Raw genomic sequence first — 144,179 nt, 5'->3', positions numbered from 1 at the left:
GTATAGTGATAAACAAAAGACTAATTAACAATTAAGACTTGGCCTAATTCCTAGTATCCGGTATACTATCAATTGTCACGTGATAAATATTGACTGCTCTTCATTTCTTCATGTGTTTTGCAAATAATGCTAAAATCACGAAATGAACATTATATTACTGAAAAAGTAGGAAAAAAACTTTCTAAAAGATTTCATAAATATACAGAAGATTGTTAATTGATTTTTTTCCGTTTTTTTTTAAATAACACATGATTTTAAATAATTAGAAGAAATATTAGTGTCAGTGATGTCAACATATCAACCAAACAGTATAGTAACGATTTCAGCTGTGCTTTTGTAGGTGGCCATAAAAAGTATATAATTTATAACCAGGGACATTTTAGACCATTATCCATAAGCTTTTACATATATTCACATTTCTAATTAATAAGTTAGTACTTATAAGTAATCACGTAAATCATATGCAATTTCTTTGTTAACAGCTTGTAACTTAGAACTTTTGATCAGCAAGAAACATAATAGTGTTTGGTAAAGAATCATTTGCTTGTTCTCGTTCCATAGTTTTGTATTACTCTGTTTCCTCTATTCACTTAGGCCCGTGATTTGAAATAAAATTTATTCTGTTCTGTTCTAGTATTTTTATTTTATTCTCGGACCGGATTTTCATATATTTCTGAGCAGACTTGGGGATATTTTGGACCAAATATTGACATTTCGGACCATGTCTTGGATCATTTATGGGACATTTATTGAAAATGTTGCAGACTCGTTATGATTGAGCCTTTTCAATGAACGGCGAGTTAGTATTAAGTGAAAGAGAATAAATAAATTCTGAAACATATCAAAATATGGAAAATTAAGCAACGTGTATGAATTGAAGCCTAACAATTGTGTATGTTTACAAAATGTAATCATTTGGTAATCAGCATAAGGTAAGATTTGTTAACTAAAATATAATGAAAGTGTGGCATTTCCAGCAAATCGTTAATTCTAACCAAACTTACAATTAATAACAAGCTAAATTCCTAAAATAAGCATAATTATAGTTAGCCCTTTCCTACAGTAGCATTTCCTGATTGTTTTAAAATAGTACAAGTAACCCTTCTACATAAAAATAATATTGCATTAGTTTAAAGTGACTGCCTACAGCCATGTAAGGAAATTTTATCTTTTATATCAAGCTTTTTTGTGAAGGTCATATCAATACTTTAAATTTCTTTTTTAAGGACTTTAGACCAGATTAGTTATGTCAGTCAACGCAACAACTAATAAAATAAGATCGCTGAACGTATGTTCGACAGAAACACATTGCAAATATACTTAAGAAACATAAATTTGAATTCTTACATAAATAAGCGGGAGAACTTAAAACAGCAAGACATGCAAACGATTATTATAGTAACTATAATCATAAATGAATTGAGTTTTATTCTTAGTCCGATCTGAGCGAAAACCGTTGCAACATAATGTTTTTATATACTTCATGGCCAAGTCCTGCAATCAGTGGACCACAGCAAATACCTTGGTGTAAGTGTCTCCAACAACCTCTCATGGGACAAGCACATACAGAATGTAGCTGCCAAAGGAAACAGAACACTGGGATTTGTGAGGAGAAACTTAAAGGATTGTACACCACAACTGAAAGCAGCAAGTTACTGCACTTTTGTACGCCCAGGTCTTGAATATGCAGCAACGGTTTGGGATCCTCATCTTCAGACGCACATAGATTCACTTGAGCAGATCCAGAAAAGTGCAGCCAGGTTTGTCAAAAATGACTATAAACCCAGAACACCTGGATGTATGACAGAAATGCTGAGGAGCCTGGATTGGAACACCCTACAACAGAGAAGGAAGGAAGCAAGGTTAGGCATGCTCTACCGCATTCAACATGACCTAGTAGACATCCCCAAGGACAAGTACCTACCACTGAGTAACCAATCCAATAAGAACACCAGTGACAGTAGAACACGTATACGTTTCTACCAAGAACGCACCACTGGCAGGATGTATACAAATACCTTTTTCCCAAGGACAATTGTTGACTGGAATGGCCTGGCATCAACAGTCACCGCCGCGGAAACGCTGGATGCTTTCCGCGTGCGCCTGCCGGCCTCCATCTAAATTCACTTCACAACGTCTCTGTAAATAAATTTTTATCAGTTTTTACAACTTTTATCGCTGAGAGGAAGAGTGTTCCATCTCACCATGTACATAGTTACGCAGAGCCTCATTACGTTCCTTTTGGATCCCGGCTCTTATACTGGAAGAAGAAGATGAATCAGAAATGTTGGACATAAGTTATTGATCTAGACTTTCAACAAATGGAACAATAATCTCGAACAAATATAACTAGTCCCGTCATATCAAGAAACCTCAGTGGAATCCCTTTAAAACATCTAAGCACACATAAAGAAAATATTAGAACATATTTCATATTTATAAAATCTATTTTTAAAAATGTTAGAAGTTATGGAATTAACATTTGTCGGAGAAGACCTGAACTTTAGCAAGTATTTTAGATTGAAGATTAACAAGAAAGAGAGAGAGCTACATTCATGGAACACATGTACCACAATACCGTGCAGCAACGGCATCCGAAAGGTCAGCAAACGGACAACGGAAAACAAACGGTTGGAGGAGGGGCTAATAAGACTTTGTACAGCAAAAGAAACCTTAAGTTTTATTAAGAGTAACGAAAACATTAATGGGGGAGGTGGTGGTTATATTAGGGAGGGGGTAACAATAGACGTACGGGGAGGAAATATTTCCTATAATGGTGATACATGTTACAAAAATAACGGAGGACGTCAATACATATCACAGATATAATAGTGGGCAACGCAGCATGAACATAAAAACAAATATTTTTAACATGCAACAATTTGTATTCATTTTAGATGACATTTGTGAGACGAGTTGAATATATGCTCGTGTGAACCTGTGCTGAACAATCGATGGTACATGAATGCAGGGACATTCCACGGTTTATTTACAAGTACGGAACTACATACTTTTGTGACGAGACATTGGGACTGCCTTAAGTGAATGTAGATCTACATTGTTGGTTTTTTCTGTCATATCTTATGTGAAGAAATCTTGCTCAAATAACTAAAGGACATATTGAATATTGTAAATTACATCCGGGTGACTAATCAGTCATCTAAATTACATTTAAGTCCTTCTTTCTTTTCTGAGGTAAGCGTAAACTAAATAAACGATTAATTTATGTCGTTAATCTTTTCACAATGAACTTTAATGTTTATCTAGAATAAAATTGTCTTATGAAAAGTTATGTCATTTCATGTTAAACCTAGGGTCAAATATTTTTGGTCCCATGTCAAACTCATGTAAAAAAGAAAACTTTAAGATCCTGTATGTTGTAATAAAGGATGTAACAACACTTTTATAATTATACTTCTAAAACGTTTTCCAAACATCCAAGAATATGTTAAATATGAAATGTAATCAGTATCCCGGAACAACCAACATTCAATCAGTTAAGCTGTTTTAGCCAATAATAAATGGAAGGGGAAATTATGCTTTAATTTTTTTTAGCTATTAATGCATCTATCAACATTTATTCATTTTAAGGTTGGTACATTTTCAACATGTCTTGATCTTTCTTAGAAAAACAATAAAAACAATATGACCCACTCGGGTCACTCCCAGGAATATTTTAACCTAAATTCAAACAGCAGGGTAATCACCACTGAAGAATTTGTTCAAGATATGTCAGGGCTACTAAAAATTGTAGAAAATTTCACAACAGTCTATTCAACGATTTTCAACAGTTTTTTTTTTCAAGATTTAAAAAAAAACTTTCACTAAATGTTATAACAAATGTACAGTACAGTGCATTGGTATGACTACTGTTAATGTGCATAAAAAGGGCAGTTAAAGGTGTCACTTCTTAATACGCTATTTGGGGTGCAAAATGATAAATGCAACCAATCTTTACAGCAATTTTACATTCCACACTTTATGATATTAGCAAATACGGAAACTTGTTTAGATCCGCCAGCTGGTATTGGTCACAAACAATTTATTTAACAATTAACACATGAAAAAAATGATAACAATTTAAGATTTTATTAATTTAAGGACCCCTATGTAAATTCTGATGAATACTAAGTGGTACATCATATAAATAAATGTTTTAAATACACCTAAGACTGAGGTGACTGGTAAAACTCTGTAGCCAATAGGCCTCTACTTTAAAAAAATTTAATGTGTCAAGTGACTTATTCTTTATGATAACATCTGACAACTAATCAAGTATGGCATTTCTGCAAGTGTTGAAGTTAATACAACGTGTGACTTTATGCAATTTAGTCAGACATGACATCAGCGCTCCAGAATTTAGAATGTGTTTGAAATCGAAATTAGGTTGTGATTGAAAATTGGTTGTTTCGGGATAAAATCTATGCATTCATTCTTACTCAGATTTTATCGAAAATACATTTCTAATTACTTCCCTTTATTGACAAGCAATGTAAATTCGGTAATATCTTTACAAATAATGCTCTTTTCAATATTTTACAGAAATAGTCTTGTAAGTGTGGCTGCCTTAGTTGTATACAACTTCTAACATTTTGTACTTTTTTTAAATTGTTCGTTTCTTTCTATTCCATTCGCTACTTTTAATGCATAACGAAGCAGGAGACAGTCTGTTACCCTGCTACTTGCTAAATATTTACTAAAAGTTGAAGATTTTGTTTGCAAAACGGACATATTGAAAAAGCGTTGTATTTTTGACGGATGAAAAGGTTTTACAAGTGGAAAAGATATTGCATTCATCAAGAAAGTGTCTAGAATGTTTGAAAAGTAGCTGTTTCAAGGCATACCCTGCATGAGTCAGTTGATGACGTCACTGGGCTTTCCCTGGTCACGTTTTCACGTGTAAATTGGCGTTTCCTGTCATTGAGGGATATTGCGATATTGAAAGGATATTTACAAATAAATATTGCGAAATAGACGAGTTGTTAAGGTTTTAATTTAATTCTAACTTTCTTTTCAAATCATTACTTTTTGTACAAAACATTCACTCAACAAGTACAACTGAGGGAATTTCGCACAAAGAAAACGTAGACACGAGGAAGATTTTTGATTGGACGGGCACCTGTTCGATAAATAACTGAATGGTAGACTGAAAGATGTCGGGTCAAGGTTAGTGGCAATTTGTTGCATTTTTCTCCTTAACTAGATTTCAATTGCATGCATTGTTAGCTTAATTCGATTATATGTAGACAGATGTAGCTGTTGGGTTACGCATATTTGCAAATTCAAATGTAAAGCATGCTAAATTGCAAACCAAACATTCACTTCCGTTGCATTCTGCAACTGGTTGTGGAGATATCACCGATTTTCACTATGTAATCACTCATGATTTGAATGTTCAAATTGCTTTATTTCTTCTGCTATGTGTTTTTGTGCAGAGTTGAATTATTCCCAATATTAAAAGTTAATTGTTATTTATCAGTATAGAGATTGCATGCATGAAGTATGATGGAAGTAAATCTCTTTTCAGTTTATATATAGAATACTAATTCTTGGAATTTGAAAATTTACCTGTAACTTGGGCTAGTTTTTGTTTTGCTAATGCAGGAACAATGACAGCGTCAAGTAAAATGCAAAAGTGAACATGCTTTCTTTGCCTTATCCATATTGTTTATTTAACATTACATTTCATGATTTCTTGTAATATATACACAGCCGTCCACCTGTGTTGAGACACAAAATACTTGTTAAGAACATGATGCAGTATATATAGCCAGATATGATGACATATTATGCACCCATATAACTTTAATTTTAATAGCATAATAGCAGCCAGTTTAATAAAATGACAGTCCTCCTGAGTCTTTATATATGTATATATTCGAAATTTATGCTAGAATATTGCAATTTGCTAAATGATAATCTCTAATTTAATAAGTAAGTACTGCAATGTCTTCATTTTTCAGTCATTACATTTAACACTGGCATTTTCTTTTATTAAAGTAAACCCAAAACTGAATCAGATTCAGTAAAATCAAGTGGTGCTAAAATATAGGTATTTTTTGTTGTTATTAAATTAATCTCAAAGTCTAATTAAAGTGATTTTTAATACCTATATTTTACAGCCGAAGAAAGGCTGTTTCCCCTAGCCCAAAATCCTGAAATGCCCTATGCACATTCTTCACCAGAACCATTACTTAACAGCAGCTGACTGATACATTTAATTGACTGAAAGACAGAAAGCTGTACCTACATATAGCCTAGAGCTGCAATATTTACATTGAATGAATGTTAAAATGAATTGGAAATGAACATTTTATAAAATGCAGGGGTAAATTCCATTCTCAGTTGTTGGAATTTGATTTCAGGTTTTTCCCCTTTTCTGATAAATTCATTGTGCTATATTTTTCCCCTTCAGAAAGCCACAGGTTGTTATGAAAATTGGGGGGGGGGGGGGGAATCATTTTATTAAATTCTAATGTTTTAACTTTTTCCAGCTCACAAAAGTGCAAAGTGATAACAAGTCAAATAAATCATGAAAGTATAATTTACACATTATGTTGTAACATTATCAAACAACATTTCCTGAACCACATAATAGTTTTTGAACAAATTTCCTATATTTATTCTAAGGTAATATAATCTAATAAATTATTCTATGCTTATTGAGGGTCCACCCTCCCATTTAGGCACAAAAAGCAGCTTTTGCTGTGCAATACAGACTCTGGATATGTCATGTGGTAATTAATTTTAAAGCACAAAGTAGAGTTTACCATTATGTAATTTCCATGAAGCTGGGACAGAAAGATACACATTATTAGTCCGAGCATGAAGTATAAGCCAAAGATATGAATTTTTAGCCAAAAGTATGTAACTATATGCTGCCAATGAAAACCTGAATGTACATAAACCTAAGACAATCTGAAAAGGAGGTAGCCCTGAAAGGGGCTCTCATGTCAGCAAGGGCTCTCACACTCAAGCACACTTCTTGTTGTCCTTGCCATATTTAAGGGCCAGTCTCTCCTCAGTTTTAGTCTGAACATTGACAGCTTACTTCATACATTATAAATTGTGCCACCTTAAACATTACCCTGAGCAGTAGAGAGTCATGCAAACTTGCCGTCTTACACATTGCAGTGGATCTTCAATTATCTGCTGATGCCCTGTGCCTTCTCAATGACATGCACATACAGAGGGGGAGAGATGTTTTTAGACTAATGCATTTATATATGAGCAAGTCACAGGAGCTAAAAATAGGCTTAAAAAGATAAAACCATTAACAATCTTCCTTTTAGACACCAGTGATCATTCTTCCATCTTGGGGCTGATTTTCTAGATTTTTACTCTCAAAATTACTGGAATTGCATTGAAATTTGTAAAATGCTTGAAAATTTAACAGTTTAATGACAATCTTAATCTATTTCCAAATATCAGGATTTTATTGCATCATAGATGCTCAGTATCAGCTGCAAGTGTGATCTGTAAAGTGGATGCTTCATGCTTGTCAACCAACAATTATGATTTTTACTATTAGACTAGCCAATCAGAGTGAGAGTTTTTTCCCCAATATTTTGTTGATTGCAATAATTTGCTGATTGCACCAGAAGGCAGAGGTAGCTTGTTGAGTTTTGGTTGATCAGCAAACATTTTCAATGCATCAAATGCAGCATATAAATCAGGTTTAAATCAGGTGTTGATTTTGTTTAATTATAAGTTGTAGATTCTGATTAATTGTTTGTTTTTTTTTTCAAAGAAAGGTGAACTGTTTTTGTTCAAAATGTTGACTGTTCATTTAGTATCTTTTTTATGGTCTTATTGATCATTCACAAAACATAATACTTTTTATGTAAGTTTTTCTGAATTTTACAAAAACTTGTAACACCCTCACAATATGATTACAGACTAGAGTAGAGTGCATTAATTTTTATGTTGTATGCATGTCAGAACAGCACACAATGTGGCATCCAATGTGACATCAATAAACCAAAATATATGATGTCTTCACTGCCAGAAATAGATACCAATTTTTATGTAAGTAGTTGTACAATAACACATTATTTATCTTTTATGTTTTTAAACAAGTCTCTCAGGCCAGCTGGCCTTTGTGATTATATTATTGCACATTTAAACAGGAACCATTGATTATTCAATCACACACTCAAAAATGATATCAAATTCCTAAGCAAGATGCCTGCTTAAATGTATGCACTCATGCTTATTTTTATGAAAATCAAAGGTGCTTTAAGTAGTTTAATGGACAAATAAATGTAATTTAAGCTAGTTTAAAGCTCTTCCATATAAATTACATAGAAAGTGTCAAAATTTGCAAATTATATCATTAGCAGAGCCGGCAAATTCTGATTGATATTTATAAAGTAATTTTTATAAACTTATACTTGTCGGTACAACCTAGGCAATACAGAGTGAGACAATTGATTTTGTTGCCTCTAATAATAAGCCTCTACCCCATTAGTAAGGGATAGGAATATGGTGATGTTCCACACAAAAATATATACATTCATGTCTTGATCACTTTATTGACTTTTAAATTTTCTACACTCATCTGCAGGTATACAGCTTTAGAGCATTATATAAATAAGAATGTAAATCACCTGTCTAGTTTTATTTGCTGCACTATCTTAAGAAGTTTTATAATTAGTCTATCACTGGCTTCCCTTTAAAATGTGTTTGACCTGATTTAATCAATTTTCCTGTCTGCTACATATTTAAAATATAGGGTATCTGGCTGCAAAGGGGGTTTCAAGTTTAATCTAAATAACCAATCAGGATGTTGCTGTGTGGTGAGTCATTAATTTATGAATGAAAACTACCGTAAACAACCATGTCATCAACCAATCATTTAGCACTTGTTTATTTACTACTATGTAGTGAGTATGTATAAACCGCTGATGTTAGTTTTCTAGGAAAGACATGATATCTTGGGATTTTATATAAGTTTGGAAAACTGAAAAAAAAACAACAGAAAAACCTTGACATGAGACAAACATCATAATTTACAGCATTGTTGTCTATGAAGTGTAAAATTTAAACAGTTATATGCAAACAGGTTTTATATTAATAAAGATTAGATATGATAAAAACTCTGTCTGGATTTAATCCAAGTACTGAAATGCCAACAAAGATGAAAGGTAAATCTTGCATGTGCTTCTTGAATTAAATGATTTATCTGCAAATTGGTTCTGTACTGTACATGCATTATTTAGAAGCTTTGTTAGAAATTTGTCAAATTATTTGATTTATAATACTAATAAACATGTACATATTTTAATGCATTATCTTGTCCATTAATATGTCAGGACAGAAGGAAAATTGGTATTACGGTATATACAAGTCAGATCTATCATCAGGTCATGAAGTTGCTGATGTGATACCATTATATTATAATTTAAAGGAGGTATATACATGTAAGAAAAGGATTATCTGGATCTCTCATGGATTTTACAAGTATATACTGTCACTAAACAAACTGTGCAGTGCCTCTAAGTCTTGATATCCTCATGCGATCAAATCAATGCAAGTCAATTAAGCAAGTCAATTATCAAAATTTTGGAAAGGGGAGTTTATTAATTAGACCAGAATATGCAAAATATCCCTTACTGTGTTAGTCATGCAGTAGAAATATCGTGAAAAATACTGCAGCCATTCATTAATTGCATATAACATGTAAATTGTTTCTTAAATCATGAATATTTCTTAAATTGTGAATATTGTTTTTCCTTAAAATCTTAGTAAATGATTTTCAAGGTAGAAATTATTTAAATATTTTGGCTAATCTGGAGGCATGCAACTTTAAAAGTTGAGTAAATCATGTTCTTGAGGTCAATGTGACCCAATAACCTAATTCTGTATTGATGAATCAGGACCATTTCTATAAATCTCAGGTGAGCAATATAGGCCCATCATGGCTCTCTCAAGTTAAAACTAGTCTTGTTATATTGATGAAGATAAGTCACTGTATTTTCCCAGGTTAATTGAATGGGTCTGGGGTCCTTGGAATGTGAAAATTAGCGTCAAAATGCCATTATTTGTGAATGTATTTCCGTTTCATACTGGAAAAATTAGCTACATACCTGGTATTTTAATTGGAAATATTAAAGTTGAAATTAATTGGGTTGGAAATTCCTTGATTATTGATAAATTTATTATTAGATAAAGCCTAGTATTAGTTAAATGTCTATTTCCTCTATCCATTGAGTCAATCACTACAATTTGACAATTTTCATTCAACCATTGTGGAAAAAAAGATACTTCTTGACTTTGTGAACGAGGCCCAATTTTGGCTTCAAAACTACTAAATATATTCAGTGAGTTGTATATTTGCCATATTCAGTGAGTCAGTCCTACTGAATTTTTGAAGTGTTTTTGTCCTCTCTATGTCCCCAATTTTGACCTAAGGTACATTGTTATGGTAAAATAGATGAAGTCAGTACTATTATTAACAGAGTTATAGAGATTTGTCATTTATAAGCTATTGGTACTAGTAATGACTCAGTAATGATAAATTAATTGCATTGAATATAGACCTGAATCACACCCTACAGCAGTGGTAGTTAAAAAACACTCTAAATTACCAATGATTCACTTCCCTTATTCATCTCAGTGGCTGATAACAGTTGTCAAGGAAAAACAAGGTTTTTGGTGTTCCTTTGGGAATCTGGCTCAATAACCAGACTGACTTGTAAAAGAGGAAATAAAGTTGAGACTTGTAGAAAAAACACAAAAACATTGCCTGCAGGACAAATCAATTTCCTCGATATTGTCTGCTTGTGCTTCCCTTGATCTTTATATTAGTATTCACACTTGTTTAACATATTTCTGTTATACTTGCGAGAGTATAAAAAAAAATTTGTCAGCTTATCTTACTGTTGCCATCCAAAAGCAAAAATCATTTGAGTAAGAATAGAATTGAGTTAAGTTGATATATAACTCATATAAAATGTCTCCAGGAAATGATTATCATACAAGGAACACTTACAAATACGGAGCAGGTAGTGTTAGTTACTGTTAGTTGTGCTTATTTAAACAAAATTAAAGGTTTCATTTATGTGTCAAGCTCTTATCAAAAGACTTTTACTGCAAAGAATACAGTAACCTCTATTGGGCGTTTAATGTTGTACAAATTATGCACAGGTATTTATACATTGATAGCATAGCCAGTGATCAAGAAGTACTTTGTACTTGAAATAACCCGAATAATTTAAATACTTCCTCTCAATCACAATGACTCATCAAATTGGGAAAGTTGGCTCGGTATCTTTATTGATAAGGGCTTAAATTGTTTATAAAAATCTCTCCAACTTCATAATATAAATATCAACACCCAACAGTTTTAAATAGTATTTCACATTTAGCGTAGGGAAAATTGATGAAATATACATGTTACCTTTCAAGTTGTGCAAGAGATGACTGTATTCTCAAATAGAGCATGGTGAAAGGTGTATAAACTTGCAAAAAAAATATTTGAAACTGCACATTTGTATCGTGATTAATGTAAAATAATTTACACCCAAATATGTCATCATCCTCATGCTGTTTTAGAAATGACAAAAAGATTTGATGGTCCAATAGATTTGACTAATCTTAACTTCTGTCATTTACTGATATCCTTGATAAATGAATCGATCCACTCACTTGCTCAACATTTATACGGGTAAAAAATCTAAACAACTAAAACACGTCAATTTTATTGACATAATTCACTTAGCGTAGCTGGATTTAACAAGTGATAATGCATTATGCATACTTGTGCATCTGTTATTGGGTTAATAAAATCCTCTTCAACATTGATTAGTATTGTTGTTTGTAGTGATCCAGTCCTATCATAGGAGGCGTATACCACTTGTTGCCGTTTGTAGAAATTTCCAAGACAATACTTTAAACTATCGAAACTTCACATATTTATAAAGGCTTATGAAAGGAGGAAACATAAGTTTACATTGCTGGTTTTTCAATCATCTCCCTTTATAACTTTTGAAGGACTTTGACGAAAACTTCACATAGTGATTTAGATTACTAAGAGGAGTAAAATTAAGGTGTTTTCATGAAACGAATTTAGTTATGACTCATTAGATCAACCTCAAATCAATTTTGTTACTTTAAGCTTGATAATTCAAAGAAAATCAGGACTTTCCTCACCTGGGCGTCAGTGTGCCACTTTAGTTTAGTTTTTACCTGCAACTTCTGGTATAACTTCATATCTCATCAAATATTTGTCTTTGAAATCTTTAAAAGGTCACTGTCAAAGGCCCATAACTAGCATTGAGTTTGACTTAAATGTGGTCCTTTGTAAACTTATAAATATTTCTGGAACAATATCATCTTCAAAAAAGAAATAAATGTATTACTATTAACTTAAGACCTGATACACAGATGTTAAGTATCATAACTGACATGGATTTTGACAGAACTGTGACTTAATTATTATTATTTTTACATTTGCAATAAAAGATCCTTCATTATATATTACCGGTACCTTAAATTTCATTCTGACAGAAATGTGTCCAAATATCAAAATTAATTTGGAACTATACTTGACTCTTCAGTAGAGACTGTCAATTAACATACTACTATTATTGTGCATTTTGTAAAGTAACCAAATGATATGTAAACGTTTTATGCTGTTATTGCAGTCTGTTTCATTTACCCTAGTTATGTATGACTTCCGATTAATTGGATTTTAATATCAGCATAACTATGTGATATGCATTGGTTAAATTGAATTTAACATAATGCATTAAGAAATTATTGTAAATACAGTTTCAAATTTATTTATTTTATCTCAAAATATTATCTTTTGAAAGTGGATTTTGCATGTTAAATAAGATTTTTTAAGAAAATTGTAGATTTTGCAAGCTCAAAGTTCTTAAGCACAGCATGAAATGTAACATTGTATAAGATTGCTAAAATCTGCAGAAATAGATGGCTTATTGATGGCTCAAAGGCATTTTATACCAGGTAGCACTTTATTATTCTAATAGATCTGTAATGTTATTTTTACCGAAGTGTAAAATGTCTTGAACTTGAATGGGAGCAACTAAGGATCAAGAAATCAAATAATTGTTATAATGACAGATTATTATGATACTATATAGCTATAGTGTCTGGCTAGTTGGTACCAGTGTTGCCAATACTGTCCATATTGTTTGTTGCTCAAGTAACATAACTTGTAAAGTCCCATAAGTTAATAAGCAGTGTACAATTCTGACATTCAATGCAGGACAAGTCTCCTATATATGATTTAATTCAGGCTGAAGGTTAAGGTGATCTTGTTTAATATGAAAGAAAACTGAAAAAAAAAAGAATTCTAAAGCTGAGCTGTAGGGCATTACAGAATAATCAAGATCTTGTTACAAATCGGGTCACCTAATATAGATTCTACTTGTAGCTAAAAGCAGACACTAAATTGATTTTTATGATGTCTGTTTCTAAAAATGGCAGGCAAGTTCTAAAATTAGCAAAGACATGGGGTGATTATCATCAAGCTGTTAAATGCTATAAAAATAAAGTAAAATATTGGCTTCTGTTTATTGCATTTTGCATTTAGATAGTGTTTAAACTTTCCAAAACTTGAAAAGATTCTTTTCTATAAATATTCTCCTTGTATTTGATGTCATAGAAATGAATCGAAACAAAGAAAGTACTACTTGTGTAGAAGCTTTTTTTTTTTTTATAATCTGGAAATAGATGTCCGCTTGATGAAGTTAGCAATTATTTGTTTTAGTCTGTAGAGGACCACAGCTCCTTAGACAAGCACATTGTTATGAGAGATTAGTTCAGACAATAAATGCAACATTATTTTACTTCTTATCAAATATGAAAATTTGACATTGCTATTAAAACTAATGCAACTAGAAATGTGTCCATAGGACACGGATGCCCCCACACGTCACTGTTCTGTCAATCTTATGACTCTAGGTCAAATATTTTTGGACTACATGTGCCACAAGTTGAAAACTAAAAATCAACAAAGGGCCATAATTCTGTTAAATTTGGACGCAGCAAAAATTCCTTCCTTTACTACCATCTACACATTAAGGTTGTTAATCCCTGGAAGTTTAAGCAAAATCTGCCATCCGGTTTAAGAGGAGTTGCGTTCACAAAATTTCTACATAGTATATAATGAAAAAATCAACAAAGGGCCATAATTCTGTTAAATTTGGTTGCAGCAAAAATTCCTTCCTTTACTGCCATCTACACATTAAGGTTGTTCATCCCTGGAAGTTTAAGCAAAATCTGCCATCCGGTTTAAGAGGAGTTGCGTTCACAAAAAAATTTCTACATAGTATATAGTGAAAAAATCAACAAAGGGCCATAATTCTGTTAAATTTGGTTGCAGCAAAAATTCCTTCCTTTACTACCATCTACACCTTAAGGTTGTTCATCCCTGTAAGTTTAAGCAAAATCTGCCATCCGGTTTAAGAGGAGTTGCGTTCACAAAATTTCTACATAGTATATAGTGAAAAAATCAACAAAGGGCCATAATTCTTTTAAATTTGGTCGCAGCAAAAATTCCTTCCTTTACTACCATCTACACATTAAGGTTGTTCATCCCTGTAAGTTTAAGCAAAATCTGCCATCCTGTTTAAGAGGAGTTGCGTTCACAAAATTTCTACATAGTATCTAGTGAAAAAATCAACAAAGGGCCATAATTCTGTTAAATTTGGTCGCAGCGAAAATTCCTTCCTTAACTACCATCTACACATTAAGGTTGTTCATCCCTGTAAGTTTAAGCAAAATCTGCCGTACGGTTTAAGAGGAGTTGCGTTCACAAGATTTCGGGACGTACGGACGGACTGACGGACGGACTGACGGACGGACAAGTGCAACGCTATATGCACCCACATTGTGGGGGCATAAAAATTGGGAACATTCATTAAACTTTTTAAGAAAGATAACTGCAGCTTTAGTAGAGAATATTCATGGACTGGTAATAAGTAAATTACATGTAAATGTACATTGTTAAAAATAATTATTTAAAATAACATGTTAAGTGTGCTATCTTGTTAAATTTGTAATATTTGCTCCTCAATTTGATATTATTTCTTTTTGATTATTGTGATGAGTGCTAATTTGATTAACCAGCTTTTATTTTTTTGAACCAATCAAGTTGCAAGGTTCCTATAAGAATGTTCATTTTATATAATCAGCTAGTGTTAATTGTGCATCATGGATAAGGTTGTATAATTAGAAATTAAATTTTTTTTTTGATAGAATGTTTGTTTATTTTCAGGTCGTAGGAAGCGACCCCCTGGATTAACTATTCAGAAGATACCTGAACCTCAACCAGCCACGTATGTTAATATTTATTTGTCTCTTTGTTTATATTACAGAAGTGATTTATTTATCAGGAAATGCTCCATAAAACACACCTTTTCTAATAAATAGGTTGTATGAAATTAAATTGTATAATGTTATTTCTCCAATTCAAGTATCTGTCATGCAAAAAGAAAATGTGTACACCTATATTACAAGAATTGATACAAACCCGTTTACTTTTTTGCAATTACTTTGGAATCTTATTAATGCTTTGTGTTGATTGAAAAAAAACAGAAATGTTCCTTGGCATATGTTTTTGTCTGACAGTAATTGGTTTAATTTTGGTATGTATTTAGACTTTTTATGTAAATGTGTCCATATCGTATGTTTGTAAAAACTTCAAGAGTAATTCTTTGTTTGATAGGATGATGACTTAATATTTTTTATGAAGTTAATTCTTTAGAGCGTCTTATCAGGTTAGATTTATTAGTGTAGATTTCTCTTCCAGACCTCCAAGAGATCTTGATTCAAAAGCTACAATCAGAATAGATGAAAAGGAATTTGAAATTGAGGCAAATGACTTGGAGTTTATGTGCACACTTGGCCGAGGGGCATATGGCGTGGTGGAGAAAGTTAGGCATAGGCATACAAATACAATTATGGCAGTTAAGGTATAAAACATTGTATAACCTACCCAATTAATTAACACATTGTTCTGTTTCTCAGTGCACAAAACAAAATATGTCTGTATGTTCATACAGACCCCCCTCCCCAGCAGTTAATTGAAATTAACATATTGTTGGAACTAGCAACTGATGTTTCATACATAATTCTTTGATTAGACTCAACTTTTATACAGATAAGACTCCACTTTTAAACATACATAATTCTTTGATTAGACTTGGCTTTTAAGTAGAATTAGTAATGTTCTAAAATGAAGAAGTCCACCTTGGGAAAAAAAAGTTGTAAATCTTGATGTGATGAAAAGATTCTGTTCTACACAAAGCACATTCCATGTAAAATATATACAAGATTGTATGTTGATAGATGAATAAGCTATAACAATATTTAATTTAGAGAATAACAGCCACAGTTAATACGATGGAACAGAAGAGATTGTTGATGGATTTGGACATATCAATGAGGAGTGGATCCTGCCCATATACAGTCACATTTTATGGTGCACTCTTTAGGGAGGTAAGTGCCAAAATGTCATTCAACATTTCATTTGTCATACTAAGGGAGGCAATCAGTTTAATTTTATAAAGAAGGCAGTAGATAAGTGTATTCACCAAAATGCCCCTTAACATAACTTTATTTAAATAAAAATGAGTTAGCTTGTATGTCATTGGGGCTATCCAAGTGCCTACTTGTGGTTTAAATAATTTACAGAAGAAATTTTAGGGTCTTCCTCCATCAGTATAGATTGAGTGGTGCTATATGACCTTGTCAGTATATTTTACCAACAATTGCAATGGTCATTGATAATGAAATGTATCTGGAAACTTTTACGGGTAACTCCATATTGATAACAGCTGGCCTTAAATGCCTAGTTACAGACTATTTTGTAATTGAGTCAGAAACTCTTCTTAAAGTATAAGTGTTATATATCTGCATTTTATTTTCATTGAAACACAACAGCAATAACTAAAGTCAGTGTGATTCCATCATTTCACTTGAAAATGAGAGAAAAAAGGGCAAAACCTTGAAACTTGATGGGTTTGATTTACAGAAACAAATGAACTTTTTTTCACAGCCTGTCCATATTTTTCCAATCAATAAAACAACAGTTTCAGGTTCTTCAAACTTTTTAAAGTTCATCATTGAAATTTACAATGTCATGTTCATGTGAAAGTGAGAAATTCCTATAAATTTTTGTTGACAGATATAATTGAAATTTTCCATTAGTATCTGGTAATTTGAAAAGGGGGAAATTAAAACACATACAAAGGTACTTATGATAAGGAAATTGGTAGTATTAATGTCTGCTTTCAAAAGTCTTTGTTAGGTAATGGATTTCAAATTGAATATTTCATGTTGCCAGAATTGTTTTCTATATGTTTATTTTTTTTGTTGATATTTTTCTTATGCCTAAGTATATATTGGTTGAACAAGCTGAAGTTCATTAGCATATACCCTTTGATTAATATTGAAATTAGTCTTTACTATGCTTTCATTGTTACCTTCCCAAGGTTGAAGTAACATGACCTTGAAATTTCTGAAATTTACATTTGAAAATAAGGCAAATCAATCACAAATTAAACATAGATGGAGCTTTAATGTTGCTGCACCTACATTTAAAATTAAGGCAGTTTTGTTATTGTCTATGTTTACTTTTTATGTGAATCTTTGCTTGCCTATATCATTCCTATAAAAGCTAGCAGCAGTAGAGATTATGTCTCCATGAATGGTTCAGACACACTACATTCATTGTTAAATGGCATGTTGACTATAAATGTTTATAGAGCTTGTATCGAGTATAATGTCTATGGACCTCAAAATGAGATGTACAGACTTTAAATTGTTGAGTTTAAGACTTTGAGTTTTGATATAGCACAATGTTTTACTTGTGCAATTTGGAAGTCCATTTGACCACTTGATGTAATTTATTATGTAGAGAAGTATGGGATAACTAACATAAAAACAGTTAATTACTGGTATAGGTTTATAACTTTTGTTATGTAACTACCAGAGGGTATATGACTGGAATAATGTTAAAACTGGTGCTTTGCCAAAGTGAAATAAACATTAATTCTATTAAATCATGTTGTAATGTGCAGGGAGATGTATGGATTTGCATGGAGGTGATGGATGCATCATTAGACAAATTTTACCAAACAGTTTACAATAATGGTCAAAGTATACCAGAAGATGTCTTAGGCAAAATCTCATATGCTGTAAGTACTGAGCACAAAATTGAGCCGCGTTACGACAAAACCAACACAGTGCATTTGCGACCAGCATGGATCCAGACCAGTCTGATCAGGATCCATGCTGTTCGCTTACAAACCCAATAACAAGTAGAGAAACTGATAGCGAATAGCATGGATCCTGATCAGACTGCGCGGATGCGCAGGCTGGTCTGGATCCATGCTGGTCTCAAACCCATTATGTTGGTTTTGTCATGACGCGGCTCATTAATCTAAACTTTATCCAAATGTTACGTTATCATGTATGACCTCACTGTGACACAAGGTACAAGTACAGTCCAGGACCAGTATATCATAATATAAATGTTTGGTTAGGTTAGTTAATCTATTGAAAGCTAAGGGCCATATCTGTCTGCTCCTGTGTTATACTTGTTCTTTTATTCTTGGAATTTTATGGGTTTAAGAAAACTGAAAGACCATTAAGTCTTTAACCCTTTCGCTGCCAGAGGGTTATTGTTTTATTGTTCACCTATTTGCCAGAGGATTTTCTAAGAAATTAGTATATTATTAATAAATATAATTATTATTTATTGTTATTAGTATTATAATAATTATATATGTTTCCAATTCTTTCAGTATAATAATAATTATTGTCGATGGTACAATTTTCTTTATATTTATTATTATTAGCTCGACTATTCGATAAGAATAAGAAGAGCTATTGCAGTCACCCGAGCGTCGGCGTCAGCGTCGGCGTAACCACTTATGTTAAAGTTTTTGTAATAGTTCAAATATTTTCAAAGTCCATTGACATATGGCTTTGAAACTTTGCACACTTGTTCACCATCATGACCCCAACCTGTAGACAGGAGGAGGTAACTCTATCAAGCATTTTGACAGAATTATGCCCCTTTTTCGACTTAGAATTTATGTTAAAGTTTTGTAATAGTTCAAATATTCTCAAAGTCCATTGACATATGGCTTTGAAACTTTGCACACTTGTTCACCATCATGACCCCAACCTGTAGACAGGAGGAGGTAACTCTATCAAGTATTTTGACAGAATTATGCCCCTTTTTCGACTTAGAATTTACGTTAAAGTTTTTGTAATAGTTCAAATATTTTCAAAGTCCATAGACATATGGCTTTGAAACTTTGCACACTTGTTCAACATCATGACCCCAACCTGAAGACAGCAGGGGGTAACTCTATGAAGCATTTTGACAGAATTATGCCCCTTTTTTGACTTAGAATTTACGTTAAAGTTTTTGTAATAGTTCAAATATTTTCAAAGTCCATTGACATATGGCTTTGAAACTTTGCACACTTGTTCAACATCATGACCCCAACCTGTAAACAGGAGGAGGTAACTCTATCAAGCATTTTGACAGAATTATGCCCCTTTTTCGACTTAGAATTTACGTTAAAGTTTTTGTAATAGTTCAAATATTTTCAAAGTCCATTGACATATGGCTTTGAAACTTTGCACACTTGTTCACCATCATGACCCCAACCTGTAAACAGGAGGAGGTAACTGTATCAGGCATTTTTTTTACTATCAAGCACTAAGAATAGTCGAGCATGCTGTCCTACCGACAGCTCTTGTTTTTATTATTATTATTATTAATTTATTATTATTACTATAATTATTATAGAAACGGCTAAAGCCGTCCATATGGCAAATACGCCGTTCCTATGGCAGTGAAAGGGTTAAATGGCATAAGGATAAAACATGTATGAATAAAATTCTATTTAGATTGGCATTGGTTAACTTAAAGAATTTTTTTTCCAACTCCAATTTACTTGCTAACTTGTGCTTTTCCAGTTGTCAAAGTGAGCATTTTCTTAGAGCTTTATTTCTTTATTTCACAGATTTATAGTGGTAATTTAACGCCCAGAAGATAAAAGTACACTTATAATTGTACTTCAGTGAATATGATTGATCAATGCAGGGTCTTCATAATTTGTTATAAGTTTTATATGATTTGAATATATAAACTGTCTTATGAAGAAATGAAGTGATAAACAGTTACATCAAAGAGTTCATTTAGAATGAATTATTGTGCTATTGGCGACTTTGTTCTATACTTTATGCCTTTAACTAGGAAGTCCATTGAGATATATGTATTTGTTGTTGTAGGTTGTAAAGGCCTTGGATTATCTACATACAGAATTACATGTTATACATAGAGACGTTAAACCCTCAAATATTTTAATAAATAGAAAAGGACAAGTAAAAATCTGTGATTTTGGAATTAGTGGTTACCTCGTAGATTCTGTGGCTAAGACTATAGAAGCTGGATGTAAACCCTACATGGCAGTAAGTTTTTACCTTAAATGTTTCCTTATTTATCTCTATCCAGAGATAACGGTATCAGCTCAAGTGTTTTTCTATACCTTTTATTCATTTTCAAGTAAATTTATATTTACTGAAAATCTTAAATCAAGTCTTTGATTATTTTTTTAGCTCACCTGAGTTATCATGATCGCTTGATGTCTATGTAGTGTTGTTTATTGTATAAAAAATATTCTTCTCTTTTACTACAATTTAGCATGATCCTTTTAGATGCCCTCTACAAAGTTAATTAAATGCTTCCAGTCTAATGCATACGTAAGTAGGTGAGGGAGCTTAAAGTGAAACTTGCAAAAAGAGATTAAGAGAATGAGATTAAATCTTGTGGTGGTCCTCATCATATTTTATACAAATTACATAATGCATAATTGTTGTTGAATTCTACAAAAACCTTGCTCAAGGGTCATCCATTGCAAAATACATGTAGTTAAAGTAGTTGACTTTAAACAATAGACACAAGAGTCTGCACACACAACACACCTATACAATTGGTCCTGCAAACATTTGATATAACTTTCTGTAGTCAAGTGCTTTTATGTGTGCACTACATGTATAGTAAATTTTCATGAGGTCAGATAAGTAATGTAGGGCCTTCATGGACCTCTTGTATCTTTGTATGGCTAGTAAACATATATGTTGTCCTGGTTGAAATACAAAAAGTCAGTTTTATAATGTTGTAATACATGTTATAGATGTTTTGTTTTTACATTATAGCCAGAAAGAATAGACCCTCAGACAGGGCAACAGGGTTATGATATTAAATCTGATGTCTGGAGCTTTGGAATCACCATGGTATGTGTTACAATACTTTATTGAATATATTATATAGCGAAAAATAATGACTGCGTCTATATCATCAGTTCCAGCCAAGCCGGTAGGTATATCAGTGCAGTCAGGACTAGATGCTCAAATTGTGACTTGGATACAGAAATCACATTAATTACCTGTATCATGATGGAACATAATCTTTATTGAAGAAGCACAGATTACAGGGTTACAGTTTGTAATTACATGTGCACAAAATTTTATATCAATCTAATATTAATGTATAGTTATAATCCAAGCATGATGAGTCCAATACACAAATTGTGTGTCATACAGATTTGAAAAAGACTGATTAGTTTTACTTTATTCCAAGTTTTTTTAGGAATATAAATTTATATCAGGTTGAGTGCTTTGTCATAAATTTTACACAATGGTCAAATGAGTCATTTATCTTTTAAACAATAAAAACCATGTTACATATATATATTTATGGTTTGAAAATAGCAATGTACTAACTTTATAAAATATGTTATAACAGATGTGTTGAGCCCTTTGAAACACACTTATGTAAAGTGCTAAGCATGTTTGATTACCTCCATATGTAAACTGCTTGTTCAAAAACCATAAACATTGTATGTACATAGTGGTGAACTCACTGTGGGTCACTTAGTTTACATAGACTAATATAGAAGAAAACACATTTATATGTTCTTCTGGAAAACTACTCTGCCCAGAGCTTAGGTAAATAGGAATGTGGTATTGTGTAGTACATGACTGTTGTCCTCTACAAAAGTTATTTGAATGGAAAAAAAAATAGACGATTCTAAGTAGTCACTTAGTATCATAGATAATTAATGGAAACACACATTTCAAAGTTCATGAATAGGTGGTTTAAACATATTTATTTAAGCTCAATTGCGAAACAAGTTCTTGCAACTTATATTAATCACTTTCGAGTCCGCTTCCTGGAACCAACCAGTACTGGTGTCATATGAAGAAACATGGTCGTGACCAGAGTAGGGCTCGAACCCATGATCTCTGGGTTGAGAGGCAGACACCTTAACCACTAGGCCACCGCTCCCCTTCGGATGGACTATGAAAAGGTCTCTTCATTAATAAAAAAAATTGTGTTTGATTACTCAAACAAATTTGCATTCTGGGGCATATTTTTTACCTGTGGGGTGCTTTTGTCCATGATATATTACCAATTGATTCAATTGATAAATCCATGCTCTATAAAATGTTAGAGACTTCAAACAAAGTAGCGTTTTGAAACTTCACTATGCTCGTTATTATTCTTTATTTGAAGAAAATGCATTCAGTTTGGTAAAATAGATTCACAAAAACCCTATCTGATTTAGTGCTATTTATAGTATTTTCTGTCGTGCACTTTGTCAAAAAGTGATATGGATATAGTTTATGGGTATTGTTCCTAAGTTACCTAACACCATACTTTTTAATGATTTAAAAGATAATGTGGACAAGTTAGTGTAAAGAAATTACATTGTTAAATTGTATGCTTACTGGTATAAGAACAAATAAAACTTCAGCAGATAATGAAATAAATCAGTGATTCATAAGATTTTAATCAAAGTTGTGATAAAAAAATCCCCTGAAAAGGCCCACATATTACATCATTGTAGTTGATGATATTATATTTAAAAATAACATGTAGGTACAAACTTTTACAATAAGGCATAACGTATGTTGAGTGTCATAGGACAATTTTCTCAATAAAGAATGCTTGTATGATATTTTATAGGTAAATGTACTTTTACATATCTTTTATATCTTTGTACTTTACGTTGTTCGTTGTCATAATATCCATAGTCAGTCTCATCATGAATCAGCAGGTGGTGCAATACACATACAATAGCATAGGGGTTTATTCGTACAAATCTTTTCTAAAGGTTTTAGTATCATTTATTTAGTTTTTTTAGTTTATATAGTTTATATAGAATTTATTTTAGTCTGAATGTGTAGAAAGCTGAGAGCTTATAGTCACACTTGCAGATTCATTCCTTGAACCAACCAATACTAAGCAATGAGTGTAAAATTTCTTGCTCAAGAAATCAACAGCTTGCCCCTTACAGGGTTTGAACCCATTTGTCTAACAATCCTTAGATTACAAGTCTGACGTGTTAACTGCTCTGCCATTTTATACCAGTAAAAAATCAAATATAGATAAAAAGTGATAAGTGAATTATCAAGCATTCCAAAATAACTTTATACTTTACTTTATATGTGTATGGACTTGTTATGCTTGGAATTTGATTTGGTTCATTATTGATTTAAAGTATTTTAATATTAAAGTATTGAAATACAATTTATTGACCTGGCTTCATGCTTTGGGCAAGTTATTGGTTTCCTACCGGTTTTATTGGAGGGGAACATAGGTTTACCCCGCCTGTTCTAGAAAAAGTGTAGATCTTTCCATAAACTAAAAAAAAAGTATGTTGATGATATTTAGTATGTGGATAGAGGACCATGTAGAGAATATGCACATCATTTTAATATCCCCTACCTTTTCGAAGAAGAAAGGGGGTCATACAAATGGGCTCCGTCTGTCCATCCATCACACTTTCATGTCTGGCCCATAACTAAGTCAATTATCAAAGGAATTTGAAATAACTTGGCACAAATGTTTGTTATAATAAGACAATGTGTCATGCGCAACACCCAGACCCATACTTCCAGGGTCAAGGTCACATATGATGATTAAAGGTCAACTATTTGAGGGTATATGTTGTTTCCAGTCCATCAGTCTATTAATTTCTTATTCATGAAGGGATTTCGAAAATGCTTGGCACAACAGTTCACAATAATCAGGCGAAGTGTCCTCCACAAACCCAGTGGCCTCCCTCAAAGGTCAAGGTCACACTTGGGAGGTCAAAGATTAACATGATCTGTTATAGGATATATTTTGTGTCTGTCTCATAACTTCTTCATAGATCAAGGGATTTTGAAATTACTTCTTACTATAAGATGATGTGTCTTATGCAACACCCAATAATAAGACGATGTGTCATGTGCAACACCCAGACCACTACCTCCAAGGTCAAGGTCACATTTGAAGGTCAAAGCTTAATATGGTCTGTTACAGAGTATATTTTGTTTCCCTTAAATAATTTTCTCATCCATCAAGGAATTTTGAAAGTACTTGGCACAAATGTTCACAATAACAAGACGATGTGTTTCCCCAAGATACTTGGTGATTAAGGTCAACATTGTCTGTTCAAGGGTATTTGTGGTGTCTTGTCCAATACTTTCTAATTGGTCTAGGGATTTTGAAAATATTTGGCACAAGCTCTTGTTAACATTGCTACAATTGACATACTTTTAACAAAATTATGTTTCTCATAAAATACATTCATACAAACAAAAATTTTATTTCTTTGAAATGTTAGACCTGATTTTTCACTACATATTCATTCTTTCTTTGATCATGCAAAAGAGATATTGCATAAAAACATCTTTATTACATTAATATAAAAAACACATACATATTTCAATGCAAGAATTTATTTTTAGACTATTCAATTTGTGAAGAACTATCCATGTGACTTTGCTTAGTAACAATAGAAATGTTTATATGTTCACAGATAGAATTAGCCTCAGGGAAGTTCCCATATGCTGCCTCTCCTACTCCATTTGAGCAGCTTAAACAGGTAGTCAAAGATCCACCACCAAAATTGCCTGTTGGACAATTTTCGTCAGACTTTGAAGACTTCATTGCTGTGTGGTATGATAACTCTTCATTTAATTTAGTAGATGTTTTAAAATTCTACATGTAATTTGAAAATAGTATTTCCAAAGATAGATTTAAATAACTATGAAAGAAACATTTGTCTCTGATACTAATATTTTGGAATTTATTAAAATTGACTTTTAGCAAATGTATGGCTGTGCATTATTGTTTGTGTTGTTTAAGATAATAAAGTTATTGCTAAATGTTTAGTTAAATTAGTCCAATGATTTAAATTTCAGTCAGATGATCTTGATCAATATCAAATTGTGATTTATGTTGAAATGATTTAACCAGATATTTTGAAAGAAGATTGGTGGATGTTGGTGGGCAGTGGGCAGGCATTTGGGTTTAAAACAATTTATTGTACGAACAACTCTTCAATTTTCAACACATTTAAACTGGACTTTCACAGACCTATTTTTATTAAGTGCTATTGATGCATATTGGAGGGACTTTTGAAGTTAGGGGAGATAATTGTCATTTGTTGTTATTTTCTCATATGTAAGTTATAGAGGAATACTCTTCTGTGGTCTGGGATTCTGACTTTTCTGAGGGGACTTGATGAAGCACAAAACCTGGTTTTGTGACAATATATGTCTTTAAGACCTTACATCTTACGTTGTTTAAGTTTTGATAGTGAATTGCTTTCTTTTATTTCAGTCTGAAAAAGTCTGTGGCAGAGAGGGCCAGCTACCAGATGTTATTGCAGCATACATTTTTACAGAAAGCAGAAATATCTGAAGTTGACATGTCAAGTTATGTGACTGAGGTGCTAAAGGACGTGAAAACAAATGACGGAGCATCAGGTCAATGATGCCAACATAATTATAGTGTAGTGTTTTAAATGAGATCATCTTAATTATATAAGATAGAATATATTTATTTTTGGAATCAGTATGTTATAGTACAGTTTGTTATACACACAAGAGTAGGACATCTTGTTGTAGACTTTATCCTAACAAGGATAGGAGATAATGTAGCACTTTAAAGCCTTAGAAATTCTATATAATGGTTTGCTTTACTTACCTTTTGTGATTCATTTAAAGAGAGTTGTTTGGTAAAAGCTGATTTTTTTCTGTTATAATATATACACACAGTTGGTTACACATGGTTACATTTCCTATCATGTCATAACACCATTTACTGTAAGGTTGATACATTGAAAGCAATTTTTGAAATGTATGCAAACTTCTTCTGTTGTTTTTTTATCCATATATGTGTGTAAGAATTAAAGATGTTTAACAGTTTATTTACTACATAGTGTGACTGTTATTTTATTTCTGGGTATGTGATTTTATGCTTGATATGTTAAAAATTATATATATATCAACATTTGTGTGTGAATGAATGGAGAACATATGTATTGAAAATAATAGCATTCAGGTAGCAACCATTTTCATTATACAAAAATTTTCCTTCAACTGTTTATTGATACTTGTTAAGTTTGATTCTTAAAATATATGCCATGAAACAGCCCTAAACATCTTATGTTACCAGTGTTTTTTCTGCTAATATAAGAGAATACAAATGTAAAATATGCAGTAATATAGCTCTTTAATAATGCTTTACTTCTAATAAAGCTCATTTTGAATAATTACTGAATCGATGTTTATGCCCAAACACAAAATTATAAATTTTATAATGTACATGTATAAATCTGATAAGGCCCAACCTTAGGTTTATTTGATTGTAAAATAAATGGACCTTAAGGCCCCATTCTTAGCTTATTCCGGCTAAAGTGGGAAAAAGTCAATTTTCAAATTTTAACACAAAAGTTTGAGCACAATGTGCATTGTTATGATTGTTTAATGATTATTTTTAGGTTTTTTTTTTTCAAATTAGTGTTATTAAAATGTGTATGTAAATGAGGTACACTTTACTTGTTCCTGACAGGGAACAAAATCTGATGAACACTACTGAGCAGTTTGGAAATAAGATTTAGTTAAAATTGTTAGACAGCTTCTTGAGAAATTCCAGAAGAACAGATTTTTTTTCTGTCCCATAGAATGTGCATGGGGCTTGTCCTACTATGCAATCAATTCTTTTTGAAAAAAAGTTTCTAAAAGTGAAAATTTTAGGAAAAATACAGTTGTGCAATTCTTTTATTTCATTTTTGGCTTTTTCGAGTTTGAATAATAATTTTATACTCTACATGATAGGATTTTATAAGACACCATATATCAATTTGGCATTAGAGAACGCCAGTAGAACAGAAACTTTCTTATGCTTGTACAAAATCTTTGCCTGCTCAATGTCAACAAGGTTGGGAAATAAAAAAGAGTGGTTTGGTCAAAGGTTTTGAATTCCGTGCTCGAGATATGACCATATTCCAATATTGTTTTTAATTACCTCAGATCATTTGTTGTGTGAAATATCAAGTTCTATTGTATCATCACTAGATCATCACTCTATTGTAGTAAAAGAATGCTCACAGTTAAACTGATTCATTACCGGACCTACTGGTTCATCTGATGTAGATTAAATAATATTCTAATACAATTTAATTGTTAAATTACTATACTTAGCTCTATGCTGATTCATTGTTATGTGTACATGCTGGAAATTCTGTTTTTAGGTCAAAGACATTGTTTTGACAACTATAAGTAAGAAAAACGTTTGTTTCTGATTTTGTAAGATAAAATCATTTAGTATGTTAAAATCCATAAGTTATCACACATTAGTTTTATATTTGAAATAGAATTGAACCAATTTACTAGTTTTCATTGATATTTTATTTTTTTATCTTTGTGATTTTGAAACAAGGAAGAAATTGTTTCACTGTGCATTGTTTTGGCCCTATTGTTGATATCCACCCAAAGTAATTAGGTCCGTGATTTTAAAAAAACCCTTCGAAAATTTATTGGCATTGTTTTGCCCCCTGGTATAATTTGAATCTTTTAAAAGATAATTAGGCAAAAAAACCCATTTTATGAAAGGATGATTTAAGATAATTTTTTCCCCCTTGCTTTTTAAAATTCCCCAAGTTTTAAAAAAATTTAAAGTAAATTGAACATATATTGTAGTAAAAAATTTAAATTTTTACCCAAGGGAAAGATTTTAAAAATTTGACAGTTTTAAAAGGGTTTTAATGATGTCAAAATTTAGTTATACATTATACATATGCATGTTTTATCATTCTCTATGAAAGTTATGTAATGGAATTAATAAAAAAAAAGATGCCATTAATTCTATGTTTGGTTTTGATTTAATGAATACATAAATTTTAATAGAACAATATTCTGTGAGCCCTTAAGAATGTTGTTTGAAAATCAAAGACCTTAAAAACTTGGCCATTGACTTCCCTTTTTTATGAATGCAAATCACACATTGTATGACTTGACATACTGGAATTAATGAAATGAAAAATATGTAGGCCTATTTGTCAATGTTATGAAATTTGAAAAAGTAATAAACGCTATAAATTCAACACAGGAAATTTTTCAACTCAATTGCGTATATTTTAAAGAAAGAAAAAAATCAATATAGACTAAAAAAACAAAACAATACTTGTGTAATTGGTCAGCTACACATGCTGACCAACATAGTTTCATTACTCCCGGTCAAATACTTTTTATATGCCGAAAGAATTTCGGACGTATTATGTTATACCCCCTGGTATCCGTCCATCTGTCCAAATTATTAACAATTTGGTTTCTGGAGCATAACTAAAGTTCCATTTGGCCCACAATATTCAAACTTCATATGATGATTGTCAGTATTGAGTAGAAGACCCTACTAAATTTTTGGTCACAAGGTCAAAGTTACTATTACCTTAAAACTGAAAATGGTTTTCCCACAATAACTTGAGTATTAATCAAACTACAGCTGTAAAATTTTATAGTATGAACAGCCATGTCCATTATATGACCCCTATTGATTTTAGGGTCATATGGACAATGACCTTAATACTGAAAATTGTGCTTTCTGGAGCTAAACACAAGTTCCATTTGGCTTACAGTGTTCAAATTTCATAGGGTGATTGCCTATATTGAATAAAAGATCCATATCTAAAAGATTTGCTTGTATCATGTTATACCCCTGGCGTCTATCCTTCGTAGCATTTTTATGCTTCCTGAAGGCAGAGCATATAGTTGATACTTTGTCAGTCTGTCTGTCTGTCCGCTATTCTATTCCGGGACATAATTTTGAAACAACAAGAGAAACATGAAACTTTGTAGGTAGATAGATCTCATTAAGTAGAAGTGCAGTGTAAAAGAACCATAACTCAGACTTGCAAAAATTTTGTTTATTCCCTTTTTGTTTTTTTTACCCCTAAATTTTTGTCGGGACTAACTCAAAAAACTATAAGAGATATAAACATAAACTTTAGTAATAGATTTTTTTGGTAAAGTGCAGGAAAAAAAACCAAACTTTTTCCCAAATTTTTTTATTCCCTTTTTTTTCTTTTTTTACCTTGTCAGTCACTAAAAGGGGTATATTTTCCCTGTTCCAAAAATTTGGGGGAGCTCACCCGTTCAACCCGGTTTTTGTTTTACAATAACATTTGATGTGGTGTTTTGGGAAAAAACCCAGCAATGTAAAATTTACAAAGGGTTCTTCAGCTAAAAAGGGAGTTTGTTTTTTTAAAGGGAGTTTTCAAATGGTATCTTTCATCTTTTTTTCTTTTGCCAAAATTTATTAAAAAATATATTCATATGAAATTATTCCCATGTCTTACAAATGCTTACAACAACACTTTTCGCCTAGTGGTGCTCTTGTTGAGTTATGGAAGATTAGCAAATTTATAGAAAGTCAAGGGCAATAACTCAGGTGCACAGCTTAACATGCTGGTCAACATCCAAAGATTATTGATTCTAGCTCTAGCAATTTGAGACGCACAAGGGACACAACAATTCAAACGTTTTTTAGCTCGACTTTTCTATGAAAAGGGGAGCTATCCTACTCGCCCCGGCGTCGGCGTTGGCGTCACACCTTGGTTAAGTTTTTCGTACCACCCCACTTTATTTCAGAAGTATTACAAGTATGGCTTTGAAACTTACCATACTTGTTCACCATCATAACCTCCATCTACAGACAAGAGTACATAACTCTGTCAAGGTTTTTGACAGAATTATGGCCCTTTTTTGACTTAGAAAGTGTATTGAGCTTGGTTAAGTTTTTTGTACCACCTCACTTTATTTCAAAACCATTGGAGGTATTGCTTTGAAACTGACCATACTTGTTTACCATCACGACCTTCATCAACAGACAAGAGGACATAACTCTGTCAAGGTTTTTGACAGAATTATGCCCCTTTTTGACTTAGAAAATACATTGAATATGGGTAAAATCCACTTATTGCCTTAACCCTTTGAGATATTGCTTTGAAACTTTTAATGCTATTTCACATCATTACCCCCATCTGTACGCAAGAGAAGGTAACTCTGTCAAGGATTTGTTTTAAAAATTAAGGCCTTTTATCGACTTAGAATTAAATTTATTTAAGGCTCAACTCAGTTTTTTTTTCTTTCTTACCAGCCCTCTTTTGACTTAAACATTTCAAACTTTGCTGCAGTGTTCAAGGGTATCACACAATTCAGTAAAATAATTCTTCACTAAATATCTTAATGCTCATGGCCATTGTTCACTTTAAAAATACAGAGATTCTTGTATTGCCTTTTACTGCAAAAACTTTTTTTATTGGCAAGCAATAAAAAAGTCGAGCGCGCTGTCTTACGGACAGCTCTTGTTTATGCCCCCCCCCTCCCCTTCGTAGAGGAGGGGGTATGTCAGTAGGTCGGTCTGACCGTCGGTAGATCACATGGTTTCATCTGATTATCTTAAAGGTCACAGGGGCCGTAGATGTCAAAATGGTTTCCGCTCATTATCTGGAAAATCATTTATCACAAAGTCTTCATATTTCACATACTGATTGGTCATAACTAGTAGACAACCCCTATTGATTTTGGGGTCAAAAGGTTAAAGGTCAAAGTCACAGGGGCCTTAAATGTCAGAATGGTTTCTGCTCATCATCTTGAAACTTTCAAATATTAAGACTTAGTGATAAATGGCTTTCAAGTTGAAAGCCATTTATCACAAAGTCTTAATATTTCACATACTGATTTGCCATAAATAGTATATGGCCCCTATTGATTTTGGGGTCACCAGGTCAAGGTCACAGGGGCATTAAATGTCAAAATGGTTTCCGCTCATTATCTTGCAAACTATTTATCACATAGTCTTCATATTTCACATAGTGATTGGTCATAACTAGAAGATGACTCCTATTGATTTTGGGGTTACTAGGACAAAGGTCAATGTCACAGGGGCCTTAAGGGTCAGTATGGTTTCCGCTCATTATCTTGAAAACTATTCATCACAAAGTCTTCATATTTCTCATATTGATTGGTCATAACTAGAAGATGACCCTATTGATTTTGGGGTCACTAGGTCACAGGGGCCTTAAATGTCAGAATGGTTTCCACTCATTATCTTGAAAAGTATTCATCAAAAAGTCTGCATATTTCAGATAGTGATTGATCATAACTAGTTGATGACCCCTATTGATTTTGGGGTCACTAGGTTAAATAGCTAATAAACACCGCTACCGATTAGAATCTACATATCATTTCTTAAATGTAGAATAGACGTGACTCGATTAGACCTTACATTAAGATTGGTTTAAGATCATTATTTCAGTCATTTTCTTATCTTCTTGACGTCATTTAATATTTTGAAACCTAAATACAGTTTTCATCTCAAAATCTTTACTTCCGTTCAAAACAGATGGATTTTATTTACTTAAGTTCTTTCTTTAGTGCAATTTTGATTGTATGTTCGGCTTTCCAGAATGTGCCCCAGACGTCAGGTTACCCGAGCCAACTGTTGGCTAATATGATGAATGATTTAAAGAAAGCATACGATGCTAAGTTAAGTAATATACAGACGAACTTCAACAAAAGGATGGCTCAGCAAGAACAACGCTATAACCAACTGCTAGACATTTTAAGAGGAGAACCTCGTATGTTGATTTTACTGTGAAGAGTTTTCAGCACAGATCTATATAAATTGAACAAATGTTCTGTTTTGGTTGCATAGAAATAATAATCGACACTATGCTAAGTTATGGCAATATTGTTCATTTAACGATATTTTATTGTAAGTTGAACATTTCAAGCATTTGCATTTTTTTTTTGTAAATGACTGATTTATGCCATGCTGTTATTTTTTTCGCCAATTCGAAAACAAGGAGATAGATAATTGTCTTTTTGCATTTTCGTATTCTCGATGCGGAAAGGTAAAAAATACATTTTATGCGCCTTATTTTGCCTGGTTATATCGTCCTCAAGCTTTTTAGCCTCGAGAATGCGAAAATGCAAAAACAAAGATAGGAATAATTGAATACGTCAAAATTGGACTTTCTCGTGGCATACAACATAGCGTAAAACAATCGCCATACTAAACAGCTGTCATAAACAACAAAATATTAATGTTCATGATTATAGTTAATAATCATATAACCATTATAATTAACTTTAACTTTCTTTGTTCCTCTAGGTGAAAAGCGTCTTCTTGACGGACTTGTACAATCGACGGCCTCCTCCCCCACCAAAGTCGCCTTCTATGTCCAACTGTCGCATGATTTATCAGGATTAGGTAACTACCAGGCAATTGTGTTTGACCTTGTTACAACAAATATCGGTAGCGGCTACAACAATGTTAACGGAATGTTTACAGCACCGTCGTCAGGTACTTACGTTTTCTCGTGGACATCTGCAAGCGCCGACAATCATCATATACAAACAGAACTTGTTGTCAATAGCAAAATAGTTGGTACAACTTGGTCTGATTCAGGGAATCATGCTGATTATGCTATAGCTTCAAACACTGTGGTCGTTGACTTGAAACCAGGAGATGTTGTTTGGATCCGGAGTAACACCATACACTGGCACACCATTCACGGTCAACGAATGACAACATTTTCTGGGTGGCTTCTATACTCGCAGTAAATGTATTACGTCATAATAAAAAAAATAAAGTAATGAATTTGATAAATCTGACAAAAACTGTCTACTACTACTGTCTTTCTTATATCAACACTTATGTAATCAAGTTCATATTGATTTATTTTGGTAATTTCGAGTATCTCTAAAGGACGAATTCGGAGGATAATTAAGTCGGTATTTTATAAAATGCCATATAACGGCATTAGGACTTGGACCAAAATGTCCCTATCCCATGTACTGTCCACTCTCAGTTTCATAGTTACTAGTAAACTATTTGAACCTCATTTATGACTTCAGAGAATGATTCTTAAAATTGCTTACAGGATTTTTATAGGGTGTAACATTGGAGCAACATATTCTAAAATAAAATAGAGAAGTAGTTTACACATTGCAAACAGCACTTACAATCCAAAAGATATCAAACAGAGGTCAAAACATGCAAAGTAGCCCTTTCTTCGTTAGTCATGCAGTAGAAATATGGTAATAAATACTGCAAAATCAGTCATAAATCGCACATTATATGTAAATTATTACTTGAGTCTTAAATTTTTTTAGTTTTCTTAATATCTTAGTGCATTTTTCTAAAGTTTAATCTTAAAATATTTTGCTTCGTCTGATGGCATGCAGCTTTAAATGTTTAAATCGTTGGAAAAAAATAATCAATTTTCATCCATCGACACGTAAACAAATGTTCTTCGTTGAAAACTTAACTTGAAAACAGGTTATAATTGTCACAGTGTCAACGTGGAAAACGGCTACAAATATAGTCTTTTGCCCTATATGCACGGTGAAATGGTGCTTACCTCACTTTTTTCCGCGCAACATTAAACTCTTACTTTTGTCTGCGACACTGTATCTTTCTGTTATACAAAATGAATGTCAAGCCTGCATACGAGAAGACAACCTATCATAATTTAACAAAGTAAAATCAACAAACTTTTCATTCCAGTGAATGTGTCATTTAATTTGAAGCTTATGTATGTAATACGTCACGGAGCTTATGAAAACCTCGAGGACTTCCTTCCCTACATGATTGAATCAGAAGCTTAAGGGCTTATAACGTGCCGTAAAAGCAAAGAGAGTAAGAACATTTAAAGTACAGAGAAGACGTTGCGCTGAAGGTAGACGAATCGACGTTTGATGAAATAAGTGTTAAGTTATTAATTTCTATGTCTCATACATTTGACATTCCTAAACCTGAGACAAGGAAGTCCAAAAGGAAAATAGGTCAATATATCAGACTACAGAATGCCATCACGAGACACCCTGCCAGTAAGACAGTTTCAATAGACAGATTTTTCCTAATATACGACATTTGCTTAATTATGAATAGTGGTTAGAAAAATAATTTGTAAGCACGTAAATGCCCAAGTAGTACAATAGTATTACATATAGTTAAATAAACAAATTGCTTTTATGATGTACGGGAGAATATATAGAATGGATGAGAGTAATATTGGTCAAGGCGCTTGCCTGATATTATATTTGTCAGTCAGACTATATTATCCCGTTGAACCCTTCAGCAACTTGTATAACTGATTTTTAATAAGACAAATTTGTCTTCATTTTCTCAAGATAATAGACGACTATCAAGGTGTGATATAACGCCCTTTCATTGAAGCTCGACGAAAGGCGCGCTGAAACAGATAACAAAAACAATTAAAATATGCATGTAAATTTTTATATATTTTAAAGGCACATATTCCACAGAAATAAATACATATAATTTTCTCTAAAAAGGGCAAAACTTGTTTTGAAATGTTTTAAGAATGGGACTGAAGCATGATACGCGCTTATCATTTGAACAGAGAAGTGTTAAAGTTAAATGATATGTCATAAATATAGCAAAATACTAAATCACTATAATTATACTGATTAGTTATATGCCACAGAAGCAAAAGGCGACTGCTATTTGGCCAATATATAAGCTCTATCTAGGAAACTTAAAACTTTAAAAGTGAAAGGCTTTTGAAAAATATGAGTTTTAGCTTTTTTGGGGCTCAAAGGGCCTGAATTAATGACATTTGAATCGATAAATATGCCTTAGGAAATAAAACGCTATTAGATAATTGATATGAATATTCACAAGTCTATATGAAGCAAGGAAAGAAAAATGTAATATGTGCGACTTTCTAGTCCTTACGGGAAAAACGGTAGGATACAATTTGAGATAGAGTATATTACAATGAGAAAGCATCAACCATGTTCCAAGAAATGTAAGGCTTATATAGTGTTGTTTACTCTAGGAATGAGGTCATGATTTTTCTTAGTAAAGTTCAAGTTTTCAAAATTTTCAAGAAAACATGTCCAAGAAACATTAACTTGAAAACAATGTTAAAAGTGTTCAATACTTTATAGATATTAATTTAAGCTGCCCTGAAATGTAAGTAAAATAGCAAAGTTGTTGTCTATGATAAACAAGCTCGCCCGTTTTCTTTTATGAACATGCACAAAAAAATACTGAAGTCGAATACTTTATTAAAAAAACGCAGATAATTTCTATACATAATCATAAACTAAATTTGTACGATTTTCACGGATAAATACCTGCTCATTGTTGTGAAATGAAAACATTATATGTGTTTGGGTTTCTTTCCGTAGAGAAACATTCTCGTTACTCCCGTCAAGACCCATTGAAAACAATCAGAATAGATTCGATGCAAAGAAGATGTCCTTGCTTCTAGTTTTAATTTTGCAAATGCCTTGAACAAGTCTTCCCCTTGAATGCGATTTGGATTCTACCATCGCGTTTTCACCATCATACCATCGCGCTTTCACCATCATGCCATCGCGTTCTCACCATCGTAATATTGCGTTTTCACCATCGTATCATCGCATTTTCACCATCGTATCATCGCATTTTCACCATCGTGCCATCGCGCCATCGTACCCTTGCCTTTTGGTCAGTATGACCAGTACACACATACAGAAAGATGTCAGATTCTGATATGTAAGATAGTAAAAACAAGTTTAGAATACTAACTAATTAATTTGAGTTATAAATAATACATTTCTATATATTTTTATGTCATTATACTGTTTATAGATCAAAGACTATTTATATATGCTAATATACATGTATGCTTTATATATGTTTGTATGGTGTTCCCTTTGGACATAAGTGACTTTTTATTTCGTCCTTACCCGCGATGCACGATGGTAAGATGGTGAAAACGCGATGTTATATATTTCATGCACAATCGTACCATCGCATTTTCATCATCGTGCCATCGCGCTTTCACCATTGTACCATTGCGTTTTCACCATCGCACTATTGCGCCATCGTGTTTTCACCATCGTACCATCGCGCTTTCCCAATCGTGCCCTCGCGTTTGCACCAACGTAGCACCGCGGTTTCACCATCGTGCCATCGCGCTTTTACCATCGTACCATCGCGTTTTCACTCTCGTGCCATCACACCATCGCGCCAGCGTGTTTTCACCCTAGTATCATCGCACCATTGTGCCATCGTGTTTTCATCATCGTTCCATTGCGTTTTCACCATCGTGCCATCGCGTTTTCACCATCGTACCATCGCGTTTTCATCATCGTACCATCGACTTTCGGTCAGTATGACCAGTACACATACAGAAAGATGTCAGATGCTAATTAGGCAGATAGTTAAACAAGTTTAGAATACTTATTAAGTAATTTGAGTTTTAACAGAGGCGGATGCAGAACATGGATTCCTGGGGTGGGGGGGGGGTGGGGGGCTGACATATGGTTGAAAGATTTTGATAAAAATAACGATACAGGTGAAAATTGTGCATGTTTGAAGATTGGGCCAGCATCTTGTTAATGTGACAAAAATTGTAATTGATGCGTTTTATAGCTTATCTTATGAGTGGCAATGTACTTTGCTTATACATGTATATGTGTTTACTATATGCCTTTTTGTAAATATTTAGATGATATGGAATTAAGACAAATATATGTAATTGGGGTGGGCCTGCCTCCCCTCCCGTAGACTGAGACAATTTTGAAATATGAGGTTGAAAATGGTGTTATTTCCTTGACTTTCTAGTGCTGTTTATGGTACCCTTTGGATGGTTTTACATCACACTGTATTTTGTAGAGGTTTGTGTTTGCAGGATCTTTCAAATAGAATTCCCCTGGTGTTAAGTAGTGAGCATTTACGAAATAACAGCCCACTTACCAATGTATGCGCGACCGCTGATAAAAATAATTTCAAACACTTGATCAATTTACTCATCTGAATAATAGATGATTTTCCAAAGAAAAGTGGCATTTATAAAATAACAGCACACTATCCATGTATGCGCGACCGCTGCTAAAAATAATTTCAAAAGTAAAGTGGTATTAAAATACTCCTTTCTATTGTACAAAAACATAATTTCAAACACTTAATTATATTAAATAAGAATTTTTTTCCATCAATGAATCCAGAGGTCAGAACAATTTAAATATTATTTAAAAAATATAACTGTCATAGAAAGTTATTAAAAGCAAATGACCATGCAGTCATTTCATCTTTATAAAAATCTATTAAAACTAGTTATTAAACGTGATCTTCATAAAACTCGCCATCTTTTTAATTCACAAATAATAATTTTTAATTTCTTAATTATAGGGCTTTCGCAAAGAAAATGGAAAAAACAAAGATAGTAAAATATGGTGTACAATATAACACATCTATTTGCCACTATCTGTGACTATTTTTTACTATAAAAAAACAAAAGGTTTATTGTGCCTATGCATGTAGACTTCTCACAATGTTTTGATAGAATTTGGCGATTTGGACTCTGGCAAAAACTTACGCAAAACCTTATCGATGGAAAATTATTTCGAACAATTTTTAACATGTATCAAAATATTAAATCTTGTGTAAAGCATAACGGTAACCATTCTCGATTCTTCTCTTCAGAAATCCGAGTCCGACAAGGCGAGAATGTAAGCCCGATCCTCTTTTCTTTATACTTAAATGGTTTACAAACATATCTATAGAGGCACACGGTGCCGCTGGTATCTAGCTGGACGCTATATTGACCCACCATTAGCGGTAGCTACATTGAACCTTGGTTTAAACTTGTAATTCTTCTCTACGCTGACGACACCGTGATAGTCTCGGATAATCCTGTCGATTTTCATCATAGTTTAAATTATTCTAACTCGTATTGTATTCAATGGAAATTAACTGTTAATCCAAATAAAACAAAAGTATTAATATTCGGAGCTAGAAATAGAATTTCGTATCATTTTAATTTAGGCGAACATGAGCTTGAAATAACTGACAAGTACCATTATCTAGGTTTGACATTTTCTGCGTCCGGTTCATTCCTTAAAGCTAGGCAACATATATGCCAACAGGCAAATAAAGCAGTATATCTTCTATAAATTACAAAAACAAATAACGCAGACCTACCCCCTGATCTTATAATAAAGTTGCGATCCTTACATATGGTTCAGAAACTTTTGGTTTTGAAAATCTAAATTTACTTGAAAAAAAATCCATAAGCTAAAATGATCTCTTTTTGGTCACGTTTAGTGCTTGGAAATGAAAATAAAATAAAAAATGCAATTTTGAGCAGCGATTCCCTTCGTTTGTAGCCAAATCTCAATAAATGTTTAAATCAGGATTTGTCTGAATGTTAAGCATCGGTCTGTAGTGCGATTTAGTAAAATCTCTGTTTTTTGAGTCCATTAGTGACATTTTCTTCATTCACATTGCATGTTTTGGACTCACCAGAGCCCACGACGGAAAGAATATCTCCATGAAGACTGCATAGAAATCCAAAACAAAAATGGGTCGTATAGAGGAGAGTCAGGAGGGCAGAATCACATTTCGATTTTCTTAAAAAAGGATTGAATTTTATATAAATGTTTAAAAAGATGAACACTTACTCTTCTTACAGTCACGTACATCTGGTGCTATGCTTCCCATCTGGTGCAGCGGAAATTCACATATAATTTTTACCGATGCTCATTTTTGATATACATATGGGGTTCCACCCCCGTGTATGTGTCTATTACATAACTTTTGATAACATGTACTTTACAATGTAACTAAATTTGAATTCATAAATACTATAGTATATGAATTCATGCATATGTAATGAAATTGATATACACGGTCGGTCAGCCAAGTAGTCCCACTGCGAGACAAAAAAAATACTATAATGAAGTTAGTTGTCTTGTTTCTTTTTGTTATGTTAATAAGGGATTTATTTATCCGAAGTATGACGGAAAGGGCCGAGAAGATGCGATTGATCCGTTAAAATGGAGTCTCACAGGTAAACAGTTACGTCCTTAACAGTTATTTTTAAACTACACTTCATGCATGACAATGTATATTGTCTTAAACTATATATAGCACTTATGTTATATGTAAGTATTCTTTGTAATTTTGTTGGTAGAGTGATATATTAACATTTCAGGTCAAAACATTTATGTTTGCACCTGGCAAGACTCAGCAGTTTATTTATGTCAAGATAAAGTAGAACAAATACCAATTTGGATGAAAATGTCCAGGCCCAGAGGGCACTGCATGGACTGTTTATTTAAAAACAAGAAAGAAAGGCATATAAAGCTTATATAAGTAAAAACATGACATAAAGTTGGACAGCAATTTGTAAAACATGTATGTCTCTATTATTATACATGGCATAACATTGTATATGGCAGTTGAAGCATGATATTGAGTTCGCCTGTACATGATACATGTATTTTCATACAGACTGAACAAAAAGGAAACTTCCCCTGTATGTAAGTGCAGATACATATACACAAATGTGAAAATCAGGATTAAAGTATATTTTATATACATGTATGTACTGAAAGAGTAGTTTATTGCATTTTTGTGTGTATTGATCATGAAGGTTTATCCAAAAGTAGTGAAATGGTAGTTAAAATGCAGACGGGTTCGCCCAACAAAATCACAAATTAATATCCGGAATGACCACCTTCAATATGATGAAAGGACTGTCTGACATCGTTGTTGGCGCATAGAACGGATCAGCGTATTTATTTCGGCTTGTTTAATGAATTAAGACTTGTCTCAATTACATGCATATTACACGGGTTTTGCACTTGAATGAATTTTGCCCAGTTATGGCCCTTGAATGAAAAGGGTGTTGTACCACTGATGCAATTTCAATGAAAATTTATTTGAAATCCAAGTACTTGTGCATAATAAAAAAGTTTTTCGATTTCCTTTGAATAGTGTGGCAAGCTACACAGAGGTTTGTCTGGACTACTCCTCAGAAAGTCATCAAAACTTTAGGTGAATGATCAATGATTTCTTAGATTCAGTTTACCTGATTTTATCCTTTATCCGATTGATGCCGAACAGAAATTGTTTGAGTCGCATAAATATATTGACATAATAAAATACTATAACACACTTTTTATCATCCGGTTCCTCGTAACACATGTAAATACACGCCACACTATTTGTCACTTCACAAAATTAATAAACATTAATGAGATTTGTATAGTCCTTAATTGATCGAGATTTCTGTCTATGTTTTCAGTCATCACAACAAGAAAACAGTCGGTAAAGATATTTGGTTTGTATTCATCAGCGTCTCTGTGGTAACGATGTTAGATTTTGGAATCATTTTTGCTTTTGGTGCACTGTTCGTGGACATGATGGAAACATTTGAGTCAGACCGAGCTTCAACGGCAACAGTTCAGTCACTTTTAATCGGCATTTCTCTAGGATTTAGTACGTATAACCAGACATTTACGAATCTACCCCTGTCAAGGATATTTAACCATTTACATTATTAAAATATGTAACTGATATCGAATTGATTATTTGGGCACAAAAGACTTCCTTTGCAAACACAAATAGCTTTATTGTAATAGTTTAATGGCTTTATGTACAAGGTTTCATGTTTTAACTATCTTAAAAGTAGCACCCCTGTCAAAATCGGAAGTACGTATTACTGTGCCAGTTTCTGTCTGAATATTATAAATCTATATATATATGGATGAGGTAACGATCGAGGCTCTCAAAATTTGAGGTAATTTAGAACTTACAGTCCTTATAAATAAGTTTTTATTCCGGATTCTTTTCATTACAACTGCCGTATTGTTAAATTTTATTTTTTAATTTTAATTACACTAATAAGTGCATGGATTGTTTGAAATGATGCCAGTCAACTATGATTAAAATCCACCTTTCTACTTATAGCCCAAATTACTTTAAAATAAAAATGTTAGATTTTATGTATGTCTATGTTAGTAATGTGAATAATTCACATTAGCCTAAATGTCACCCATCATCACATCATGGCAGTTGTAATTTTTTGACAAAAAAAATTAGTAGAGGACCATATCTAGAATGACATAGTAAGTTAATGTTAATATCAATTTATAGTTATTATTGTATTGTTTGTTCAAGTAACGCAAGGTATTGATCTATGCCACATATCTTGCATTAATGAAATGCAAATAAACCAACTGCTGTTAATGCATATCATTATTAGGCATTATTAATGCATATCATTATAAGGCATTATTTGGATTTCATTCACGACATTGCATATCTAATTGCCATCATAGCAAGAGAGAAAAAAACACCTTGAATATAACGGTTGAGTATAACAAGGTATAGACTAAAAAAGTACTACATATAAGGTAAACATGAGGAAAGTGGTAACTTTTGTATATATATTGACAGTCAACTTTTGTATTTATTGATAACATCGGTAGTATTATGGTATGTAACTTGTCCGTCCGTCCGTCCGTTAGCCGTATCGATGTCCAGAACTGTTAACTTAAGTAGGATGACATCATATTTGGACGACCCACTAACGAGGTCAGCATGTAAAAGGTCAAAATTACAGTGACATTCAATAATGCTCAATAACTTACAAAGTTATCAGCCTACATCTGTGAAACTTAGTTGGGAAATTGGCTTGGCCAGTGAATGACCCGTATTTATTTTGAGGTCAGTGGTCAAGGTCACAGTGGAATAATGAAAAATCCTTACCCGCTAAATGATAATTTGAGAAGAAATAAAACTTGCTTTATGCAGCTTGATATGGACACTACCTATGGTCAAAAGACAACCTTTCGATTTTTAGGACAGTAGGTCAATGGTCAAGGTCACACTGACACTTAATTCAAATACGAAAAAAAGAAATGTTTGTTAAACTTGGTTGGGACATAGCCCATGTCCAGAAGTTGACCTCTACCTGTTATGGGATCATTATGTGAAATTTCAAGGTTACAACGACACTTCATGTTAAATACGTTTATATGTTTTGTGATGTAAGAGCTGATGGTCTGAATCGTCCGAATAAAGAATTGAAATGTAAAATCATTGCCAAATTACGTTAGAAATAAATGAAATCAGGTTTGTGAAAGTTGAGGCGATATTGATAACCCATATTGATTTTAGTTCGTTATGTTAAAGGTCAGGGTTACATTGATCCAATCAATTATTTGAGAAGGAATAAACATACAAATAGAAGGAATAAGCAGCCTACAAATGTTTGTGAAACTTTGTAGGGATAATCATTGCCTTTGAGGTCATTTGAGAAAATTTTTGATAGGCAAAACCAAAACTGGAACGATCTACCTTCCGATTGAGAAACTTATTGTGTTCTTTCCAATGTGCACTTAAAACACACTGTTTGAATAGCCTTTTTTATAAGTCATATTCTCACACAGTTATTTTTGCGAAGACTCTGGCCATAGTTTTATATTAATCATGCGTTGGTTCTACTATGCTATTATAGTACAGTTATTGTTTCGACTATAAGTGCAATTAAGATGCCGAGTGTATCTCCATTTTAATTTTGGATTACATACAGAAACGATGTGCTTGTGGTATGCACGTTGTCAAACCTCTATTCAGTTGACTTTAGCGATCTACAGTTTTTTCTTTCTCGATCAATTGCTAAGAAAAGTATAAAGACATAGGTTGCCATTTTAAAATTTGACCGTGTTTCTTTCCATGGCAAACAGGACATACTGTGTACTCTTATATAGTGTCGCAACAAACGCTTAGAACTTTGCTCACTTAATTCTGAACTAAATATCGACTATCAAAGTGCGACCCATCAATTTAGAGGATTTTCTACATCATTTTTGTAGAATGTTCAAAGTAAGAAGTTAAGGAAACTTTGGAAAATGTGAAATGAACGTCCAGGAGAGCAGAATGGGCAGTGTCTTTATCTGATGTTTTCATTAACTGAGAAATCCGAGATGATTATTTTACCACAGTACTATTTTTCCATATAAATTGAAGTATCCATGAGCTCTGCTCCAGGGATCTATACTGAATATATTATTTAACTCATTCAATAAATTCAGTATTAAAGCTTCACTCATTCAGTATCATCTATGTGTGTATATGCATTTATAGGTATAGTAAGTGGTGCACTCATATCAAGATTCGGACTTCCGGCTGTCACATGGATATCATCATGTTTGGTTCCTCTGGGATTCATTCTCTCATTTATCGTGCCACAAATCCAGTATTTGTATGCCACCATATCAATTATTTCAGGTATTATAAAAACTAACACACAAACTCTAAAGGTCGTTATTTCATTGGTACGCGATCCGTGATACGCGTCCGTGATGCGTGTCCGGGTTTGTCCGTGAGTATTATTCCATATACTTTAAATCATAGTATAGCAAATACAGAATAATTATTTATAGAAAATGATATCATTTCCTGCTAGTATCAAAACCATTTGTACCATCACAGAATTCATGTGGAACGAAAAAGGAATAAACATTAAATATCAGTAAGGTTTTCATCTCTTTTGCAACCGAAGACCGGATGTAATTTAGTCAATCTGTCAGCGATGCATCATACAGTTGTGGGTTCTCCCGCACTATTTCAATGAGCTTTTCAGTTGTTTTTTAATCAATAGAGCATTCAATTTTGTTCCAGGCATCTTGTCGTGAAGAGACCTCTTTTCGTGGAGAGATAAATATACGATACTGTCCGCGTCCGTCCTGCGAAACGTCACGGATGCCGTCGCGAACGCTGATGAAAAACGGACAAAAGGAATTGTTTGTCGGGCGAATTGGTCGCGGGCGCGGATCACGGTATCAATGGAATAGCACCCTTATAGAAGTACAAGTATATATTTGCATGTTTTGTGGTAAAATATGTATTATTTGTAAAGAACTTCTTACTGCTGTATGAATATTGAGCATCTGAGTATATTGATTTCTCATTTTCTTACGGCATTCTGAATAAAGTTGGTCTGGTCATTTTTGTTAGAACTCAATATTAATCCATTTTTAATGTATTGTAAACACTAGGCTCATTCTAAGAAATACCAGTAAATGATGTAACCAAGATTTTCTTCTCAAAAATTATTTCAAAAGATTAGCCTCTAATCTTGCTATTTTGTTAAGAAAATTAACGTGTAAGAATTTGCCGTTTCCTTAAAAAACGTTTAAATTCAGGACATTCAACTTGAATCAAGGGCAGGTAAGTCTGTCAAGCATTTTCACAGAATAATGCCCCTTTTCTATGTCTTTAGTATTGTCCATGAATAGGTCCTTTTTTCAATACCAGTTATAGGAAAGCCAGCCAATGTGCAGTTATTGGATCACTATTGGTTCTGTTGGTAATTATCTTGCCAATAACACAGCCGGAGTGGTAAAATCCGATCAGAGTAAATTACAGCGGATATCTGTAGTACTAGTATATACTCTGAACGAACCAGACACATCGTTTATATAAATTGTTGGACTAAACAGTATTGTTATTCAAGAAACATGTGAAGTTGTGAATTTATCTTTCATTCACAGATATCACCAGTATTTTAACAAATGTTTTATTAATGTGTTATATGGCCTATCTCTTGTTGCCTAATACATATACATTGTATTGACGTTTATTTCAGGAGCCGGTATCTCCATGATACACGTAATGAGTATAGTTTTCATTCAGCACAACTTCCCAACAAATCTACAGCCCATATGTTTCGCTATACACGGTACTGGTGTAAATATAGCTGGTATGATATATCCGTTACTCATAGAGAAGCTGTTAGATAAATATACTGTTCGTGGTACATTTCTTATACTCGGAGGAGTGTTTATGAACAGTCTAGTAGTTCCAGTTTTGTTATTAAACAATGATAACTTTCGCAATGGAATGGAAGGAAAAAATAAGCAATTAAAAGACCTGAATAAAAAGCTCACTCATGATAATGGTGCAAGTACGGAAATGGTTGTGTTAATACAAGAACCGAAACATAATTCAGTGAAAAGTGACGACACTCTAGATGAAGCGCAAACTCAATCGGAAAACACATGCAATCACTCTGACTTAGAAATTAGAAAGACGTTAAAATATCCCTCTATAATAGAATGCCAATTCTTATTATTGCTGTTAGCTTCAGCAAGTTGTATTCCTGCATTGAATTCATATCTTGGATTAATAGTGGATATATTTATATGGAAAGGTTTTAGTGTTTCCCAGGGTCAAGTATCATTTGTACCATTCAACGTGTTCAGCATTTTGTCTAAATTTATCCCTGTTCTCGCTAAGAGCTACATGAAATCATTAAGTTGTTTTGTAATGCCGCTGTGTTTCTGTGTAATTGGACTGATCAGCCAAGTTTTGGTGTATGTGTCTAACAATTATATAGTATTGATGATTGGCACAAGTTGTGTTGGACTATCTCTAGGTGGTGTTTTTCCTGCAATGTTAATTGCTGGGGCTAAAATAGTTCCAAGACGAGAATGGCCAGTTGTTTCGGGTCTTCTGATGTCCGTCATAGGCATTATGTCTTCTGGACTTGGTCCACTTTTTGGTGAGTATGATAAGAACGTTAATAACATAGTATAATACATAAGTAACAAGATATAAAACTGTTTGATATGCATACACTCTTCAGCTATTGTGTATACTAGAATCATCTAGGGGTGATATGGAATGTGGATCGATATGAAGAACATTAGCACATTGTTTCATATATATTAGTAAAAATAACGAACATATGTATATTTGGACTGAAGATTTATTCTTACACTTATTCAGCAATATTTCTACTTGTTAATACATACTGTAATTACTAAGTATAGATGATGCGATTGTTCATTTTGGCGGGAATAACGATCATATAATTACAAGCAAACCAGCAGAAAGTATATGATACAGACATACAGATATTGTTGAAATAACAATTCTAAAATAAATATGACTATAAATAGACATGATTTATTTTGCGAAAATCCAGATTACATAATGTATAATTACTTCAGGATAAGTTAGATAAAGACTTACCAAGTCTTTTTTTTTCCTTCGTCATCTCGCTCAAAACCTTTTGTTGAAACTGAAACTGGTTTTTAAACGATAACACATTATAATTTTATTTTAGGATTTGGACGAGATAAATCTGGAACATATACATATGTTATATTTACAATCGGGATTCTTCAGACAGTTGGTATTATGCTTTTCATGTGTGCCTTGATAACACGGAAACGAATCAACCGGTCGCGGCGGATGAGTGAGTAACACGGTCGAGAACTGTTACAAGAAAGGAGTTCTTCTGAAAAATTGTCATATCTTCTTACTGTCATGGAGTTCTTCTGAAGATTTTTTTAACAAAGAAAAAATTACAATGGAAGTTGTGGGCGTCCGTGGCCGAGTGGTAAAGGTCGTTGACTTCAAATCACTTTCCCCTCACCGCTGTGAGTTCGATTCTCGACCGGGACTTTGGATTCTTTCATGTGAGGAAGCTATCCAGCTAGCTTACGGAACGTCGGTGGTTCTACTCAGGTGCCCGTTCGTGCCTGAAATAATTCACGGAAGGGCACCTGAGGTCTTCCTCCACCAGTAAAGCTGGAACGTCGCCTATATGACCTATATTGTGTCGGTGTGATGTAAAACCCAATCAAAATAAAAAACAATGAAAGTTGTAATTCTTCATCTTCAAAAGGAGACTGCGGTGTTATATTCAAGCGTGATGATGAAGATTGCCAAATGCATTGCTCTGTGGGTCAAAAATATTATATGGTCTAAGTCTTGGTGCCACATCTTAATAATTAAAATACTGTTCTCAATATTTTGAGAGAAAAAAATCGAAATCGTTGGCTTATTCATCTCACTCCGTTCAAAAACCTGCCAGCCACATGTTCCCTAACAAAGAATTAAGTGAATCACAATTTGTAGTCCTAAAATCATGAAAACCTTCATAAATTGAGTTCTGGACCCGGTACCCTTTTATGTAAAGAACAAATTACCTGCAAAAAGGTTCTCTTCGTTTCAACACTCTGATTAGGAAATATGACAGAGTTGTCCAGTAAAGAACAGTAAAGAGTTTTCGAGTTACCAGAAACGTTATCGAGATAACCAGTTCAAAAAACGTAACAGATAAAGATAATTATATTAAAAAATATGACAGAGTTGTTGCCGATGGAGTAGTTCAGTTAAGAAATGTGACAAAGTTGGCTTGTTAAAAACTATGGCAGAATCGGAAACGACCGAGTTGTCAAGTTAAGGAACGTTACGTTGTCCATTAGAAGTGTTTCTAGTTTTCCAGATAAAAACGTAACCACCTGAGTATTTAATGAAAGTGTAAAATAGTTGTATTGTTTAAAAGATACGACAGAGTTGTCTGGTTAAGAAACGTCACTATGTTATCTAGTTAAAGTTACCCAGTTAAGAAATATGACAGAGTTGTCGAGTAAAATATGGCAGAATTGTATATATTGGTATTATGGTTGAGTTTTCTATTATGTTTCTGGACTGAATAATCTAATAACAAATATGATTGACTGAGTTGTTAAGTTAAGAAAATAATTTTTTTTTTCACTCATTTTATGATAATTCCCAAACTAGCTGCACTCTTACCGAACATGAATGCTCCTAAAAATATTTATAGTTAATAACTACTTATAGTTCATAACTATGATGTTTGCAAAGTAGTACATATCTTATCCTGTTAGGCTCTATTAAACATGTTATGGTTATTTTTAAACATGAACTGTTGCATCTAATTTATTGAAGTTCATAGCGCAAATAGAAAAGGACAAAACGAATATAAATCTGAAGCGTTTTGTTATCCAATCTTTCTTACTCGTCTTGATAATATTTATTCACGACTTTCTTTTGTTTGAATCTGATAAACGTAAATTTATTTATGACATTTTCAGTCTTAATATTGAAAGTACTCCGATTTTATTACGGTTGTAGCATGAACTGTTTTGAAAATAAGTACCGTCTTACCAAGATATTAATTTTAAGTTTGTTCAATATATATGAAGATTTAGAACAGTTTTATTAAAGAAGTTAACTTTATAATTCACCAATATCCATAAACTTACAAACTTTTTGTCTGAGTAGATCAGACTTATATTTAAGTAGAAATGTTCATAAATTCAAAAATAACGTAGATTATCTAAAACAAGAGACCGTTTGTTTGTACACAATGTTGCCCCAGTGCTAGCTGGCTTGAGAGATATTCTTATAATGTAAGCTTCAATTAAGTTTCCTCACTTTCAAGGTAAATGAATTATTTGTAATGTATGCTAAATGAATTGAGAAAAGACATCCACAGTTTTTTTTAAATCTCTCTACTGGAATCACTAGAAATCTGTTAATGTTCGGCCGCCTATGACAATAGAACTTACTGATTTGTTTTTTTTTACCTCAAGATACCTAGTGCAGATATAACACGTTAGGCTTCAACTTAAGTCAACGGGCGAAATAATTTAACATTTTAACTTTTGAAGAAAAAAAGAAAACATGCCTAGAGATATTGACTCTAGGGTTAACATGAAATTAATTTAGATGAGTTTACTATTATATTTGATAAAAAAGTGAAATTTTTAAATTTGATGGTACAGACTGTAGTGAAAATGATATTCACTTACAACCTGGTTCATACATGTAGTACAAAATACAAAGACTGTCTGTGTAAACTTCCAGGTTTACTGATAGAGGGAGACATCAGGTGCGCCTCCGTGCATTAATTCGGCCACCTAGAGGCGGAACCACCGACCAACCGTAACCTTGCTGGATAGTGGATAGCTTCCTCACATGATAGTATCTTCATAAGGTAGCACTCCACAGTTAATTTCAAGTTCCTGCCGTCAATGTCCTACAAGCAATACGTCTAATATTTCTAATACCAAACTACACAACCTGGAAAAAGAAAACACATTTTGCTGAGAACATATATGACATAAGATTGCAGATCTACAAAGAAATTATCCCATCTGCAATAGGCAGGCAGTCAAAAAATTTGCAATTCATTCCGTTGAAGCCCAAAATCTACAGTGGCCCGAGACCCAAAACAACACATTTCGACCCTCTGGCAAAAAATATCTGCAAATATACAGGCTAAAGGAACACCGTCTCTGCTTTAGCAACTCCCTATACATGCAAAATATCACAAAGAAACTAGTCCTCAACCTTGTAGATTTTTTACTACTGCTAAAAGTGTGTACCCCCCTGTAAAATGACTTCTTTTTACCGTGCATGCTGTATAAAAGCAATGTTTACAAAAAATGGCGGCCTTGACATTCATAATCAACAGCATGTGATTTCTGGCCATGTTTTCGAATTTGCCAGTGATCATATTAGATGTCACAAAAACAAATTTTATGCTGAAAATGCATTTTAAAGACAACCAGTCATTTAAATCCAGAATATTCACTATATCCAAGAAATCCTAAACCCTGGCCATTCGAAGCTGTGGCTTACATTACTGTGGTGTGCTACCTAACCTCTCCGGTCCGTTTAAGCGGATTTACTTTCCGGGTCGTTACTCTTAAATTCAAATTCAATTTGACCTGCCAGGATCCCTAATTTTGTCAACTCTGAAATACTTATAAGGAAAGTTATACAGAAATCATGTTTAAAGATTCGCTAAAATAAAATGTTTACAAATACCTTTTAATTGAATGTTTTCCGCCAATTATTGAATCTGTAATATTAACAATAGCTAATCGCATTAATTATTTTAATGTTTGCTGTATAAAACTTTGATGTTTGTTTTAATTAAACCTTTATATTAATTAGTTTTTCGCACTTAATGTGCTAAGTCATTGAGATGCATACTCAAGTTTCTCCCGCGCTGCACGGATGAATGATCATTTCATTGTGCAGCATAAGATATAAGCACGCGGCACAGTCAATTTATCAGATTTGTGTTGATATAATAATATACGATTGCGTCATAAAACAACATTGTAAATAACTAATTTCCCTTCGGGCCATAAACAAATAAAACATTCTTGCATCTGGACTAAACTTACTAGATAATCTTAAAAAGAAGCCGAACTTGAAGAAAGAATGAACACTCCAAGAAGTGGTCTTATTCGAGCAACTGAAGGAGCTATTAAAGAATATATTAGGGTAAGTTATTTCATTTTACATTTTTGAAAGCACGAACATATTATGTGTGTATAAAAGGTATATTGTCATGTTCTTAGCATGAAAACTGTACAGTAACGAATATCATTTTGAAAGATGTACATTAAGAAGGTAATCAAAACTCGCACGAAACTATATCGTAGTGAGTATATAGCTAATGTCATTGCAGTGAAGCTATATCTAAAGGTACTATATATACAATGTATGACAATAGTTCATTGCTATACCATACATATATATAATTTCCTCTGTCTATAATCTACATCCCTACTTTTCATACAGAAGTTAATCCCATTCGTTCATATTTAGATTTTCTTCTATGCACATAGTAATACTTCGTGACATTCCTCTTAGTTATATCAAGTAGATAACTGCTATGCACGACATTCACGTGCAGAATTATTACTTGCTAGCGCTAATGATTACTAATTTTCGTGCTTTACATAGTTACGGGTGCTTATTTTGAACTATCACGACAGAAGACAACCTCCATATTTTTCCTAAATGAAATTAGATTAATAAATTAATGGCGTATATTGACTTAAAAGTAAACCCACTGCTCGACATTTCATAGTTTAGAAGAAAATTGTACATATCCTTTATTCTCTAATTTTTATTCCGCATTACCGGAGCCATACATTTCTGTTATATACACATTTTGTAAAATTATGTTCCCCATATTGTATTGAAAACTGCGTTGGCAAAAATAAAAAAATACGTTCTGTTCTGTTTTGAGAAATGTACCATAATTAAAATACAATGTTTGGCTTTACAGGATGGATGTGTAGAAAACTTGCCCATGATACGACAACTAGAAGATGTCGCCTTCCAGTTTTGGTTAGAATCGGTATGTAGTTAACGTAAGAATTATTATTTTCATTTATTCGTAAAACGTACCGCTTCTTCAGCTTAGTCTAGAGTTGGGGGACGTGAATATAAGATAAATGTATGTCATACATAAAACAGGGGTCCATTGTCTTATGACGTTACAATGGCTGCTTATGACTTTGATTGATTACACGCAAACGTAGTACGTTCATGTTTGATGTCGGTTGGGTGACAGAGTCACCAAGATGTCGGAGATATTGAATTGTTGCATGGTTATATTATATAATGATTGAAATAAATCAGCCATTTTTATTACTTGCTTATTTCAAGAATATACTATTTCACTAAATACGTACCAATTAAATCCATCTAGTGCATATTGATTGGATTTTAACATACGAATCCAGTCTTTTAACTAATGGTATATCAAACGTAAAAAGGAAAACATTTAGGCCTACAAAAAAAATAATTATAGATTATTATATTCACTAGACTTAAAGATCTACTACCTGAATTCTTTCATTTTTATATTTCATATGAAAACGATGTATAATATAAAATATTGAATTTCAGAACACGTCATTTCTGAACGAGACGATTGAGACTGTGGAAGACGAAGATGACTGGATTTGGGACGAGGAATATTTATTTCAAAGGTAGGGACTAAGAAAACTTACTGATCATTTTACAGTATTTAGAACTCTGATCTGCACAATGATTTCTAGAAGAACAATCTCGAGACCGCTAGTCGAGCAGAAGTCAGCTGAAGTAGTATACCTCTACTTTGAAAATTGTTTCAAATATGCTAGAAGTTTGTGCCTTGAAACTGAGGGGCGTGGGTTCAAAACCCGTAGGGGGGGGGGGGACAACTTTTTTTCGTTCCTTTATCCTTTTTAAAAGTTTTTATGTATCTTTCAATCTCTCAGATCCCTTATGGAATTTCAAATAGGCTAGAATCACTGTCAACTGTATTGAAACTGAGGGGCGTGGGTTCAAACCCCAGAAGGGGCAACTTTTTTTCTTTCCTTTTTCCTTTTTAACATTTTTATGTATCTCTCAGATCCCTTTTAAAAGGAAAAAAGTATTTGATTTTAATTATATAATTATTGCAGATATTTATTTGCTAAATAATGCCAAATTAATAGCAAATATGGCACCAAACTACGCGGTAAAAGTATTTTAAATTTTGCAAGACTAACCAATATACTTTTCAGAAAAGTTAGGCAACTTTGAAAACAGCCACTCATTGTGGTAAAGTTTAGGGATATTTTGAATAAGGCTTTTTACATAGGAAAATGGTGAAATAAGTGTTTAAAGTGGGTGGGGTAGGTTACAATTTTTATACATATTAAAAACAATTTTTTTCGAAACAATCATTTTGTTGGTTTAATTTGTTATCTGAATGTTATAATTTGTTTTGTAAAGAATGAGCAATAGGAAAACATTTTTCATAATGATGATATTATAGAATATTAAGAGTTTTCTCATTTCTGAAAAAAGCCCTTCTAATAGCAAAGTTTTAGTTCAGAAAAATGACCATAACTCATAAACCACACGGTAAAGTTTGTTTAAATTTTCCATACAGGTGACATTTAAGGCACATAACTGTCCTATGTTGTTAATTTTACAGTTTCCTATAGTGCCCATTAGGGTGTACTATCTTAAACAGCATACACTTAATATTTAACTACTGTTCACTGGGAAAGATAGAATTTATTTCTGTTTAATCAGTTAAATGTCTCTCAGTTTTAACAAGTAAAAGGAATCGAAACTTATTTCTCATCGACAGTCTCTTGCTGTCTTTTATTATGATGTTATTGATTTTAAATTATACATTAATTAAAGTGTTTACTGTATTATGATGAAATTTCGCTTGACTCTGAGTCATAAAATATTTTGATTTTTTAGTTTTACAGGACATGCAGACGACAAATTGATAGACGCAATTGATGATTCCAACAGCTCTATCTGTAGTTCTATCAAGCCCTGTGATGAAACAGATTGTTCTTTTGGCTATCTAGCAAGTTGTGAAGATAACAACATTTTGGATCTTTCTGAAATTGAAAACTGGGATCTGTTAGAGAATAATGTTATTGACGTACATGTAACAGAAAATGTCGACTATGAGAACAAACGGAATAAACATGACAATCGGGCAGAATTGATTCATTGTCTATCAACGAAGTTGAACAAAACTGAAATCGTGAACGATATATCAACAAATGGTGATACAAGCTACGATAGTCGTGATCGGGTAAACGATGATATGGATATAATAGAGTCAGGAAATACTAACGAAGATGAGTGGGTAGTTGTGAACTATGACGTGAACGATTGTGTGCCTAGCAGTGAATGGTTCATTGTATCGGTTAATGAAACAAGCGAGAGTGCTGTAGAAACAATGAGTATGAGGCAAACGTCTCCTGTTGACGTAAACCACAGTTCTAGTGAACAAAACGTGAAGAAGTTAAACGACAACGCAACAGACGATATAGATGGTGCATTTGATATAAGTGAATGGGCAGTGCTTTCAATGAGAATATCTGAGATAGATACTAGTTCTGACAAACAGGAAATAGATAAGAAACAGGCTGACTTTTCTCCTAGATTTGAATCACATGATATTATGGAAGCCTATAAACAAACTGAACAAATGGAATTTATTCAAGGAGCATTTGGACTTAAAAAACAAAGTTCTTGTGAAAAACATGTTGATAGATGTCCATTATGTAGAAATAGAAAAGAAAATTATAAATGTGCTATTTTTTGTTTACTTTTGGAGTAAAAGTTGTAAAATAAAATTATATTTCAATGTATTACTGTGTAGCATTGTTTATTTAAGGTAATATCGATTCAGTAAAACTTCGAAATTAAATGCATATCTGGGCTGTGGTAAAACAATAAATTAAGAATTAAGACCAATTAAAAGGAGGAATAAAAAATTGATATAACCCTCTTAAACAACTTGATGACAAACGGTTGCATTTAACTCTGTCTTTCCCCCACCCACCCCCAAGATGTATGATCCTGTTTTTATTCAATTCAATATTTATATATTTATTAATATTTGGCGATTTCGGTTCTTAATTAAACAATAAAAAATTAACAACTCAAATTATTATAAAAAGAAAATTAAAATGTCATACAATTGCGGGCCCTATATATAGGATGTGACTGTGAATGCCAGATCCTTTTTATCGTGCCTGAAATAATTGAGTAAAACAATCCATTTATAATACCATTTCACATACCAGTGCCACTTTTTCAATAACGTTTTTACGGAGTCGCAAAAGCGACGTGGGTATGTAATGAAAAATTATAAATGGACTGCACGTAAAAATTTTCATAAAATCTCGAAACAAAACGTAAAAAAGAGCAGTTTCCGGTCCAAAATTGCAATTTTTACAAATAGAATAAAAATTTGTCTACGGATGATTAAAGAACTTTGACAGAACACAGATATTACCTGTACAGCATTGCCTGTTTTCGATGTTTCTCTTTTACTTTACTTATAAATTGAATCATCTTTACAATTCAAAAACTTACACCTGTTGTTATAGTAAGTCTACTTTTTTATTTGCAAAGTTATCGGAGTAACTGCAATTAGTTCGCCATACAACATACAATGAGGAGTACTTTGCTTGAGGTTCATATAATTTTGTAAAATTTGAGGTGAAACTGATCAATACACTTTAAATTTTCTATTCCAAAAACTTCAGAGCCATATAGCAAAGAATAGGAACAATCGTTGTATTAAACAAGTGGGCCTGTAGATCTACAGATAGTAACAATTTTCTAACTTTTTTTATCAGAGATACCATAATTACCTTCTTCGCTTGATCAATAAGACGTTTTTTAGTTTTAGAAAATTTACCATTTCCCATAAAATGAATACCTAGATAAAAAATCATTTACTATTTCTAAGTTCTCATCATCAAAAGAACATTGATCGAGGTGCATCTTCCATACGATTCCTGTCCCTAGAAAATATTAGAACCTTTGTTTTTGCAGAGTTCACATTTAAATTCCAATCATTACACTATTCTAGCATGGCATTCAATGCAGTTTGAAGCTCATCTGCTGTCTCTGCTAAAATTACAGTATCATTAGCATAAAGGAGCAGAAATAATTTAAAAACACATCTAAATCCTCATTACGTAATAAGCCTTTCACATCACCAGCAAGTGTATATAGACAAGCATATTTTTCAGACATAAACTGTGCAAGATCATATAGAAATAACGAGAAGAACACGGGTGAAAAGTGTCTACTTGTCTTTCGCCAGCATTACTTGCAAAAAATGAAAGCTTATTACCAGCTTTTACACATGACGTTGCTTTATCATACATGTTATGCAAAATTTTCAAAAAATACGACTAATATTATTCTTGAGCAGTTTCTGCCATTGGGCAATTTTATGAACAGAATCAAACGCTTTATGAAAATCTATAAAACACAATCTTGATAAAAATCAAAATCAACCAACATTTTCAGAGTAAATAATATGCTATTCTTCTTCTAAATCCAGCTTGCTCTTCCCACAAAATATCTCTAGACTCTAGATACTTGTTCAGACGGTTATTTAATACAGTAGTAAAATTTTGCCAAAACAACTTAATATAGTTATGCCCCTGTAATTATATACAATATACCATGGTAAAATCACTCCTTTACTCCATATCTCTGGAAAAATACCAGAGTACGTCAAGCATACTATTAAACAATTTGCAAAACATATGAAGAAAAACAACTTTCAGAACTTTTCAAATACTCATTCAAAATGATGTCAAAAACTGACGACGCTTTGCCATTCTTTAAAGATTTTATGGCTGATGAAACTTCTGATTCGGACAATGGTGCATTAAACTCTTTGTTTGATATATGAAGGTCTTCAAGATTGACATATCATCATACTTAGTGCCAACATCATTTTCATTCTGATTAAGTTTAATAAAATGCTTTATTCAAAACAGTTTTCCTTTCGCTTGAATATTTGTTTAAAAGAGCCCAGTAAGATTTAGGATCCGAGTTTCGTAAACCTTTTCACTTTTTGCTAACATCAGCATGAAATAACACAAACTTTTTTTGTGTCATAGTTTTTAATAGAGCGAAACCTTCTACATATATTTACCCTTTGCATTCCAATACTTTTTGCGATACATTCTACAAGACTGATAAAACCATGGTTAGCTATGATTAACAGAAACATAACTTGCCCTACCTTTTTACTAGACAGTTTTTGCTTTAGAAAACCACTTTAGCAGCATCTGAAATGATTCTAAGTCATTCTGTAGTTTCATATCTTTTCAGTACATTTCGGTCTTTTCGGTGGTTATTATAAAAAAAAAGGCTGACAGATAGAAGTAAAAATATACCCATATATAACACAAAATTGTTGTCAACCGTTGCCAGCTATAAAATCTGATAAGCCAAGAGAGACTGTTTATGCTCTATATAAAATATTTGTCAATTTTATTTTGATTAAACATTTTTATTCGTTTGTTATATATTTTCGCGACAATTTGCGTTGGACCTCAAAGTGCGGTGTTACAGAGCCTGACGAAAGCGACTTACAGTACTGTATATGAATTTGTTTGATATATATGATCAGTACATGTACTGGGATTGACAATTATACAATTTATTAGGATTTTAAAGGCGTTTTAAGCTCCACACCCCAAGTGTCTGTGATGATTGCAGTCGTCCATTTTTTTTTCATTTTTTTGTTTGTTTTTTGCGTTTTACGTCACATCGACACAGTATAGGTCATATCGCGACGTTCCAGCTTTTTTAACAGTGTTTACATCTACATCTATACATTAAACTGTCAAACTTGACATTTCTTAAATGGTGCACCAGAAAAAAGACAAAAGAGAAATACACCGAGAAATAAGAAAGGATAGAAAAAAAAAACGACACGCACATAGTTTTTGCTAGATAGATAATTAAAAAAAATGAAGTAGCAGAAAGTAGTTGTACACAGTTACTTTTCAGACATCTAGGCAAGACCAATCCATCTTCCGTGGCGCTGCCCAGGTCCGAAACCCTGCTGGCATAGCTCAAGCCTTTCACATTCTTGAAGGATGCCAAAGAATGAGCCTCAGCAACAGATGCTGGCAGGTTGATCCACAGAGGAATACAACAAGGAAAGAAGCTGAACTTCATAACTTCAGTGGACGTTGAATATTGCAGGAATCCTGTACTGTGTGGCGACCTTGATCTTGGTTTAGTTGGTATTAAGAAGTGGCCTGGATCTATCTCCACAAGTTGATGGATGATTTTGTAAAACATAATGAGTTGGAGCTTTTGAGAGTGTGTTTCCAATGTTTCCCAATATAGATGATGTAGCAAATCTGAGACGCTGCTGGTGTTATGGTACCTGTTTGTAGTGAAGGGCGCTGCTCTTTGCTGTACCATTTCTGCTTTATGTATAAGGTCTTTGTGTTAGGGGTTCCAAACAGTGCAGCAGTATTCTAAGTTAGTTAAAACAAGAGATATGCAGTCTTCGAAATTAACATTTTGAAGTTACTGGCCATTCGGGCCAGTAACATTTGAGAAGTTATTTGCCCGAAACCAACTTTATTAGCCAGAATAAATTTTTCAAATTTTGATGTTGTTTTTTTTACCTCTAATGCTGACGATAATTAAAAGAAACAAAAGGAAATCCAATACAAGTCTTGTGTCATAATTTATTTTATTTTTATTCCCTGCTGTACATGAAAAAATTAAAAAAAAATTTTCACGGTTACTACAATACGATACTTGTCGTTTGACAATGGAAAATGGACGATAAACAAAATTGGTTCCCAATAAATTTCTCGCTTTACATGGCTAACGGAAGTAAGCCAAGAAACAGTAGTGACGTGGCAAAAAGTGCGCGGTTGAACACCACTATAATGAATTTGGCGATAGGAAATTTTACTCGCCAGGAGGGCGAGCAAAATTGGATTTTGTAGTTGCCCGAATTTAATATTTACTCGCCTGGGCGATCGGGCGAGTGCTAATTTCGAAGACTGGATAAGTAGGCGTTTGTCTTAGTTTCAAAGCTTGTGTTTATCAAATTAGGTTTTAGGAAGCCTAGCATGTTGTTAGCTTTTTTGGTGATCTTGTCAATGTGTTGTTTCCAGCCAAGGTCTGGTTGTAAGTCCACACCAAAGTATTTTGATGTCTGTTCTTCAACCAGAGTTATACCTTTCAGGATATAGTTGGTCCGGAGAGGAGATTTCGCCCTGGTTTCTTGTAGGACGCTGCATTGCTGATGGTGAAAGTCAATGCCCCACAAGTGTTCCCACCTGGTGAGAGAATCCAGGTCTGCTTGAAGCAGCTGCTGGTCATGGAAGGACCTGACCTGGCGATATAGGATGCAGTCGTCTGCAAATAATCAAGTCTTTGAGAGTAGTCCCTCTGGAAGGTCTTTATGACTATGAGGAACAAAAGCGGTCCAAGTACTGAGCCCTGAGGGACACCGCTAACAACTGGGGCTTCTTCAGATGACTGGCCTTGGACCAGCACTCTCTTGGTGCGGCCATTTAAGAAGGTTGGGCCATAGTGTTGGGCCTTCTTGAGGAGTCTCAGATGTGGTACCCAGTCCCCGGTCAAACGCCTTGCTGAAGTCCAATATGATCATGTCTGTCTTTATCCTCTTGTCAAGTGATTCTGCCAACTCATGTGCAAGGGTGAGAAGTTGACTTTCCCAGCTTCTCCTTGCTCTGAAACCATGTTGGCAATCGTGTAGGATGTTATGTCTTTCCCGATGTCTGGCTGACAATGACATGCTCAAGCAGCTTGCAGCATAGGCTTGTCAGGGAGACCGGCCAGTAGTTTGCAGGATCCTGCCTTGAGCCTTTCTTGTAGATGGCTGTGACATTGGCTTGGGTCCAGTCATCCAGTACCTTACCTTCCTCCATGGAGGTTTGGAAGATCATAGTGAGGATTGGGGCCAGATCAGAAGCTTAGTCTCTTAATATGTGTGCTGGGATTTTATCAGGACCTGGAGCCTTCCTTGGGTTGATGTTGAGTAACAACTTCAAGATGCCCTCTTCATTGATCTGTATGGTGTCCATATCTGGGAAAGGTGTTTCTGTTGGTGTTGGGATATTACCATCTGCTTCATGAGTAAAAACTGACTTTAAGATGTTAGCCTAGTCATGTGCAGTGTTGAAGAGTCGACCCTTATCTTTAAGTGAAGAAATGTCTGAGTTGTTTTTCCGATGTGACTTGATGAAGCTCCAAAACTTTCTCTGCTTCGGTTGTTTGTCTTTCTCAGTGTCCTCAACTTCAATAATATTGTTGACATATGAATGGTAGGATTGTCTTTCTAATTTTTGGAATTTTGATTTAAAGTTTTTGTATTTATTTTTATCTGATGCTTTCCCGGTCTTCTTCATTCTCGTGTACAGTTTTGATCTTCTTAAGATATAAAAAATTGAGTACATAGATATATACATGTAATTATAATGTTTAAGCGTGAAATGCTGAATGTACTACATGAACATGATTCCAATATCGCTCGTGCGGTTTCACACCTAAACGTTATTTATGTACTCAGTATTAATATACAAGGGATAAAACTGTAGCCTGAAAATATTTGATTATTTATTTTATCTTTCAGAGGAACAATGAGCCTTAGACGTATAATTTCATCACCTTTGCTGCATAAAACAATCAATCACTACAGAGGGTCTGCAAGATGTATGTCCACTGCTGCTGATAAGTTACTTGTTGACATGGATACCAAATCAGGTGAGTTACATTATATCTATATCAATGAGTGAAATATAGGAAGTACCAAATACATTGGGGGGGGGGGGGGGGGTGGCCGAGTGGTTTAGGTCGTTTGACTTCACACCACTTGCCCCTCACCGCTGTGGGTTCGAATCCCAACAGGGACTTTGGATTCTTTCATGTGAGGAAGCTATTCAGCTAGCTTATGGAACATCGGTGGTTCTACTCAGTTGCCCGTTTGTGCCTGAAATAATGCAGGTAAGGGCACCTGAGGTCTTCCTCCACCAGTAAAGCTGGAACATTTGCATATGACCTACTGTGTGACATAAAACCCAATCAAACAAACAAAGAAACCAAATGCATTGATATCTCAGATAACTTGAGTACCTATATCAACAAGACAGCTTTGAGGTTTCTATGCTCTTAACTGTTCACCATTTATAACCTAGAACACTTGTTTGCAATCAAAATAAAATGAAAATCAAGAAACCAATTTCAGTAAGGCAGGTAAAACAATAACAACAACAAAAAAACATGAATAAACAAAATAAGTTTTAACTTTATAAAAGTGTAGGATATTGTCTTACAGCTATTCAATTATTTTTAATAAGTGTCTCATAGAATGAGGTTTTATCTTTTACAAATTTGAGATATTCAATAACTTGGTAAGATAACTCATGATTATGTTAAAATTAGCAAATGTTTTCATCAGTTAAACCACATAATGTTTTTATGCCCCCACAATGTGGGAGCATATAGCGTTGCACTTGTCCGTCCGTCCGTCAGTCCGTCTGTACGTCCCGAAATCTTGTGAACGCAACTCCTCTTAAACCGGTTGGCAGATTTTGCTTAAACTTACAGGGATGAACAACCTTAATGTGTAGATGGTAGTAAAGGAAGGAATTTTCGCTGCGACCAAATTTAACAGAATTATGGCCCTTTGTTGATTTTTTCACTAGATACTATGTAGAAATTTTGTGAACGCAACTGCTCTTAAACCGGATGGCAGATTTTGCTTAAACTTACAGGGATGAACAACCTTAACTTGTAGATGGTAGTAAAGGAAGGAATTTTTGCTGCGACCAAATTTAACAGAATTATGGCCCTTTGTTGATTTTTATGCCACCGCAGCATCTGCGATGCGGTGGCATATAGCGATTCACCTGTGTGTGTGTTTGTTTGTGTGTGTGTGTGTGTGTGTGTGTGTGTTATATAGATTATATAGTGAACTTAAAAAATCTTCTTGTGAAAAACCACTTGTCCAATTTCAACCAAACTTGGCAGGATTGATACTTGGGTGAAGGGCTTCCAAAGTTGTTCAAAGAATTTTATTCCATGCAGAAATCTGGTTGCCATGGCAACCAAAAGGAATTATAAGAATAAATTTAAAAAATCTTCTTGTAAAGACCCAAAAGGCCAAGAGCTTAGATATTTTGCATAAGGCATTGTCTGGTAGACCTCTACCAAGATTGTTCAAATTATAACCCTGGGGTCAAAATCGGCCCCGCCCGGGGTCATTGATTTTCACTATATGTACATATAGTAAAAACTTAAAATAACTTCTTGTAAAGACCCAAAAGGCCTAAAGCTTAGATATTTTACATAAGGCATTGTCTGATAGACCATTACCAAGATTGTTCAAATTATAGCCCTGGGGTCAAAATCGGCCCCGCCCCGGGGTCATTGATTTTCACTATATGTACATATAGTAAAAACTTAAAATACCTTCTTGTAAAGACCCAAAAGGCCTAGAGCTTAGATATTTTGCATAAGGCATTGTCTGGTAGACCTATATTCAGATTGTTCAAATTATAGCCCTGGGGTCAAAATCGGCCCTGCCCCGGGGGTCTTTGGTTTTCTTTATATGTATATAGTAAAAACTTTATAGTAAAAAAATTTCTTCTAGCAATTGACAAATGCTAGAGGTTAGATATTTTGCATGAAACATTGTGAAGTGAACTTCTAGCAAGATTGTTCAAATTATAGCCCTGGGTTCAAAATTGTCCCTGCCCCGGGGGTCATTGATTTTCAATATATACATACATGTATAGTAAAAAATCAAAAAATCTTATTGTCTGAAGGTACAAGGCTTAGAGCTTGAATATTTGTTAAATGATATCATCTATAGGTACTCTACCAAAGTTGTTCAAATTTTGCCTCTTGTGTCAAAATTAGCCCCGCCCCGTGGGCCATAGGTTTTCCTTATATGTATATAGTAAAAACTTAAAAAATCATCTTCTCTAAATTTACAAAGGCTAGAGTTAAGATATTTTGCATGAAACATTATGTAGTGAACCTCTAGCAAGATTGTACACATTATAGCCCTGGGGTCAAAATTGGCCCCACCCCCAGGAGTCATTGATTTTCACTATGTACATATAGTAAAAAAAATAAAAAAAAATTTGTCTGAAGGTACAAGGCATACAGCTTTGATGTTTGCTATATAATATCATCTATGGGTTCTCTACTAAAGTTGTTTTAATTATGCCCCTAGTGTTAAAATTGGCCCTGCCCAGGGGCAGTGATTCTCATTATGTTCACATAGTAAAAACAGAAAATAAAACAAATCTTTTCTGAATGGGAGAAAGCTACAGCTTAGATATTTGACTTGAAATGTTGTTTGGTGGACCTGTATCAAGATTGTTTTGAATTAAACCCTTGGGTCCAAAATTTTGCCTTGCCCAAGGGGACAGTGACCTACTTTCTTGTCCTTTGATGTACAGCAATGAAATTTTGACCATGTGCACAGTTTTAGTTGTAAAATTGAACTTTGATATCTGGTGACCTAGATTTTGATGATGTGACCTACTTTCTTGTCCTTTTATGTACAGCTATAAAATTTGAACCATGTGTACAGATTAAGATGTTAAGTGAACTTTGTTTTCAGCTGACCTAGATTTCGACAAAGTGTCTTACTGTGTTGTCCTTTGATGTAGTCATGAAATTTAGGCTGTGTGAAATATGACCATCAAATTCACTAGACTCAAGTGCATTGATATATTCCTACTCTGATCTTTTATTGAGTTAACAACAGATTTGACCACTAATCTGATAATAAGAATTAGATAGATCAGGGATCTATGCATTATGACAATCTTCAAAATTGTATAGAAACAAAAAAAATCTGTTTCCACACTACTATTTAGTGTTGTATTAATGCGGTGGCATAGCATTTTTCTCAAATGCAATCTTGTTTCACTATATACTATGTAGAAATTTTTGTGAACGCATCTCCTCTTAAACCAGATGGCAGATTTTGCTTAAACTTACAGGGATGAACAACCTTCATGTGTAGATGGTAGTAAAGGAAGGAATTTTTGCTTTGACCAAATTTTACAGAATTATGGCCCTTTGTTGATTTTTTCACTATATACTATGTAGAAATTTTGTGAATGCAACTCCTCTTAAACCGGATGGCAGATTTTGCTTAAACTTCCAGGGATGAACAACCTTAATGTGTAGATGGCAGTAAAGGAAGGAATTTTTGCTGCAACCAAATTTAACAGAATTATTGCCCTTTGTTGATTTTTTCATTATATACTATGTAGAAATTTTGTGAACGCAACTCCTTAAACCGGATGGCAGATTTTGCTTAAACTTTCAGGGATTAACAACCTTAATGTGTAGATGGTAGTAAAGGAAGGAATTTTTGCTTTGACCAAATTTAACAGAATTATGGCCCTTTGTTGATTTTTAGTTTTCAACTTGTTGCACATGTAGTCCAAAAAATATTTGACCTAGAGTCATAAGATTGACAGAACAGTGGCGTGTGGGGGCATCCGTGTCCTATGGACACATTTCTAGTTTTTTGTTTGTATTGCTTTGCATAGAAATTCATTTTTGGTGAATTGTTGTTTATTCTCCATTGAAAATATTTAAGACATGTCATTACATTCAAGTTGATTTATTTCAAGAGAACTTCGAAAATCATTTGAACCTGACAAGTTATGAAATTAAATACATGTACATTTCAATTTACAATAATGAATAAATCAAATTTCCATATTGAGTTCTTGTATATGTATAAGAAATTATTTCCAGGTGTTGCAATTGTGAAAATGAACCGGCCCCCAGTGAACAGCCTTAATCTGGAGTTTCTTACAGAAATCAATATTTTGTTGGAGAAATTAGAAAATGATAAAACGTGTAAAGGCCTTATTCTGACATCAGTAAGTAAATTGTATATACAAATGTACATACATGCTACATAAGGTTGGTACTTGTATCATTTTAGGAATATAAGAATCAAAATGCATATTGTACCAACATAAGTGTTAAACGGCCTTACTATTTCTACTTAGGTAAATGCAGATACATAAGATAAAGCAAAATTTGGCATCTTTTTTGGTAGGGTTTTTCTCTAAAAAAGCTGGCGATGTCACAATATTTGTGCAAGCCAATCAAAAGAGGAACTACTAGTCTTCCAACAACATAAAGCTACATCTATATAATTTATGAGAATGATTGACTACATAAAGAACCATTACATTTTTGCTCTCATATAGTTGTGTTTAAGGGGCAATAAATGTTAAAACAGAATTCTATATGTTAAATGACTTTATTGCATGAACCAGTGGATGAATGCTTGTCAGTCTTAATCTGATTAGATGGTCCTCACTTCAGTCAACTTTATGTAAATTAATATTGTTCTTGTAAGTTTAATTCTTTGTCATTCAGATCAATATTAAACTCAGTAAAAATATTGAGATATATACTCTGCATGTTGTTATTTCAGAGCAACAATAAGATATTTTGTGCTGGTTTAGATATAATGGAGATGTATAACCCACAGAGAGATCGTCTGACAGAATTCTGGAGGATGTTACAGAGTGTTTGGATCAGCTTGTACAACACCAGACTGGCTACTATTGCTGCTATCAATGTAAATATATAGAGGAAATTTGTTTTGAATGAATATGTGACATAAATCACACTGAAAATTGAGAAAATGAAAATATGTGAATATTTTCTCTTTTTGATGTGAAATAGAAAACATTCATGATTTTTTTTTCATTAAATGCATGACAACTTAAAATACTGTTCACTGATGACATTGAAGCAAAAACTATTAACTGTTTCCATTGAAGTACAAGGAACAGATACAAAAAAATGATTATGTCAGACTAAAACAATTGTGCAATTTTTGTAAACAAAAGTTTAAATTTAATTTTAAAGTGATCATTGCAGTATAACATTTTAAAATTTTAATTATGCCCCCACTTCGAAGAAGAGGGGGTATATTGCTTTGCACTTGTCGGTCCGTCCCGTCCGTCGGTCCATAGACCAAATGGTTTCCGAGTGATAACTGAAGAACCCTTAGGCCTAGGAACTTCAAACTTGGTATGGTGATTGGTCATGACCAGTAGATGACCCCTATTGATTTTGGGGTCAAGGGGTCAAAGGTCAAGGTCATATTGACCTTGTAAGCAAAAACGGTTTCCGATCAATAACTAAAGAACCTTAAGGCCTAGGAACTTCAAACTTGGTATGGTGATTGGTCATGATCAGTAGATAACCCCTCTTGATTTTGGGGTCAAAGGTCAAGGTCACATTGACCTCTTGGGTAAACACAGTTTCCGATCAATAACTAAAGAACTCTTAGGCCTAGGAACTTCAAACTTGGTATGGTGAATGGTCATGACCAGCAGATGACCCCTATTGATTTTGGGGTTAAGGGGTCAAAGGCCAAGGTCACATTGACCTTGTAGGTAAAAACGATTTCCGATCAATAACTAAAGAACGCTTAGGCCTAGGGACTCTAAACTTGATATGGTGATTGGTCATGATCAGTAGATGACCCCTATTGATTTTGGGGTCAAGGGGTCAAAGGTCAAGGTCACATTGACCTCTTAGGTAAAAACGGTTTCCGATCAATAACTAAAGAACCCTTAGGCCTAGGAACTTCAAACTTGGTATGGTGATTGGTCATGACCAGCAGATGACCCCTATTGATTTTGGGGTCAAGGGGTCAAAGGTCAAGGTCACATTGACCTTGTAGGTAAAAACGGTTTCCGATCAATAACTAAAGAACCCTTAGGCCTAGGAACTTCAAACTTGGTATGGTGATTGGTCATGACCAGCAGATGACTTTTTGATTTTGGGGTCAAAGGTCAAGGTCACATTGACCTTGTAGGTAAAATCGGTTTCCAATCAATTAACTAAAAACGCTTAGGCTTAGGAACTTCAAACTTTGTATGATGATTGGTCGTGACCAGCAGATGACCCTATTGAGTTTTAGGTCAAGGTGCCAAAGGTCAAGGTCACATTGACCTTGTAAGTAAAAACGGTTTCTGATCAATAACTAAAGAACGCTTAGGCCTAGGAACTTCAAACTTGGTATGGTGATTGGTCATGACCAGCAGATGACCCCTATTGATTTTGTGATCAAGGGGTCAAAGGTCAAGGTCACATTGACCTTGTAAGTAAAAACGGTTTCTGATCAATAACTAAAGAACGCTAAGGCCTAGGAACTTCAAACTTTGTATGATGATTGGTCATTGCCAGCAGATGACCCCTATTGATTTTGGGGTCAAGGGGTCCAAGGTCAAGGTCACATTGACCTTGTAAGTAAAAACGGTTTCCGATCAATAACTAAAGAGCGCTTAGGCCTCGGAACTTCAAACTTTGTATGATGATTGGTCATGATCAGTAGATAACCCCTCTTGATTTTGGGGTCAAAGGTCAAGGTCACATTGACCTCTTGGGTAAACACAGTTTCCGATCAATAACTAAAGAACTCTTAGGCCTAGGAACTTCAAACTTGGTATGGTGAATGGTCATGACCAGCAGATGACCCCTATTGATTTTGGGGTTAAGGGGTCAAAGGCCAAGGTCACATTGACCTTTTAGGTAAAAACGATTTCCGATCAATAACTAAAGAACGCCTAGGCCTAGGGACTCTAAACTTGATATGGTGATTGGTCATGATCAGTAGATGACCTCTATTGATTTTGGGGTCAAGGGGTCAAAGGTCAAGGTCACATTGACCTCTTAGGTAAAAACGGTTTCCGATCAATAACTAAAGAACCCTTAGGCCTAGGAACTTCAAACTTGGTATGGTGATTGGTCATGACCAGCAGATGACCCCTATTGATTTTGGGGTTAAGGGGTCAAAGGTCAAGGTCACATTGACCTTGTAGGTAAAAACGGTTTCCGATCAATAACTAAAGAACCCTTAGGCCTAGGAACTTCAAACTTGGTATGGTGATTGGTCATGACCAGCAGATGACCTATTGATTTTGGGGTCAAAGGTCAAGGTCACATTGACCTTGTAGGTAAAATCGGTTTCCGATCAATTAACTAAAAACGCTTAGGCTTAGGAACTTCAAACTTTGTATGATGATTGGTCGTGACCAGCAGATGACCCCTATTGAGTTTTGGGTCAAGGTGCCAAAGGTCAAGGTCACATTGACCTTGTAAGTAAAAACGGTTTCTGATCAATAACTAAAGAACGCTTAGGCCTAGGAACTTCAAACTTGGTATGGTGATTGGTCATGACCAGCAGATGACCCCTATTGATTTTGTGATCAAGGGGTCAAAGGTCAAGGTCACATTGACCTTGTAAGTAAAAACGGTTTCTGATCAATAACTAAAGAACGCTAAGGCCTAGGAACTTCAAACTTTGTATGATGATTGGTCATTGCCAGCAGATGACCCCTATTGATTTTGGGGTCAAGGGGTCCAAGGTCAAGGTCACATTGACCTTGTAAGTAAAAACGGTTTCCGATCAATAACTAAAGAGCGCTTAGGCCTCGGAACTTCAAACTTTGTATGATGATTGGTCATGACCAGTAGATGACCCCTATTGATTGGGGTCAAGGGGTCAATGTCATATTGACCTTGTACCTAATGACGGTTTCTGACCAATAACTCAACAACTCAAGTTGCCTTGGTTGATATTTTTATATTAAACTAAAAATGCTTTTGGTATACACATTTGAAGGTCTTATGTAATATAACAACTTGGCTGTCATTAATGAGGCCTACATGATTCATAAAATTTATGCATATATTATTTGGTAAGATTTGTAATAACTTAAATTGCTGCACACAACCTATGGGGTCACAATAATTATTACCTTGTGACTAGTCATGACCAGTAGATACTAGATAACCCTTATTAATTGTTTGTTCACTGGGTCAGAAGTCATGCATAATAACCTGATCACATGACTAATTGGCTGCCGATAGGGGGCATACATGTTTTACAAACATATCTTGCTAGTATAGACTTATAATACTCATAATTGTTTTCAGAAAAGTTTAATTGTTCAAACACAATAAATATTTCAGTGTCAAGTTATATGTACTTAATGTACTAGATGTTATTTTTGATACTATTTCAGGGCCACAGTCCAGCTGGTGGATGTTTGTTAGCTACATGTTGTGACTATAGAATCATGGTTCAAAACTTCACTATAGGGCTAAATGAAACACAATTGGTATGTACAATAGCATAGACATGTAGAATAAAGTAAAAACAGTCTCATAAAAGTATTGTACATTAAAATTTTGTTTATTGTACATTACATTGGTCTCTTTATTAGTCCCCTACCGGTTTAACCGGAGGGGACTTTAGGTTTACCCTCCGTCCGTCCGTCTGTCTGTCTGTCAGTCCGTCCGTCCGTCCACAAAACTGGATCCCGCGATAACGCAAAAAGTACTGAAACTATTTTTATGAAACTTGATATATGGATAGATGGCAGTATGGAGATTATGCACGCCTTTTTTTTCTTCCTGTGTTGAAAATTCTGGTTGCTATGGCAACAAATAGTCTGAAAATATGGCAAATTTAACACATAAACTAGATCCAGTGATAACTCAAAAAGTACTGAAAATATTTTTATGAAACTTGAAATATGGGTAGCTGGCAGTCTGGAGATTATGCACATCTTTTTCTTTTCTTCCTATGTTGAAAATTCTGGTTGCTATGGCAACAAATAGCCTGAATTTCAAGATTTCTGATTTAAAATTTTCAGCTTTTTCACTATAAGTTCTTTATTTCTTAAGGTGTTTACTTCAAACTTTAAATATAAGATTCTGGTCATCAACCACATCATATGTGACAAGGTTTACAACTCTAGCACAAAAATTATCAGTATTACCTCCCTTGAACTTAGAATTTTTATGAAAAAAATGTTGTCTTTTTTAAATAACTTCTTTATTTCCTAATGTATCTACTTCAAACTTCATATATATGTTTCTTATTATCACTCAACATTTTTGAGAAGGTTAAATACTCTAGCAAGACTATTTCCAGAATTATGTCCCCCTTGAACTTAGATTTTTTTTGAGAAATTGGTATTTTTCACTCCAACTTCTTCATTCCTTATAGGATTTACTTTAAAATCCCACATTGTAATAATATGACAAGGTTGTATTAACATAATTTCCTTACTAGGCATGGAAACTTAACACATTACAGTGATATAGACAAACTTAGAACTCAAAAGATTTAAGTTCATTCATGTCATTCATTCACTGGTAAAATTGAATGGCCAGTGGCCCATCAGAATGTTGCTGGGGTTCTAACCGGTAGGGGACTTATGGATTGCTTGCAATACTATGATAATTGCTTGTTTTCTTCTCCTTTTTGGTTGAGTTTCACATTGCACTAACACAGTATAGGTCATATTGCAACTTTCCAGCTTACTGGTTGAGGGAGACATCAGTTGCCCCTCTGTGCATTATAACCACTTACATTCTGAAAGCTAGCTGGATAGCCTTCTCACATGAAAAAATTTGAAGACATTTGCAAAGCTTGAACCTAATGCGGTCAGAGGCAAGTGGTTTGAAGTAAAAAACCTTGACCAATCGGCCATGGACACCCCATTTTCATGATAATAATAATGTTTTTGTTGTACATTTGCAATCTCTCTACAAATATTTGTGCAGAAGAATTATAGTGAAAACATTGGAAAGCAAATTGTTTTGTAAAAACAAACACATGTAGTTATCCTTAATTTAAGTGAGTTCTTAAAAAAAAGAGAAAAAAATGAAGTAGTAACATATTTTGAAGCAAATAAGCATAAATGAAGTTTTGATAAATTCAACTCTCTTATCTGTATATGAGTTTTTTTTCAGACTGTTACTGTTCTATTAAAGTTGTGATGTTAATTTTCATGATTTTTTTTATAATTATTTATGTTAATTTCATCTTTATTATTTTAGGGCATCATTCCTCCCTTCTGGTAAGTGATTTGTTATGTTGTTTCTTCTTTAAACAATTAAATGTATAAAGTTGTTTGTTTCAATTTGACCATCATAGAAATCATATTTTGTAAGACTTTAAATGAATATTTAAAAGTATCAGTTTTGCTTTAATATTTAAAGGATTTTTGTACAGCTGATAGTAGGTGTTATGATGGTTCGAAATTCTAGAACTAAGTGACTGAATTATTTGTTAATTTGTTTAGACACAATGTGTTTTACAGTCAATAAGGCAGTGTTTTTTATGAAATTAAATTTGTGTAAAAACTTACCAACAGGTTAAAAAACATAACCTTTGAATCATTGAAAAGCGAACTAAGTGATGATAATATTTCAGGTTTGTAGATTCTATGGAAGGTGTTATAGGATATAGACAGACAGAACTGGCCTGTCAGAAAGGTTTAATGATGACCACAGAACAAGCTTTCAAAGTTGGTCTTGTAGATGAAGTAGTAACACCAGACATTGTGCTGGAAAAAGCTCAAAATGAAATGAAATCCTGGCTAAAAATACCTGGTAAATATTGTTATTATACGGTGAATGATTGAAAAATAGAGAAATTTTATATATTAGGCCAATTTTTTTTTTATATTTTGGTTTACTGATTTTTTCCAAAAAAAGGTAGGGTCGGCGGCGGGAAAAAAAAAAAAAAAAGTTTTCATAACTATAAATGTGTAGCATACATATACATAGTACTTACTAGAGCAATGGAATTAAATACATCGCCGATTGTCTATTCCAAAGATTGTTTAAATACACAAAAAAAAACTTTTGCTCATATTGCCATTGTTTAAAAACACACATGAAATATACACACAATGACTTATGACAAGTGGCAAGCGAGCTCTTCAAAAGAATCTGTCATTCTTTGATGTTTACACACTGCTGTGTAATCTGAATCATCAAAGGTGCCGAAAATCAGCTGACTTGCACTCATTTCTTTATAGATCAGATGTTAAAAAAAAACTGTCAAGAAAAGATTACACAAAGTCATGTTCAATTTTGCCCATTGTGAAAATATTTTTATCGGATAATTAGCGGGTCAATTTTTGACATAAAAATCTATTAAAAGTAAGTGCGGGCATTTTTTTTTATTTTGTTTGTTTGAAACCTGTATTCAATCTGCTTTTAAAGACTAATTTTTTTGTTAAATCTGAAAATACTGATCTTGTCAATTGCAGCAGATTTCCCTCGCTCTGTCCTTGAATGTAATTGCTTACGTAATTTGGCGTGTTTTTTGTTTTTGTTTGGTTGTTTGGATGTTTTACATTTTTACGCATTTCGACCTTCAATGCATTGATGAAATATGATCAAAGCCTAATTATAATTCTGTGAGAATGGCTTGACCCCATTTAACAGACATTCTTTCATAATACACCAATAAACACTTTGTCCAACTAGCAGACGACAGGCTATTCTCGAGTAAAGATAACCGGTTGCCTATCTCACTGTATAAATCGTAGGTAAAATAGTCTGGCATGTGGTAGGTTTAACAGTTAATTAAAATACTTACCGCGACATTTCTTTGACAAGTCGTATTATTAGCAGCGTATTTCAAGACAACACAGAATTTTTTTGGGGGCAGATTTTTTTTTTTTCATTTTCCCAAAATACAGAGTCGGCGGGTCTGTAAACCGAAATATCAAAAAATAATGGCCTTATGTTAAGGTGGCTGGCTATAGTTTTTAAATACAATGTACAGAAATAATTGGATTGAAATAAAGATCAATTATAAAAACAGTATTTTAAGATTTGGAACCCCCTTTTCAAGCACATTATTATAAATCAAAAAGATAATGTAAAGTTTCAAGTCATCATGTCATAAAGTCCAGTTTATGATCACAATGAATGTTTAACTTTACAGTATGGACTGACATATGTATTTAGTTTTTAGCTTCATCCATAATTGTTAACCTAAAGCCAAATGTTTAAAAGGTTAATTCACCTATCAAACCAAGTAACAGAAATGCTACTAGAATGGTAGGAAATTATTTGGGTGTATGTGTGTGGGGTGGGTTCTTCCACAAGTTGATGTGAGTTTATAAAGTATAGGGTTTAACTGAAAACATACTCAATTGACTGAATTGACATCTAAGTGATGGCATAAACAGGTAAGACAAATGTCAAGGTCACATAATCCAATTTAGAGTTACAGGGGATTACACACTTTGACTTTATATAGCTTTGACATGTTTTTTCATTGAATTTTCACAACTGCTCAGTTTATTGTCCCTTCTTTAGAAATGCTGACATGATAAGTGTATGAATATGTTATCTGGATTTGTTTGATTTTACAGATTTTGCTCGACAGTTAACAAAGACTCAGATGAAGAAACCCAAAGTAGATAAACTACTGTCAAGGAGGGAGGAAGATATTGAACATTTCGTGAACTTTATTACCAAAGAATCAGTACAAAAAGCATTGGGAGCTTACTTAGAACAAATGAAAAATAAGTCAAAGAAATAGAGAGAGAATATGTGGACTATTAAAACAGATATAATATAAAAAGAATAGTGGCTAAATTAGATTTTATTAATCAGGTGATTTGTAAGGAACAAACAGGAATTATTAGAATAATTTCTATCACAGGAATGAAAATTATTATACTTTTAGAAATGTAACATGTAATGATTATAATTTTTACTCTGTGATTAAATGCATGCTAAAGATTGAAATTGTAAATGTTTGTAAATACAATGTTTGTTAATTTGAAGTAAATACTGTACAAATTATATGAACAAAATATATATAGTAATAATAAAAATTATATAATTTTTCAAGCACAGTATATCAAACACAAGATGTTTTTATCTGGGAGAAGTCATAATTAATAATCTAGACAATCATTGTATACTGTGTGATATTTTATGGTACGCAAGTACTGGCTAATATTGAAGGACTATCTAATAGGGCAGTTCAGGATGTTTTCATTAAAAACTTGGTAATTTCTTGTTTATGTAATTTATAGAAATTAAAAATGAGGATTTAGTAAAGTAGTAATTTGAATGACCTGACATGGTAAAATGTAAAATTTGACGTTCAGATTGTAGCCATAATGTATATTTAGAGTCCTGTTTTCCTAAAATATAATTTTAAATGCCAGTAAGTGGGTAACATTTTGCAGTCTTTCATATGAACTGGTTTCTGCACATTTCATGATATTAAATAAGGGTTACCCTTACCCTGTTTATATATAAACAACAAATTATGTGTCGGTAATCAAGACAGCAATGAAACATTTCCTATAATGAAATAGATTTTGGTTGGTGCTGTATAACCAAATTTGTCATGTTTTTGATTTAAAATAATTTTATCATATTTCATAGTTAAGGTATAACCAAACTCTTAAGGCATGAATGGTTAGAAAAAGCATGGTATTTAAAAAACACATAATACTTTATACATGTAATATAATAAGCAATTACATGTGCAATGTTATTGTCGTTAAATTTCCTAGGAGATAAAATTGGAAAAAGAAAGGTTACATTGTTCTGGTTGGAATCTTAGTTTATGTGTATAATAAACAGATCTATCTGAAATATTTTTGGTGTAACTATATATATTTTAAACATTGAAAGAACTATTTGGAAGAAGGTGTTATTGTTGTGCAAGGCCTAAAAACTGCAGGTTGTAATCCAAATGTCCCAACATAATGTTGTGTTTCATTAGAAACTGTCTTGTTTGTATGATATAATTGTTAATGATATACATAATATGTGTATTTCTATGAATTAAATTCATATGTAGTATAAATATATATGTGTTGTTTATATAAGTTTCACAAAGGCACTAGAGTTAGGCTTTTGAAATCATTTTCAATTTACTATTGTCTTTTAGCCAAAGCACTCAGCCGAGGAAAGAATGGTTTAACATTCTCTACAGTTACGGGTTGGAAAAAAATTACATGGTAAAGGGACTGTCTGACCTCAAAATCTATAGGAGTCATGACTAACCTTCTCAACAAATCTTAGGACTGTTTCAACCCATCAAGTTTAAGAGAATATTTTTTAGTTGTTTACTATGTATAATAAGGGAAAACCCATGATCTGCAGGGAAAGGGCAAATTTTGACCTCAGAATAATAATTTGAACAATCATGGTACAGGTAAACTAGACAATGTTTCATCCCAAATATTTTAGCTTTACTCTTAAGAGAAGACCATTTTCGGAAGTTTTATTTATAAGGAAAACCTCTGTAGTTTGAACAACAAAGCCAATTATTTCTTTTCACATTTATTTATTTCAAAATAGAAATACATACAAATACAAAGAAATACTAGTAATTCAGAAATCAATAAATGTTAACCGAAGTCCATTATAAGAAAAGGACATACTTTTTCAGCTAATCTTTCATGTAACAATTAATTGAAAAGAATATTTCGACAAGAAGATCTAGATCACTCATTTGAGAATCGTTGTATAAGGTTACAATAGTAGGTCCAAAGTCAGTTGTCACACATTCTGTTAAAATCCATGCAAGAGTTATGGACCTTGGATATTGTCTACAAATTAATATTTTAAAGACATGTGTTTAAAGCAAAAACCATCATTTGTGGTTGATGAGATAAGATGTCAAAAAAGTTTTACAGAAAACCTGAAGAATAGTGGTGCTAATACCAGTCAAAGATTGAAAAGGAAATCCCCAGTATTCTTTATGAAGTTCATCTCACATAAAAAGTGACAACAAGATTTCTTTTTAAATAACTAGGCATTAAGCCAAAAACAGTATATAAACATGTATTTATGTATCAATTTCTATGCCATTTTTATAATCTAAAACATTCTTTACTTATAACTTTGACAAAGTTTACTCGTTTGTGTGACAAACCTAAAAGGGACAATTTTATTTTTTATCATTTTAAATATTTAACTCCTGTTGATTAAATGACTAATTCCTCTGATGGTACACTATAACCAAGTATACACATGGTGAACTATAATTCCTCTGATGGTACACTATAACCAAGTATACACACAGTGAACTATAATTCCTCTGATGGTACACTATAACCAAGTATACACACAGTGAACTATAATTCCTCTGATGGTACACTATAACCAAGTATACACACAGTGAACTATAATTCCTCTGATGGTACCACTATAACCAAGTATACACATGGTGAACTATAATTCCTCTGATGGTACACTATAACCAAGTATACACATGGTGAACTATAATTCCTCTGATGGTACACTATAACCAAGTATACACACAGTGAACTATAATTCCTCTGATGGTACACTATAACCAAGTATACACACAGTGAACTATAATTCCTCTGATGGTACACTATAACCAAGTATACACATGGTGAACTATAATTCTTCTGATGGTACCACTATAACCAAGTATACACACAGTGAACTATAATTCTATTGATTGATATACCTCTACCTATTACAAACAACTAACACCATGGTAAATAATTTCCCTTCAACAACAGAATGATAACATAATTTCTGTTAGAAAACAAAATGTATGAGTCAGTCAAAGATGGTTAATATGTTAGCAATTCAACATATTTCTATAATACTTTGAATATATACTAAGGGTTAAAGTTAATCAGGTACACATGTTAAAGCTGCATGCCTCTAGATTAGCCCAAAATATTTCAAGAAAATCAATCTTGTGAAATAGGAAATAAGATTTTAAAAATATTCACAATTCACATAATAACTTACATGTTATATGCAATTAAAACATTTCAACAATTTCATGAAAATTAACATAAATCTGAAGAATTGTTTTAACATATAATATATTACACTTTCAATGTCATTTTACATGAAAACACACAATACTGAATTAACAATTAGTCATACTTAAGTAATACCAATAAACAAAAATAAAATTTTCCATCCATAAAATGATGTTAGGATAAATAAAAGAATGGCACTGAAAATGATTTAAACAAGTGTACACATACAACAAAATCTCACTCAACATACAACATAATTTTATAGACATTGGAGAAAAAAAACACTGACATATTCCTTCAAGAGAAGATAATATAACAAGTAATTTGAATCTTTTTTTACAAACAAATGATAATGATTTGGAGAATATCATGGCTTGAACACATCAAATAGAGATTTCTTCGAATGTTATACCTTATAATAATCTAGACTTCACTGCCAAACGCAATTTAATATACTAGATGACAGACATGCGGTTATTATAGTATATATATTATAGTAAATATATTTTAATACATTGTACATGTATATACAGTAGAAACCCTCAATTAAGACCACCTTTGGGACTGTACCAAAGTGGTCTTAATTGCGGGGTGGTCTTAATCGTGAATATTCTTATAGATGCTTACACACTTTTTGACCATGGTCTATTTTAGTCATTTTGTATGAACAGACAATATATATACCGGCAAATACAACATAAAACTATGTTATAAATAATCATCTGATGGAAAGAAAGAAATTTAACATCAAATTCTATTTTGTCTGATTTCAATATCAATTTCAATATTTATTATTATATGATGTACATAATTCAACCCTCAAATAAAAAAATAGTTTTTTGCATCATCAATGTGCTTAAAGCAAGATTAAATCACTCTAAAATTTACTTTCTCACCTTATTTCATACAATATCCCAAAGATATAAGGTGTTTTTGACACCTTGTCAAATTAGGTGTCATGACTTAGGGCATTCAAGCTAATAATAACAGCAAATTTAAGATCTAGGTAGGTGTTAATCAGTGGTCTCTATACTGGGGTCAAATAAAGAACAAAACAATGAATTGGGACTGAACCTGGTGGTCTTATAAGTGGATAAGTGAGGTGGTCTTAATTCTGGATCATGAAACCATTGACATAAAGAACAAAAAATTCTGTACTGTTAAAAAATGGTCTCAATAGCGGGGTGGTCTTAATTCCGGGGTGGTCTTAAGTAGGGATTATACTGTACTTAATATTCAATGTCATCTATGTGATATTTGTAGGTTTTAATGAAGATTTCTCAATTGTAACACAACATTATCACATTATTTCAAGGATTTCAAAATTAAAGCATTTAAATATAGCATTTATGACCTCCATTTAGAGTCAGTATGTGCAAATAGGTGAAGCTGATGGATGACATCTGTTACCTCCAGAAGAAAAATCCTTAACATTGAATTCAATCTGATTAAAATCGGCTCTAAATAACAATCCGCTTTTAGATCTGACTGTAACCAAATACAAAGTTATTTCTTGTGACCTTTCACACAGTCAATCATCGGCGATCTTTCATAATTTTGAAAGCAATGTGGTTTCTAACTCTTGGGAAAACCAAAACTGAGTAGCACAATGTCGAGAACTAACAAGGCATTGTCCATATAGCCAACAGGTAAACTAGCAAGACAAGAGCCCACTAAAAATTGACTATTATTTCAAGTTAATTTGATAAAAATTACTTCAAACAATTTTTTTTCTAACAAAAAACAAATAATTTGTTTAACTTCCACAGATAACAGTTTTTTGATATGCCTTTTTATGTCTATCTGTAAATACCACTTTGATTGCATGGCTAAAAATAGCTTTCCCAATTATAAAGAAGGCAAAACAAATATAGTCAATATCAGATCTACATGAAATAAACAAGTAGATCTGAACTTTAGTCAGATTGCATTGAATTCTACTTCCTCTGTCTTGATGGGGAAAATAAGTACGGGTATTTATAAGCTACCACATGTTAACTGATCTGATATTATCTGACATTATCACAATTAACAATTAATATATTGATTAATGATGTATAATATAGTGGCATTTTATAAATAATTTATGAAAATTAAAAACTTACAATATTTATGTATAAAGCAAGAAAACTTTTTTGATTTGTTAAAGCTTACAAAGGATATATATTATATGAACTTAAAAAAAAGTATTACAATATGAAATTACAAAAAGTGACTATAAAAAAAATCTGTGTTAGAGACTTCTCTAAAATCTTAATTAAGGTCACATTTAATCAAGATCATAAATGCATTTATCTATCAACAAGTGTATAATAGTAGCTGTATCCATAACTACAAAACAACAACAAAAACATACACATAAAGACTTTCAAATGACAATTTTGGACATGTTTGATAGTCCATTCAATGTAAATAAAACTGGAAAGATTTGAGTTAAAATTACTTCTTCAGTATTTTCTTAGGTCATAATTCTGTGTGTTCTTCTGTTTCACCTTTTAGTTTACCTGAAAAATATATATATATAATGTAGATGTACATGTATAAAGTACAAATGTATGGTTCTGAGTCTTCTGACACAAGACATGTATATATTTACAATGAAACAAATTTACGAAAGCTTTATAAAAACAAATACATGTATATGACAAACTTTGGTTAGTGAAGTGGCTCATAATATGACCTGATGTAATCATGCTTCAATGACCTGAAATTTGTATAAATAGTATTGTTGACAGTGAACGAGTTGAAAGATTTAAACTTTTTTAAAGTAATCCTGTCTCCACTGAGATCCAAAATCATAAAAAAAATGAAATTTGAATTTATTACTAAGGTCAGCTGGAGCACTTAAAACAGACAGATATACAAAAAATAATTAAGAAATATACTCCGGTTAAATTGAAAATCATATAATTGTGCTATTCGTAGCCTGATTGGAGTGAAAAGCATTGCAAAGCTTTTCAATTTCAAGTCTGGAAAAACAGAGTGAGCAAATGATCTGAAATTTTGCACTGAATTAGATCTGCTAATCTCAAAAAAATATTTCCAGCCCTATCATGTAAAAAAATCCCAGTGGCATCCCTTTTATATGGATAATTAACTTGTTCTAACATCTTCATCATGCTATCAGATAAAGTAACTTTTATCTAGGTTAGGCTTCTACATCATAATCTATATTTGACCTTGACATTCACTTGGGGAAAAAAACATACATGAGGTTTATATTGTATTCTTTAAAAAAAAAAGACATGGAGCTCTATCAATACCACTGTGTGATCTGACATTGATAACCAAAACTAGAGCTTGCCAAATCATTCTTGCAGTTAACTTAAAGCACATCCTTTCCATTACATTGGCCTGATCACCATCACTTTCATTTAGAACAAACCAAATTTAAACATAACTATCAATTATGAAGAACGATATGCTGTTTGTTGTTTGTTTTTTTTTTAAATCATAAGACTTGAAATATATATTGCTTTTGGATCTGATTTTTTGTTCACTTAATCTAGAACTTAATATCAATAAATATTTACCATCAAACTTATTTAATAATGTTTTTAAATACATACTTTTATCTTTCTTTTTCTTTGATTTCTTTTTGGTAGATTTAGGTTTGTCTTCGTCATCTCCTGCTGAATCTCCCTTTGGTACATAAACCTCGTCTAGACATGCTGTAAGTATACACAGGCTTTATAATATATCTTTCACATAACACTAGTAAATTCAATTACTTTATAATTGATATCCCAACCCTAATAAATTCAAATAATACTTCTCACCAAGAGTCAAAACATGGTTATCTTTAGAAGTAGTATTGGTTGTTAATACATGTATTGTAACTCCCTTCAACTTAGTTAAGTGAATCTGTTACATATGCTGAAGATCAAAGAGTACAAGAATGCCATTGTCACAAAATATGCTGATCACGACTGCTCAGTCTCATTTTGATGAACATTTACAGAAGCATACTTAAATTCATGATCAATAAATTTTTATTAAGTTATACGTAAACTCATCCGTATATGTAGAAGATATGCTCTTGACAAAGTCTGGTTATATCATTATCTCTGGTGACTTTTCATATCTGCTGGTACCCATAATTGTGAACATTTGTGTTATTATACCTCTATTCAAGACTACTAAAGTGTCAATACAAAGATTTTCTATTTTCATCTGATCTTTGACCTTTCACTGTATGTGTCCTTGGCCATAAGAACTTAAATTTTACAAGTTTGCACTCAGACTCACAATGGTGAACACTTGTGCCAAGCTATACCAAAGTCCACTAATGCATGTAGAAGTTTTGCTCTTTATGAGCAATTCCTTTGACCTCTAAATGTGCCCTTGACCTTTCATCAAGAGTAATAATATCTGTCATATTTTGCGGTTCGGATCGGAATATCCGTCCCGAGGTGACCATGGGCGGGTGACCGAGAGACGGATATTCCGATCCGAACCGCAAACATATGTCAGGTATTTTTTCTTGCATATTCTACCATTTTCCATTATATTTTAAATTCTTTATCTTTATTTTCAATGAAAATTTATATCATTACAACCGTAACTACTTTCATTCAACAGCGTATGAATTACAAAATCATTCATAACGGTAAAATGACGTCATCTTTATCGTGCTCATCTGGAACCCCCCATGCCAGATGAAATTTCCGGCATGGGTAAAACTAACGGAAACGCCAGTCTGATATGCAAGAAACCATATTCATGTTTGTTACACTGCGTGTGACAGTGATCAAGTAATACTTAATATCTCCATCTCCATCCATATACCACCCCCCACCCCCGTGGCAATCATTTTATAAAACCTGTTTATCAAACTACTCTATCAAAAATGAAAAAGTAATTTGATATTTTCACAAGCAAGAAAAACAGAGCAACATTTCTACTTACACTGATCCTCATTTTTGAGAACATGTTTTCTACACAAATAATTTATAATGTCTTGATCTTGGTGTTCAAAATACCAATCTTCTATAGTTTCTTCATATCTCTCTACCACAGTAAAACACTGAAATATCATATTCTTCATCATAGTTAAATATTGAAAATATCATATTCTTCATCATAGGTAAATATTGAAAATATCATATTCTTTATCATAGTTAAATATTGAAAATATCATATTCTTTATCAAAGTTAAATATTGAAAATAGCATTTTATCACAGTTAAAAATTGAAAATATCATATCTTTTAACCACAGTTAAACATTCAAAGTAGTGCATCTCTTAACCACAGGTATACATTGAAAATATTATATTTCTTTATCACATTGAAAATGACTTGCCTATGCAACTGGTATACTTGTAGTAGTTTACAATTTGCTATTCTGTTACCTGATTAATTCTAAGTACTGTATTAAGATACCAATATTATAAGCTAACATAAACAAATTTACAGATCCAAATTCAAAACTATCAAGTCCAGGGTCCAAGTTGTAAGTTGAAACTCAGATCTCAGGCATTTTGATTGGTCAGAAACTGATACAGAATGTACACTAACCAATGAAAATCTGAGGCAGATCTCAGTAAATATATCAGTAAATAAAATCAGTATAACCTTGCAGCCTAAATACAAATTTAGCATGATAAATCTTAATAAATAGAACTTGACCAATTTATATGAGTAACAGTATGGTAAATTTCACTTTTAATTTTTTGTCAAGTTTTCCTAAAAACCTCAACCCAACACTCCACAGAGAAGTGCATTTAGATATCCTAAATGCTTGATAGTGAAAATATGAAGAAAAATGAAATCCTAAAATTCAAAATCCATTGCAAACCTTAAAACTTTAAAAATAAGACAGAGTGAAGGTAAACATTCTTCATGTATTTAAGTTGAGTTTGGTTAGTTCCAGGGAGCTCACCCAAGAGAGACAAGGTTTATATAAGCTTCAAACTGTCTTCACTATCAAGCTTAAACAATTATGTTTAAAATAAAATGTATTCTTGGTTAAATTTGAAAGGGTGTCATAAAAAAAAAAAAAAAACAGGTAGAATGAAAACAAAAATATTAATGCTACTGGTTGGGGACCACCAAAACCGGACAACCACCAAACTCGGACGGCCCCGAAAATGCTTAATTTACTATGTTCTTTGTTCAGTGGTTGTCAGTCACTTTTTTATCAACAATAAATGCATGTTTATTCTATAATTTAGTAAATGAATTTATTTCAACCTCCGTAAATGGTAATATTTTAATAAGTATTTCAATGTTGACGTTTGGGCGTCAAGAAAGCAATGCCTGACCTCATATACCAGCTTCAATCATTTGCAGAGTAAACAATAGAATTTCCAAAAGTTCAGCATTTGTTGCTGAAATATTGTATACCATGTTAAAATTCAAAAATGAAAACACACAAGTTATCTGAATTAAATCACGCCATGTACATAACTGTCCGGACACATGGTACTGTAGTGTAGACAATTTAGGTAATTTTGATACCCTAATTGTGGAGCCTCAGAAATAAGTGTCAATACAATCAGAAATAAACAAACTAGTTTGTTAGTAAGGAGAAGAACCTAGCTGTAATGTATCAAATTTTTAGGTCTCTGAGTTCGAAATTATGAAATCTGTATGGAAAAATGTTCAAAAAGTGTTTGTAAGTGAAAAATGGACATAATTTTATCAAAGCCCATGACAAAAAATGATAAAATTCTTTTGCCTGCAAGTCAGGACAATAGTTGCAAAAAATGTTCCCAGTTTCAAGGCAATTTTTATACCACTTAAAGGAAAAGACAGTGACAAAAAACTTAACCAAAGTGTGACATGAAAGTGAAGACCCAAACACCTAGATGACAATGATAGCTTTCCATATTTTCAAATGAGACTTAACATTATTTGAGGTTTAGCAGACAGAGAGATAAAAGAACAATTCTCAAGAAATTAACTTACTGGTACAAAATAAATACATCCGACTCAGATGAACAAAAATAACAGCTTACCATCTGCTTGCTTTTTAAACAAAAGGAAAAAATATGACTTTTGAGCTTTAAATATAGATAAAGAAATCAATTACAAGATAAAATAACTAATCTATGACTAAGGAATCACCTTAAATGCCTTACTTCTCTTTGTAGCTGTGTCACTTCAGCAGACGGAGTATCCCATAATTCATAGGGAATACCTAGATCAACCTTCACCCCTTTATCCCTTAAATATAGAATTTACAAAACACATACACACAGGTACAACATAATATAGACATGGAGAGGTTTTAATGTTCTAATGGTATAAACAGCATCACCAAATAGTTGGGTATTAATAAATGTGTCTTCTAAATAAGGTAAGTACTAGGTATACAACCCCTGTGTTCAACCTTGACTTCACTGCCTTGATTTTAAACATACTTATTTTAGCTTGATAGTGATGTAAGTTCATATAAACCACTGTCAGTTGAAGTTATGTCTGTTGGACTAAAGGAACTGGCATGAAAACAATCCTTCCCCTTAGTTTTGACATATTGGTATATGCTTGGATATGACATAGAGAAGAAAATTAAAACCTCCCCATATATGAGCAAAAATGACCAGTCATCTTAAACAAAGCAGTGATATAGGATGTGTGGAGGGTGAGATAAAATACTGCATTTACTTCTCTCTGTAATTGAGCCACCTCAGCAGATGTTGCATTCCAAAGTTCATATGGAACATCCATCACAACTTTCACTCCTTTGTTACTATAAACAATCAAGTACACTACAACATAGACACAATATCAAAAGATTGACAAAAAAAATAATCTGAACTGACCGTCTAACAATGAGAGCTTTGAGAAAGCATGTGTTTTACAGTACCTTCATTAGAAAAAGAATATTTCACATACTTATTTAAAGAAAAAAATTTTAAAAAATTTGTTTAAATTATTATTTAAATTTTGAAATTATTAGAAGTTTTTTATCCTTTTTGCAATTACTAGTTTTTTACTTCAGTTATTTCTTCCATTTCAATTTCTTCACCAGATCTCAAATGAAAAATCAAACTTTCATATATTAAATCATTTGTTTTCTAATGTGGAAAATAACACAGGTGAAGGTCGCGTAGCCATGACTTACACTATACCCCGTTCACCCTCTACAACCAAAAACCCTTAAACATCATCCAAACATCATAAGTATTGACAAAAATAATTTTTTTTTCCCATAAAATTTATTTTTGTCAATACTTCTGATGTTTGGATGATGTTTAAGGGTTTTGGGTTGTAGAGGAGGAACAGGGGGTATAGTATAAGTCATGGCCACACGACGTTCACCTGTGGAAAATAAGGTTGTAGAGGGGGAACGGGGGTATAGTATAAGTCATGGCCACGCGATGTTCACCTGTGGAAAATAAAAGTAACAGATGCAAAACCATGAGTTGTGCTGAAGAAATAAATTAGTCCTTAAATACTTTTAATATAATGTGCATGTAGTGAAAACTAATAATGACAATAGATATAAGAATGAGAGAAAAAAAAATTAAGCATGCAATGAAAATTAAAATAAGAGGGCTATGCTGGTCCTTTCATTGCTCACCTGAGAGGAGAATAACTGCCTTCATTCAAAAAAGAGCCATAATTCTGCCAAAATACATGTTAGAGTTATGGGCCTTGGAGAGTGACCGCCTATTATGCTCTTAAATAAGTGTGTAAAGTTTCAACTGATACCCTGCAGTGTTTTTGGAGATATCAACTTGAACTCAACAAAATTATGATGGTGACGCCTGTGTGAGTACAATAGCTCTCCCTATTCTTTGAATAGTGGAGCTAAAAACTTTCATCTTTTTTCATTCCATACCATCAACCAAGTTTTAGACTGTAAACATCTCATATTTTACCTGATTTAGTGGTACAAAAATGTACCTTAAATTGTTACAAGGTTTTGGTTGATTTCATCTGGTGACCCAGTTCTTTAACCAGGGCCTGTCTATTTGAAAGACCCTGTCTTCCCCAAAATGACAGATGTATTTGATGAAGGTCCAATCAAAACTCTAACCATAAGTATTTACAATGTTTTCTTGTTATCTGAGCTGATGACATTGCTTTTTTTCACTGCAGATAATCCATATTCAAACTTATACTAGAAATCATTTAGATAGACACTATTATGGCTTGATCAGAAACCTAATTTTGTTTGTTGTTACAACTTTTCTTTGATTTGAAATGGTGACCTTGTATTTGGTTAAATGTCACAGTTTAAAACTTGTCTAGGATATCATTTATCCTTATCTTGCTAAATATGTGAAATAAATTTGCCCTAATTAGAATTTGGAAAAGTCTATGTTATGTTTAAGCTTTTTCAATATCAAAATACAAGGTCAGCTACCAACAGTATAGGTAACTACCAACCGTATAGAGCCTGGTCAAACTGCACAGATAAGGATTAAGACATTCTGACATAGTCTAGTGACTGACAAGTGACTGATCCTAATAACTCATCCTTAAGCACCATGTGCTCAGGTGAGATAAAATCATGTTACTATACAAAGTCAGTAGAGGTAACATTTAAAGAGATATTTGAAATGTAACATATATAAACACAACAGTTACAGTGAGTATCACTCAATCTTCAAAACAGTCAAAAATTGGTGATGATAATAGACCAAATGCCCAAAGATAAACATCTGCTTTTTGATAAATGAGTGACCTCTACTGGTACACAATAAACACTTAACAACTGAAATTTACTTCTTTATGCATTTGTGTAACTTCTGCTGGAGTAGAGTTCCAAAGTTCGTATGGGATGTCCATTTGAACATCAACCCCTTTATTACTATAAACAAAAAGAACTAGTACATTGTAGATAGAGAACTTTCATTAAATACTTAATAGATTGAGCAGTATAATAGACTTTCAAGTTCTCTGCTTTTATTATTTTCATTGAAACCAACAAATGAGGTAAGTTTAAACACAGTTACCACTTTGTTTATTTCTATAAGTTCACTGAGTAATGACTGTGTGGGAACATTATAACACTGTCATTTTAAACCTGGTGAAGTTATAACAGTTCATTCACTGATGTTTTGAACCCTCAACTTTATACATAATGTTTAAAACAACTCTATCTCTCAAACATTAACTCATCATTCAAGATAAGTTGTTAAACATGATGTATTCACTTGACTACTTACTAATACTTACTAATACATGTGCTTTACATGAGCATTTCCTTTTTCTTAATTGTTTACATATTTGATAAAATAATGCATGTCCTTCTATCTATTAACATATTTTGGATGTGTGTGCTTAAAATCTAACATTTTTACAGAAATATTCTTAGTACACACTTTTACTTACACAAGATTATGCAATGTTTGGAAAGTTTCACTCTGTCCCTTGGCAAACCTCAAACTGCCTTCCCTTTCTTTGTGGACATTGTACTGAAGAATTTTATCACATATATGAGGATCTTGTAATGCCTCAATCAATCTTAATTCTCTGAAATACAACAAATAATCCATGTTTATCCCTTTGGAAATTGTAATATTTTTGTAGGCTTTTCTATAGCTCAAACAAAAGAATTGGATGTGCATGTATATGTTTAAATTATTTTTCCCTTAGCAATTTTTCACAGTACTTAGTATGTATCAATGTGAATAATGAATATATCATAATTTCCCTCATAATGATTGCATTTTTTCTAAGTTAAGAATCTACAGTTTATTACTACCATATAATTTTTATTAAATTTTAAGTACATATTTTACATACACTTTTAGAATATAATAACAATATATTACAGCAAATAAAAAATATAATACAATATTATTTCATGACTCTCTTCTATCAAATTAAATCCTTACGCTGTGTTGTATTTAATTTTCTTTTTCTTTTTAGAATCAAGTCCATGTCCAATTTCGAGAACTTCTTTTGTCTTCCCGGTTTCTTCAAGTCTGTCCTTAAGCTCTGTAGCTAGATACTTGCAAACTAAAACAAATATATATGAATGAATATGTGGTGTATATTTAAGGTACATGTGTATTGGCAAATTTTCATGTCTGTTACTATCCTAAATTTCAATATTTACATGTGTGATCATAAATTCAACTTAAACCTCTAAATAGACAAGCTAAAAAAAAATATAAAGAAATCTGAAAAGTTCAGTAATTGAAACACTTTGATTAGGCCATCCTTAAAAAAATGTTTGTTTACAGTAACGCGACCGACTCACAAAATTTGCCCCTACTCAAAAATTTTTTTCATGGTCTGAATAAAAAATTATTTTTTTTGAATCAGAAAATTATGCCTTGTGCTTTGTTTTCGTTCTTTTAAAGGTTAATAGAAGAAATAAAATGTAGGTCTTATTAAATTTAGAATTCAGTTATCAATTTATTAATTGTTACCAGATTATCAAAGCATATATTGTCCAGCATTTTGAAATTCCATGTTTACTTGGGAGTACAGTTCAATAAAAAAAAAAAATCGACCTACCTACCCACCTTAAAAATTCTGGGTAGGGTTACTGCAAACAAACATTTTTTTAAAGATGGCCTTACTTTAAGTAACTATAGTTTTCAAACAAAAACTTGTGACCTGTGATAATAAGGTACAGGTCAAAAAGGTTTTGTTATTAAACCTATTAGCTTTTCATAAAAAAAGAAACATATCAAGGATATAAAAAATTTAAAAACGCAAACAACAAAATTTCCTCCAGTAAATCAGCAGTTAATTAATTAAATATAACTTATTGATAATGAAATTTTTTTTAGTATTAGCATTTTATTTAATCCTTATCATAATTATTTTTTGCTGTTGCGCTATACATCTCTTATTTTGAGTGCCAGGGTACAGAATGTATATTTTCTCTAATGATACAGATTATGTAATTTCCTTCGTTTGTTCAAAAATGTGCAATTGCCTGTAATTCATGTTAATTTTCAAGAAAATTTTGAAAATTTATATTGATTATTTATCAATTTATAAATAAATGTTATCTAACATCTTAATACTTCATGTCATAATAATTCAACATGACCATTGACATATATATATAATTTAACTGTTATAAGTTATTTGACCGCACTAAAACTAAATATTCTGATTCATCAGATATAATAGTTACTACTGGCACGTTCATTATAATGTTACATTGTATAAAGCAATCAACGTCGTATATGAAAGGCGTTTAGCATAGATAAGCTTTCAGCCAATCAGAAAATTCCACATAGAAAATTGAAAAATCCCCTAGATAATTGACACATGTTTAATTCAAATTATCCAATATCGGCCCTGTTTCAAATAAGAAAATAATGTCATTCCAACACTTATATAAGGTAGAAATTGTGTAATAACATATTTTAACTTAGTTAATTAAATACACACTTGAAACGTTGAAACTAACCTAAACTGAAAGTAGAAAAATTGAAACAGGAAGATAATTTGTCATATTTTCAAGAAAATAAAAAATAAAAAAAATTGTCATACCTTCGCATTTCGATGGTGGTATAACGGGTCCTTTATCTTCTTCTTCTGCACAGCAATAAACAACAAAACTCAATAAACAAGTTAAAATTACAAGAGATTTCGTCCTCATTTTGTTGTTGTGGTGAACCCAGTTGTGCATAAAATCATTCGGAACTTCCTCGGCTATTATCTAATAAGTCCTTATCCGAAGACTGTCCGAAAGGGGTGGGGGGAAAATCCCGGGATCGCCTACAGAAAAGCCGGGATCCGGGATCGTATTAAACATATAGTAATCCCGGGAATTGACCACCAGTTCTCGGTGTCGACGATAAATTATATATCGATTATCTGCATTTTTATATAGTATTTTACACGCATTTTAGGTAAAATAAGCATGCCAATTAAGAAAAGCCGGGATCGTATATAAGATATATATATCCCGGGAAATTGACCATTACCAATTTGCTTTCAGAAAAGCCGGGATCTATTAAACAGTACAGAGATCCCGGGAATTGACCACCTGTCATACACGTCAAAAGTTTTTTTTTGTTATCAATTATGTTAAGTATATCTTCTGATCTTTTCTAAAAATAATATTTAAATACATGAACATAAAATTAAGCCAAATATTGTATTAACAAAAACTTTGATATTTCCAAGTATACTATACTGTAATTATACAAGTAATGTGATTTCCGCATTTTAAGTGTGTTAATAAATAACTCGAAATATATTTAAATCTTAAGTAAAATTCATTTACTGTTCATTACATACAATTAAAGAAATAAATAGTTAACATTTAATCGCCTCTCATTACGACAAAAATAAACACAAATATAGTTTATGAGTTTTCCCTATATATCTAATACGATCCCGGATCCCGGGCGTCCCGGATCCCGGGATTTTCCCCCCACCTCGGAAAGGGCCGAGTAGTTGCGATTGCTCAACTGTATATTGGACTTACGGAAAGGGCCGAAAAGTTGCGATTGTTCACGAGTTTGACCTTTACAGATTGGTTCTCGTTTCATTAAACGCCAAGATCTTAAATGTAAAGTCAGGAACCAAATTATTGATGCACACATTTTATATCTTTAATTTTAATTTCCTCTTCCAAAATATATCGTGAATTTTTGTCATGTTTCTTACCTTTATAAACATTTTGTGACTAAATTTAACTTAATAAAAAATAAGTAAATAATTTAATAATCAGAAGTGCATTACAGGTCGGGAGTATTTTCATTTCCGGGTTCGTTTTTTGGTTCCTGTATTTGTGTAATTCGGTAATTCGTGTAGACTGACCAGAGTCCGCGAATTATTATCGAAATTATTGAAAATAACGTGTTGTAAGTTTTTTTTATTACCATTCCTGAATGTTGCAAACAATGAAACATATAATTTAAAAAAATAAGAAATTTATAACTTCCCGACTTGCTTTACTTCCTGAAACTCCTACTTCAGTACTTGCTTGCAAGATATTTGCTAATTAAGATCCATGCTAAAAGGAATCCACTGTGATTTTTTTTTTACATTACGGAACTAGAAATAATTTTTGTATGTTTTATTATATGTTCCATTTGGTGTTGGTCTTGACCTATAAATAATATGAAATTAGGTGCTACCTATGGCGCGGAAAGCTCTTATGATTTCTGATTTAAGCATAACATGTTTAGTGTACATGTTAACCAGATCTATCATGCAATTCGTTAATAAGTTAATGCAGGTATTTTGTACCGTAAACAGGAACGAATAAATTGATGGTGTTCAACCCATTATCGGAAGAGGGACCACTGTGCATGCGTCGGCGTTTGGAAAATCCCGTCTGCCATTTTCTGTTAATCTCTAATCACATATGTTGTTTTCACGTTATTTTTAATGTGCTTATTTATCAAGAAGGATTTAAAAATAACTTTTTACATTTATCATCGTTACTATAGTTCTTGTGAATGAAATGAGTGTTTATTTTCTGATTTCGTTTCGTTTCGTTCAAAGCCTTGATAATGGCCGTGTTGTCACTCCGGTATGTACAGCTAAACTCTGGTATTTCCGATTACGGTAAAAAACTCTCAAGTAGGGTTACAATAATTCAATATAATGATTATGAAATAGAATGTAAACTGAAAGGGGAAAAAAATCTTTTGGATGAAAAAAAAAAAAATTAAAATCTTTTGGATAATTTGACAAATTCATTTGCAATATTTGACAACTCTTGCCTATGGTCTTTGAATTGGTCTTCTTGTATGTCTGAAAGCAATAGTTCTTTTGTAAATACACTTATTCCTGTCTTTAGGAATATTTCTTTCTTCAGGTTTTCTCTTGATGCCTCATACAGGGTACAGTCCTCTATAAAATGTGTTACTGTCTCAACTTCTCCACAATTACATAGACTTGTGTTTTTGGCCCCAATCTTGTTCAGATAATCATTGAGGCAATATCCACTTTGTAGTTGAAGTAACTGTCTTTGGTTGCTCAAGCCATGGAAGTTAATTTTTTTGGGCTGGACTTGAGGCTTGAGTCCATAGAGATGCCTGCCAGTTTCAACAATTTCCCATCTTCTCTGCCATTTAATGCGGACTGATTCTCTAGCTGAGTGGCGAATGTCACTTTGACTTGTTACAAGGAGTGAATCTTCTGTTTCCATTTCCTCAGCTTCTTTTGCTGCTTCTTTTGCAAGTCCGTCAGCAATGTCATTCCCTTTTATGCCAGCATGACCAGGAGTCCAATCAAAATTGACAGTAACATCTGCTAATTCAAGCTCTTTCCTCAACTGGAGTATCTCTGTTGACAGGAATTTGTGTGTCTTATTTTCCCAGCCAAGATCAATAATTCCAACAGCGGACTGACTATCACTAAGTATTTTTATCTTATTTATTTCAAATCTTCCAATCTCAGTAAGTAGGGCTTGAAGTGTTATTTTAATGGCAACCAGTTCTCCTACTAAAATTGATGATAATTTTGATACTGGTTGTTTCAGTTCTATAACTTCTGTGTTTGGAAGAAGAATGCAGGCTCCAGCACCACATGGACCTTTGTAAATCATGGATTTTGTAAATCATTCTTTCACTGGAAGTGTTTTTGAGCATGCGTCTGCTAGCAATAGTCAGAATTATGTAGACGCTCATTAAAAGCGCTGTGATATCAATATTTAGCTCAAAAGGATTTCAAAATGGCGGCGCCCAGTTAACTAAGGATTTCTTGTACATGCATGTTATCTAAGAGCGCTACAGCCCTCGCGGGGCCTTTGGCCCCGCTCGGACTTTCCGCCTATTACTTGTGTGAAATATGTCCTATTACCGAATGTAGGACAAAACCCCACCAGTCAAAACCCCACACCTCAAAACTTTATAGAGTGGACAAAACCCCACACCTAAATTTTACAGAGTGGACAAAACCCCACACCTCCAGTTTTATAGAGTTGACAAAACCCCACCACCTTAAAGTTTTCAGAGTGACATTAAGGAAATGTATTTGACATGATCTACATTTGAATTAATGTTTTTTCATTTGAATGATTTATTACCATTTATTAATTAATTTTTTATGTTTTCATATATGTATATGTAATTTTGGACGTCCGGGGCAATGTCATTTTTCAATGGTTTGACAGTATGAAATTTTTTTTGTAAAGTGTGTAAAACCGTTCAAGCCGAATTAATTAGGCTAAATATACATACATGTCAAAGTCGGTATAAACAGCAATCAAAGTCTTTGACTTTCCCGTATAAGTCATTTTATATTTTGGAAGGAACATGCAAGATACAGATAGACTGAAATATGCTCCAATTCCTGAAGGGACCTTGATTAAAAGTCTCATCCAAAAGATATATGTCACAATCCCCCTCCACTATCTTAAAAGCATAAAAAGGCATTGATTTACAAAAAATGTTCCTTGTATTTTCAAAAGTGTACTGGTACCTAATTTCCATTTCTAAACCCAGCAAGATATACATATATTCAGTCATATTTTTTATAGACAAAATGGAAAAGATATTTCTGTTTTAAAGTTAATATTACTTTAAGAAAAATAGCATTAGGAATTATGGTTAATAAAACTTCCTGTTAGTAAAAATAATTTTTGATTTTGTAGGGGCCTGTTTGTACTGACTGAATGTATTGACTGTAATGTTATACATATTTTCAGGTGATAAGAAAAAGATATGACTGAGAAACATAGTTTTGGTGTAGATCCAATTACATGCCATGCCTTCAGTGGAGATAGGACAGGTAAACATTATACAGACTATCTAGTACCATCTATTGTCAACAGTTTAATTTACACCTCCAGATTGTTGCTTGTAGATGTTTAAAAAAAACATTTTAACCATCTTACTTTATGAAGTGTTGCCCTGCTTCAACTTTGAACTGACCATTTAAGGTTAAATGAATGTAAATATCAGATTAATAGAGCAATACAGCCTGCTGTGATACTGGTGGCAGGGACAAATTTGGACTTCTGCTGCATTCTAAAAGTAAACATGATAGTTATCTTTCTAGTAAAAGCAAAGATACCATTTGAAATAACTTACATGTACATTACTGTCATAAAAACAAAAAAAGTATTACAATTATCTTTGTTTTTAAAACAAATCTGATATAGTATTATGTATATGTAGGATATGTTAGGTAGTAAAACATGTTTACAGGTTTGGCAATGTCACACAACAACAATGATGTGATGGTATATAAGAAACAGGCCAATAAATGGGTACAGAAGAGTGAGTTGACTGAGCATGGTCAGAGAGTGACTAGTATTGACTGGGCAGCTAAGTCTAATAGACTTGTCACTTGTGGCGCAGTATGTATTATATAAACATATTAATATCTATCATGTCTGCTTTATAAATCCTATAACCCTTGAAGAATTTTTTTTCAAACCTGGCTCAAATGTTAACTTTAATAATAGGTTTATGCAAAACTCAGGCTGCCGTTATCACATGTCCACCTCAACAAGGCAACCTGCAGAACCTATGCTTCCCATGTACCTGGTCAAGGTCAAAGTCAATCTTGAAAGCCAAATGTCAGACTAGAATCATCTATAAATCCTATACCTGCTGATGGATTTTCTTCAGACTTGGGTCAACAAGGCAATGTTCAGATCCCAAATTGTCACTGTGACGGCTGAAGGTCAAGGTCACTCTTGAAGGTCAAATTTCTGCTGTTTAAATCATTTACCCTTTTAACTTGGCTCAAATGTCAAATTGTCAGTCTCAACAAATTGATGTACTAAACCCATGTACTGGCTTACGGTTAAACTTAAAGGTCAAAAGTCACCGAAATTTTATGTCTGCTTTATAAATCAAGTACTCTTTGAAGGATTTTTTTCAAACATGGCTCAAATCAGTGTTTCACTCATATTTTGTAGAGAAATGTTTACAATTTTCAATTCACTTTTCAAGGAATAGGATGAGCTATAGTACTCACCCATGGTTAATTCTTGTGTGCAAGTTGGTATCTCCATTACTACTGAAGGAAATACACTCTTACTTGAGAGCATAATATGAGGTCTCTGTCAAAGGCCCAAAACTCTTAGCATTGATTTTGACAGGACTATGGCCCTTTTTAACTTAGTAAATTCTAAATTATTCATGCTTTTGTTTTAGTATCAAGCTCTGAGAATAGTTCAGCACTTTGTCCTACCAACAGCTCTTGTTTTAAACGGATAGCTATTTTATGTGAGGAAGTTACAAAAATCCAGCTGGTTTTCAGATAATTGAATTTAAGTAATACAGATAATATTAATGTTTTATGATTTGTTAAATCAGGACAGAAATGCATATGTGTGGACACAGGAAGGGGATGAATGGAAACCTAATCTTGTCATTTTGAGAATCAACAGGGCAGCTACTTGCGTCCGCTGGTCACCTGAAGGTAATGATCATTGTTACACCAATTTGAACTTGGTTCAAATGTTAAGTGTTTCAGATTTATTGGCATATCAGCATTCAAAATATCTTTGACCTTTTACAAATATAAAAAGGATGGGCAAAGTATCGTGAGTACATTCAAAAATTAAAATTTTAGCTCGCTGTAAAAATCATTTATATTCTTATTTGGGTGGAGTGGGTGGGAGGCGGGGCATAAAGGAATCCCTTCATCTCTTTCCCTTTCAGATTGTTTTTCTTCGATATCTTTTTAAGCATATCAGATATTAACCCTTAACATGGTGAATATTTTAAATGGGCTTGGCCCACTTCCATTTTTGGACTGTTCATTATCAATTTTAGGGATATCAATTTGAATATTTTAAGTTTTTCAGCCAACAGTATAGAGCCTGGTCAGACTGCACGGATGTGCAGACTGGCCTGGCTCTATACTGGTGGCAAAAGCTTAATGCTTTCGGTTCCAGCTTTTTAAGGGTTAACTTGACATGTATATGAAGGGTCGCAAGATTGCTTAGTAGGTCAAATTTCATAACTTTTCATTACTTTGTTTACAAAGATGTAGTATTACCCCATTTTAGAGGTCTATGTTTATTTGAATGTCTCTGAAACCAGGAAAGGTATCAATTTGAAACAGAAATTGGTGTAAAGGTATATCATTATGTTGACCATGCCAAAACTTTATTGCATTTCAACAGAATAATGTCCCTGTCCTTAACTGACCTAAAATTTACATTTACATTGTACTTAAACATCTCAGACACCATATCAGATGTTCACTGGATAGATATTATTTGAGCCGCGTCACGACAAAACCAACATAGTGGGTTTGCGACCAGCATGGATCCAGACCAGCCTGCACATCGGCGCAGTCTGATCAGGATCCATGCTGTTCGCTTACCATCTCTATCACAAGTGGAGAAACTGACAGCGAACAGCATGGATCCTGATCAGACTGCGCGGATGCGCAGGCTGGTCTGGATCCATGCTGGGCGCAAACGCATTACGTTGGTTTTGTCATGGCGCGGCTCATTTATATAAATGTATATGAAACATTACCAGCAAGCTGAGTAAACCAAGTTTTGCGACTCTAATCAATTTTGATATAGTTAAAACACTGTTTGTGTTTGTTTTCATATACAATATTGATCTTCCTTTCATTAGAGAAAATTTCTTATTAGATTTATTTTTCCCACATGTTATTTCCCTTTCCACTAAGACCAGGTTATAAATAGCATTCATCAATGATTTGATTTGGCACTATACTGTTAATTTGCAGAGAACAAGTTTGCAGTAGGAAGTGGTGCTAGGGTTATCTCAGTCTGTTATTTTGAGCAGGAGAACAACTGGTGGGTCAGCAAACATATAAAGAAGCCTATCAGATCAACCATTACGAGGTTTGTTAGTTGAACACTTGTATACTTAAACAATCTTCAATGACTACTGTATGCATTGTTAGAGGCCAGCAGTTCTCTGTCATATTGTCATCAATGTAGAACATCTTAGTGAAATTGTACCAAATGTCTAGCTTCAATTATAATTTCAATAATTATATCAACCAAACAGGTAAAACAAGGACAGCCGGAAACTTGGGTAAAGAGGGAAAATGTATACAGAAATGTCAACAAATATTAATAAATGGCCGATGGTGGTGAAAATTTAGGATTACTTTTACTGATGATCCTGGACAATGAAATAACCCTTTAAGTTAGGGAATTTAGTTTCATTGTGATGTTTTGAATGTAAAACATGCTTCTCTTGGTAATAGTAAAGCTTGTGGATGAACCCTGGTAATGTATTTATTGCATTAGAATAATTTATCTTATATTTATCTGTTTATATATTTCAGTGTTGATTGGCATCCAAACAATATTCTTCTTGCTGCTGGTTCCACAGATTTCAAGGCCAGGTACCATTATTTAATATACTAGACTTTTAAAATATGTTTTCTGTATGATCTGTATAATCTATGATGACAAGTATTTTTATTAGCTCACCTGTCACAAAGTGACAGGGTGAGCTTTTGTGATCGCTTTTGGTCCGTCGTCCGTCCGTCCGTAAACTTTTACTTTAAATGACATCTCCTCATAAACCACTAAGCCAATTTCATCCAAACTTCACAGGAATGTTCCTTTGGTGGTCACCTTTAAAAATTGTTCAAAGAATTTAATTCCATGTAGAACTCTGGTTGCCATGGCAACCGAAAGAAAAAACTTTAAATATCTTCTTTTAAAAAACCATAAGAGCTAGAGCTTAGATATTTGGCATGTAACATCTTCTAGTGAGTGTCTACCAAGTTTGTTCAAATAAAAGCCCTGGGGTCAAAATTGGCCCTGCCCTGGGGGGTCATTGATTTTCCCTATATGCATATAGTAAAAACTTAAAAAATCTTCTTTTAAAGAACTCAAAGAGCTATGGCTAAGATATTGAGCATCAAACATGTTCTAATAGGTGTCTACCAAGTTTGTTCAAATAAAAGCCCTGGGGTCAAAATTGGCCCCGCCCCAGGGGGTCATTGATTTTCCCTATATGCATATAGTAAAAACTTAAAAAATCTTCTTTTAAAGAACCAAAAGAGTTAGAGCTAAGATATTTAGCATGAAACATGTTCTAATAAGTGTCTACCAAGTTTGTTCAAATAAAAGCCCTGGGGTCAAAATTGGCCCCGCCCCGGGGGGTCATTGATTTTCCCTTTATGCATATAGTAAAAACTTAAAAAATCTTCTTTTAAAGAACTCAAAGAGCTATGGCTAAGATATTGAGCATCAAACATGTTCTAATAGGTGTCTACCAAGTTTGTTCAAATAAAAGCCCTGGGGTCAAAATTGGCCCCGCCCCAGGGGGTCATTGATTTTCCCTATATGCATATAGTAAAAACTTAAAAAATCTTCTTTTAAAGAACCAAAAGAGTTAGAGCTAAGATATTTAGCATGAAACATGTTCTAATAGGTGTCTACCAAGTTTGTTCAAATAAAAGCCCTGGGGTCAAAATTGGCACCGCCCCGGGGGTCATTGATTTTCCTTATATGTGTATAGCAAAAACTTAAAAAATCTTCTTTGAAAAAACCCAAATAGCTAGAGTTAAGATATTAAGCATGAAACATCTTTTAGTGAGTGTCTACAAAGTTTGTTCAAATAAAAGACCTGGGGTCAAAATTGGCCCCGCCCCGGGGGTCATTGATTTTCTTTATATGTGTATAGCAAAAACTTAAAATCTTCTTTGAAAAAACCCAAATAGCTAGAGTTTAGATATTAAGCATGAAACATCTTCTAGTAAGTGTCTACAAAGTTTGTTCAAATAAAAGCCCTGGGGTCAAAACTGGTCCAGCCCCAGGGGTGTCATTGTTTTTAACTATATGTGTATAGTAAAAACTTTAAAAAAATCTTCTTTTAAAAAGCCCAATGAGCTAGAGCATAGATGTTTAGCATGAAACATCTTCTTATGGGTGTCTACCAAGTTTGTGCAAATAAAAGCCCTTGGGTTAAATTGGCCCTGGCCTATATACAGGTGAGCGATCTCAGGGCCATCATGGCCCTCTTGTTGTCAACATTGTTTATTTTTACATGCTGCAAATTCGTTTTAACATTTTATTCCGTATACTTCATTGCATTGTAACAATTATTTGAGCTGCGTCATGACAAATCCAACATAGTGCGTTTGCGACCAGCATGGATCCAGACCAGCCTGCGCATCCGGGCAGTCTGATCAGGATCCATGCTGTTCGCTTACAAACCCTATAACAAGTAGAGAAACTGATAGCGAACAGCATGGATCCTGATCAGACTGCGTGGATGTGCAGGCTGGTCTGGATCCATGCTGGTCGCAAACGCACTATGTTGGTTTTGTTGTGACACAGCTCATTTGTTTTCATCAACTTTAAGTACAATATTTTTAAAGGTTGTGTAATAACAGTTTACTTGGTTTGAGAAGGCATAGCATTCTGTTTTGTATACTAACAAGCAATGGTCACAAAATAAACATATATCTTGTGTTATTTAATTCCTGGCTACCATATTTCATCATTGAGTAAATATAACATAATTGCAGAAAGTGTGCTGTTTCAAAAATAGAGTAACTACAGTAGTAGTATGTGGAGTATGTGTATGTGTCTAAGCAATTGATTAGATTGTCATGATTAAATAATGGCAATTAATGTGTCTCTAGAACAATACAATCAAACCAGCTAGCTCTTAGCTAGAATATCACTTTATGGTAATGATATATTTTCTCCACTTTTAACAGAGTTTTCTCCGGATATGTTAAAGAAGTAGAGCCTAAACCATCTTCTACTAACTGGGGAAATAAGATGACCTTTGGTAACCTCATGGCTGAGTTCTCCACTACTGGAGGTAATAATAACAATACATGTATGCAAATTATAACTAGAAACAAGTGAGGTAATAATAACAATACATGTATACAAATTATAACTAGAAACAAGTGAGGTAATAATAACAATACATGTATACAAATTATAACTAGAAACAAGTGAGGTAATAATAACAATACATGTATACAAATTATAACTAGAAACAAGTGAGGTAATAATAACAATACATGTATGCAAATTATAACTAGAAACATGTGAGGTAATAATAACAATACATGTATGCAAATTATTACTAGAAACAAGTGAGGTCATAATAACAATACATGTATACAAATTATAACTAGAAACATGTGAGGTAATAATAACAATACATGTATTCAAATTATAACTAGAAACAAGTGAGGTAATAATAGCAATACATGTATACAAATTATAACTAGATACAAGTGAGGTAATAATAACAATACATGTATACAAATTATAACTAGAAACAAGTGAGGTAATAATAACAATACATGTACGCAAATTATAACTAGAAACAAGTGAATAGGGTCATTTTATTTGCATATTAATTTGTATATTGATTAATGAATTATGAAAAAGACTTTTTAAAAGTGGTATTTTTTTTATTATTACAATTTGATGTGTCTTGCTATTTTGGATAAATTTAAAACGAGGCGGAAAATTTAATTTTTGGATGGTTGTGTTTCGAGTTTCAAGCCATAATGTTTCATTTAAAGTCAAAAACAAAAAGCAGAGACATTTAAACAAAAACTGAATTTTTCACAATATACAATTAAAAATTTTGTTAGTACAAATTTTAAAAGTATTATATAGATGCCAACAAACATAAATATAGTTGATACATTTCATTGAAATATTAACATAATTATGTAATGTTGATATATTAAGGTGGCTGGGTTCACTCGGTATCATTCTCGGCATCAGGGGAGAAACTTGCCTGGGTGGGGCATGATTCCAGCATTGGGATAGTAGATGCTGCCAATGGACAACAGTATGTATAATATTCTATTTTACACTTTTAACTTGGTAGTAAAAGAAATCTGTAAAAATTAAGTAAATTATAAAATTCATGTCCAGTCAACCCAAGTTTTGATTGTTAGCTAGAAAGGTAAGAAATACTAAGTATGGTAAGATCCTGGCAGAGGCATAACTTTAAGTCATGTGTATATATAACTCAGTTAAAGGCAAAAAAAAATGGCATTGTTTCTATTAAAGAAATTATACTGGAACTTATATTAAAATGATTATTCTTTTCACCAATTTCATTTTAATAAAACAATTTGGTCTTCAGGTTGTCTTTGATCAAGGGCTCATTTCTACCCTTTGATGAGATCACATGGGTCACTGAGAACAGTATTGTTGTTGTTGTAAGTTATTTTTGTGTATAATGAGAAAATGATTTACTCATAAATGATTTTATCATTTATGCATTTTAAAGTGGAGAAAAAAACAAACATTTTTTATCAGTTAAGGAATTTTTTGTGTATTATAAAGTTGCCTTTGATGTGAAATTAAATGAATGAATATGAAATTTCATTTTAAGCCAAAACTGAATAATAAAGTTCTTAATTACTTTATGTTAAGGAGATTTAAGTTAGCATTAAGAGGAGGTTGAAATAATTAGTTAATTATGTATATAGTTTATTCACTATAATATATTGAAGTTGTATAAAGTGTTATATTATGGTATCTGTTACTGTTATCAGGGATATGACTGCTGTCCCAAATTATTCACCCATCAATCTGGAGATATTAAGTTTGTACATGACCTTGATGTCCCAAGTGCTGGCGGGGAAACTAAAGTCACGTAAGCCAAAATAACTCAAATATATGTAGCAATATTTACCTTATTTTCTCTATAGATATTGCATTTATGTTTAAACTATATGAAATCATAGATAATGTCACTCATTTCATTTTCCATTTAAATTATAGTAAATTTCTAAAGACTGCTTTTCACTCTATAGATACTGTATAAGTGGTTAAGTTAGCGATGCCAATTCACGAAAATCGCTTAAATATCCTCCAGCGTAAAAATCAACCATCCTGTCATTAATGTAATGTGTGAAATTTTACATCTGCTAATTTTTCAACATGCTGAAATATCCACTATACAGTAAATGATAAATAAGTTTTAAATAGGCAGTGAATATTTCATAAAAATTGAAAAATGAAGAGAAGTCATGTAATGTTGCTTTTTATACAAGTAATATGAATGTTTGTTAATTTGTAGTGCCATGAGTCGTTTTAAGAGTTTGGACAAGAAGGGAGCATCTGGTCAAGCAACTGACACAGCACTAAAGACTCTACATCAGAATACCATCACGTAAGATATTTGACATTACTGTAAAATATTGCTTCCAGTGATAATGATATACTTGCAAATTATTTTAAACCACGCCTACATGTGTTAAAACACGCCTACATGCACATCTACATGATGTGATCTTAGTCTGCACTGTTGGTTGCTCTATTTTCATACTTTGAAAGTTCAATAACCTGATTCTACTACAAACTGTAGAGAAGTTGGAAATCTAATAACAATAATAACATTATTCAACAATAAACAGTAGCAATGTTGGCAATCTAATAACATTAATACCATTATTCAACAATAAACAGTAGCAAAGTTGGCAATCTAATAACATTAATAACCTTATTCTACCATAAACAGTAGCAAAGTTGGCTATCTAATAACATTAAAAACCTTATTCTACCATAAACAGTAGCAAAATTGGCAATCTAATAACATTAATAACCTTATTCTACCATAAACAGTAGCAAAGTTGGCAATCTAATAACATTAATAACCTTATTCTACCATAAACAGTAGCAAAGTTGGCAATCTAATAACATTAATAACCTTATTCTACCATAAACAGTAGCAAAGTTGGCAATCTAATAACATTAATAACATTATTCTTCCATAAACAGTAGCAAAATTGGCAATCTAATAACATTAATAAACATATTCTACCATAAACAGAAGCAAAATTGGCAAGGCAATCTAATAACATTAATAACATTATTCTACCATAAACAGTTGCAAAGTTGGCAATCAAATAACATTAATAACCTTATTCTACCATAAACAGTAGTAAAGTTGGCAATCTAATAACATTAATAACCTTATTCTACCATAAACAGTAGCAAAGTTGGCAATCTAATAACATTATTCTACCATAAACAGTAGCAAAATTTGCATGGCAATCTAATAACATTTAAAACTATTCTACCATAAACAGTAGCAAAGTTAGCAATCTCACTTTGGAATGCTTCAAGACAGACTTGTTGATTAATGATGAAATTTTGTAAACATATTGAGAGCTAGAATATGTAAAACCTGAAATTAAGACAGAAAAATATGAATAAAATCATCTAAGTTGTCCATGTTTTATTTTCATTGGTTTATCATGCAAGTGCACATCTATGTAAATCACTTATTTTTTGTTTTCATAGTTTAATTTGGCAAGTGTCCATTCGTGCAAATCGTCCATGTTTGATTTTCATTGTTTTATTTGACAATCTCCATCCTTGTAAATTATCCTTGTTTGATTTCATTGTTTTATTAGGCAAGTGTCCATTCATGCTGGATCTAAAAGTGATGCCAGTAAGATAACAACATCTGGAGCTGATGGACAACTCATTATCTGGGACCTGAAGGTAATTTATGATAATTATTTATAATCTCAATTCCTGAAAATAGCCTACCAGGCTGATAGGCTTAGTACAGAAGTTTTAAAATGTTCTGCTAAACTGACAGAAAGATGTTATATATAAGTATATATCAAAATGTCCGAGTAGCAGAAGAGGTGTGTCTTCAAATCACTTGCCTTTCAACGCTGTGGGTTTGAATTTAACCAGGATTCTTTCATGTAAGGAAGCCATCAAGCTAGCTTCGGAAATGTTGGTGTACTAGTTTGTTCCAGAAATAATACATTGGAGGGCACTAAAGGTCTTCCTCCACCAGTATAGGTAGAAAGTTGCCTCTTCTGTGTTGTTGTGACATAAAACCCTATGCAAAAAAGTAGAAAAAGGAATTCTTGTGCTTATGTATTTATGTTTATTATGTTATGTATTTGTCTTATTGTAATAAAGAAATTAGTTTGTGTAACCAGATGTCATGGGTGTTCATTAAAGAGTTGATCTGTTTTAACATTAAAATCATCTTGTGATATTATAAAAGATAGAAATGGCTTTAAAACTGATCATGGGATTCATACACTGCCTGAAACAAGGAAATGGACTATAAATGAAATTGAATAAACACACTCAAACTATGTAATTGTCTTTCTATTTTAGATTATATATCTTTCTATTTTAGATTATATATTTTCCTCCTTTGTATCACCTTTGAATCAAGTAGTCATTGCTGTATTTTATTATTTTAGAGTCTTGAGAAGTCAATGGCTGGCCTTAAAATTGCCTAGATGTCAGGAACTACCAGAAGTCTTTCAGCAAACAATTATACATTTTTTCTTACATGTGTAACACTTAACAATTGATATTATATGGACACTGTTTTCATCAAGAATTTATATTTATTTTGTATCATTCCAGTGTATAATAGTGAACAAATGTGTATAATATACATCAAACAAACATTACGACATTTACATTTTAATGACAAATTACTATGATTTGTCTTATAAATCTGTATATTTCATTTTGTTCCTTAAAATTTCTTCTTTTTTTTTGAAAATTGATTGCCAAACAAAGTTACTAATTTGTAGTAATTTCAATGAAATTCCTGTTTTTTTACTTGTACTGTTACAAGCCTTCCATTGTTGAATCAGTTGGCATCTCAGAAAAAAAGGAGCACGTTTGTGTTGAATGTGACCATTAATAAATATCTTGAACTATAATTTGTACTATAAACAATATACAACTTTCAAAAATTGTAACCACAAATGACTGTGTTCTAAATAATATATTTACCACAAGTTATCATGTATCAACAATAACCATCTGTTAATCATTTTGTAAATGAAAGTTTTGTACATTGTTACATGTTTAATCATGTTTCACCTTTTGTAGCTGAAAATCATATTGGACTTCTGTTTTTATTAAATATTAAAAAAATACGTTTGTTTTGGGATTGTTCTATACCTCCCGTTCAGTATGAACAACTTAAAAATGTAGACATAATGTAAGGAAAAAAAGGTCAGTAACACAGATGTAAAAGCCAAATCAACAAAATTTATTGATTTTTATGTCATCCTGTTCCTTCACTGTAGTTAAAGATGCAAAAATGACTCACAATTCTTGAAGAAATTTAACAACTGTAAAATTTAAATAGATACCTCAAAGCTTTTTTAGAGATAAACAGGCTAGAATTCTAAAACAGTCATTAAACATGAAGTTAAGTGTAGCTCTAGTCATTTGATTACAAACCGTTACAGGATTTCCATTTAAATTTAACCTGGAAATCTCTAATTCTGTGTAACACAGCAAGTTAAGGTATTCTTTTTCAAATATTTTTGTACTATAGACCAAACATTATGTATAATTAATTACTCATTAAAGACAAAGACGCATTATTCCTCGGAATCATTCTGAGTTTTATAACATCTAAAAAATGAATAAATGGTTTTTAGAGCATTTTAGATGCTAATCACCTGAAAAAGTAGCACTAAATGTGAAATCATGTCCCATTGCAGTAGCAAAATGTAAACTTGGTAGTATTTTGACTTCCATACAAAATTCTTTAACACTATAACTGTTCTAATTTCAAACGTTTATTGGCCAATAAGTATCTTTTAGTTACCGTAACTATAACAGGACACAAAAATACATGTAAATAGCTTTTAAATGATCAAATAAAAGCATTTATTATATACTTGAAAATGAAATATTGAGAAATATTGATTAAATAAAATGTGTTTTTTCATTTTCCATATTTTCACTGTAAAAAATTATTTTCACTGCAGTGAAACATTTTCAGTATTTTCACTGGTGTCTTACCGGACTACTTTCTTCTAAATTCTGCCAGTACACAAAATTTATGGAAAGTTTTTCAAATTGTAATGTATATAATAAACAGAAAATTCAAGTTTTTTCTATAAATACAGGATTTATTTTCATCTTGTGGTATGAAAATTATGATATTTCACTCGTGGCTATGGCCACTCATAAAAAATATTTATTTTCATACCACTCGATGAATATAAATCCTGTTTGATAGAAAAAAACTTAAATATCCTCCATTTCTGGGACATAATGCACCTTCAACGTCCCGACGTTCAAACTAGGAACTACTTCGCCTTTGTTCATTATGATGTTAGTGTTGTGGTAGGGAAATTTACGGTGGCACAAAGGTGACATGTGCGTTTTTATTTATCTCCTGCACACGAGATACTATGTTGTGGCCACGAGTCACTAAGTCGTGGCCACGAGATAGCTAAGTCGTGGGCACGAGATACTATGTCGTGGCCACGAGATAGCTAAGTCATGGGAACTAGATACTATGTCGTGGCCACGAGATAGCTAAGTCGTGGGCACGAGATACTATGTCGTGGGCACGAGATACTATGTCGTGGCCACGAGATACTATGTCGTGGCCACGGGTTTCTAAGTCGTGGCCACGAGACAGTTAAGTCGAGGGAATGAGATACTTAGTCGTGACCACAAGATACTATGTAGAGGCCACGAGTTACTTAGTCGTGGCCACCAGATTATTAAGTCGTGGGCACGAGATACTATGTCGTGGCCACGAGTTAGTAAGTCGTGGGAACAAGATAACTAAGCCGTGCGCACGAGATAATTAACTAATCAGATTACACTATATATATTATGAATTTCTTTAACTTAAAAAAATTCTGTGTTAAGTTTTACATGCAACATTTATCTTTTAAAATACTGAAGATATTCACTTGAACATGTCTTGAGGATCATATTAGAAAGTCACCTTCCAAGGCCCATCAGACATACATTTTGACTAAAGCCCTTTGTGGGGACAATTTTGTGATCGAATTGGTCAGTTTGTACGTACTACGGCCTGTTAATCTTGTTTATACGATAACATGAGAAGGAATAAGTCTTGGTTTATTTTATTTGGTAGGGACATTGCCCATGGACAGAAGATAGCCTATAAGGATGTTTGAGGTCAAGGTTACCATGACACTTCATGTAAAATCCTTGTCTGATTAATAATTTAGAAGGAATAAGTCATGGTTTATATCACCTAGATCATTGCACCTGATCAGTAGACCTAATAATTTCGAGGTCATTGGGTCAAATATCAGGGTCTCAATGACGCTAAATGTAATATTATTGACCAATCAATAACTTGTATAAATTGCACTTTTAAATGCAAGCGAAGTAGGGGCGTTCTTGCACTATAGCACATGTCTAGTTAAATAGGAAAATTCATATAATGGTGTAATCTGATTGGTTATTTATCTCGTGGCCACGACTTAGTAACTCGTGGCCACAACTTAGTAACTCGTGGCCACGACATAGTATCTCGTTCACGCGACTTAATTATCTCGTGGCCACGACTTAGTAACTCGTGGCCACGACATAGTATCTAATTCCTACGACTTAGCTTTCTCGTGGCCACGACTTAGTAACTGGTGGCCGCGATATAGTATCTCGTGCGCACGAGGTAAATAAAATCACACACATGTCACCTTTGTGCCACCTATTTGTGCCACCCTAGGAATGCGTTACGGCGGCAGTTGGTACGATTTTCATGCTTTGCGACTGATTGGCTAGAGATAACTTAAATTGCACTATTTGATAACGTGTTTAAATCGTAATAGTTGTCTGACCGCCGCGACAGTCTTTAATTATCCTAATTGACCAAGCAAAAAAAACAAAACAACTTATATTGTATGGAATTTTAGCATTTACATTTATTTGTAACGTTCGTCTATAAAATACAGTGGACTTTATTCTTTTAAAGCAAAACAATAAAGTAAGCGATGCGGATCCGGCTGGCGTATAGCAAGTACGTAACTAAGTTTAAACACAAAATACATAAATGCGAGCCTTAACAACGCACCCGGAAGTAATTCTAAATAGTGAAGAAAAATAATGTAGAAAATTATGTTTTAAGTGGTTGGATAGCGAAATTTGTAACGTGTAATATAAAACAGATGTAGATTGTTCAAGTACAATAAATCTAAAAAAAAAATAATAAGAAAATGAATACAACAGGGATGGAAACTTCTACAGATTCGGAATCAAGTCCAGAGTATATGTTTATAGGTCGGGATAACGATTTCGCTGTGTTAAATGAGAAGTGGTCTTCGTGTAGGATATTTGGAATATTTGGTTTACGTGCAGTAGGCAAATCAAGATTCGTGAGAGAGTTTATCAGACGGAAACATATTGATGTGTTACCCGTTCATCTAGACACGGTGAACGATGCCCGTTCTCTTTATTCTGTCCTATGTGCTTCACTTAATACAGAACCTGAGATTCAAACTGTATCATCAATAAGATGGATGAAACATGTAACGGACGAGCTCAAAAAGAATTCAAATGACAGACAATTGGCCGTTTTCTTTGACAACGCGGAGGATACCATTGAAAGTTCATTTAAGGACAATCTTTTGTCATTGATTGTTGCTGTAGCCAAACAATGCCCACGAGTGAAGATCTTTGTAACTTCTACTACAAGAATTCAGTTTAGTCAACTTAGCAAGGTTTATTGCTTGCATGAATTAAAACCAATGAGGTACACGGAATCTAGAATTATGTTACATAATATTGCCCCTGATATTGACCTTGGTACATGTGAAGATGTTATAATAGACCTTAGTGAAGGACTTCCTTTGTTGATATTAATGATTGGTGCAGAGCTGAAAATTAATTTGATATCTCCAGAACAAATGGTTGACCTTTTGTTGCTCAGCAGACTCGAAACCCTCAGCAAGGAACACTACCCGGTTGAAGATAGAGTAGGTATGACTCTTGTTTTTGTTGTTCTTATAACAAAACAAACAAACAAAAATAAATAAATTGCAGATATTTTATTTTAGTTTTGCAGCGATATAAAAAGGCCTAAGTCACCAGACACAAGAAATGCGAGCATATAAATATGTTCAAACTTTGTAATCTCTGATTTTATTTTGGTATTGAAATCGCTAAAATAGCAATATTTTATCATTCAAAACAGGACGTATATATTTTGCACAGAGTTTAAGCTTGAAGAGTTCGCCTAATATTGACATTTCTCTTTATCTTATATAGTGAAATGAACACTATGATAATCTTTGTTAAATTGTTGTCTATATAGTGGAAGTATATATATTTCAGCTGATGTTTACAGAAGCTTTATTCAGCGTTTATCGACTGTATATCAGCAGTACTTGTCCAGTCTTAACTATATACCTGGGTCGTTTAATGCAGAAGAAGTCAGTGGACTTTTAGGTATGACTGAGTGTTCTCTAGCGATTGGCTCACCGTTACAGTATAATAATTATTGCTATGTAAATCAATTGTCAATTTATTGTATAGGCACCAGTTTTAAGATTAAAAAAACAAAAAAAAAACAAAGTGAAATCTAATGCTGATCAGTTCAAATAGCTGGTAGCTTAATTATCACAAACATGTATAATGACCTTACTCCATCAAACTTTTAAAGGGACTCCACTGAGGTTTTTTGACATGATGGGACTGAAAATATTTTTTTCCAGATAAATGTACCATTTGATGTAGGTTTAGACCACAAATCTTTGTGCAAACTTTCAGATCATTCGCGTTCTTCGTTTTTCCAGAATAATTATTCAAATTGTAAAACAATGACCCAAAATGAAAGCGTTTAAACGCTTTTCAATCAAATTAGGCTAAGAAAAGCATAAAACTACGAATTTCAATTAATTTTAAAGTATTTTTCTTAACTATCTTTGCATATATTTCTGTTTAAAGTGCCCCAGTTCATTCATGTAAGAAATTCTAATGTTATGTTTTTAGGCTTTTAAACCTCAGTGGAGTCCCTTTAACTTTTTATTCCGTTTGTTGTGTTCATTTTACATGTATTTTGTGCATACACACTTTTTTACAGTGCACTACAGCAATAATCTGAAAACGATATACATATGTATTGTTTAAATTGTCTAATATAGCAGTATTGACCTTACTTACTGAATTCACTTAGTATCTTCGTTTTTATTCAGATTTTGGAAGTGTAGCAATAGCAAAGCAACAAGGATTAAAGCAAATACTTATCAGAAACGTGATTAACTATGACACGTCATCCCAGCGTTTCAACATTCAGGGAATACTTCGAGAGGTGATCAATGCAAACTTTGTTATCAAAGATTTGCCAGGTAAAAGTTCTCTTCTTATCTTATTTTAGCAAAATAACATTAAACTATTTATCATAGCTATAAATAGATATCCCCTTTTAGGGGCTAACTCCTTTGTGACGGTTGTACCACCCAGATATGTTTTGCTTATGCTTTATGACATTTAATACAATTTTATGGCATTTTACAAAAATGCCCTTTTTCCATTCAAACATATCTCTTTTGTATACCCTGTATCCATGCAAGTTACTGCTTGCTGTGACTCTTTCCATGTACAAAATCATAAAAATAGATGTGGTGACTTTGAAGCGTAAGAAAGGCTATACAGTTAGAAAAATAAGTACAGCAGTAATATAAGTGTATATCATACAAGATCAAAATATAATTACAGTGAAATGGTTTATGTCAAATTAACTGGTTTTGACAAACTTATAACGACGAATTTAATATATTACCAACGGTTTTGAAATATTTGTTGTCAATGAATTATACAGTCAACGCAGTTACAGTGTACATTAATAAACTCTAGCTATCAATGTTTGAACTACATAGTCAACAAGATGATATCCATTAGTTATTATTTCTTTTATTTTAAGCTATAAGGATGAGATATTGTAAAGTGTTCACTAAAGTTATGAAAGATATCGCCAAGAAAATGCCTACAGATGAATATACACGAGCACGGTCAATATTTGTTGATGAACAAGCAAACTTACGGAAACTTCTATACGAAGTCAACAATATCAAACAAGAAACATCTACATACCCATTCTTTATCGAAATGGCGTCATCTTGTACTGAGCTCATCGAAATATTTATGCCAAGTAATTTTAAACATCTTTATTATTGTTAATTACACAAATTGAATTTCACAAACATGTCACTTGGATAATTTGTTGCATGCATGCATTGGACTGCACGAAGAAAGAATGGTTTTTTGATCAGATTGTATACAGTAGATGACTATTATACATACTATGCTGAGAATACTAATAAGTAATAAGTTAGTTTTCAAAGTTTTATTCAATATTCCATTAGGCTAAAAAGCCCATGAGGATAAACATAGCACAAATATCTACATACAACGAACAGTGCATGAATTTAACAAAAAGCAATATGACACCCATACATTCCCAAAAAGAATCTATATGGGAGGAGGTAACATATATAAACTTGTATTTAATTTAGATACATATAAAAGAAATGTAATTATATACATATAATGGCTGCACGTATAAATCATTTTACATCTTAACATATTGCTCTGTTATATATATACATCATTATTTTCTCTACCCTACCTTACACGAAAATGAAATGCAAGGTAATGATATATATCCTTTCATAATACAGGTTGAAAAATAATGTTACCAATAAACATCTTCTAACCTTTAGAAAAATGCGAAAACAAAGGTTATAAGACAAAGGTAAATAATCTTACATGAATAATTTTTACAAACATTACTTATATTCTACCATGTGCATATTAAATTCATTTTCTTTATTAGTTACTGAAAAAATATTCATTTCTGAGTATGAAAGCCTTGTGAATAAATAACCCTAATTTCTGTACAACTTTTTTGTCTTCAGATTTTAACAATTCAATAAACTTTATCATATTTGGGCGTTTCCAGAACTTTTTATTAATATATTGTTTTCTTAGATTAATAAATAAGGGACATTCCATGATAAAATGATACTCATCTTCCAGGGAATTACAAACACTACATTTTCTTTCATTAACTGGTGTTCTGATTGGCCTTGTCCACCTTCCTGCTTCTATATTTAATCTATGAGATGATACTCTTAATCTGGTCATTGATTGACAAAATTTGTTAACATTGAAAAATTCTAAATAAGGCTGAAATTGAAAACAAGCTATGTTTCTATAAAATAAGGCTCTGCTTGATTCATTAATTCTACTATACCAGTTTTGTATAAATTGATCATTTATTCTTTGTTTTACAAAATACAAAAATAAATCAATGTTGCCAACACTTTGCTGTAGCCAAGCATCAAAGAAACCAAGAGTACATAGTAATTCTTTTAATGATGAACACCAGTTTAATCTATTTGGAAAATTCTCATAATCATTTTTTAACATATGATAAACTCTATGAACATATTTGTTTTCATGTGAATGAATAATTTTTATCCAAAATTTGATAATATTTAAAAAATGTGTACATTTTAAGCTTGTTCTACCTAATTCCCCGTATACAAAAATCATTTTGTGTTGTTTTCTTTACCGCTAAGATTCTTTTACAAAACTGAAGGTGAATTCTTTCAATTGCCACATTATTAGTAAAACCACATACTTCGCTGCAGTAATTTAAAATAGGGGTAACAAGTTTGTCAAATAAATCCAATTTATGTTTAGGAGATATAAAAGTGAATTTATACAAATATCTATTTAATCTAAATATCGCTTTTTGTGCTTGACCTGCTAATGTATCTTGTGCTGTTGAAAGTGATCCACCACATGTAAACACTATACCTAAATACGAAAATTTATTTACAATTTCTACTTGCTCACCATCGAAATAGAACTCTAAATTTCTTGGTAAATTACCGCCCTTTTTGAAAATCATTACTTTAGTTTTTTGAAACATTAACTTTCATCTTCCAAGTTTTACAATAATCATTTAGTAGATTCATACACTTTTGTAATTCTTCAGCTGAATTTGCAAATATAACAATGTCATCAGCATATAACAATAAAAATATCTTAAACCATATTAACATCAATACCATTTTCTCCATTTTGCAGAAAAATGTCTTCTATATCATTTATAAATAATGAAAATAAAAAAGGAGATAAACATTCTCCCTGTCTAACGCCTAATGTACATGTGAATTCATCACTTAACTCATTTAAATATTTAACTCTTGACTTAACAGACTTATACATAGACATAATAATATCTAAAATTCTACCCCTGATTCCTAATTTTATCATTTTATACCATAAGTTATCTCTTGTAACATAATCAAAAGCTTTGCTAAAATCTACAAACAATGTATACAGTTTTTTACCTTGATTTAATACATGATTTATTAACCCACTCAAAACAAAAACATTATCAGTAGTACTCATATTAGAACGAAATCCAGCTTGGGCTTCGACATACACATTATATTTTTCCGCCCAACATTTTAGCCTGTTATTTAAAATACGAGTAAAGAGTTTACCCAAACAACTAAGTAATGTAACACCTCTATAATTATCTACATTATTAATACTGCCCTTTTTATGCAAAGGAATAATATAACCTTGAGACCATTTTTCTGGAAAATATCCTAATTCAAAAATTTTATTGAATAAAATAGATAACACGGGAGCAAGTATTTCTTTACCAGCAATAAAAAATTCGTTTAAAATAAGATCCGGACCACCCGATTTATTATTTTTAAGTTGTTTTATTCCTAAATAAATTTCATCTATTGAAATGATGGTATTTAATTCTTCGAACATAATTTTAAACTCATTATCACAATATCTTTCATTAAAATATAAAATATCTTCGTCAGGATTAAAAAATACATCATTTGGATTATTAACAGCTTTAAAATAACTCTCAAAAGACGATAATTGTATATTTGATCTTTTTATACCTGCAGACTCTTTCAACATAGACCAATAAAGACGTGCATTTTTAAATCTGCTATCTAAAAGCTTACATGTTTTCTCCTTATCATAATTGTATCTGTTTTTTCTCAAACATGATTTATATTCTTTTCTAGCAGTTACCATATTTTCTCTATTTTCATCCGAATGAAATAATCTATATTCATTAAGAGTATGTAAAAATTTATTTCTCTTTTCATAACACTCTTCATTAAACCATGGACTATCATTCTCACAATTATAAACAATCTCGTCCGACTGTGGTTTTAATTTCTTTTTTAAAATAGGTGATGCTACTTTATCTAATATATTTTCAAAATTAGTAAGACAATTATCAATACTATCATATGTACAGCAATTTGAAATTTCATTTGACAACAAATCAATACTTTGTGATACTTCATTATCACTCAAACTGTCAATAAATTCCATTTTCAAACTATTTTTCCATATGTATTTTGATTCAACAAAATTTTGTACTTGATTGTGTATTTTAACATTCTGTAATGTACAAATTCTATTAAATTTAAAGCAACATGATAAAATACAGTGATCCGATAAAATATTTGGATCATCAACTTTGAAACTGTCAATTAACGTAAACATGTCTTTCCTGCATAATACATAATCTATCAAACTGCAACCCCGATGATTAACAAATGTATATTTGCCTAAATTTAAATCTTCATCTATTCGACCATTTAAAATTCTTAAACCAGTCTGTCGGCAAAAATCTAATAATAGCCGTCCATTATTATTAACATGACCTTGATCTTGAGACGACCGCGGCATTTCTGTATCCACTATATAATCTTCTGGTAGCATAGTCATGTGATCGCATATGTCATGTGACACGTAGTCGGGAAGGGTAGATGTTCGCGAGTTAAAATCACCAAATAAGGCCAAATAGCAATCATTTTCACAGTTATTTTCTCCGTATACTACGGAATCTAATAATCGATCAAAAATACAGTTTTCAACTACCGATTGTCGGCTGCTGTCGTCGGGCAAAACATAACATAACCCGACCAAAAGATCTTTTTCAATACAGAGTTTTTTCAGCAGAAATTTTGATCCATATAATATCATCTTGACTTGTAAATAACAACGTGTTTTCGGATACAAGATAGTCTTTTACATAAATGATAACACCCCCGGAATTGCGTTTACATGTACTCTTAGTCAGAGTTCTGTTTAAAAACGTAATGCTCAAACCCTTCCATATAAATATCTGAAAATTCATTTGTCCAAGTTTCTGTAAACATAATAATGTCATTTTCTTTAAAGATATTTATTAATAACTCTGATTTTAATTTATTTATTCTTTTTGTAACTAGACCTTGCACGTTTAAAAGTACACAGCGCAAGCGCACCTCCTCCAGTTCATCCTATATATTTTTAGACACATGACCTTGCTCAGCTGACAATGGGTTTTCCACCTGTCTATTATTAGCATTGGTGGTTTTTTACTTCTATTATTAGATACTCCTCTATATGGACTTGCTGACACTGATCTACGCATACTACGGTTGTTTGCACGAGAAACATGAGATACTCCTGATTGTTTTTCTGTATGTGTCGAGCCATTTTTGTGTACTGAATTCAAGGAAGTGTTTACAAATTGTGTATCGTTACTCAAATTGCTTGGATTATTTGTCTTTTGGTGTTTGTCAGTTGGGACTGAATTATCTTGTGATAAAACAGAGGTGAGTATTTTATTTAAATATTGAGTTTCATTATTAACAACAATTGCACTCGATATTAAATTTGCTGTATCAGACAGGGATGTACTAGTGAATGTGTCATTCTCATTTGAAAAAGTATTAATGAGGCATGATTCGCTGGTATGTGTTGGATCTGAGACAAAATGTCCGTTGCTGTTCTCTTGAGATAATGTAAAGCTCGAACTCGCACGGTCCCCAGTATTTGTGTTCGTATACGATTTGTGTTCTGTATTTACACCGTATATTTCTGTGTTATTTAATGTGTGAGGCTGCTGATGGGATTCATAGTGCCTCAACTCAGTATCTTGCTGTACAAATTGATTTGTGTCTTTGTGCACATGTGATTTTGGTACTGGAGCCTCTGCCATATTCTGTGGCGTGACGTTTTCAAATTGCGGATTGGAATGCTGCATATGTATAGGAGTGTGTGTCGGATTATCCTGAACCGGCTTGTCAGTGCTGACTTTACTTTGTCGAATGGGTTCAGACATCTGATGTTGGTTACTGTGATCATTTTGAGCGCCAATATATTCTATATCCTGTAATCGATCTCTTCTCAGGTAGTGGTTCCAATCCGGTAATTCACCATGAATTAAGTGACCGTCCATTATCAGTTTTGCCGGATAAACGATGACAACTTTGGACCTCGGGTTTGAAGCTCTATAATGTTTAAATTTGGGCCAAAGCCTTGACCTTGCTTCCTGAATTTCTTTCGGAAAGTCATAATCTATTGAAATTCCTGTCTGAGCATATTTCAATTTACTGACCCTACTCATAATCAGCTCCACATTTCCATAATCACGAAAGTTAGCTATGATAGGTCTTTTGCTAAAATTTTTCCCTTGGACTCTACTGCCTAATCTATGTGCTCTAGTAATATAAATATCACTTTCACGCACGTCCAAGCTTCTCTCTAGGAAGTCAACTAATATTCTATAGCAGTTCTCATTTCTGTTTTCGGTGAAACCACGAAAAATTAAATTGTTTCTACGTGATCTAGCTTCCAAGTCTATTGATTTGTAAGCGATTGTTCGTAAAAGGGATGTCTGATTATTTGTTACATTCATAACATGACCTAGTTTATCGTTCACCTGTGACAACGATTTCTGGAATGTTAGCATACTAGTGCTACAACTAACCTGCTCGTTCCTTATGAATTTCAATTCATCGAAAATAACTGTCAATTTCTTATCAATGGATGAATTTTCGAATTCTTGGCGTGATATACAACTTGTATCAGAGTTCAAAATTGATGTTACCTCCATTTCCCGCTCACCTAAAATTTCAAATTGGTTTCTCACGGGCACTTGAAAATTCGTAATTAAATCCATGTTCTTGCGTAAAATATGTCCAAAACACTATATATTGTTTACGAGAAATATACTGTCATAGAATTACACATTTCAGCAGAATCTTATACTTCTTAAAAGCGTAATATCCAAATATTTTTAACTGATCACAAACGCACATACACTGTCCGCCATATTTAATTATTTATAGATATACCATGGCTGTGTTGACGATTTCTTGGTTATTTGCTTGTTTTGATTGATTGATTGATGATTGATTGATTGATTGTGTTTACAATATTCATCAGGTGAAAGTGAACAATTTTACAATGGCTGCCTAAGATTAGCGGATAGATATGGAAAGGACGTTGACAAGGCTGCCGTATTGATAGCTGTTGGAACCATGGAAACTTACACAAAGGTTGGTGAAAAATTTACCTCAAATAATTTTTATATTATTAATAACATTTTGCTTTATGTTTTACTTATGTTCATTGAGAATTTTATAAATTGTTGTGTCATGAAATGTTGTGTAATGAAAAAATGTCTTTTTTCTAGGGCGACCTTCACACCGGTATAATGAAGTACAAATCGGCGTTAGATATCATTGAAGATAAAGGAGAACGTATGCAACTATAGTCTGTCCCATCAAATTTGAACATTCCATTTTTTATTTAATATAATAGTAAAATCATTTAAATTAATGTCATGTTAACCCTGACGCCAATATCTCTAGGCATGTTTTTCATTTTTTTCATAAAGTCAGTAATATAGTCAAAATGTTAAAATTATATTTTTTCCCGTAGACTTACGTTGAAACCTGACGTGACGTTCATTTCAAAATGGCGGCGCCCATATAGACGTCATTTAGGGTTCGTCTCACAATTAGCGTGAAATGTACTCGGTAATTATAAAAAAAAATATTATTCTTATTTACTTACTGATCAATAGCTAAATGTTATCATTAAAATGAAAAATGACAACAGAGTTGGTGTCAAAAAGGCAATTGTACTAGCAAACCATTATTTAAAATAATCAAAATAATCAAAACAAGTGAAAATATCAGTAAGCTTTATAAATTCTAACACACAAAGGTTAATAAATTACCATGATATACTGTCGTATTTTATATTCTTTAAGATAAAAAGAACAGTGCAGTGATTTGATTAGATAGCTTTTCAATTAAACGCGTATCTTGAATACCGCAACGCGTCTTAGGGGAGCGGGAATACTAGCTAGAATACGCTTATTTATGTTTAATTTACATAATTCTGTAGTTGTCTGAATTATGTCCATAAGTGTGTATCACGTCTATTCAAAATTAAATAAATTGACCAGGTTCGATGGGATACAAAAATATGTTACCCTTCTTATTTCGGGTGCGATGTTTGTGCGCTAAAACTTTTCGTATAGGTTTTAACTTTCACAAGAAATCGCCAACAAATACTACATTATCATGCAAATCTGACAAGAAATATAAAGAAAGGAAAACTGATTCATTACACGTTCAGCATTGGTTTGCTTGTTACCACAGTGTCTACTTTAACTAACTCCCTCGCTAACGAGAGAACACAGACTCGCGTTCGAGGAAAATGTAAATTATAAGAATATAATATCATGCTTTTTAGTTTAAGCAATCAAACGTAGGCCTATACACTTTTAGCTCGTAAATACAGTTTTAACTTTCCGTCTCACAATTCAACAAAATGTCCAGAAATACTAGCAGTGGTTTGATATTATTAAGAGTAAATTTGAATTGGAGTGTTCAATGAGCGACAGTAAGTGTTTTTTTGTTGTTGTTTTTTGTAGACTCAAAGTGTTACATATAATTATTTTGCTATGAAGGGTAGATCGAGTCAAAGAGAAACACCGAGTGACGTTCTCAATAATTTTAGCTTTACTAAAATTTGAAATATTCAGTGAAAAAACAATACTGTAGAGCTAGCATAATTTTCGCGGGAGGAAAAATACCGCGTATTGTATATTTTGTAGCTTAAAGAGTAGGATTTACAGAAGTCTTGAACAACGAGATAATATGTAGGCAAATTTATTCTGAGAAATATATAAAATAGTTTAAAAACTCTTGTCAATGCCGCAACTGGAATCATCCATAACTGGAAGCGCGAGGTATTTTTGTTACGTCATATATTTCGTAAATTGTTGTTGACGTAATAAAGTTTTTTTCGTCAGGAATCCATAAGCATTGTGATGTTGACAACTAAAATTGATGGGCCGTTCTTGAATTATGGATTTGGAACATGCTTAATTATGATGTGTTTCATTTACATATTTCATTTGCTAACCCAGATAACTCCACAAATTGAACAATGTTTTAATAATGAAAAGGATTATCAGTTTAAAAAATCTGGATCATCAAAAGTGTAGGAGTCAAGTCATTCAGGATTTTTGATCTACAGTACGGAACTTGACAGAAACTGGCAATGAAAGAATCTTCAGAATGCGAATTTGTCGTGACTTTTATAAAGTTCATAGGGATTCTATTCAGCTTAAAAGTAAGTGCAATTTCTAGATCTATTCCATGTGACTCAGTGTTCTTGTTGCTTATTTTTCATTTTTTAAAGTTTTCCATCATGCATTGCAACTAAACTGTTACATCTTGTAGGTCCAGCTTTGTAAAATAATCATGAAACGACCCCGAGAACATCATGTATATTTTAGAAACATGACACGTGCTTTCTCCCGTTCATCTTCAAATGAAGAGTACTTCGGCAATGGCTACGAAAAATAAACAACAGAGATTTACCATAGAGAAATCAAAATTTGCTTTCACAAGAAAAGGAGAAACTTTAGAGTAAAATCCTAAAAAGTCTCGAGGGTGACTTTTTTTTAGTTTACAAAAAAGTTTTATTTTTTATTCAACGTCGTTTTGTTAATTCATACCAGGCAAAAGTTCATTTCCATTTTTAATGGGACAGACACCCTCTATCAGAAAATGGGATATAATTTATTCAAACAAGGCGATTGTATGGAAGCCATAAGGTAATTACTCTAATTAATAGTCTTATAAAAATAATATGCGTGTCTTCTTCTTCTGAAGATTTACGGAATGTAAGTTATAATATTAAAATGTAATGAAATTTTGACATACAAATGAGCCGCGTCACGACAAAACCAACATAATGGGTTTGCGACCAGCATGGATCCAGACCAGCCTGCCCATCCGCGCAGTCTGATCAGGATCCATGCTGTTCGCTATCAGTTTCTTTACTTGTTATAGGGTCTGTAAGCGAACAGCATGGATCCTGATCAGACTGCGCGGATGCGCAGGCTGGTCTGGATCCATGCTGGTCGCAAACCCATTATGTTGGTTTTGTCATGGCGCGGCTCAAATGTATCTTGACAGAAAGCGTAATTAAGGTGCTCAATCTAAGCAAGCGTCATTTTTGTCATTGCAGGCTGTATAAAAAGTCGTTGGGTATATCGTCAACTGCTGGAAAGGACTTTGAACCATTGACATTACAATCTGTTAGTTACTTAGGGGTTGTGCACGTAGTTCTTGGTAATAACTGGCTTATGTTTCTTCAGAATCAATATTATCCAATGCAACAATTCACCTCACCAACCATGTCAGATGTATACAAGTTGAAGCTATTATATGAATACATTTAGTCTGTACTTTTTTCTTATTGATGTATGGATAATTCATGACCAATGTACTGTACATATGATGATCATGTACATGAAATATCTTTGTTCTCATTTATTAACAAAATGTACGATATAATTTCTTTACTATTTAAATTATTTTGCATAATACTTGAACCGCTTTTATTGAACGTCTTTATTTCCTTACAATTCATTCTTCAATTTAGGAACTTCTATATTTTAGGTAACTTTGATCTTGGTGAAAAATACCACTCAACTTGCTTGCGACGAAGCGAAGCGCTCCAGGGGAAAATTCACCCTAATGTAGGTAATGCTTTAAACCGGATGGGATTGCTTTATGACCAACGGGGCGACTCGAAAACAGGACTGGAGTTCTTCAAGCAAGGTCTTGAAGTAAAGAGAAAATCAAAAGCTGCGCCTATATCTGTTGTATATTCATTAAGCAATGTCGCCAATGGTTACAAAGATATGGGTATGTTCAAGGAAGCTCATAAGCTTGTTGATGAAGCCTTTGCTATTCTGCAAAATCAGAAAATGAACATGCTTGATGGATTTTCTCTTCTGTATAATACTAGAGGTAAAATATATGCAAGGGAAGGAAAATTTAAGGAAGCATCTGAGGCGTATGGCAAAACTGTGGAAATAACCAGGCAGGTAGAACAGACCAGTTATATTTACATGAAAAGATTGGTTAATTTGGCGGAAGTCCTAGAAAAGAGGTGTAAATTTGCCTCTGCATTAAAACTTACAAAAGAAGCAATAGGATTAAAAGATAAAGTTATAAAGGCACTTCCACACAACTCCATTGTAACCGAATGTTTACAATGTATGTCTCGAATATACGACCTTACTGGACAACATGACAATTATAAAGAAACTTTGTACAAAATAGATAAAGAATGTAATAGACTTGCTAAAGAGTGTACACTACTAAACAATCAGCAAAAGCTAGACCAAGTTAATGAGACCATTCAAGACTTACAGATGAAGTTTAAGAATCTGAAAGTGTAGAGAAAAAAAGTGATTTACTGATCAGTTGGCAATCATGTGAGCGTAATAATATCTGATAATAGCTGTAATACACAAGAAGCACGATGTAAAGGATCACATTATTTTGCACACCAACTATCCAAATTTTAGGGGTTTTGATATATAGAGGTCAGAGTGACAAACATTATCCACAGGATATGATTTAAATAACGTTTGTAGAGGTCCGCTAGCACATGCTACATGCCAATATAAACGTTTGTTTGTATGTATCACCAAAGCGGTTAGTTGAGAGTTGTATTGCAAATAACCGTTTATAAACGGCCATAAAGTTCCAAACTTTCTTAATTGGAGAAAAAATCAAATAACTTCATAAAGTTTGACATAAGCCATGTATAGTTCTAGTTTATAAAATAGCGACATTACAAATGTGCATTAATATTATTTCCAGGACCAAACCAAGGACCCGATAATCGGTTTCATATCATGTTGTAGAGGATCACAGTTATGTTACAGGCCAAATATATACTCTATACCACGTTGATTTAAACAAGACATAAAGTAAATGTACACATTAAACATTAGATTTTGTCTGAGAAAGTCATTACAGTTGTGCCCCTTCCATTTTTACATACGACCATTTTAAGTCTTACACCACATAACTGGCGACGACAATTTTGAATTTAGAGGTAAAGTTTGAACATTAATAGGCATGCGTCAAAATAGTCTGCATATGTTAAACTAAAGTATAATGGAATATTGCCTTGGCAATGTGTTAAACTAAAGTTAAATGGCATATTGCCTTGACAAAAGTGATATCCAAATAATGTTTTGTCCAGCTTTAGACATAACAGTCCAGTAAGGAATGCTTTATTTACAGATACATGTAATTGGTAAGACCTGAATTCCATCTTCAATCATATCTACTTCATAATCTGCATCGAATATGAAAATAGGAAAACATTAACAAGAAACGCATTTTCTGTATTCAGACAAAATCTTTATTCAAGAAGTCCAAAATGACAAGATAACAAAATCATGCATATTCCAAGATTCTACTGAACCATCTAGGGGATAAGTAGATTCAAAATCTAGACTTCAGTCTACCATTCCACTTATAACCAAATAAACATGTCAGTTTTCATTTTGAACATAAGGACATATAACACCCACATGTAATTACAGTCCTTATGCTTTAAATCCCCAACTTCACACAACTTCCTCTATTTCTCTGAACATGTGAAGTACCATTCATAATATGATAAAACACATCTATGTCAAGTAATGATCCAATTCTCTATTGCTATTGGTTATATAGAATCCCTGTAACAAGTTATATAACCTTACAGATACACCAGTGTAGTAAATCCTCTAGGCAATTACTGTTATATTACAGGTTTAAAGAGATGTATCACACCTCACCATGTATACCAATAGTATAACCAGAGCAGATTACTGAGAAACGTGTCTTACATTAACATATGGAAACTGACATCTTTAATGGTTATGTAAAAACAGCAACTTGAAGTCTATATAAACTTTAGAGACAACTATAATGTTATACAAATGTCCATAAATACTTGATTAAAGTATTGACAATACAAATGTAAAACACCAATATTTATATATATGTAGCTAGGATTCTAACCTCAAAAGCAAATTAAAATCACCAAAGCGATTAACAATGTAAAACTTGACATGGACAATATTTCAAAAATAAGAAAAAAAAGTGTAGACTTAACACCATCAAATGATATCAAAATAATCATCTGAATTAAATAAAGTATTACCTCTTAACTTCTTAAGAAAGGGCAAACATGAACTTTATAACATCTTAAAATGAGTAAATGTTTTTTAGAGCATGTAAGATGCTTATCACCTGAAAAAGTAGCTCTAAATGTGAAATTATGTCCCATAACAGTAGAAAAATGTAAACTTAGTAGTATTTTGACTTCCATACAAAATACTTTAACACTATAACTACTAATTGCAAAAAACAACAGAGCGAAAAACGTTTATTGGCCAATAAGTATCTTTTAGTTAACTATAACATACATGTAAATAGCTTTTGAATAATCAAATAAAAGCATTTCTTGGACATAATGGACCTTCAACGTCCTGACGTTCTAACTAGGAACTACTTCACCTTTGTTCATTATGATGTTAAGTGTTGTGGTAGGGATATTTGTTAAATTGTTTGGAAAATTCTTTTAAAATCATAGTGTTATCCAAGAAATCTTCTATTTCAAAATGTGCACCTAAAATGCACCAGAAGCCACCATATAACATGAAGATTTCATTTTTTTCATGGGGGGGGGGGGCATATAATGGGGGAGGGGTTAATTTCGACTTTCAAACAAAAGCCCCCAAGCCAAATATTTCTGGATCCGGCCCGTAAGCGTATCCAACTGTAACTTATAAATGTGCATGAAGATCAGTTTTTACATATTGTGTGTCTGTTTTTTCTTCTACTGTTTGCTTGCATTAGCATTGCTTCAAATAGATCAGAACTGGACATTTCCCATCATAACTTTATCATACGACCAGTTATTTAGGACAATACAGGAAAATAAAAAACAATTCTAACGTTCTGACCAGGAGTAAAGCCTTAAAGTGAATTGGTCTATAATGGAAGGTATGTAATACAATAATAATTATGTTGATATCATTTAGTATCAGGCATAACAACAAAACCACAAAATAATTAATATTCTTGGCAGGTGTGAGATACATGATGTGATCTTAGATATATTTTTGATAAAAATTAAATCTGTTACGATGAGATATGCTAAATCTGGCTAACAGCAACAGGTATATTGAGCTGGCTAAATGTTAGTGTGGGCAATAAAACACTATTAGGGGATAGGATTTATGCTGGAACATGATTTTGCAATCACAGAACGTTGGATTTTAACGATACTACATCCTTGCGGAATGCGTTACGACGACAGTTGGTACGCTTTTCATGCTTTTAAGGCTGCTTGGCTACTGTACTATTTGATAACGTGTTTACATCGTAATAGTTGACTCGACCGCCGCGGCAGTCTGTAATTATCCTAGTGAAACAACTTATATTGCACGGATTTTTAGCATTTACATGTATTTGTAAAAATACAGTGGACTTTATTTTTTAAAGCAAAACAATGAAGTAACCAGCGATGTGGATCCGGCTGGCGTGTATAAGTTTATACACAAAATACATAAATGCGAGCCTTAACAACGCACCCGGAAGTAATTTTAAATAGTGAAGAAAAATCATGTAGAAAATGATATTTTAAGTGGTTAGATGGGGAAATATGTAACGTGTAATATAAAACAGATGTAGATTTTTCAAATACAACAAATCTATAAAAAAAAATAAGAAAATGAATACAACAGCGATGGAAACTTCTATAGATTCGGAATCAAGTCCAGAGTATATGTTTATAGGTCGGGATCACGATTTCGCTGTGTTAAATGAGAAGTGGTCTTCGTGTAGGATATTTGGAACATTTGGTTTACGTGCAGTAGGCAAATCAAGATTCGTGAGAGAGTTTATCAGACGGAAACATATTGATGTGTTACCTGTTCATCTAGACACGGTGAACGATGTCCGTTCTCTTTATTCTGTCCTATGTGCTTCACTTAATACAGAACCTGAGATTCAAACTGTATCATCAATAAGATGGATGAAACATGTAACGGACGAGCTCAAAAAGAATTCAAATGACAGACAATTAGCTGTTTTCTTTGACAACGCTGAGGATACCATTGAAAGTTCATTTAAGGACAATCTTTTGTCATTGATTGTTGCTGTAGCCAAACAATGCCCTCGAGTGAAGATCTTTGTAACTTCTACTACAAGAATTCAGTTTAGTCAACTTAGCAAGGTTTATTGCTTACATGAATTAAAACCAATGAGGTACACGGAATCTAGACTTATGTTACATACTATTGCCCCTGATATTGACCTTGGTACATGTGAAGATGTTATAATAGACCTTAGTGAAGGACTTCCTCTGTTGATATTAATGATTGGTGCAGAGCTGAAAATTAATTTGATATCTCCAGAACAAATGGTTGACCTTTTGTTGCTCAGCAGACTCGAAACCCTCAGCAAGGAACACTATCCGGTTGAAGATAGAGTAGGTATGACTCTTGTTTTTGTTGTTCTTATCACAGACAAACAAAACAAACAAACAAACAATAATTTGTCGATATAGATATACCAATAAAAGAATAGATTTTATTTTAGTTTTGCAGCATATAAAAAGGCCTAAGTCACCAGACACAAGAAATGCGAGCATATAAATATGTTCAAACTTTCTAATCTCTGATTTTATTTTGGTATTGAAATCGCTAAAATAGCAATATTTTTTCTTTCAAAATAGGACGTATCAATTTCACAAATTTTGCACAGAGTTTAAGCTTGAAGATTTCGACTAATCTTGACATTTCTCTTTATCTTGTTCAGTAGTATGTACCCTATGATAATTTTTGTTAAATTGTTGTTTATATAGTGGAAGTATAGATCTATATATATTTCAGCTGATGTTTACAGAAACTTTATTCAGCGTTTATCGACTGTATATCAGCAGTACTTGTCCAGTCTTAACTATATCCCTGGGTCGTTTAATGCAGAGGAAGCCAGTGGACTTTTAGGTATGACTGAGTGGTATCTAGCGATTGGCTCACCGTCATAGTAAAATAATTATTGCTATGTAAATTAATTGTCAATTTATTGTATAGGTACCAGTTTTAAGATAAAATCTAATGGTGATCAGTTCAAATTGCTGGTAGCTTAATTATCAAAGACAGGTAAAATCGACCTTACTCCATCAGACTTTGAAACTTTTAACTTTTTATTCCGTTTGTTGTGCTCATTTTGTTTTGCGCATACACACTTTATTATTTTACAGTGCACTACATGAAAACAATGCACATATATTATATTTCAATTTTCTAATATAGCCGTATTGACCTTACAAATAACTTTGTATCTTCATTTTTCCCAGATTTTGGAAGTGTAGCAATAGCAAAGCAACAAGGATTAAAGCCAATACTGGTCAGACACGTGATCAACTATGACACGTCATCCCAGCGTTTCAACATTCAGGGAATACTTCGAGAGGTGATCAATGCAAACTTTGTTATCAAAGATTTGCCAGGTATAAGTTCTCTAATCTTATTCTAGCAAAATTACATTAAACTATTTATTAAAGCTATAAATATAGATGTCCCCTTTTAGGGGCTAACCCCTTTGTGGCGGTTGCACCACCCAGATATGTTTTGGGAAACTTTATGCTTATGCTTTATGACATTTAATAAAATATTATGGTATTTTATAAAAAATATGCCCGTTTTTCATTCAAACATATCTCTTTTGTTTCGTCTGCATCCATACAAGTTCGATCATCTTAGCTGTGACTCTTTCCGTGCACAAAATCATGAAAAATGGATGTGGTGACTTTGAAGCGTAAGAAAGGCTATACAGATAGAATATATAAGTGTATATCATACTGAAAAGCAGTAAAGATCAAAACATAATTACCGTGAAATTGTTTATAAATTTTATTTAAGTACAATTAGGCAGTTTTGACAAATTTGTAACGACCAAATATATTACCAACGGTTTTGAAATATTTGAAATACAGTGTACATTAATAAAGTGTAGCTATCAATGTTTGAACTACATAGTCAACAAGATGATATCCATTAGTTATTATTTCTTTTATTTTTAGCTATAAGGATGAGATATTGTAAAGTGTTCACTAAAGTTATGAAAGATATCGCCAAGAAAATGCCTACAGATGAATATACACGAGCACTGTCAACATTTGTTGATGAACAACCCAACTTACGGAAACTTCTATATGAAGTCAACAATATCATGCAAGAAACGTCTACATACCCATTCTTTATCGAAATGGCGTCATCTTGTACTGAGCTCATCGAAATATTTATGCCAAGTAATTTTAAACATCTTTATTGTTGTTGATCACACAAATTAAATTTCACTAACATGTCACTTGGAGAATTTGTTGCATGCATGCATTGGACTGCACGAAGAAAGAATGGTTTTATGATCAGATTGTATAGATGACTATTATACATACTATTTGTGTTTACAATACTAATAAGTTATTTGCTTGTTTTGATTGATTTATTGATTGATTAATTGATTGATTGATTGATTGTGTTTACAATATTCATCAGGTGAAAGTGAGCAATTTTACAATGGCTGCCTAAGATTAGCGGATAGATATGGAAAGGACGTTGACAAGGCTGTCGTATTGATAGCTGTTGGAACCATGGAAACTTACACAAAGGTTGAGTTTTTATATTAATAATAACATCTTGCTCTATGTTCTACTTATGTTCATTGAGAATTTTATAAATTGTTGTGTCATGAAATGTTGTGTAATGAAAAAAAGTATTTTTTCTAGGGCGACCTTCACACCGGTATAATGAAGTACAAATCGGCGTTAGATATCATCGAAGATAAAGGAGACCGTATCCAACTAGCCACCCTCTATCAGAAAATGGGATGGAATTTATTCAAACAAGGCGATTGCATGGAAGCCATAAGGTAATTACTCTAATTAATAGTCTTATAAAAATAATATGCAAGTCTTCTTCTTCTGAAGATTTACGGAATTTAAGTTTTAATATTATAATGTAAGGAAATTTTGACATACAAATGTAACTTGACAGAAAGCTCAATCTAAACAAGCGTCATTTTTGTATTGCAGGCTGTATAAAAAGTCGTTGGGTATATCGTCAACTGCTGGAAAGGACTTTGAACCATTGACATTACAATCTCTTAGTTACTTAGGGGTTGTGCACGTAGTTCTTGGTAATAACTGGCTTATGTTTCTTCAGAATCAATATTATCCAATGCAATTATTCACCTCACCAACCATGTCAGATGTATACAAGTTGAAGCTATTATGAATACATTTAGCCTGTACTTTTTTCTTATTGATGCATGGATAATTCATGACCAATGTACTGTATCATATATGATGGTCATGTACATGAAATATCTTTGTTCTCATTTACTAACAAAATGTACGATATAATTTCTTTACTATTTAAATTATTTTGCATAATACTTGAACCGCTTTTATTGAACGTCTTTATTTCCTTACAATTCATTTTTCAATTTGGGAACTTCTATATTTTAGGTAACTTTGATCTTGGTGAAAAATACCACTCAACTTGCTTGCGACGAAGCGAAGCGCTCCAGGGGAAAATTCACCCTAATGTAGGTAATGCTTTAAACCGGATGGGATTGCTTTATGACCAACGGGGCGACTCGAAAACAGGACTGGAGTTCTTCAAGCAAGGTCTTGAAGTAAAGAGAAAATCAAAAGCTGCGCCTATATCTGTTGTATATTCATTAAGCAATGTCGCCAATGGTTACAAAGATATGGGTATGTTCAAGGAAGCTCATAAGCTTGTTGATGAAGCCTTTGCTATTCTGCAAAATCAGAAAATGAACATGCTTGATGGATTTTCTCTTCTGTATAATACTAGAGGTAAAATATATGCAAGGGAAGGAAAATTTAAGGAAGCATCTGAGGCGTATGGCAAAACTGTGGAAATAACCAGGCAAGTAGAACAGACCAGTTATATTTACATGAAAAGATTGGTTAATTTGGCGGAAGTCCTAGAAAAGAGGTGTAAATTTGCCTCTGCATTAAAACTTACAAAAGAAGCAATAGGATTAAAAGATGAAGTTATAAAGGCACTTCCACACAACTCCATTGTAACCGAATGTTTACAATGTATGTCTCGAATATACGACCTTACTGGACAACTTGAAAATTATAAAGAAACTTTGTACAAAATAGATAAAGAATGTAATAGACTTGCTAAAGAGTGTACACTACTAAACAATCAGCAAAAGCTAGACCAAGTTAATGAGACCATTCAAGACTTACAGATGAAGTTTAAGAATCTGAAGTGTAGAGAAAAAAAGTGATTTACTGATCAGTTGGCCATCTTGTGAGTGTAATATCTGATAATAGTTGTAATACACAAGGAGAAGCATGATGTAAAGGATCACATTATTTTGCACACCAACTATCCAAATTCTAGGGGTTTTGATATATAGAGGTCATGACAAAAATTATCCAAAGGGCATGATTTAAATAACGTATGTAGAGGTCCGCTAGGACATGCTACACTTAAACGTTTGTTTGTATGTATCACCAAAGCGGTTAGTTCAGAGTTGCATTGCAAATAACCGTTTATAAACGGCCATAAAGTTCCAAACTTTCTTAATTGGAGAAAAAATCAAATAACTTCATAAATTTTGACATAAGCCATGTATAGTTAGTTTATAAAAACGTCACGATTATCTAATAAATAGCGACATTACAAATGTGCATTAATATTATTTCCAGGACCAAACTAAGGACCCGATAATCGGTTTCATATATTGTGTAGAGGATAACATTTATGCTACATGACAAATATAAAGTAAATGTACACATTAAACATTAGATTTTGTCTGAGAAAGTCATTACAGTTGTGCCCCTTCCATTTTTACATACGACCATTTTAAGTCTTACACCACATAACTGGCGACGACAATTTTGAATTAAGAGGTAAAGTTTGAACATTAATAGGCATGCGTCAAAATAGTCTGCATATGTTAAACTAAAGTATAATGGAATATTGCCTTGGCAATGTGTTAAACTAAAGTTTAATGGCATATTGCCTTGACAAAAGTGATATCCAAACAATGTTTTGTCCAGCTTTAGACATAACAGTCCAGTAAGGAATGCTATATTTACAGATACATGTAATTGGTAAGACCTGAATTCCATCTTCTATCATATCTAGTATATCTACTTCATAATCTGCATCGAATATAAAAATAGGAAAACATTAACAAGAAACACATTTTCTGTATTCAGACAAAATCTTTATTCAAGAAGTCCAAAATGACAAGATAACAAAATTATGCATATTCCAAGATTCTACTGAACCATCTAGGGGATAAGTAGATTCAAAATCTAGACTTCAGTCTACCATTTCACTTATAACCAAATAAACATGTCAGTTTTCATTTGGAACATAAGGACATATAACACCCACATGTAATTACAGTTCATGCTTTAAATCCCCAACTTCACACAACTTCCTCTATTTCTCTGAACATGTGAAGTACCATTCATAATATGATAAAACACATCTATGTCAAGTAATGATCCAATTCTCTATTGCTATTGGTTATATAGAATCCCTGTAACAAGGTATATAACCTTACAGATACACCAGTGTAGTAAATCCTCTAGGCAATTACTGTTATATTACAGGTTTAAAGAGATGTATCACACCTCACCATGTATACCAATAGTATAACCAGAACAGATTACTGAGAAACATGTCTTACATTAACATATGGAAACTGACATCTTTGATGGTTATGTAAAAACAGCGTCTTGAAGTCTATATAAACTTTAGAGACAACTATAATGTTATACAAATGTCCATAAATACTTGATTAAAGTATTGACAATACAAATGTAAAACACCAATATTTATATATATGTAGCTAGGATTCTAACCTCAAAAGCAAATTAAAATCACCAAAGTGATTAACAATGTAAAACTTGACATGGACAATATTTCAAATGATGTAAAAAGTTTGATAAAACAAAAACCCAACATTTAGTAATGAAAAAGTACAAATGCATATTTACAAAGCTATTGTACAGTATAAATCTCCAGTCACATGTTCATTTTTCAAAATCATTTTTTCATGGGTTGCATTTTTAGACGATGTGTAAATGTATACACACAAATAAAGCATGAACATTTTAATTTTCATTATTTTTCTGAATTTTCACTTAAACATAATGAATAACTTAAATCAAAAATTAACCTTGTTGTTAAAATCAAGTATATAATGTTTACAACTAGATACCGGTGTTAACCTGTATACATCATGGTTTTCACAGGGTCAAATACTTGCACAATATAAGCAAACTAATTATTTTTAACAAAAATTAATTCCCAATACAAGAAAATTCTGGCCAGTACTTGGTATATGACAAACAAAACATGCTACCTAATGTAAGCTGAGCAATATAACCCAAATATGGAATGATACAGAAGCTTTCCAAATATATACTGGCAATATAATATATAACCATGGTTTGCTATATATACTGGCAATATAATATATAACCATGGTTTGCTATAAACATGTCAGCAGCAAAGTTACTAAATAAAATCCTTGCATAAGGTGCTATTGTAAAATAATACAAGAGGACTTTTATAACAGCTGACAAAATAAAAGTTGCATAATAAATATGAGATAAAAATTCTAGTTCAGCATTCAAATATTGTAAAATGTAAGTCAGAACAAAGTGACTTTAAAACAAGAATGTTGCCATTCTCATAGTGATGGATACTTGGTGTTGTTTTTCTTTCTTTCGGAAATCACTCTGACATTTTAGTTAGCCATGCTTAGCAACCCTAATATTGGCACCAACATTTCACTGTACAATCTAGAGGTATCAACATAAATCAAATGCAATATATACAGCAGTATACTTATATACTAGGGAAACACATAATTCACAGGGAATACATTTAGAGTATTATTAGTTATAAAACATGATAAAAAATTGCATTTTTTTTCCTAAATACATAGAAATCAAATTGCTGAAAACCAAAATTTGTCTCAGAGAACAAATTAAATGTCTAAGTCACCAAAGACCTTTCCAAAGTGTCCCACAATTTCACAACTATTCAGCAAACAATAAGCAATACGTAACTATTTTCAAAGATAACTGAACAATATTTATCTAAAGGGTGGTTTTGTAATACGGGACATTAATGTTGATAAAGATTATAGGTTAGGTAATACTAAATGTTAAACATAAGCAGTATGAAATCAAATCACGTAAATTAAAATATATATTGGCATACTAAATTTGATTAGTGTAGAATGTATTTAATACACACTGTTTGCACCAAAGATATCATTTCTGATATATATCACCCATTTCATATGGCTTCTTTATTACATGATTTTGTTTAATATTTATCATACCATATATTTAGTAGGAAAAGTATAGTTTTGTCATGACTACAGACAGAACTGGTTATTTACTGGTCATCATCATCACCACCACAATCATCATCATGATTCACTTAACATTTATTTCCAATGTATTAATGCACACAAGCACATATTATAACTCTCCCTTTAAAATCACTACAAAAATATTAAAGGTCCAGTATGACTCAGAAATGCAAGCATTTTTATTTCTCAAAAATGTTTGGGATCTTGTTACAGTTTCCAAAAACATATTCATTTGCTATATACATGAACTATCTTTTGCATATTTAGTTCTGTTGGCAATTGGTTTTTATAATATTTTGCCTTTCAAACAAAATACCATTTTGTTTACATTTTGCTACCTTTAAGATACATAACTCATGCTCAGCGCTTTTTTCAGTTGTAAAACATTTAACAGGCACTTAATTCATTATTTAAACATAATTAAACAGATGTTTGACATTTCTAAAGAATTTTTAAAAAATTCTGAGGCATAATGTGCCTTTAAATGATATGATAATAGCCATGTTAAATAGTATGAAAGTAATATATACATCACCAATGAAGCACTATGAACATCAAAATGTTATTGATAATAAATTACCATGTACATCAAGGACTTGGCGCAATCTACATATATCAGCATTTTATTAATATGGCACCAAGACATCAACATAGTTTCAGACATTTACATCTCACGCCAACTGGATGTTCAGTGGCAATGTTGATCATTGGAACATAATCTATTACCATTTTAGTCAGGCAAGGATCTTCCTGTCATGTGTCAACTGTACACATATGAGCCGCGCCATGACAAAACCAACATAATGGGTTTGCGACCAGCATGGATCCAGACCAGCCTGCGCATCCGCGCAGTCTGATCAGGATCTATGCTGTTCGCTTACCAACTCTATTACAAGTAGAGAAACTGATAGCGAACAGCATGGATCCTGATCAGACTGCGTGGATGCGCAGGCTGGTCTGGATCCATGCTGGTCGCAAACCCATTATGTTGGTTTTGTCGTGACACGGCTCATATATCTGCAGTTTTAATCAATTATACAAGAATATCACATACATTATTTACTGTATTTAAGACAGATTTTGACAAACCTGGAAATACTTTTTTATGGTGTCAATTTTCATGTTGTCTACTGAAACAATTAAGATCAGCTACTGACTAGCGAAATACTGATACTCTGGATTAAAAAAACATTTTTTTTAAACATTCTTTAATAAGTTACATAGGATTTTTCAAAACATGACATTGAAGTGCTGCTCACCATACTTATAGTATGAACAATTATGATAAAATGGTGACAATTAGAGATCATTTATGAAAATTAACATTTATATGACAAAAGAAAAGGTCTCACTTACATAATTAAACTAATAAAAGGACACCAAAAAACCCGAACAGATGTAATGATTGAGTTGACACATGTGTATACTACACATTTATAACATGTATACAAAATACTATCCTAAATTTCATTCATACTCGTATAAAAATATCACAAAATCCCTGACAAAATCGTTAATTTTAAGACCCATTCTTCATTAACACAAACTCATCAACAACATTTAACATAAGAAATGATACCTAATGACAAAAAAAGGTTACATGAATAAATGAAAATGAAAAAACAAGAAATATGTACAAGTAAGTGATATATTTCCCCTTATTTTTTAAAATTGTTACTTCAGTTTTATGACATGTTTTTCTCTATTATAGGTGCAAAATCCCCAAAATAGTTAATCAAACTTTCATAACAATAACTTTAGATATATGAAAATTACTTAAAATGTAATTCATCATTATCTTTAAAAAAGCAAAAATTCAAATACATCTCTATGATTTTAAGTTTAGTATTTGACCTAATGCATGTACTATCATAAGATTTTCAGTATTAAAACATACCAATAAATGTAAATATTCTCATAAATCTAAGAAAGTATTGTCTCTATGTTTCACTGACTAGAAAAGTTAGCTTATTGACTTTACTGATTAACAAATTTAAAGCTTTAAAAGTTACAAAACAAACGATCAATTCCTGACAATTATTAACCCAAAATCTATGCACCATATATACGTAATGAACTGCACCACAACATTTAGGAACTATTAAATCAAAACTATCAAAACATAAAAAAAAAACATGAAAGTATGTATTTATGAAATAATCTTTACAAAATTTCATTCACATTTAAACAATTATACATACAGAAAGACCCTTGCGAGTATTCTATAAACTACAGAAGTACAAAAATACTGTAAATGCCCTATCACATAATAAATTGAATCACAATTTTATATTGAACAAATCTGAATAATTCAGAAATTTATATCGAGCTATTTTTAGCTCTGAATCATCAAATGACCTATCTATATAGAAAGGTTACCCTAACAAAGTATAACATGTTAGTCCACATCTTCTCAGATAATTGTGAAAAGGGCAAAGCTTAATATATGTCACCTTACAACAACAACAACATGTTAGTGCCTTTATCTTCAACAGCAAGTATCAGCAGATAGAATAAGTTTTAGATATGGAAGGTTTTAGTAATGGTCATAATGTTTGATCACATAACAATTTTGGAGAGGTACAAACAGTGTGTTCTCTTATGAATCCCTGTATGTATGTATATCAACAGCTTGTACAAAACACCATAGAATATAAGCTCAATTCTCTCTGAAATAGCAAACTACAACAAAGGAATTCAAAATGCTCAATAAATAAACACCTTCAAATAATCCTATATTGAAAAATCTACTATACCTTTACAACACAAGTCTTATCCAGCATACAAATTGTTTCAACATATTCAACATATTGTTTCTGTTGCCTAACAGACCCAATTAATTAAACTAAGGAAAAATCTCCCAAACTTTTAAAACAGGTCAAGACATAGAATCACAAGAAAAATTTAAATCCCAAAGGCTAGTCCACAATTTGTCTCTAATACAATGTTGATCAAAGTTTGTATAATATCACTACTGTCCGTGTCTACAGCTGTATGTCAGATTGTGTAGTTGTAGTATAGGTTATCACTACTGCTGTATGTCACATATTGTAGGTGTAGGTTATCAGATCTAGAGGTACAATTACTCCTCCTCTTCTATCTCAGCAGCAGCCTCCTCGGCCAAGGCATAATACTTGTTGGCCAATCTCCCCTTCATAGCTGCCATAGCACCTTCTGCTGCCTGATTATACAACTCCGCTGTAATATATAGTTGAATAATTTTTCAAACATAGAGCACAAATATCATCTCATGATATATCATGTTATAAACCCAACAAGAAACTGATATATTCAATTGGTTTTAGATATGTAAATGTTTAAAAACTACAATAATATTTCTAGCATACCTTCACACTGAACTATTATATTAAACATACCTGCTCTCTCTGGCATTTTTTCAAGGCCATGTCCTCCTTTCATATACATGTCCGCCATACTGGCCATCAGGGTATAGGGAGGATCATACATAGTACTGTCATACTCTCCGCCTTCATCCTGCTCGTTGACAGAGTTTAACGCCTCGTCATACCAGTATATAGCATCTTCCCATGACTGCTCTCTAAACATATAAATATTACACCTGTACTGTCTAACATCATATATAAACAATGACCTAAAGTCTGCAGTTTTCCTCATCCAGGAGTCACACTATCATTGTTCAAAAGCTATCATTCAACCATGCATTTTGTTAACCATATTTAAGTGCAGGACTGGTAGAAACTCATTAATAATCAATTATTGTAATTAGATACAATAGATTATTGTAAAAAGATCATACATTAATGTGAAAGAATACCTCTTTTTGCCAAGTCCATCTCCTGTCTCAAATGCCTTAGCAACATAGATCATAGCCCCTCTATCTCCGGCATCTGCTGCTTGCACCATGTAGTCTATACCTATATCAAGATTCTCTTCTGGATCCTGTAATATAGCACAGACAAAAAATTCAAATAACAATATAACAAATTTGTCCTTACATCAGAAAACAAAATAACCAAATTTGTTTAACAAAACATAGAAATTACTTCAATACACCCTAAAAATCATTTAAATAATATGAAATAATTCATACAGATATACTTTGAACAAATTGCATGCACCACACCATATGTATCTTATTTTCAGACAAAAGAGACATCTTTTGTTTTTGAAAATTTATATGATTAATTAACATATTGCAAAAGTTTAATGCATATTTAAAGACTCATGATGTTTTTTATGTTTAAATGTTAACATTGAAATATCTTTCACAGATATTTGAAGGTATTGTCAAGTAAAACATACCCCATGTACTTGACAATTCATGAGGACATCATGTTCCATGCCAAGATAGAGTTTAGCTAATGTCAATATGGCTTCCAGCTCTCCTAGCTCTGCTGCATGTACTTCGTGGAAGAGTGCCGACTCCCAATCTATATCCTCTTCTTTCTTATCACAGAACCGACCTATCTCATGATACTTGGCTAGCTCATGGTGTACCTAGTTTTACACAATTTATCTCTGTATATTTTATCATTTAATTGATAGATTAAATATACCAGTTCTTGCACACAAAAACAGTGCTGGAATCAAAAGTATTAGCCTTCGCCACCAGTATAGAGCCTTGCCAGCCTATTCATCCATGCAGCCTGACATTGCCCTATACAGTTAGCTGACAAACTTTAAATTTTAACCTTAACATCCCTAAAATTGATAATTGACAGTTCGAAAAATTAAAGTTGGATGAGTCCATTTAAGAAATTCAGCAGGTTAAATGGTTTATTTGAGAACTATTTTTTATGATTCATTCAATCAAAAGCATTAGTTTATTAGTTTAATAACTAAGGCATACTTTTCTCTAAATGAAAAGCTGCCTGCTTCATAAAGTAGAAAATAAACTTACTTTGCCAAGAGCTGAATCATTAAATTTGACATTGAAATTCATTTTTCTGAGATCTTTTTCTAGAGCGACACAGGAAGGTCTATGCATCTGCTGCATTTGTAACTGGAAGTTGCGGATATCTTCTTCCTGAAAATATAACATCAATATATTTAACATATATGGCCTCTAGCTGTTTCAAATATATCTTATCCTCCACCTTTGTATTAAAGTATGAGGCAGTGAATAGTTTAATTATATACTGTAAAACACTTATTTTTCGCGAGAACCTTATTTCGCGAATTTGAGGCAAAATGTCCAAAATAATTATTTCGCGTCAACATGAATTCGCGACTTCCCGAAAAATGTGAAACTGGAAACCCGATGTCATTTGGATATTTTGCTGCCCTGTCCGTTCACTAACATTGCATCTTTTATCGTGCGACGAATGCAAATATATCCGTATCGAATTTTCTGATAGCTTGCTAATTTTCTTATTAAGTGAAACCGTCTGTCTAAAAATATGTCAATGAAGTTTGATAATTATATGAAATGTGTTCACTGTGTTTGTCATTTATAGAGGATATTGAATGAGTGTAAGTTCAATACTGAATTTATTGCACGAGTTGAATAAAATTATATTATGCGAGCCTCTGGCGAGCATAATATTATTTTATTCAACGAGTGCAATAAATTAAGTAATGAACTTACACGAATTTGATATTCTATTTATCACATACCCAAAATAAAGACCGTTTAAAGTGAAATAAGAGTCATTTTCATTGACGCGCCTTTGTATAACGCTAACATTCAGCGCGTCTTTACACTATGTTTGTATAACGCTAATGACGTCACGTCAAAATATATGCACGGCCGTGCAATACCATATTTACGGAGTCGCAAAATCGGCACGGGTGTGTGATAAATTGTTTTATTTTATTATACTCTGTACCTCTAGCATTGTTATTAGTAATGCAGAGTGTTAAAGTTTCACTGATTGGCCATTCAAAGGCAAGCAGACGAAAATCAATTAAACGGTACTGTAATTTGCCTACCCTGTAGTAAACAATTATGTTTACCCTCTGGCTTAAACTGTAGTTTAATACAATAGGATACAACAAATAGAAATGTTACAAAGAACTCGCAGGTGCTTAAGCATTTGTTCCAAATACCAAAACAGTTATTCTGAAACACTTAAATAGCTACATGGTGTAACTAGAACTGGTTTTGATACTTTCCCGAACATAATTATATATCCATGTGTACGCATTTTTGGATAGTATTCATTTTCGGACAAGTGTAAAGACAAAGTGAATTATTCGCGAGAAATATGAATTCGCGTCACAGAAAACTCGCGAATATTAGCGAAAATAAATTTCTCGCGAATAATAAGTGTTTTACAGTACTTATAGCTCACACGGAATTTCGGTCAATAACAACAGTTTAAACGAAATTTTGAATTGCACAGGCATACTTTAAGGCAAATATCAACCATCATTTTTTAACAGATTTAAAGGGATATTCAGGCAAAATAATGACAAGAATATTAAAATGATATTTTGCACTCAACTCGCGCTAAAATGACATTTCTAAAAGTTTCAGCATGAATTTCTCTTTAAATTCTTTATATTTTGGATTTGAAACATAAATATATCTATATATGTTGAACAAAATTTAGACACCAATAGAACAAGATATGTTTGTAAAACATGTATGCCCCCTATCAGCAGCCAATTATTCATGTGATAAGGTAATTATGCATGACTTCTGACCCAGTGATCAAACAATTAATAAGGGTTATCAAGTATCTACTGGTCATGACCTTGACCTTTGACCCCTTGACCCAAAACTCAATAGGGGTCATCTGCTGGTCATGACTAATCACCATGCCAAGTTTGAAGTTCCTAGGCCTAAGGGTTGTTTTATTATTGATCCGAAACCGTTTTAACATACAAGGTCAATGTGACCTTGACCTTTGACCCCAAAATCAATAGGGGTCATCTGCTGATCATGACCAATCATTATGCCAAGTTTGAAGTTCCTAGGCCCAAGTGTTCTTTAGTTATTGATCAGAAACCGTTTTTACTTACAAGGTCAATGGGACCTTGACCTTTGACCCCTTGATCCCAAAATCGAAAGGGGTAATCTGCTGGTCATGAAAAATCACCATACCAAGTTTGAAGTTCCTAGGCCTAAGCGTTCTTAAGTTATTGATCAGAAACCGTTTTTACTTACAAGGTCGATGTGACCTTGACTTTGACCCTTGACCCAAAACTCAATAGGGGTCATCTGCTGGTCACCACCAATCATCATACAAAGTTTGAAGTTCCTAGGCCTAAGCGTTTTTAGTTAATTGATCAGAAACCGTTTTAACCTACAAAGTCAATGTTACATGACCTTTGACCCCTTGACCCTAAAAACAATAGGTCATCTGCTGGTCATGACCAATCACCATACCAAGTTTGAAGTTCCTAGGCCTAAGGGTTCTTAAGTTATTGATCGGAAAGCATTTTTACCTACAAGGTCAATGTGACCTTTCCCTTTGACCCCTTAACCCCAAAATCAGTAGGGGTCATCTGCTGGTCATGACCAATCACCATACCAAGTTTGAAGTTCCTAGGCCTAAGGGTTCTTTAGTTATTGATCGGAAACTGCTTTTACCTAAGAGGTCAATGTGACCTTGACCTTTGACCCCTTGACCCCAAAATCAATAGGGGTCATCTACTGATCATGACCAATCACCATACCAAGTTTGAAGTTCCTAGGCCTAAGGGTTCTTTAGTTATTGATCCGAAACTGTTTTTACCTAAGAGGTCAATGTGACCTTGACCTTTGACCCCTTGACCCCAAAATCAATAGGGGTCATCTACTGATCATGACCAATCACCATATCAAGTTTGTAGTCCCTAGGCCTAAGGGTTCTTTCGTTATTGATCGGAAACCATTTTTACGTACAAGGTCAATGTGACCTTGACCTTTAACCCCTTAACTCCAAAATCAATAGGGGTCATCTACTGATCATGACCAATCACCATATCAAGTTTGAAGTCCCTAGGCCTAAGGGTTCTTTCGTTATTGATCGGAAACTGTTTTTACCTACAAGGTCAATGTGACCTTGACCTTTGACCACTTAACCCCAAAATCAATAGGGGTCATCTGCTGGTCATAACCAATCACCATACCAAGTTTGAAGTTCCTAGGCCTAAGGGTTCTTTTGTTATTGATCGGAAACCGTTTTTACCCAAGAGGTCAATGTGACCTTGACCTTTGACCCCTTGACCCCAAAATCGTTAGGGGTCATCAACTGATCATGACCAATCACCATACCAAGTTTGAAGTTCCTAGGCCTAAGGGTTCTTTAGTTATTGATCGGAAACCGTTTTTGCTTCCAAGATCAATGTGACCTTGACCTTTGACCCTTGACCCCAAAATCAATAGGGGTCATCTACTGATCATGACAAATCACCATACCAAGTTTGAAGTTCCTAGGCCTTAAGGTTCTTTAGTTATTGATCGGAAACCGTTTTTGCTTACAAGGTCAATGTGACCTTGACCTTTGACCCCTTGACCCCAAAATCAATAGGGGTCATCTACTGATCATGACAAATCACCATACCAAGTTTGAAGTTCCTAGGCCTTAAGGTTCTTTAGTTATTGATCGGAAACCGTTTTTGCTTCCAAGGTCAATGTGACCTTGACCTTTGACCCCTTGACCCCAAAATCAATAGGGGTCATCTACTGATCATGACAAATCACCATACCAAGTTTGAAGTTCCTAGGCCTTAAGGTTCTTTAGTTATTGATCGGAAACCGTTTTTGCTTACAAGGTCAATGTGACCTTGACCTTTGACCCCTTGACCCAAAATCAATAGGGGTCATCTACTGATCATGACAAATCACCATACCAAGTTTGAAGTTCCTAGGCCTTAAGGTTCTTTAGTTATTGATCGGAAACCGTTTTTGCTTACAAGGTCAATGTGACCTTGACCTTTGACCCCTTGACCCAAAAATCAATAGGGGTCATCTACTGATCATGACAAATCACCATACCAAGTTTGAAGTTCCTAGGCCTTAAGGTTCTTTAGTTATTGATCGGAAACCGTTTTTGCTTACAAGGTCAATGTGACCTTGACCTTTGACCCCTTGACCCCAAAATCAATAGGGGTCATCTACTTGTCATGACCAATCACCATACCAAGTTTGAAGTTCCTAGGCCTAAGGGTTCTTTAGTTATCAATCGGAAACCATTTGGTCTACGGACCGACGGACCGACGGACCGACGGACCGACAAGTGCAAAGCAATATACCCCCTTTTTTTCAAAAGGGGGCATAATCACCGAATAGTTTTAAAACAACTCAGGTGACTTGAACAAATCCTTGAAGTTACTTTAACATATACTGTGGATATTGTATGATTGAAACAAGTCAAAATCATTCATTTGACATGTACTTTAACGTTTCCAGATTTCACTGTGACAACTATTGTAAAATCCTAGCGCTCTAACCTGACCCACGCGGGTCAGGTTAGGAAACCACCATTTTACTCTTTATATGGAGAAAAGTTTTGTTCCTTTGACTGTCTAATATATTCATTTTGATGGCATTTACAGAATTAGGAATGAAACAAGAGCTGTCACAGGAGACAGCCAAGCTCGACTAATAAAATACTGGACGCAGTAAGGAGGACAAAACTATGAAAGAAAAATCAATTAGTATAATTATGCATAAAACTATAGTAAAAAAATAACATTTGTTAAAATAAATTCCAAGATCAAGGGAAATAATTCTAGAAATAGTCACGCTAGAGTTATGAACCTTGTCACACAACATGTATGTAATGATAAGAAGTATATATTTGAAGTTTGAAGTAGATACCTTAAAAAGTAACAAAGTTATAATATTTCTTAAAGAAAATCCTAAGTTCAAAGAGAGATAAATCTGTTAAAATTACTTCAAGAGTTATGAACATTGTCACATAAAATATAATTGATTATAAGGAATAAGTATTTGAAGTTTGGGGTAGATACCTTTAAAACTAAAAAAGTTATAGTAAAAAATAACATTTTTCTATTAAAAAAAATCTAAGTTGATGGGGAGATAATTCTTGCAATATTGGTGCTAGAGTTATGAACCTTGTCACATAAGATATGGATGATGATAAGGTACATTTATTTGAAGTATGAAAGTGATCCCTTTAGAAAAAAATAAGTTCCAGTAAAAAATAATATTTTTTAAAGAAAATTCTAAGTTCAAGGGGAGATAAATCTGAAAATATTGGTGTTAAAGTTATGAACCTTGTCGCATAAGATGGGGATGATGATAAGGTACATATATTTGAAGTATGAGGTTGATCCCTTAAGAAATAAAGAAGAAACAGTAAAAAAAAGTATTTTTTAAGGAAAATTCTAAGTTCAAGGGGAGATAAATCTGAAAATATTGGTGCTAGAGTTATGAACCTTGTCACATAAGATGGGGATGATGATAAGGTACATATATTTGAAGTATGAGGTTGATCCCTTAAGAAATAAAGAAGTAACAGTAAAAAATAGTATTTTTTAATGAAAATTCTAAGTTCAAGGGGAGATAAATCTGAAAATATTGGTGCTAGAGTTATGAACCTTGTCACATAAGATGTGGTTGATGATAAGGAACATATATTTGAAGTTTGAAGTTGATACCTTAAGAAATGACAAAGTTATAGTGAAAAATATTTTACTGCACCAAAACTTTAATCTAAAATCTGGACGCGGACGCGGACGCCGACGCCGACGCCGACGCCGGGGCGAGTAGGACAGCTCTCCATATACTTCGTATAGTCGAGCTAAAAAATCAAAACTAAGAAATGAAAATTTTGCCTGTGTCTCCCTTTAAATGTTTGTTATTTATCTTGATTGTGCAAGGAGGTAATATGTAGGAGGAAATTACAAATTCATTTTGATGATGCAATTTTTAAAAAAATTAATTATCAAAATAGCAGTTTCATTCAACACCTGAGATTTAAAACATAAAAGTTACTTAAGTCTGGAGACATTTAAAAGTTGATCTGATCAGGTTGACCACCTTTACAAGAAGAAATTTCTACTACAATAGTCAGAGTGTCTAAATGTGAAATAATCAATATACAGGTGTATATATCATTTAAACTAATGAAATACAATGATATATAATCTAATTAAGCAATTATAAATATGTTCTACTTTATTTATTTAAACAAAGTTTCTTATAACTGTTTATATAAAGCATCTAAGTTCTTTGATTATGAAAAATGTTAAAATTAGTGATTTTTTTTACATCATGGTAACTGATACCAAATAACAGGTCCATTCACAATCAACAATGGTCCTTCACAATTTTGAGACTAGAAAAATCCTTATATACATTGTAAGTGGAAATGAAGAACAAGCCCATTTATAATCAACAGTCCTTCACAATTTTCAGCATGGGATTCACAATTCTAGTGAAAATTCACTGTTTTACCAAATTACAGAAATAAAACTGCTGCCATATCAGAGCCCATTTAATCCATGTTATTATGTCCAGCTAAGCTAAATAGATGGGAACTTAAGATATATCTCATAGCACATTAAAATAGGTGTCTTCCTCATTTTGATCATCTAAAGTGAATACTGACTTATATAAAAGTATCTGCAATATGTAAAATAACATATCTTCAGTTGTACAGATACATATCAGGGGAACTACCTGACAACTATACTTGTTGCCATGGTATGGTAAAGGGGGCTGCTTATAAAAAGAATAATAAAGCATTCCTTTTATCTCTGTATAGTGACTGTATAAGGTGGTTTGTTTTCATCATTGGAAAAAATGGAATTTGTATATATAATATCTATCAGCTTGAGCAAATGATATGACCATATTGTAGCTGGTAACAATGTTGGCAAAATTCTCAGGCTAACTTGCTATTTCACAAACTTAACATGCAGCTTGGTGCATAAAGTTATATAGATTTCGCAAAGGTCTACTACACAATGTAACACGCCATATCTCAAAGCTCAATCAAGCAGTTTTTACTATACATCAAACAGGTGGCCCTATGGGCATTCTGAACCAAGGGATTTTATTTTTACATCTTTTGTATCGGCCAACTAGAAACTTCCTAGCCAAATATAAGAGCTCTTGCACAGGAATGCATCAATATGTTTAACTTGTAAGTCTTGCTTAAATAACAGACATCAAGGTGGGATCACTTATGACCCCAGTTACGTAATTAATATATTATAAAATTTCTATTAGTAATCAATGGGTGTAGAATCTGACTAGAATTATTTTCTGGATTTCATTTTCATTTTTTTTTTATGCATCACTCATAACCATTCATAAAACTTTATAGAATACCATCAAAGGATCATTGCTGTAAAGTTAAGTTCAACTTGACCAGTTTTTTGGGAGAAAATACTCACTGTATAAAGGAGTTTTCAAATAAAAATAAGTAATGGGCATCATGCCACCATATAAGCTCACCACTGAGCACTTTGAGCTTGGGTAAGCTAAAAATCTAACAAACTACTTGATCTTTTCCTATCATAAACAAGAATATAATCTATGATATATACAAATACATGTATCTGTTTTCTGTAGCTCTCTTAAAGTTTACTTTTAAGCAATGTATTAATATTTTTGAAGAGATTCATTTAGAATAGCGCAGATTTTTCTCTCCATTAAACTATTAACTTAGCGGCCATATTTGATCACAAGTAAGGCAAAGAAAATAGAAATTAGAGCCAAAACTGTATCACTACCAAATTATACCTCTATAAATCTGTACTTTCTCAAATGTATATTCAAATGCTCAAACAATATACATTAACAAGGAATTAGTATAAGAAATACAATAAATCATTGTAAAGCAACAAGAAATTGCAAGTTATGTTGAGGGTAAAGCACTCAGTAACCTGGGTTAGAAGCGGCTAATATAATACCTCCGATAATGTACGATTCCGCTGGAATAAAGTAATTTGTCATCAACGTAACTTTTAATAAACTGACTATAGTAAGTTGGAAATAATTAAGAAATAATATATCCCAAACAGTGATTTTATCGCTCAATAACATCACTTTTTGGAGCCCGGTTTGCGGGGAATTTTAATCGGAGGCGAAAGCCCGAGTGATAAAAATAAATGCGCACCCAAACGACAAACAATATGTTACCCAAGAGATAAAAACCACTTTTTTGGAATTTTTTAATTTCATTCTAACACGAAATAAAAAAAAATAAATTGCCGTTTTTGAATAAACCCAAATTTTCCCCCGCATTGATTTGTTTTGGGTTTTTATTTTCAGGCCCCGCCCATTTTTTGGTTCTCCGTAAATATAAAAAATTTACCCATGCCCCCA

The 144,179-nt window shown here is 32.9% G+C and overlaps 13 protein-coding genes and 1 long non-coding RNA gene across 19 annotated transcripts in view; 9 read left to right on the top strand and 5 right to left on the bottom strand.

The window, feature by feature from the left end:
• Window positions 1-95, bottom strand: part of LOC132713399 (protein tweety homolog 1-B-like) — a 29,371-nt gene extending 29,276 nt beyond the window's left edge. For 2 of the 4 annotated variants that reach the window (XM_060695976.1, XM_060695977.1), the window contains exon 1: window positions 1-95. This exon is cut by the window's left edge and continues 186 nt beyond it. The gene's annotated coding sequence lies outside the window, so the exon portion shown is untranslated. The other 2 variants (XM_060695979.1, XM_060695978.1) reach the window with 1 other exon arrangement.
• A 4,556-nt stretch (window positions 96-4,651) lies between these two features.
• On the top strand, window positions 4,652-27,550 carry LOC132713398 (dual specificity mitogen-activated protein kinase kinase 6-like). Of its 2 annotated transcripts, none has more exons than XM_060695975.1 (9): window positions 4,652-5,166; window positions 15,248-15,308; window positions 15,782-15,944; window positions 16,351-16,470; window positions 18,054-18,170; window positions 20,284-20,463; window positions 21,211-21,288; window positions 24,864-25,003; window positions 25,670-27,550. In XM_060695975.1, exons 1-9 carry the CDS (start codon window positions 5,154-5,156, stop codon window positions 25,821-25,823), a joined length of 1,026 nt encoding a protein of 341 aa, XP_060551958.1. In that variant the 5' UTR covers window positions 4,652-5,153; the 3' UTR covers window positions 25,824-27,550. The 2 variants fall into 2 exon arrangements, with proteins under 2 accessions (XP_060551958.1, XP_060551957.1); XM_060695974.1 differs by lacking the exon at window positions 4,652-5,166 and adding an exon at window positions 8,909-9,146.
• A 4,095-nt stretch (window positions 27,551-31,645) lies between these two features.
• On the top strand, window positions 31,646-33,020 carry LOC132713406 (complement C1q-like protein 3). Its single transcript, XM_060695992.1, has 2 exons — window positions 31,646-31,970; window positions 32,507-33,020. The coding sequence occupies exons 1-2, from the start codon at window positions 31,736-31,738 to the stop codon at window positions 32,956-32,958; spliced, it is 687 nt and encodes a 228-aa protein (XP_060551975.1). The 5' UTR covers window positions 31,646-31,735; the 3' UTR covers window positions 32,959-33,020.
• A 6,045-nt stretch (window positions 33,021-39,065) lies between these two features.
• Window positions 39,066-48,904, top strand: LOC132713396 (uncharacterized). 2 transcript variants are annotated; one of them, XM_060695970.1, is made up of 5 exons: window positions 39,066-39,206; window positions 40,446-40,639; window positions 43,292-43,435; window positions 44,796-45,710; window positions 46,278-48,898. In XM_060695970.1, the coding sequence occupies exons 1-5, from the start codon at window positions 39,193-39,195 to the stop codon at window positions 46,415-46,417; spliced, it is 1,407 nt and encodes a 468-aa protein (XP_060551953.1). In that variant the 5' UTR covers window positions 39,066-39,192; the 3' UTR covers window positions 46,418-48,898. The 2 variants fall into 2 exon arrangements, with proteins under 2 accessions (XP_060551953.1, XP_060551954.1); XM_060695971.1 differs by lacking the exon at window positions 43,292-43,435 and having other exon boundaries at window positions 46,278-48,904.
• Window positions 48,905-49,629: 725 nt separating this feature from the next.
• Window positions 49,630-53,919, top strand: LOC132713397 (uncharacterized). The gene is made up of 4 exons (XM_060695972.1): window positions 49,630-50,263; window positions 51,057-51,128; window positions 51,683-51,765; window positions 53,018-53,919. The coding sequence occupies exons 1-4, from the start codon at window positions 50,201-50,203 to the stop codon at window positions 53,892-53,894; spliced, it is 1,095 nt and encodes a 364-aa protein (XP_060551955.1). The 5' UTR covers window positions 49,630-50,200; the 3' UTR covers window positions 53,895-53,919.
• A 2,559-nt stretch (window positions 53,920-56,478) lies between these two features.
• LOC132713394 (enoyl-CoA delta isomerase 1, mitochondrial-like) lies at window positions 56,479-73,798 on the top strand. Its single transcript, XM_060695969.1, has 8 exons — window positions 56,479-56,684; window positions 59,721-59,851; window positions 63,875-64,002; window positions 64,569-64,715; window positions 68,179-68,274; window positions 70,004-70,023; window positions 70,380-70,558; window positions 72,340-73,798. The coding sequence occupies exons 2-8, from the start codon at window positions 59,728-59,730 to the stop codon at window positions 72,507-72,509; spliced, it is 864 nt and encodes a 287-aa protein (XP_060551952.1). The 5' UTR covers window positions 56,479-56,684; window positions 59,721-59,727; the 3' UTR covers window positions 72,510-73,798.
• A 461-nt stretch (window positions 73,799-74,259) lies between these two features.
• Window positions 74,260-76,269, bottom strand: LOC132713395 (uncharacterized). The gene is made up of 2 exons (XR_009623441.1): window positions 75,335-76,269; window positions 74,260-74,950 (listed from the first exon to the last, which is right to left on the bottom strand). It is a non-coding gene; the product is annotated as an uncharacterized LOC132713395 (long non-coding RNA).
• A 707-nt stretch (window positions 76,270-76,976) lies between these two features.
• LOC132713393 (protein canopy 4-like) lies at window positions 76,977-88,319 on the bottom strand. The gene is made up of 7 exons (XM_060695968.1): window positions 88,160-88,319; window positions 86,539-86,662; window positions 86,033-86,173; window positions 82,828-82,912; window positions 80,653-80,770; window positions 79,314-79,415; window positions 76,977-78,248 (listed from the first exon to the last, which is right to left on the bottom strand). The coding sequence occupies exons 1-7, from the start codon at window positions 88,296-88,298 to the stop codon at window positions 78,208-78,210; spliced, it is 750 nt and encodes a 249-aa protein (XP_060551951.1). The 5' UTR covers window positions 88,299-88,319; the 3' UTR covers window positions 76,977-78,207.
• Window positions 88,320-89,326: 1,007 nt separating this feature from the next.
• On the top strand, window positions 89,327-103,453 carry LOC132713392 (actin-related protein 2/3 complex subunit 1A-like). The gene is made up of 13 exons (XM_060695967.1): window positions 89,327-89,481; window positions 92,277-92,359; window positions 92,779-92,930; window positions 93,898-94,003; window positions 95,294-95,411; window positions 95,864-95,923; window positions 98,258-98,364; window positions 99,258-99,360; window positions 99,661-99,736; window positions 100,076-100,176; window positions 100,603-100,695; window positions 101,942-102,032; window positions 102,761-103,453. Exons 2-13 carry the CDS (start codon window positions 92,293-92,295, stop codon window positions 102,797-102,799), a joined length of 1,113 nt encoding a protein of 370 aa, XP_060551950.1. The 5' UTR covers window positions 89,327-89,481; window positions 92,277-92,292; the 3' UTR covers window positions 102,800-103,453.
• On the bottom strand, window positions 90,294-91,175 carry LOC132713387 (uncharacterized). Its single transcript, XM_060695961.1, has one exon. The coding sequence runs from the start codon at window positions 91,173-91,175 to the stop codon at window positions 90,294-90,296; it is 882 nt and encodes a 293-aa protein (XP_060551944.1).
• Window positions 103,454-106,181: 2,728 nt separating the features above from the next.
• On the top strand, window positions 106,182-115,905 carry LOC132713404 (uncharacterized). The gene is made up of 6 exons (XM_060695991.1): window positions 106,182-107,279; window positions 107,634-107,747; window positions 108,494-108,646; window positions 109,222-109,449; window positions 115,575-115,687; window positions 115,825-115,905. The coding sequence occupies exons 1-6, from the start codon at window positions 106,517-106,519 to the stop codon at window positions 115,903-115,905; spliced, it is 1,452 nt and encodes a 483-aa protein (XP_060551974.1). The 5' UTR covers window positions 106,182-106,516.
• A 2,300-nt stretch (window positions 115,906-118,205) lies between these two features.
• LOC132713390 (kinesin light chain 1-like) lies at window positions 118,206-120,296 on the top strand. The gene is made up of 3 exons (XM_060695964.1): window positions 118,206-118,266; window positions 118,683-118,786; window positions 119,117-120,296. The coding sequence occupies exons 1-3, from the start codon at window positions 118,220-118,222 to the stop codon at window positions 119,902-119,904; spliced, it is 939 nt and encodes a 312-aa protein (XP_060551947.1). The 5' UTR covers window positions 118,206-118,219; the 3' UTR covers window positions 119,905-120,296.
• A 2,610-nt stretch (window positions 120,297-122,906) lies between these two features.
• Window positions 122,907-128,306, top strand: LOC132713389 (uncharacterized). Its single transcript, XM_060695963.1, has 8 exons — window positions 122,907-124,008; window positions 124,408-124,521; window positions 124,875-125,027; window positions 125,601-125,828; window positions 126,076-126,188; window positions 126,306-126,448; window positions 126,612-126,715; window positions 127,047-128,306. The coding sequence occupies exons 1-8, from the start codon at window positions 123,246-123,248 to the stop codon at window positions 127,844-127,846; spliced, it is 2,418 nt and encodes an 805-aa protein (XP_060551946.1). The 5' UTR covers window positions 122,907-123,245; the 3' UTR covers window positions 127,847-128,306.
• Window positions 128,307-128,772: 466 nt separating this feature from the next.
• Window positions 128,773-143,795, bottom strand: LOC132713391 (eukaryotic elongation factor 2 kinase-like). Its single transcript, XM_060695966.1, has 6 exons — window positions 143,765-143,795; window positions 135,849-135,974; window positions 135,251-135,445; window positions 134,763-134,887; window positions 134,344-134,525; window positions 128,773-134,164 (listed from the first exon to the last, which is right to left on the bottom strand). The coding sequence occupies exons 2-6, from the start codon at window positions 135,942-135,944 to the stop codon at window positions 134,049-134,051; spliced, it is 714 nt and encodes a 237-aa protein (XP_060551949.1). The 5' UTR covers window positions 135,945-135,974; window positions 143,765-143,795; the 3' UTR covers window positions 128,773-134,048.
• Window positions 143,796-144,179: the final 384 nt, after the last annotated feature.

The sequence above is a fragment of the Ruditapes philippinarum genome, unplaced genomic scaffold (genome assembly GCF_026571515.1).
Source record: "Ruditapes philippinarum isolate M1 unplaced genomic scaffold, ASM2657151v2 ctg1649_1_1_1_1, whole genome shotgun sequence".
Taxonomy (NCBI): Eukaryota; Metazoa; Mollusca; class Bivalvia; order Venerida; family Veneridae; genus Ruditapes; species Ruditapes philippinarum.
Note: the sequence above shows the minus strand (reverse complement) of the source record. Positions and strands in the feature narration are given on the sequence as shown.

Excerpts from the sequence above, each read along its gene's own strand:
- LOC132713397 (XM_060695972.1), top strand. The coding sequence starts at position 50,201 with ATGAACACTCCAAGAAGTGGTCTTATTCGAGCAACTGAAGGAGCTATT. Across the intron at positions 50,264-51,056 it reads CTATTAAAGAATATATTAGG|GATGGATGTGTAGAAAACTT; the intron begins GTAAGTTATTTC and ends TTGGCTTTACAG. Across the intron at positions 51,766-53,017 it reads GAGGAATATTTATTTCAAAG|TTTTACAGGACATGCAGACG; the intron begins GTAGGGACTAAG and ends TTGATTTTTTAG.
- LOC132713396 (XM_060695970.1), top strand. Across the intron at positions 40,640-43,291 it reads CGGCATTTCTCTAGGATTTA|GTATAGTAAGTGGTGCACTC; the intron begins GTACGTATAACC and ends ATGCATTTATAG. Across the intron at positions 45,711-46,277 it reads TGGACTTGGTCCACTTTTTG|GATTTGGACGAGATAAATCT; the intron begins GTGAGTATGATA and ends ATTTTATTTTAG.
- LOC132713391 (XM_060695966.1), bottom strand. The coding sequence starts at position 135,944 with ATGCAGCAGATGCATAGACCTTCCTGTGTCGCTCTAGAAAAAGATCTC. Across the intron at positions 135,446-135,848 it reads ATGATTCAGCTCTTGGCAAA|GTACACCATGAGCTAGCCAA; the intron begins GTAAGTTTATTT and ends GTGTAAAACTAG. Across the intron at positions 134,526-134,762 it reads GATGGACTTGGCAAAAAGAG|AGAGCAGTCATGGGAAGATG; the intron begins GTATTCTTTCAC and ends TTATATGTTTAG.
- LOC132713389 (XM_060695963.1), top strand. The coding sequence starts at position 123,246 with ATGAATACAACAGCGATGGAAACTTCTATAGATTCGGAATCAAGTCCA. Across the intron at positions 124,009-124,407 it reads TCCGGTTGAAGATAGAGTAG|CTGATGTTTACAGAAACTTT; the intron begins GTATGACTCTTG and ends TATATATTTCAG. Across the intron at positions 124,522-124,874 it reads GGAAGCCAGTGGACTTTTAG|ATTTTGGAAGTGTAGCAATA; the intron begins GTATGACTGAGT and ends CATTTTTCCCAG.
- LOC132713398 (XM_060695974.1), top strand. The coding sequence starts at position 9,089 with ATGATAAAAACTCTGTCTGGATTTAATCCAAGTACTGAAATGCCAACA. Across the intron at positions 15,309-15,781 it reads CCTGAACCTCAACCAGCCAC|ACCTCCAAGAGATCTTGATT; the intron begins GTATGTTAATAT and ends TTTCTCTTCCAG. Across the intron at positions 16,471-18,053 it reads ATGGTGCACTCTTTAGGGAG|GGAGATGTATGGATTTGCAT; the intron begins GTAAGTGCCAAA and ends TGTAATGTGCAG.
- LOC132713387 (XM_060695961.1), bottom strand. The coding sequence starts at position 91,175 with ATGATTTACAAAGGTCCATGTGGTGCTGGAGCCTGCATTCTTCTTCCA.
- LOC132713404 (XM_060695991.1), top strand. The coding sequence starts at position 106,517 with ATGAATACAACAGGGATGGAAACTTCTACAGATTCGGAATCAAGTCCA. Across the intron at positions 109,450-115,574 it reads CATCGAAATATTTATGCCAA|GTGAAAGTGAACAATTTTAC; the intron begins GTAATTTTAAAC and ends AATATTCATCAG. Across the intron at positions 115,688-115,824 it reads CCATGGAAACTTACACAAAG|GGCGACCTTCACACCGGTAT; the intron begins GTTGGTGAAAAA and ends TCTTTTTTCTAG.
- LOC132713392 (XM_060695967.1), top strand. The coding sequence starts at position 92,293 with ATGACTGAGAAACATAGTTTTGGTGTAGATCCAATTACATGCCATGCC. Across the intron at positions 95,412-95,863 it reads ATCAGATCAACCATTACGAG|TGTTGATTGGCATCCAAACA; the intron begins GTTTGTTAGTTG and ends TATATATTTCAG. Across the intron at positions 100,177-100,602 it reads GGCGGGGAAACTAAAGTCAC|TGCCATGAGTCGTTTTAAGA; the intron begins GTAAGCCAAAAT and ends GTTAATTTGTAG.
- LOC132713393 (XM_060695968.1), bottom strand. The coding sequence starts at position 88,298 with ATGCACAACTGGGTTCACCACAACAACAAAATGAGGACGAAATCTCTT. Across the intron at positions 86,174-86,538 it reads AAAATTAAATACAACACAGC|AGAATTAAGATTGATTGAGG; the intron begins GTAAGGATTTAA and ends GTTGTATTTCAG. Across the intron at positions 78,249-79,313 it reads AAAGAAAAAGAAAGATAAAA|GTAAACTAAAAGGTGAAACA; the intron begins GTATGTATTTAA and ends TATATTTTTCAG.
- LOC132713394 (XM_060695969.1), top strand. The coding sequence starts at position 59,728 with ATGAGCCTTAGACGTATAATTTCATCACCTTTGCTGCATAAAACAATC. Across the intron at positions 64,716-68,178 it reads CTACTATTGCTGCTATCAAT|GGCCACAGTCCAGCTGGTGG; the intron begins GTAAATATATAG and ends ATACTATTTCAG. Across the intron at positions 68,275-70,003 it reads GGCTAAATGAAACACAATTG|GGCATCATTCCTCCCTTCTG; the intron begins GTATGTACAATA and ends TTATTATTTTAG.
- LOC132713390 (XM_060695964.1), top strand. The coding sequence starts at position 118,220 with ATGGGATATAATTTATTCAAACAAGGCGATTGTATGGAAGCCATAAG. Across the intron at positions 118,267-118,682 it reads GATTGTATGGAAGCCATAAG|GCTGTATAAAAAGTCGTTGG; the intron begins GTAATTACTCTA and ends TTGTCATTGCAG. Across the intron at positions 118,787-119,116 it reads GGTTGTGCACGTAGTTCTTG|GTAACTTTGATCTTGGTGAA; the intron begins GTAATAACTGGC and ends TCTATATTTTAG.
- LOC132713406 (XM_060695992.1), top strand. The coding sequence starts at position 31,736 with ATGGATTTTATTTACTTAAGTTCTTTCTTTAGTGCAATTTTGATTGTA. Across the intron at positions 31,971-32,506 it reads CATTTTAAGAGGAGAACCTC|GTGAAAAGCGTCTTCTTGAC; the intron begins GTATGTTGATTT and ends TTGTTCCTCTAG.